General features: G+C 37.2%; 2 protein-coding genes across 2 annotated transcripts; both read left to right on the plus strand.

Moving 5' to 3' along the window:
* Positions 1–46,400: 46,400 nt before the first annotated feature.
* ywhaqb (tyrosine 3-monooxygenase/tryptophan 5-monooxygenase activation protein, theta polypeptide b) lies at positions 46,401–83,710 on the plus strand. Its single transcript, XM_051646152.1, has 6 exons — positions 46,401–46,542; positions 50,266–50,652; positions 72,826–72,949; positions 79,328–79,491; positions 79,590–79,685; positions 82,319–83,710. The coding sequence occupies exons 2-6, from the start codon at positions 50,359–50,361 to the stop codon at positions 82,376–82,378; spliced, it is 738 nt and encodes a 245-aa protein (XP_051502112.1). The 5' UTR covers positions 46,401–46,542; positions 50,266–50,358; the 3' UTR covers positions 82,379–83,710.
* A 3,005-nt stretch (positions 83,711–86,715) lies between these two features.
* Positions 86,716–106,486, plus strand: gcfc2 (GC-rich sequence DNA-binding factor 2). The gene is made up of 18 exons (XM_051646102.1): positions 86,716–87,042; positions 96,862–96,966; positions 98,259–98,402; positions 98,492–98,722; positions 99,573–99,670; positions 99,838–99,944; positions 100,887–101,070; positions 101,179–101,302; positions 101,944–102,004; positions 102,209–102,300; positions 102,461–102,660; positions 102,996–103,140; positions 103,350–103,471; positions 103,555–103,631; positions 103,782–103,848; positions 104,999–105,145; positions 105,248–105,387; positions 106,219–106,486. The coding sequence occupies exons 1-18, from the start codon at positions 86,763–86,765 to the stop codon at positions 106,328–106,330; spliced, it is 2,436 nt and encodes an 811-aa protein (XP_051502062.1). The 5' UTR covers positions 86,716–86,762; the 3' UTR covers positions 106,331–106,486.
* Positions 106,487–108,845: the final 2,359 nt, after the last annotated feature.

A 108,845-nucleotide genomic window follows, 5' to 3' on the forward strand; every position in this document is an offset into this window, starting at 1 on the left:
ATGATTTTTCACATTGTAAATCTCCTGCAGCATGTCGACAGCATTTTACAGGCCTCCCCGCGTCTATAGATTCCTTCGATTTATTTGCAGAACAAGGTGTTGCCGAGACAAAGGTAAGTACCCTGAATGTGTTCATTTAGCATTTTTGTAAGGATAGGCCAAACTGGAAGAAGAAAAAAACTGTGAACACCAATTCCAGAGCCAAAACCGAAAATTGGGCCATTTATAACTGAAAAAGGATTTATTGAAGATGGAAAAGTTATTATAGTAGGCCTAATCTCAGTGTAAAAAGGGGCCAAATGTACTTGTTTTCACTTACTAAACCTTATTAAAAATGTATGTTAACTATATGTAAAAAAAAAAAAAAAAAAAAAAAACTATTATGTTTTTTTTATTACTGGTGATTATGAGGGCCAGTACAGGTGAAGGACAATGTTAAAGTAAAAAAAAAAAAAAAAAATGTAATTTTATATGTCTTATTTCATGTAGTATTTGGGTGAACATAAAATTTGATGACTGTATTTAAAAAGTCAGAAAATATTAAAGGATTATATAATATACTGTATTAATCACTTAGTATAAAATATTGGTGAGATGCCAATGCACTACAACACTCCCAGGGGTTTATTTGCATATCATTTGACTTTAAAATACAAGTGGTCTAAAACAGAAGTGAGACATTTTGCTTGCAATTACCAAAGTCCAATAAATTAATTCAAATGTAAATCAACAAACTATATGCAGCCCTCAATGTTACCTTTCCCTCACTTTCTGTGAAGTTCTCTCTCTCTCTCTCTCTCTCTCTCTCTCTCTCTCTCTCTCTCTCTCTCTCTCTCTCTCTCTCTCTCTCTCTCTCTCTCTCTGTCTCTCTCTCTGTAATATATTAGAGAGTTATATTTTTCTAATATCAGTCAGAGTTCCCCAGGATCAGTGTGTTCACAGTTAAATAGTAAAGTGGGGATAATGCCTAAAAGATACATGTATAAGAAAATAAACAGCACTTATTCTTTGCATGAGATGGCTTTAGAGATACAATCATTCAGTTTTCAGTTTATACTTGTAAACAGGGGCAAACTCTTACCCCACCCCCAACACACCCACCCAGCACAGTCCTGCTTCAGTGTTTATTTATCCAGGCTGAGTCCTGCTTAAGCAGGCAGAGTGTTTATATTTGCTTTCATGGCCTTGAATGCTGACTTCAGGAACTGAAGAACTTCAGGAACTTCAGGAACTTCAGGAGACACTGGCAACAGCTTGTCACTGTTACAACCTAATTTAGTCATTCTACTTAGTTACTTATTTTTTTTATTTTTTTTATTTTTTTTTTTAAACTAGGACTTTTAGGATGTTTTCATATTCTTAAATGCTCTTTAAATATATGTCAATTCTTTTTTAATGTCTTTTTTCAGTTATATTTTTCTTTACATATCTACTCTCTACTTTGCATGAATATTTAGAAAAATTGGCTGCACCCATTTAGAGCAACTTCTTGTCTACTAAATCACTGTGTTTAAAGTAAAACATGATACGTGATTGTACACATGAAACTTATGAGAGTTAAATTATCAGGGTTTATTCTCTTGCTCATAGAAACACAACTGAACCCACACCCAATGAAGAACACCCTACAAAAATATGCATTCATGGGAAATCCTTAAAAAGCCTGAAGCAAAATAAGTCAACAAATTGAAATCCCACAATGTTTGATATTTCATTTTTCTTTATATGTGTTGGTTGAAATAGATCAGTGTGACAACAAACATGAAGCATTTATTTATCAATATATCAGTGACATCTACAAGTATTAATCAATGTAGTAGCAATGGACAACATTTGTCATGTGCTTTTAAAACATGTATGTAACCTGTAATCTGCGCTATAAAAAAGCTTGAACAAGGAAATAACAGCAGCTTGCATAGTTTTGCCATACCTGGAGTAAAGCTTAATCAGTGCCTGCATAAATAAGCCATGTATTAGACTGTAGACATTGAAAGCTCGTTTTCATGTATGACAAACCGATGATGTAAACATCAGCATATGCTTATGCATCCTGTTTTTTATTTTTATTTTTATTATTATTATTATTATTTTATTATTATTATTACTGTTGATTATGAGGGCCAGTACAGGTGAAGGACAATGTTAAAGTAAAAAAAATAATAATAATTTTATATGTCTTATTTCATATAGTATTTAGGTGAACATAAAGTTTGATGACTGTATTTAAAAAGTCAGAAAATATTATAGGATTATATGATATACTGTATTAATCACTTAGTATAAAATATTGGTGAGATGCCAATGCACTACAACATCGCAATTATATTCATTAATGCATTCCTTGGAAGTTTTCCTTGAGTCTATTTACAGTTCTCCCAGGATATGATGTGTGATTCCTATCTATTTGCATTGTCAGTGTCAAGGTCTTGACAGTTAGTCTTATTTGCCTCCTCCACTCATATGTCTCTCTGAAGAGCACCAGGATGTCAAAGAAATAAGATGCAAATATAGACCATCTCTAAAACTTGCCAGGACTTATCCTGACATCAGTTTTAATGTGTCTTAGAAAGTATAGTGTTCTTAGTAGTATTTATCCAGGTACTGATGAAGTTGTACATATATTCATTACATCCAAGCCACATCCTATATGCTCACATTAACGGCTGCTCGCCTCTTTATTGCCATTTGACTAGTTACTGCCTCGAGACAAAAGCAGAATGTTAAGTAAATATAGAAATACTGATGTGTGTGCTGGAAATAACATGCTCAAATGACTAACTGTTTTTTGCGTGTTCCCAATAAACAGACCAGCGGTAAAGTTTGTTGGGATAAGCTTTGTTGTTTTGGGAAAACTTTTGGGAATATCTTATCAATCTGTCATGTGTGCTTACAGTGCAAACACAGTGACAGAGTGAGGGTTCTGTGGGCCTGTATACTAGCCCTTTCTTTTCATGTCTCATATTCTTTGAGGTCAGCAGAAAGGTCATGTGTTATAGGACATCAATGGACTGCTTGCTTCATTGTTGTGAGCTCTGTTATTAATAAGAAAGTTAAATTGTTAGTTCACACAAACATTTTAAATCTATCATCATTTACCTATTCTCATGTTGTTGAAAACCCATATGACTTTCTTCTGACATTCTGAAGAATGTTGATGCTGCTCTTTCCCATATAATCTAAGTAAATGGGGACTAAGGCTGTCAGTCATCTTTCTTTATGTGTTTATTGAAATAGTTTAGTATGACATCAAATGCTTAGCATTTATTTATAAATATAGATACAGTATGTACAGTTGTGCTCAAAAGTTTGCATACCCTGGCAGAAATTGTGAAATTTTGTCATTGATTTTGAAAATATGACTGATCATGCAAAAAAACTGTCTTTTATTTAAGGATAGTGATCATATGAAGCCATTTATCATCACATAGTTGTTTATGAGAACAGAAATTACCCAAATGGCCCTGATCAAAAGTTTACATACCCTTGAATGTTTGGCCTTGTTACAGACACACAAGGTGACACACACAGGTTTAAATGGCAATTAAAGGTTAATTTCTCATACCTGTGGCTTTTTAAATTAAAATCAGTGTTTGTGTATAAATAGTCAATGAGTTTGTTAGCTCTCACATGGATGCACTGAGCAGGCTAGATACTGAGCCATGGGGAGCAGAAAAGAACTGTCAAAAGACCTGCGTAACAAAGTAATGGAACTTTATAAAGATGGAAAAGGATATAAAAAGATATCCAAAGCCTTGAAAATGCCAGTCAGTACTGTTCAATCACTTATTAAGAAGTGGAAAATTCGGGGATCTCTTGATACCAAGCCGAGGTCAGGTAGACCAAGAAAGATTTCAGCCACAACTGCCAGAAGAATTGTTCGGGATACAAAGAAAAAAACACAGGTAACTTCAGGAGAAATACAGGCTGTTCTGGAAAAAGACAGTGTGGTTGTTTCAAGGAGCACAATACGACAATACTTGAACAAAAATTAGCTGCATGGTCGAGTTGCCAGAAAGGAGCCTTTACTGCGGCAATGCCACAAAAAAGCCCAGTTACAATATGCCCGACAACACCTTGACATGCCTCACAGCTTCTGGCACACTGTAATTTGGAGTGACGAGACCAAAATAAAGCTTTAATGTCACAACCATAAGTGCTATGTTTGGAGAAGGGTCAACAAGGCCTATAGTAAAAAGAATACCATCCCCACTGTGAAGCATGATGGTGGCTCACTGATGTTTTGGGGGTGTGTGAGCTCTAAAGGCACGGGGAATCTTGTGAAAATTTATGGCAAGATGAATGCAGCATGTTTTCAGAAAATACTGGCAGACAATTTGCATTCTTCTGCATGAAAGCTGCACATGGGACGCTCTTGGACATTCCAGCATGACAATGACCCTAAGCACAAGGCCAAGTTGACCCTCCAGTGGTTACAGCAGAAAAAGGTGAAGGTTCTGGAGTGGCCATCACAGTCTCCTGACCTTAATATCATCGAGCCACTCTGGGGAGATCTCAAACATGTGGTTCATGCAAGACAACCAAAGACTTTGCATGACCTGGAGGCATTTTGCCAAGACGAATGGGCAGCTACACCACCTGCAAGAATTTGGGGCCTCATAGACAACTGTTACAAAAGACTGCACGCTGTCATTGATGCTAAAGGGGGCAATACACAGTATTAAGAACTAAGGGTATGCAGACTTATGAACAGGGGTCATTTAATTTTTTTCTTTGTTGCCATGTTATAACCTACAGTTGAATATGAATCCATAAGAAATAAAAGAAATGTGTTTTGCCTGCTCACTCATGTTTTCTTTAAAAATGGTACATATATTACCAATTCTCCAAAGGTATGCAAACTTTTGAGCACAACTGTAAAAATAATTTTGCAAAATGTAGATATAGTAACATTAATCTATGAGATCAAGTTGGTTTTATGGAAAACTTCAACAAGGAAGTAACAGCAGCTTGCACAGTTTTGTCATTGCTGAAATAAAACAGAATCTTTAACACTGCACTTTGATTCAGCCTATTTGTTTTATAAGGTAGATATGTCAATAGTTAAAATTGGATTATCCACTTGAAAACTTGTTTACTTGTACATTTGGCTTGCTTTAAAAAAAACAAAAACAATAAAGTATTTATGAAATCTTCATAATCCTTGTAATTTCCATTGGAAATTTCACTTTCATGTCACAACAGGCTGACAATGTATGTTGACTCATGTTATTGTATATCAAACTTGGTTTTGCCCAGTGGGTTGGTCCGACAAGTTATAGAGTTCGTTTATTCAGCAATAAGTGGTGGGATGTGTTCAGCTGTAAAGATGTTGCAAGACATCTGATTGGCTATAGCTTGCAACTGTCATGATTAAAACTGACCCTTTTCCCACAGCGGTTTCACTCACTTATTTTCTTTCCTTCAGCTTAGATTTCTTAATTTTTTTCTAGCTGTTGAAACATGCTCGAACCACAGAGCAATGCTTCAGCACGCCTAGACACAAAGAAATATGACATCATGATCATTTTATAAGCAGATATTAACAGTCTCACAAAATGATTCTCGTAGGATTAGAAGATCATGTTTGTCCTACAAACTGCATGAAACTGTCCTCACAACAAACTTTTTTATTGAGAACAGATATTTTTTTTCCTACCAAGGAGATTGCCGAGTAACTAAGACTAATTACTAAAGCAAACATGCTGTCAGACTCTTAAGGTTGTGTGGTTTGCTTTCAAACATGGTTTTATAAGTACATACTGTATATTTAGCATATTAAATTAGCTCTTACAGAAAGCTACAGGCCCCTTATAAACATGTCCTGCTCCCTCATATTGCAGAATTTTTGAGCCCAGAGGAAAATGTTCTTGTACAGAGGTTGTCTTTCACATTTCAGGAGACCTAATTGAATTCCCTGTTATGTTTCAATAAAGTATCAACTTTGTCTCAGATGTTTGTCTCTGTAAAATTATCATGGTTTGCACAACTCAGATCATTTGGTCTTGGAAGAATTTGAAGAAAAGTTTGTTAATTTTGAAATCTCTGACTTGTGAGAGCCATTTCTTATATCGTGGCAAATCACAGTTTGTGACTTTATTGAAATCTCTTCTGAAACTCTAGAGGAGTCATATGTGAGATTGCAGGGGTCTTTTTCTAAACACTGAGAAGCATCTCTCCAGTATCCATCTGCTGTCCTGTTAATCTCATTGGTGTCTAGAAGAAACAATTAGATATTAAAGATATTAAAAAGATCTCATTTGTGATTTTTCTTTCCTGTGTGGGAGGTTATTTATTGCAGATTAGTTTTATTTACCACTGCCAAAGTGAGCATCATAGAAAACATTTGAACATGCATGAAACTAAGAGAAACATGACTGCAGCTCAATGACACAAGCGACACAAAATTTTTTAAACAGTCATATATATATATATATATATATATATATGACTGTTTAAAAAATTTTGTGTCAAGGCACAGATCTGGGGAAGGCAAAAAAAAAAAACTTTGTGCTGAACTGAAGGTTCCCAAGAGCACAGTGGCCTCCCTAATTCTTAAATGGAAGAAGTTTGGAACAACCAGGACTCTTCCTAGAGCTGTCCGCCCAGCCAAACTGAGCTATTGGGGGAGAAGGACCTTGGTAAGAGAAGTGACCAAGAATCAGATGGTCACTCTGGTTGAGCTCCAGAGATCATGTGTGGAGATGGGAGAAACTTGCAGAAGGACAACCATCACTGCAACACTCCACCGATCTGGGCTTTATGGCAGAGTGGCCAGACGGAAGTCTCTCCTCTGTGGAAGACACATGAAAGCCTGCTTGGAATTTGCAAAAAAGCACCTAAAAGACTCTCAGACTGTGAGAAACAAGATTCTCTGCCACTTTTCAAATTTTTTCAAGATTCAAATAACACTGATCATCTCCTAACAAGGCTACATGTCAAGGTCTGGGTAGATTAGATGGTAAGTGAACAATCATTTCTCATAGTCAAAGTGTTGAATGCAGGAGAAATGGGCAGTAGTAAAGACCTGAGTTTGACAAGGGCCAAATTGTTATGTCCAGACGACTGGGTCAGAGCATCTCTGAAATGACAAGGCTTGTGCAGTGCTCCCCGTCAGCAGTGGCGAGTACCTACCGACAGTGGTCCAAGGAGGGACAAACCACAAACCGGCAACAGGGTGTTGGGCGCCCAAGACTCATCGATGTGCAAGGGCAACAAAGGCTATCTGAGCCGACAGAAGGTCTACCATGGCACAAGTCACAGAAAATTTTAATGATGGTTATGGGAGGAATGTGTCGCAACACACAGTGCATTGCATCCTGCTGCGTATGGGGCTGTGTAGATGCAGACCGGTCAGAGTGCCATGATGACCCCTGTCAACCATCGAAAGTGCATACAATGGGCACCCGTGCTTTGGAACTGGACCTTGGAGCAGTGGAAAAAGGTCTCCTGATCCGATGAGTCCTGTTTTCTTTTACATCACGTGGACGGCCGTGTAAGTGGGTGCCATTTACATGGGGAAGTGATGACACCAGGATGCACTGTGGTAAGACGACAAGCCGGTGGAGGGAGTGTGATGCTCCGGGCAATGTTCTGCAGGGAAACCTCATTTAAGACCAGGTACACCCCTTCATGGCAATGGTATTCCCTGATGGCAGTGGCCTCTTTCAGCAGGATAATGCACCCTGCCACACTGCGCACATTGGTCGGGAATGGTTTAAGGAACATGATGAAGAGTTCAAGGTGTTGCCCTGGCCTCCAAATTCCCCAGATCTCAATCCGAATGAGCATCTGTGGGATGAGTTGGACCAACAAGTCCAACCCACAGCAGCTCCCCCTTGCAACTTACAGGACTTGAAGGATCTGCTGCTAATGTCTTGGAGCCAGATAGCACAGGACACCTTCAGGGGTCTTGTAGAGTCCAGAGGCTGCGCAGTTTTGGCGGCACACGGAGGACCTACAGCATATTAGGCAGGTGGTCATAATGTTTTGGCTCATCAGTGTATATACTGTACTGTATATATATATATATATATATATATATATATATATATATATATATATACAAGTGCATCTCAATAAATTAGAATGTCGTGGAAAAGTTCATTTATTTCAGTAATTCAACTCAAATTGTGAAACTCGTGTATTAAATAAATTCAGTGCACACAGACTGAAGTAGTTTAAGTCTTTGGTTCTTTTAATTGTGATGATTTTGGCTCACATTTAACAAAAACCCACCAATTTACTATCTCAAAAAATTAGAATACATCATAAGACCAATAAAAAAAACATTTTTAGTGAATTGTTGGCCTTCTGGAAAGTATGTTCATTTACTGTATATGTACTCAATACTTGGTAGGGGCTCCTTTTGCTTTAATTACTGCCTCAATTCGGCGTGGCATGGAGGTGATCAGTTTGTGGCACTGCTGAGGTGGTATGGAAGTCCAGGTTTCTTTGACAGTGGCCTTCAGCTCATCTGCATTTTTTGGTCTCTTGTTTCTCATTTTCCTCTTGACAATACCCCATAGATTCTCTATGGGGTTCAGGTCTGGTGAGTTTGCTGGCCAGTCAAGCACACCAACACCATGGTCATTTAACCAACTTTTGGTGCTTTTGGCAGTGTGGGCAGGTGCCAAATCCTGCTGGAAAATGAAATCAGCATCTTTAAAAAGCTGGTCAGCAGAAGGAAGCCTGAAGTGTTCCAAAATTTCTTGGTAAACGGGTGCAGTGACTTTGGTTTTCAAAAAACACAATGGACCAACACCAGCAGATGACATTGCACCCCAAATCATCACAGACTGTGGAAACTTAGCACTGGACTTCAAGCAACTTGGGCTATGAGCTTCTCCACCCTTCCTCCAGACTCTAGGACCTTGGTTTCCAAATGAAATACAAAACTTGCTCTCATCTGAAAAGAGGACTTTGGACCACTGGGCAACAGTCCAGTTCTTCTACTCCTTAGCCCAGGTAAGACGCCTCTGACGTTGTCTGTGGTTCAGGAGTGGCTTAACAAGAGGAATACGACAACTGTAGCCAAATTCCTTGACATGTCTGTGTGTGGTGGCTCTTGATGCCTTGACCCCAGCCTCAGTCCATTCCTTGTGAAGTTCACCCAAATTCTTGAATCGATTTTGCTTGACAATCATAAGGCTGCGGTTCTCTCGGTTGGTTGTGCATCTTTTTCTTCCACACTTTTTCCTTCCACTCAACTTTCTGTTAACATGCTTGGATACAGCACTCTGTGAACAGCCAGCTTCTTTGGCAATGAATGTTTGTGGCTTACCCTCCTTGTGAAGGGTGTCAATGATTGTCTTCTGGACAACTGTCAGATCAGCAGTCTTCCCCATGATTGTGTAGCCTAGTGAACCAAACTGAGAGACCATTTTGAAGGCTCAGGAAACCTTTGCAGGTGTTTTGAGTTGATTAGCTGATTGGCATGTCAAAATATTCTAATTTTTTGAGATAGTGAATTGGTGGGTTTTTGTTAAATGTGAGCCAAAATCATCACAATTAAAAGAACCAAAGACTTAAACTACTTCAGTCTGTGTGCATTGAATTTATTTAATACACGAGTTTCACAATTTGAGTTGAATTACTGAAATAAATGAACTTTTCCACGACATTCTAATTTATTGAGATGCACCTGTATATATATATATATATATATATATATATATATATATATATATATATATACAGTATACTGGTCATATAATGGTAATTAAATTGTTGTACTTATACCTGTTTACATTTCGACATCAAAACCAGAGAATAATAAGTCTCATGTAATCATGGGTTTCTTATGTTGTCAGATTATTGAATAAGCTTTTACTGTTACTTATGAGCATCTTGCTCATTGTCATGCTCCATGTCATCTGGAAGAGGTGCAACTTTGCTGCTGCTGTGTTTCTGCATCACAAATCCACTGATTTGTGTGGTGATGTCGGCGAAAACAACATGTTTGATGTACTGTAGCTCTGTGATATGACACCGTTGTTTGGCAAATTCGACAAGCTATAACGCTACAATCTACTTGGAGTTTGCTATCGATCTTCGATACTATATTTCCACCCCTAATATATATATATATGTATAGTATAAACACTGTAAAAAAAACCCCAAAAAAAACAAATCAGTTGTTTTCAGACAAAAAAAAAAAAAAAAAAAAAACTGGCAGCTGTGGTTGCCAGAATAATTATGTAACAAATACAGTAAAAATGTAAACATCTTTACAGAACAACCTGTACATTTTACAGTTTAAAACTGTTGTTTTTACAGTAGATTTTACAGTGCAGAACTGTCGTTTATATTATTAATTGATAATCTTAATATATTAACCTTATGAAAATGTACAACTCTGCTTTTCACTTTATAATGTATTGTTAATCACCATAGTAATTACAGAAGGGCACATGATGACATGAGGTCCATCAATAGTGGTCTTTCCAAGAGCAATGACCAATAAACAAGTAGTGACAGTGCTCAATGTCACTCACACAAACACTTAACACCATCAGGGTAACACGTGAAATTAAAATTATACAATAAACATTAATTAAACTACATCAAATATAACACAGAACACCCCAAACTACATAACTGATATTACAAATAAGAAGAAACATAACTATTCCCATAAAATATAATGAAATATAATGGATCACGCAGGGAATAGTGGGAACGCCCAATTTGTTTACCATAATTTTAACTATAATTTACTGTAAAAAGTATATGTACTCTCTTGTTAAACATAATATAAATTTTAACTGTTAATTATGTAAGAAACTACATGTATTGTCTTTTTAAATATATATATATATATATATATATATATATATATAAAAATTACGAATATTTTACGGTAACTAATCATTAACCAATGTATGTTTTTTTTACTGTAGCGTTTTTACAATCTTTTCCCGTTAAAATTATGGACATTTTTTACAGTGTAATTGCATGACTTTCACAGTATATTTTACAGTAGTATTTCTACAATTTATCAAAATTAAAACACAATTATATACATATATACAATGTCTACATACAGGTATATATATATATATATATATATATATATATATATATATATATATATATATATATATATATGTGTGTGTGTGTGTGTGTGTGTGTGTGTGTATGTATTCTATTATTATTGTTATTAGTATTATAATTATAATTATTATTATTGTGCATGTGTGCCCCATTAAAAATACTTAGTGACTTAAAATCCAAACCTATGAATGAGTAAGAGTCATTACAAACACTCCTATTTCAAGTTAGGTGAACCATTTGACAGACAGTTTTTATGTCTTTGTTAACAGTAAACATTTAGAGCACATTGTTAATGGCATAATGAGAATTATGACCAAAGCAATTAATGCACATGTGTGTTACAAACATCACAGATGGAGATTTTGCTCCTGCTTTGACGATCATGAATGATCACAGTCAATTTGTTGTGATACTCTCAGGTTTGTTGTTTATCAGTTGATGGGTGATTCACAGGAACTGTCCTGGAATGCTGATGAGCAAAACTTTCAGCATTCCATTTAGTTCAAGCACTCACACAAAGATTGTAAAAAACAAATCACTTGAACCTTAATGATTTTGAGAAATTAATATCTATAGTATTTGGTTATAATAATGTATGCCACTGTAGTGATGTCAACAATATATTGCAGCATCTGGAACAAACCTTTTTAGTCCCCCTTTAAATTTAGTTTAATTTAAATTTGACTTTGCATTTCATTTAATTTAGATATTGCACAATGTACAATGTTTCTAGTTATTCCCTCTTTTGACAGAGTACTCCAAATGACACTATACGCACTGTAAAAAGTGATAACCTGCAACTGTTACCTTAAGGGCAATTTGTACCTGATCTAACTCCTTAAAATTTGTTTTGTTGGTGAAACCTAACGTATTCAAGTGATTTTTGCATTGAATAAAACCAATTGAAGGTGCAATATGTAAAAATGTTCATGTAATATTCGCCCTTTTTTTGCCAGTGTGTGAACAGCTTGTAACGCAACTTAAAAAATTAGCCCTTCCCGGACTTCATAGGTTGCCTATTAAAGCCTGTAGAGTGATTTTCATGCAAACGGTCGCTTTTGCTGGGAAAATCCAAAGGATGTGATGTTTATGCGTGCTCCCAAGAGCCTTGCCTCAGTGCTTCTCTTCCGCCATTCAACAGCGACAACAAACTGCAACACTAGGTAACGTTATCTTAGAGATGGAATCCAGCAAACGTCCGGCTCCCAGCACAACACCGACTCCTACACAAACTTTGAGTAAGCCGAAAAAAAAAAAAACATTTATCTACTGAATCCCTTCTGGCTAAGCGGGAACGTGATCATGGTCGAGCGAAATCTAGAGTGAAAATCGGCAAGGCATTTGATTCCTGGAGGGACCTTCGTTGGCGTTTTTCTTATTGGACAGGTGTGCTTACATAACTGCAAAGCATGTGACATATAGTGCCATAAGGACTGATATGTGTAATTTTAGATAACTTTATCTTACCTGCACAGTAACTGTCAGAAACAATGTTAATCTGTAATTATTCAGCAAGATAAACTACAATAACACATAAAATGAATGCTAGACAATGTTCAAGATAATGCAAAAAGACCCATTCATTAGTGTAACGTAACTTGGTTATACAGAAAATAAAAGCTGGTTAGCTAGCTAACGCCGACATAGGCTATCATATAAATGCAGTCAATGTATCATGCAAAGAAAAGTGATTACTTCAAACTACAGTCTCGCATTGTCAGACCTATATCCACACTTTGTTTTAGCCCTGTTCCAGCATCAGAGAGTCAAATGTAATATACAGTCTCAAAGTTTGTAGTAAAACAATCATAACATCATAATCATGTGTAATTTTAATTATGCCATCTGTCAGCATGATGCGGGTGAATCACGTTGTCTCTTTGTACCTTACGTCATTGTTTTGGCCGATGCTCGCATCCCTATGGAGTGTGTGCACGAGCAACAGGTAGCTGTCTGCAGTTCACTTACCGGCCACAGGTGTCTTTAATAACAAGGGTTTCTGAATCTTACAAACTGCACCTTTAATATAGATGTTACCACATAAAGCACTCTTTTAGGTAACATTTTTTATCAGTGCATATAGAAAAATAGAGCAGCACATGTTTGCAGAGATATTCCATTATAACTTGTTTACCGAAAACATTAAAAATCTAATTTGATCACAGTACATTCATGATCCAATTTCTTGCATTTCATACAGCCATTTTAGTGCCTTGATTAGCACATTTAAACGGATCAGCAACATACTGATTTACATTTTAGAACTGCATGGAAACACAGTTTCACAGAATGCTGCACAGAAGAGTTAGCACTTCTCAGCTTTGTTTTCATGTCATAAGACAGAGAGGTGTGGCTCTTAGAAGACGCACACACACACCCCTATGCATAGTTGCTAGTCACAGTATACTAATATGCACACACAGCACTATATTCATCCATAACAAAATTCATGAAAAACTGTTCTCCATCCAAGTACTTTGACACAAGGGGAAAATGAGAATAGCAAAAAAGTGATCTCTAAGAGTTTCGCTTTCTCTCTTACCACACAAACACACCACTGCTTATGACACCGCAAAGATTTTCAACAGTGACTCTTGATGCTCAAAGACACAGGGACATGAGCTTCACATGGGGAGAACCATAAACAAACAAGTTAACACATGAGTATGTCACACCCAGAACCAGAACGTTCCTCTTGAGACAGTGGCATTTGAACCTTCATAAAAGTGAAACACTGTTCTTCTAGCTCTTGCCGTTATAAAGGTCAGTTTACATTGTGAAGAACTGAAATTAGGACCAGTAGAACAACCTCAAACTAAAGAGGATAAACATGCTCCTCCACCATACCCGGTTAGGCCTCTTTTACAGCTTAATCAAGTTTTCCACTACAGAGAGTTAATACACATGCTCACTATACTTTCCGATGGAGTCCAAAATTAACATCAAGCGGCAAATGCAAGTAAAAAAGACTAGTACTTTGGCTAGTAAATGAAAGAATCATCCATCACTTGGCAATGACAAGTAACTTATAGTCACATTGTAGGAACGATGTAATGTAAATAACATGAGCGATTTAAATCAAAGGCATTCAAAAACATTTGTTGTGTGAGTTCCGAATAATTGTACACCCAAATTCTTACCAAATCTTCAGAATTCCAGACAACCGAATGTTCATACCCCAAAAATTGCCCATTGCAGTGTTCGAAATGATGGGGATGAGAGTTAAGGGACCCCCCATAAGGCTAAAATAATGTAATTTGTGAGGTTCCCTGTGTTTTCATCAAAACTAAAATGCAAGAAACATAAAACTACATCTATTTTTAAATGTTTGTGGTAACGCAACATGACATTTTCCATTATCTTTCCCAGTTTTCATAAATTATCAAAATTCTATTTTTACATCTGAAAATTCTATACATGCCCGAGTGCACCATGTGTTGTTTTCTGAAGGAACTTGCGAAGGTGACTGAGTGACACTGGCAGAGTGCACAGTCCCAAGCTTTCGCGGCTACCAGCATTTTTTCTGCCGCCCAGAACTCTTTTCTCTCTCACCGCGATACCGTCATCACAGTATTAATGTTATTAATGCATTAGATTTGCTGAGTGCCTATGCAGTGACACGGTCTGAGATGTAGTGTATTAGATGAACGCAGTCTGGAGCAGAGACAACATAGCGAGTTACAGCAGAGAATTGAGCTGAAAAAGAACACAAGGCAACGGAGAAACAATTTAATGCGTTGGGCATATCCAGCACAAAAGCTCAGTTGAATCAGGTAAACAATGTTTGTGATGTTTGTGGTAAGGTAAACATGTGGTGCCCTGTTGTTTTGTTAGAGAAAACCAAAGAGAAAGGAAATAATACAGTGAAAAAGATAATATCAATATAAAGAGAATTAAAGAGGTGGCGATGAGTAGGTGTAAGGGGACCCCCCCCCAAGAGCTCGGACTCAGTTCGAACACTGGTTCTATGCGTTTTACGTTACATCCCTTTAGATTCCTTTGGCTAGCGAGATACTACATTTGCAAAGAGGTGAAAGAACACTGTTTTGGTCTCAGTACTGTTAGGGTTTGGTTAGGGTTAGGAGAATTTGAATTTATTTACTAATATTTCAGAGAATCGGATGTGCTGTGTCTTTTACATTTACATCCATTCAAAGAAGTAAAAGAACATAGTTGCGAAGGTGTACATGAACACGAATGTAGTACCAGCTTCGGCCACTGGGCCACTGGGCAGAATTCAGGAGCAATGGACAGATTTTAGCAGACAAAACATTCAACCTCCTGTCGCTGATTTTCCTGTCAGATCAGTCTGCAAACCATCTACTAAAGAAAACATCTGTCTCATAACAACTTAAGATCAGTGAAATATTATCACCAGATGTTTATCTAGAATGCCTAAAGTTGCTACATAATATGGGGAATGTTCAACCACCAAACTAAAAATGTGAGGATCAAAATCACAATGGATCTTATTCAAGCTCATCTAATATTTATGGACTGTTAATTTTCTAGATTCACCCACCACTGGCAGGTGTGGCCGTAGAGACCCTGCAAACACATCTGATCTAATAAAAATCATTCCTTCACCTCAGGAAAGTACAGGGTAACAATGCAACTAATCCCTTTAACCAAAGCAACATTAAGACCTTGTTATCCCACAATCCTGAGAGTGAGAGATAGCGAGAGAGATAGCGAGAGAGAGAGAGAGAGAGAGAGAGAGAGAGATACAATACACACACTATTAGACACAATGAAAGTCAGAGTGAAAGACGAATTGGAAAGACAAAAAGAAAAATTGGCTGTTTTGTCCACAGATAGACAGTCACAGATAGATTCAAAGACAACCAGACACATAGACCTAAAGCAATGTCATGGAAGTAACATTCACTCTCTCCTCCTGTCAAGAATTTGGGCAGGTAGAAACAGGTAGGATTCACCTGATTACAAGCCAAAGCCATTACACTGAACTCATTACAGTAACCTCAGTCCTGTCCACAAATCTATCTCCCATAACAGTTCTTTAATTGTCCATGTTAGCGTGACAGCGTGAAGAACTGTCGAAGCATAAACAAAACACTGTAATTATACAAAGCTTTTTTACAAAGCTGGACCTCTCATTTACCATAATAATAATAATAATAATAATAATAATAATGGGGCAAAGAGTCATTTAAAACATTCACTTTTTTGCCTCAAGCTTAACATGATGACATTTTATTTTATTTTATATTACACACAATAATTAAGTATTAAAAAAAAAATTGTATGTAAAATAGTCTGGTCTAGTCTGAGACCTCTAGTAAAAATGCTTCTATTTAGCATTTTCCTCATTTACTATTATACAAATTTTATATTATGAGCATAACAATTTGAGTGGAAAGTTGAACTGGATTAATTTCAGAATTTCTTAGTATTTGGTATGTCCCTGTTTTGCTTTAATGACAGCATGCTCTTAAGCTGACATGGACTCCAAAGGTTTGTGCAAAACCTGATGATCCATGTTATCTCCCAGCATGATCTGAGAACGTTCCAAAGAGCATTTTGTATTATTTTTCAATGGAAGCAAGAAAATCTGACCTTTTGTACAGTGGAGTTAATATGGTCAATGTCACAAATGTGCTTATTTGATTAGCAGAATTTTCTATTTACAGTAAATGCAAAGTATGCTGAATGACTGACACTATAATCTTTTGCAACACATACTTAATTTGATTTTTGATACATTGCAACCAACTTTGCACACATACTGAGAAATCGTTCAAATCATTCAAATCTTCAGATTTTGGCAGGGATTCAGGACACAGTTAAGTACTTATCCTTATCATAAGCCTTAGGATTCCCCACAACATTGAATAAGTGAATATGTTTAACATTACAATTTAATGATTCTTATCTGTTTATGCAATGTAAAAAAAAACAAAAAAACATTGTCTACAGTTTTTATATGCAGGTGTTTTTTTTTTTTTTTTTTTTTTTTTGGAGTAAAGAATGTCACAAGATTGATGCTTTATGCTTGATGCTTTAGTTTATTTAGGAAACTTATGACCCACATAGGTCTGATATTGGTAGTCCTTGCTATACAGGCTTGTAGCTTCTTCAAGATAGCTAACTCACTGTTGTGCAATCTTTATGCAAATTTTGAATACATATGTAAGGGGAGGGGATCACTTATTTAAATGAGACATAGTACTGTTGTAGTATTAACTAATTTCCAGAAATGCTGTTGTTAAACTTTGTTCAAATGTTGTTTGCAGCACAGAATGGTAGTACATCAGCAAGAACACAATGCATGCTAAGCTAGGCTTTATATACCAAAAAGAAGCATGTGCAGATGCAAATACAAAGAATGTCCAAATACATTATAAAACTAATACATGACAATGGATTATTTTCAGATGGACTCAAATTAAGTTAAGGTCCAAGTGCAAGACTAAGCAGTAAGTCATGGGTGTGTGAGAATTAGATGTAATTGATCGACGATTTTTTACAATTAAATATGAGATGAAGTCCTCAGAAAGTGTATGACGTGGATTGCGTGTTTCGGAAGTGTGATATCTTGGCTGATGTCAAAAGGAAATTACTTTGAGGAAACTTTTTTCAGACTCTACAATACAACCATTTTACAAACATGAGTAATGTCAAGGTTGAGAAATAATGTGTGACTTGTAAGGTTTGATTCACCATAACCATCATCAGCTAAAATTCACCCCGTCATCTCATTAAGCCTTCTGTCTTATTAAAATTACAGAATTGCAGTTATTATCCAGGGCATTGTTTGGCACAACTGGTAATCCTTGCAAGTGTGTCATCAATCAAGGCATACAACAATAGTCTCTGAGTCAAATTTACTGGCAATCTAGTCTGAATAATGGATTAAACACCATGTAATTGTCCTTGAGAGTTTTGATCCCAAACACCAGTTATTAGCTCAAAACAGAAAACCAAGTGGTCTTAACTGATACTAATTGTGTTGTGACTTTGGATTTAAAGAGGATTTCACAGAGTCAGACCAACTTGAGGCAAGTTGAGTCCCGGTGGGGAAAAAAAAAATAGTTTCAGCTGAACCTGTGCCAGAGTGTTTAAACAAAGAGGAAAAGGCAATATTCAATGTATTACTGAAAAATTTTGAGGTGTAATCCAGTGTACACTACAACACTGACAGATAAGATCATTCAAAGCAATTGCTGCAAATCCATAGATTTGAAATGCAAATGCTTCATGGATTTAGACATGTTGAAAGCAAACTGGCCATTTAATTATGATGGATATACTGCAAGCTTTCTGGAATAATTCATTCTCAGATACGCAGGGTTGGGAGGGTTACTTTTAAAATGTATTCCAGATTACAGAATACATGCTGTAAAATGTAATTTGTAACATATTCCTTTAGATTACTCAAGATCAGTAACGTATTCTAAATACATAAAAAAATTTAAAAACTTTTGTGATATTTTTACAGGAAAACAATAAAAAAATTATTATCAAGAATATGATTTTTGCCCTAGTATCAAAGGTCTTACTAGAAAAAAAAAAATTATGATCCAACATGAATTTTCTTGATAAAAAAATATGATCGTGCCTGGTAACATGTGCATGTAAAATGGCTAGAAATAACATTTTAGCTTAGCGTAAAGCTGACAATTTACACAAGGTTTATTTCTATTTCTTCTGCTGCAAACTTACTTCAAACTTACTTCTCTGTCTGCTCGTATGAATGTAACACATCATAAGAAAGTGTTTCACCGCTGTTCAAATGCACTTTGGATCGCATCATTTATATGTATAAATGTTTTCTGTCTGAAAGGACTAAATATGAAATGAAACAAATGACAATAAAATGCAAAGTAATCTCTTCAGTAATCAAAATACTTTTTGAATGTAACTGGATTCTAATTACCAATGATTTAAATTGTAACTGTAGTGGAATACAGTTACTTATGTTGTATTTTAAATACGTAATCCCGTTACATGTATTTCGTTACAACCCTGCAGATACGTGACTGTCATCAGATCTATTATTATTATTTTTTGGCCACAAAGTATGTCTTACCTGTGTATTGATCAACAATTATTTTAGATTTAATCTAACTCTGACATTAACCATTTCAACATGCCACAGTTCCAATTGACAGAACATTATTGTTGTTAACCACTATTTGCATTGACAGAACTAACTCAGTATGGATGATATTTGTATTTCATTGGTAATATGATTTGGTGAAAAACTTAAAATGGTACAGACACTTTGACAATGAAAAACTGAAAATGTTTCTTAAAGAATTTAGGTCAATATGGTAAACAAGATTAAAATCATATAGTATTGCACATACTCTGTTCTACACAGAAAAAAAAATAATGTGATTAGCAATTTTCTTGTATTTCAATCTATTTCAACCGTTTGTTTTTCTTCTTTTTTTTTTTCAACTTTTTTCTTGGCTAACTCCCTTAACTGTCATATGATATTCGCAACATATATTTAATAAAAATTTGAAAGTCTGCTGATGTCCACTGAACTTGTTTATTTATCACTATGAAAACCAGCCTGATCTCATAAACTGTAGCAAAATTTTTGCACGTTTCACTGCAGTTTCCAAGTGAAATGTCCAGCAGGGGATGCCAAAACCGAGTGTAATGTTTTCTTAAACAGATGAGATTTTAAAGGTGAATATTAGCTGGAGGTTTTAATGAGTAAAACATACCTCCCTAACTAAAACTTTAACCTAAACCTAACCAATAATGTCTGGAAAGCAAATGAGAGGTGAACAAAAGACATCCTTATCCAAAACCAACTCCGAAATCTAACTGATAGTGCCCTAAAAGCAAATGCTACTTGAAAAGACCATTTTCTAAAGCATCCACAACATGCTTCTATGACACTTTCATCTCACGTGTCAGCTTGTGTGCATGGCAGGGTTTAAGCCTCGGTCTTCCGAATCCAAAGTCCAACACTCTGGTGAGCTACTGCAGTATCTAATCACATTGGAATAAGTTAAAATGATGCATTATAGTAAAATGTTTCAATACCATAACATTGCAGCGTGTGAGTAAAAGTGCAAAAAAAAAAAAGGGTTCATAAAGTCTTAATAAGCCATTATACTGTAGTCGTGATTTATGTGAAAGTGATTAAAACGCACAGTTGTTGTAGCACCTCTAGTGTTCATTTCACCAGGAACGTTCATTCTATGAGACTAGGTTGCGGCCAACACAGAGCACATTAAACCTTTAAAGCATATTAATTTACATTCTGAATTGACTGATTGTTTGATTGATTCATTGATTGATTGATTGATTGATTCATTCATTGATGGATTGAATACACCATAGATTTGATCATTTCTTCATGGTTGAGCAAATTCTACTTATATTCTTTTTAAAGCAAGATTATTCTACATCTGTTTAACCACAGCAAATTCTTCGATAATGCTTGAACTTTTTTGTAATATTTTCTAAATTGTTTGAATTCATATGAAAATGTAGGCTACTGACTGAAATTACGTGGTACACTGGATAAAAGGGAAAGCAGCTCTATTGAAAATACTAAACCAGTACACTTAAAATCAACATAATTGATGAGATTATATTTGAGATTGCGTATATTTAAGATAATTATATTGCGTAAAGTCCCAGTGAAATTCAACACAGTCATTAAAAAATAAATTGATCACATTGCTATAAAATGTTCAAATTGATTCAGACTTCTAACAAATGTTTTTCACTCAATGTGATTTTTACTGCTTGCACAATTAACTTAATTAAAATAGGTTAATGCAATACAATTCTTTAGTATTTGGTCTCAATTTAATTTCATAGTGTACAATCAGTCTATGTTTATTTAATCCAATTATGTCGGGAACTAATATTTGTTGCTTCAATTTATTGCTGAAACCAAGCAGGGGATTAACATCTCCCAGCATGCTTTGCATGGGACTAAATTGGGAGAGTACATTTTGAAATTAAGTGTTTTTTTTTTATTTATTTTTTATGTATTTTTACAAAAAATGAGACAAGTAGCAGACTTCATAGTAATTGATATTCTGTTATGTCGGGATTTACAGGAGTTTCTGTCATGTAAAATATTTTTCGAGGTTACCATTGTTGAGAACAGTGGAGCTAATGGTTATGTCGAGGATGGGTAGGGTGGGTCTGAAATATTAGTGTGTATTGCTTTTCTCATAAAGCGAGTACTGAGAAATCATCCCAAGTACTGTATAGATTAACTTGTAATCTGTAAACTCTGAACAGCACTTAATATTCAGTACAAACAGATATAAAGTGCTAGTGTGTTTGTTGCTAACTGTTGCTTATAAGGACAGATCAAATATACTTTTAAGTTAGGCCAACTCAATTCATGTATGTTTTTGGAACACAATGTATTTGAATAGAGCCTACATTTTAATTTCATATTAAGGACACTAATTTTCATTGTATGAAACCAATGTCCAGACTTGAATTAAGTTAAACCAACCATTTTTTCCCAGTGTACTTCACCAATGCATTATTACAATTTGCAACATATGCAATTTTCTAATAAAGACTTTCTTGTTTTTACCTGTAGACCTGTGACACCTGGTAAAAAAAAAAATGACCACCATACTTGAGATTCAAAATAATGTAAATGTTTGTATGTTTTACACTGCATTATATCTGGACAACTCTGCATTTACTCTGCATGATGTCTGAAAAAATCACGGTTTTAAAGACACTGAATTCAAAAAGTTCACAAAAGCAGTTAATCTAAAAAGTACTGAGGGAAAAACTTTTCTCCTAAAATGACTTCACCAGACAATCTAAATCCAGAACTCAAAACTAAAACCAAAATCAATGTACGACATTAGTAAAATATTATATTTCAATTTTTTTATTTCCTCAAATGTTGTCAGTTGGAACTCAGGGAATGGGCCCTTTTTAAGAGAAAATACAACAGCAGTGTGTTATTGCTGGAGCAATCTCAGCACCTCTGTGGATGTGAATGTACTGTTGCTAAAAGAAAACCTGTTTGACCTGTCATGTCCAAACCTCCAAACTAGTCTTACTGCCCATCCCATTCTCCTCAAGATTTAAATCAATGCTCTGCAAAAGAAAACTGGATTGTTTCTTAAACTGTCAGACTGCTGCAAACCACTACATGAAAGAGCTAAAGTACTATCTCTCCCTCTCTGTCTGAAAAGAAGTATGATCTAAAACATTTATAAAAAATAAAAACAATTTTTAAACTGATTGCAAGTGATTTTTGTAGATGTCCAGCATTTTTCTTCTGCTGTCTAAAGTCAAAGTTAAATTTGAATGTGAATTTATATTGCTGGTGGAAATGTTAACTTCAGATATGAAATAAAAATAGTAGGACTTGAATAGCAAGGCTGAATTCTACAATATGTGATTATATCACATATTTCATGCCGACATCCCATATAGACATCCCATCTGCTAATCAATATATTATAGTAAATAAAAATATTTAACTAATTTCACATAATTAAAGTGTAGGTCCCACTGAGACTTGCACTTTAAGTACATATTATTCCTGACAGGTAAAATAAAGACAAACACTGAAACTATTATTATGGATTGTATTAATAAGTATATTTAAAACCTACTTAAAATTGTATATCGCAATACTTTAGTTAAAAAAAAGCAAGGATAGTATTACTGTGGTGTTTGCTCTTAATTGAGATATAATGGGTTAATATAATTTAATTTCAATTGTTTAATTGCCCCCAAACAGTTACAATTGTAATACTCTGACTTCTTGCTTTAAATTCAATATTATGAACTAATCTTTCTCAATGTTTTAATGGTAGTCTACTATTATACTTTTGGGACTTAGCCAGGCCTATGTTTCCTATACCAAAAGAAGACTGGTAGATTTTTAGGTCTGTGAGTTATGGACGAATAAATAAATAAATAAATCGTCGTGGCAATAATAATGTGCGGACGACTGTCGGATATCCCATTTGTCTTTTTTTTTTTTTTCACGACCGCACAAACTGTGCCTATCAGTGTGGGCTTGCACTATATATATATATATATATATGTATGTATGTATGACAGTCAAAACTGTTCAGTTGCTTAATGTTTAAAAATATTAATAAATTTTAGATTACAAATATCAACTCATATCATATCCAGTCTGTGTTTTGAGAGGAAATTTTAACTTCAGAAAGGGCCGCCGATGATGACATAGGCATATAACATGAACAGGTAAATTATCTAAGCAAAGCTTTGACTACTAAAAACCACTGCACACTAACATGACACCCTATTAGTCTTTGTCTAATGACAGTTGTTCCTCTTTTCCCACAGCTGTGTTCTATTCAAATGATCCTCCTCCATCCATTGTTTATGGAAATCACTGAGGACTGCTGATGGTGAAGAAGTGTGTAGTGATAAATTCTCACATCAGTCTCACCTTGGTTTTGGTTGGCTATAGGTTGTTTTTGCATCTTTTGATTGGACATGAGGCAAGACACTGGTGGGTATGTTGCAAAGCCTTTCAGACAGTATTGATGAGCAGATTGCAAGGTGTCTGTAAATATATTATAATAATAAGCAACTTAATATGGTCTCTGCTGCTCTCTGTAGGTTTGTTCTTTGTATGGCCTTTTTATCTTTTACGTGCATCTGCTTAAGTGTGTATGTGTCATACACCCATTCATGAAAGCAGCCTACAGCTCATCTCCCCAAGGATATGTATTCTAATATGGGCTGTAATTTTTGTGTGGGCAATTTCTTAGAATGTCCTGTCATTAAAGGGATAGTTCACCCAAAAATGAAAATTCCCTCATCATTTGCTCACCCTCATGCTATCCCATATGTGTATGACTTTCTGTCTTCTGCAGAACACATATTAAGATTTTTAGAAGAATATCTCAGTGAGTGAATTGTGGCCAGGCCTTTAATGCTCCAAAAAGCAGATAAAGGAAGCATTAACAATCTATCAAACTCCAGTGGTTATATCAATGTCTTCTGAAGCAATCCAGTCAGTTTTGGGTAAGAACAGACCAAAATGTAACTCCTTTTTCACTGTAAACCTTGACAGCAGTCTCTTTGGTGATCATGATCTCAAGCTCGATTACACTTCCTACAGCACTATCTAGCGCTCTGCGCATACGTCAAGCACTAGGAAGTGTAATCGAGCTTGAACTCTTGATTGTGCCTAGAGACTGCAGTGGCAAGATGTACAGTAAAAAATTAATTATATTTTGGTCTGTTCTCACCCAAAACTGATTGGATTGCTTCAGACAACATTGACTAAACCACTGGAGTCTTATGAATTACTTTTATGCTGATTTTATCTCCTTTTTAGATCGTCAAAATCTTTGTTTGTGTTCTGTAGAAGAAAGAAAGTCACACACATTTGGGATGGCATGAGGGTGAGCAAATGATGAGAGAATTAAATTTTTTGTGTGAACTATCCCTTAAAAGCAGATGATAAGCACTAGTATATACTATCTACAGTATACTATATGTATTGTATGTATGTGTCTCAAAGGCAGAGAGAGCTGTAATCAGAGCACACCTGGGTGTGACACGAACATTAAAGGGATAGTTCACCCAAAAAGGAAAATTCTCTCATCATTTATTCACCCTCATGCCATCTAAGATGTGTATGACTGTCTTTCTTCTTCAGAACACAAACAGAGATTTTTAGAAAAACATCTCAGCTCTGTTGGCCCTCACAATGCTTGTGAATGGTGGCCAGGCCTTTGAAGCTCCAAAAAGGAGATAAAGTCAGCATAAAGATTATCCATAAGACTCCAGTGGTTTAGTCCATGTCTTCTGAAGCAATCCAGTTGGTTTTGGGTGAGAACAGACCAGCATGTGACTCTTTTTTCACTGTAGATTATGAATTCAAGCTCGATTATACTTCCTTGTGCTTGACGCATATATAGAGCACTAGATGGCGCTATAGAAAGTGTTATCGAGCTTGAAATCATGATTGCCAAGGAGACTGCTGTCAAGATGTAAATTGTAAAAGGAGTTACATTTTGGTCTGTTCCAAACCAGCTGGATTGCTTCACAAGACATTGATTTAACCACTGGAGTTTGATGGATTGTTTATGCTGACTTTATCTGATTTTTGGAGATTCAAAGTTCTGACCACCATTCACTTGCATTGAATGGACCATCAGAGCTGAGATATTCTCCTAAAGATCTTCATTTGTGTTCTGCAGAAGAAACAAAGTCACACACATCTGGGATGGAATGAGGGTGAGTAAATGATGAGAGAATTTTCATTTCTGGGTGAACTATCCCTTTAAAATTGGACTGTCATAGACAGAACAGTGAGATATCAGTGGTTTATCATTTAATTATTTGCAAATTCTGTCATGCTTTCTGAAGGTGCTCACTGTTATGTAACCATCAACAGTTCCATTCACCTTTCTCATTCTACATGCACACAGACATTTATTTTTCTATCACAGTGGGGACTTTCCATTGGCTTCTATTGTTTTTATACTGAACTCACGGCATTTTCTATCCCCTAACCCAGTCCGTAAACCTTAACCTCATAGAAACATTTCTGCATTTTAAAATGGCCATTAAGTCATTCTTTAGTATGTTTAATAAGCCATTTTCCTCATGGGGACTATTAACTGGTACCCAGTGTAGGTGATGTCTATCCTTGTGGGGGCATTTGGTCCTGATAATGTAGGCAGAACCTGACCCACACACATGCATCATACACAAACGATTTTCAGATTTTTCCTCACTGATATTCTAAGTGGAACTGTCATTAGTTTCAGCCCACATTCGGCCCCGGCATATTCACACATTCCACACATGACACACATGCATCATACACAAACAATTTTCAGATTTTTCCTCACTGATATTCTAAGTGGAATTGTCATTAGTTTCAGCCCACATTCGGCCCCAGCATATTCGTAACCATGGAGACAGGAGAGCAGTGTTAATCACACAGGATTTGTTTTTTGAAGTACAGTACTAGCTGCCATGTATTTCAAGGCAACACCACCCCTAGCTGGGATTATTATAACTTCTGCTGTCAGAGAAAGGTGTGGTCAAATAATCTGCCTTCTCTAACCCGGGGTGTGTGTGTTTATATTTGTGTTTGTGTGTGTGTGTGTGTGTGTGTGTGTGTGTTTGTGGGCGGGTTTGGGTGGTTTACGACAACATTTGTTTAGGTAACAAACTGGGAATTACAAGGGTATTATGCTATAAATGTAGTTTATGGGGACATTTCTAGTGTCCCTGTAATTTAAATCGCTTAAAAAACATATCAAACAATGTTTTTTGAAAATGTAAAAAATGCAGAAAGTTTTTTTTTTGTGATGTTTAGGGTTAGGGGTTAGAATCTATAGTTCGTACAGTATAAAAATCCTTATGTCTATGGAGAGTCCTCATAATGATAGCCGCACCAACATGTGTGTGGGTGTGGGTGTGTGTGTGTGTGTGTGTGTGTGTGAGAAGTGAGCTCAACAGTGATTCCGGATGGAATCATATAAGTAGATTCTTCTTAAACCATGCTGTTTATTGAACCAAATCTCCATGACAACAGGAACATCCAATTTAAAAAAAAAAAAAAATTGCTTTATAACACACAGCATCTAGGGAGTGTGAACATGCAAATGAGCTGTTGTTTTTTCTTCACAGGCCCTCAAACCTAAGTTACAACAAATATTTGTACCTTTCTCTGAAGCCATCTGAATGGCAATTAATTTTAGTTTAGTTTAGAAGAATTAAACTAGTTCATTGTTGTTGTAAAGTGTCTTTAGAAGGGTCTTAAAATGAAAAACTTTTATTCTGCAAAGCACTGCATGGGGTATTTTGCTTAAGGTTGTCCCTGTTTAAATCCATAACAAGGCAATAAACAGAAGTGGCTCTGTAGGTTTTGTTATATGCATTAAATCTCTACTTGTCATAACAAAGGGAAGTGTAGGTTGTCCTGGAGTATTGCTATAGTAACCAGTGAGGGTGGTGTTTTGCACATAAAAGAAAGTTCTTTCAGAAAGTGAGATTCTGGGAGCAATAGGAGTCAGTGTTGGCTTTATCTTCTTTCTCATACATATTTAAATGACCAGTTACACTTTACGGCATGGCTAAATCTGTTTTGATTTATGCTCTGATTAAAGATAAATGACAGAAAGAAGTGATCAATATCTGAAAAAGCCTTATAATTAAGGATTATTCAACATGTTGTGTACTGTATGTGTGAGATGAGGGGGCTGCCATAAACATCACACATTCGTTTAACCCCAGATGGCTGTCATGACTGGTCTGCCTGTTCTCATTTTTCATTCATACGTATGTGTACTACAAAAATAGTGCACAGAAATCTTTAAAAAGAGATACTAAATTATTAGCTTCTACACTGTACAAAATGTTTCGTCTGGCAGCCTAAAAATGTGCTGCTTGTGGTAACGTCTACAGTAAATGAACAGGATTTTTTCAAGTCAAGAATATTTTTTTATTTAAGCAATCACAATAGCAAGAGTGCTGTTCTGATCAGCATGGCTGTGATTTGCTGCAGGCCGAGTGTTACTTTTATGGTGCTGCTTTTATACTATATTTCAGCAAACAAGTTAATAATAAATAACTTGCATGTCAGACAAAAATGTGACTTTTTTTTTGTTGCATTTCTTCTTCGTCAGCGAAAATAGTTCCAAAAGAAGCCAAAGCATCTAGCACAACTCCACTCTCTGCACTGCAATCATACTCTGGAACTGAACTAATGGTGTTATGTTCATAAACGTATCAGTGCTTTTAGTGAAGCATCCAGTGCTGTTGGACTTATTTTAAACACTCTTGGAATGCCACTCGTCTAATCAGATTCGAGGTCTGGAACTAACTTTTGTCTAGTAGAAGAAACTATTTAGCCTGAGATGGAGCACTTGTATTAAAATGATTGGAAGAAATTGTAACACTTAATATGAAGGATGTAGAAAAGGAAGTCCTGCCTTACAGGTAAAAGAGCAAATTACCTTTTAGATACAGACACCAGTCAGTCAATTTGAGAATGTGCATGCACATTAGCTGAACCAGCCTAAAAATAGCCTTTTCTTTAGCGTGATCTGAACTAAAGAAGCACAATTTAAGAGACCATTGTCGTCAGATTTTAATACTGATTTGTTCATTTATCGTATTCTTGGCCAGCCATTTGAGTTTTCTTTCTTTTCCCATTCAAGTATAGGAGCTGTACTTTCATGCCGCTTGTATCCACTAAATAGCTGCTTGCGAGCGTTGCCAAGATGGTAGACAAATGGATTGACTTGCCTTGAAAGCGACTATGATAGTAGGAATTAAGGCCCCTGCACACTTCCTATGAAATCAAAGAACATGCAGGTGTTATATCCTCCGCATCCTGGCGGTCAGCCGCAAGAAAAGAGGTGGTACCATTCTTCCTCCACCTTCTCTGCAAACAGGTCATCGGAGGGCTGGGGATTATGGCTAACCAAGGGTAGGAGGGTGGGATAGTCTACCTGGGGGAACTCCTCTTGGTATGGGAATTCTGGCTCCTCACGATGGAAAATGTGGTAGACAAAGTCCCAAAACTCCAGATGCCCCAGCTTCTCCATCTCCCACTGGCTAAGAGGCTGATTGAGGTAGGTGTTAAAAACCACTTCAAGGTCAGCCTCAGTATAGTCCAGCTCATCCACTGCGATAATAAATATGCAGGCAAGATCCCTCCCGTCAGCCTTCCCCTGATAGACCTCGCGGAGGTGGATGAGCTGGGTCATACTTCACTGGATGGAATACTTGGTGGTGGGAGATGGAAATAGAAGATGCCCGTCCTTTCCGCTGAGTCCTCTGTTGGCCAGTTCGTTCTGTCACAGAATGGGTTAGAGGTGAGGACTCAAGTGCAGGGTAAGGATGGGCTTTAATAATAATCACAAAATAAACAAAACAAACAGAAACAAAAAAACACAATTCCACAGCTGGCAGGAAATCAGTGGCAGGGCTGGAGAAGTGGAGCCTCGAGTTCCGGGCTCTAAACAGGAATCTCCAGGAACACAAAAGGACTGACAGACCGACCAACATGACTGGAACATAACACGTACCTACTACAATCGACAAACTGGCAATTCAATCAAACAAACTTGCACAGAACAGAAAACACAAGGAGATTAAATAGGGAAGGAAATCAGGAGGGTAACAAGGGAAGGCAGGTGAGGCAAATGAGCTAATAACAAGGTAACAAGGAGGCGGCATCAAGACGTGAGACAGGAGAGCACATGGCAAACAATCCTGATGGAAGCCATGTGCTCACACTAAACAAATGACAAGACAGAAGAGCACATGGCGAACGAACACAATCATAAGCCATGTGCTCAACACAAACACAGAACATGGATGTCAGGATCCCGTCACCAACCAGTAAACATGACTGACCAAGGTGGCAGGATCCTGACAATATTTCAGTGTATTTCTAAAACTTTTACTGGCTGCAATTCATTCTTAGTTAATTCCCCCACACTAATATGCATTGAAGATCTGATACCACAGTCTATGCTTCATCACATGAGGTGTGTTTTCCATATTAATAGATGAAAAAACCTTCATCTTGATGAGGTTTGTCATGGAGACCAATGATAACAATCAACATTGCCAAAGGCAATGAGTAAAACCTCAATGAGGGCAAACAATGAAACATTTTCAAGTTACTAGCATTTGCCTCAAGAGTACAGTACTATGTACTAAATAATTCTGTGAGCAATTGTTTGCCAAAATAAATACACACATAAACTCATAGATTGGCCTTATTCAATTTTCCCCATGTGACCTCTGTGATCTTTCTGATACTTTCATCTGATAATCTAGTAGCAAAACTAAGTGACTCAGCAGAACTTGAATCTTCAGGAAGACAAATTATCTTAAAAAAGAAGAAAAATATAAGTCATCTTCAATCATTTCACAAAAAGACCCTTTAAGGCACCAAATCAAATCAAAAGACATAAAGATCATTCATAGATCTATAATATGTAATATAATATATATATATAATAATGCAAGTCTATCAAAATTCTAGATTTTACAACAAAAACAAATATATTTTTTTCTCGTAGTGTAAATCGCCATTTTTGCTTGAACCAACAAAAAATTCAACAGTTGACACTGATATCAACATCTTTGCAAATATTTAAAATCACAAATAAAAATCTTTATTGAAAAAATCTAATTAAAACAGTTAAAAAGCCTTTGTAAAACAATAAATAAAGGTTCCAACCTAGAGCAGTACATAAGCACAAGTCTCAGTATCGAGGTGGAAAGGAGGATGTGGGAGTCGGCGTTGCAGTCCACGTGAGTGTACATTTATTCTCAGGATTTCAATCACACTTTTGTCTTTCAACAAGAACTTCAGTTCACACTCATCAGCTTCAGTGATAACAGTCAACATAAACTCAGAGATTCAACATAAACAGCTTTACAGCGTTCAGCTCCAGTTAGGGTTGTGTGTGTGTGTGACTCAAACTCTCTCTCCCGGTCTGGCGTTCCGCCGGCCTTTTAAAGCCTGTCTCCACCGTCACTGAAATGAAACACAGGTGTTTAGAGTCCATATTCTCCAGTTGATGGCTCTTACCTCTTCCTCTCTCCCCACTGACAGACACATGACCATGTCCCCCACCACAAAGACATTTACTTATAGCACAGGTGAAGCGCTTTTACTTTGAAGTTGCACTCACGCGCTCGTGCGCATCCAGCAAGACAGTTTAAACGGCCTGGATCGCCTGCTTGGATTGTCAAGGACAGACTGTCATGATTTGTGAAATAGAGGAACTTTTGATCCTAATCCTAAAGTTTTTGATTCTGGCTGATGGAATACGCACTTCAGAGGAAGATATTAGATGAGCGCTCGACAGGAAGAAAACGCTGGATTTTCATGAGGTTCTTGAATTACATCTGTTTAAGCGAGATATGCGCGTATGTGCAGACGGTCTATGATATTAGTTTTATTGTTATTTGCCTTTTTATCATTAGACAAGACAGTTCAAAGTTACAGGGAACTGTTGAGGAGAGAGAATAAAACAGGTGAGCACTTTACAGTATGAGCTCAAACACGTCTGCCACGGCTCTGATATGCAGACCGTTTAAATGAGACTGTGTTGCACACCGGTCTATTACTGTAGTACATGATGCACGTAACAACAAAACGAACAGTTCTGGTTTTTGATTTTTCCCCCAATTGAAGTACATTACGCCAAGGTGTGTCACTCTTGTTATCCAAAAATGTCCTCTACTGTAAAGGCAGATTTCCACATTTCGAGTAGTCTCGCAACTACACGGATTGATCTCATTCCCAAGTTCTCAGATACAACTCAATATTCTTGAAATTGGATCCTGATATCCGTTGTACATGACCAATAGTTGTTAAACCTGCAATACAAAGAGTCCTTTCCGGTACACCAAAGACATCTCATGTAATAAATCCAAACATGAGCCAAAAACCAATGGCTCCTGCAGTAACCAATACAGAGAATTTGTATTGCTTTCCCTTTGTAGTTTAAATAGAGACCAGACTTTAAAAAGATTACAATAAAAAACTGGACAGTTAGATAGTTTTAACCTTTGTGGGTCTATCCAGAATAAGGTTTTATCCAGTCCTAATCCTTCGATACTTCGCAGTACAGCAAAAGCTGCAGCCTTCCAGTTCGATTCCACTGAGCCTGTCAGTAGTCTTTGCACATATTGCACTCGAAAAGCTGCCGTTCTGCTCTGCAAATGTATCAGTCCATGTCCTCCTTCATCCTTAAAAAGATATAGAACACTTTTTGGCACCCAGTGCAGCCTGTCCCAAAAAAGGTCTATTAAACTTTATTGAATTCTTATTAATACATCTGCTGGAAGATCTATACATGCTAAGCAATGCCAAAGAGCAGAAGCTACTAAATTATTAATGATCAGTATTTCGTCCTTTATATGAAGTAAACACTTCCACTTATCCAGGCGCCCTTTTACCTTAACAATAGCACCTTCAAAATGTTTCTTTACAACAGTTTCATCTTCTAAAAACTCCTAGGTATTTAAAACCTTCCCTAGTTCACTTTAAACCATCTGGAAAATTAAGTTCACCATTTAACCAACTTCCAACTAATACGAGTTCACTTCAATTTACTTTTGCAGAGGAAAGAGTTTTAAAATCTTCAAGTATTTTCAGCATCACAGCTACATCATTCTGACTATTAATTAACACAACAACATCATCAGTATATGCTGATAATTTAAAAGTGTACAATTCGGTATAAACAGTCCACACACATCAGTTCTTAATTTATATAAAAGAGGTTCTATAGCTAAAGTAAATAAGATGCCAGACAGGGCACAGCCCACCACATTTCACAAACCACCACAAAGACTTCCATCCAAAATCTAGGTGAAACCCCGGCAAGTGCAAACCTGACTACGAGGTATGTGAAATCCTGCCATGACAAAAGGACAACTGCAGAACCACCAGCCAGAAAATGACTTCAACACTGTTTAACAAGCATACAATACTTAATAGTGAAATTTAAACTGTTTATATTCTTCTGCTTTATTCATTCCAATAGAATAAAATTCAGATAATCAGGGATTTAGGAAGCTTTGTAGAAAGAGAGAGATATAAATAAGGTGTGGTAAAAGCCCTACTTGTAAAAAAGTGCATTTAGCGTACCAGTTGTTCTGACCACTGTAGTTTCATTTCTTTCTTCATTTCCAGGTTGCTAAACCTTCAAAATCTGCCACAATAAGCAAATCAGATGAAGAGTAATTATAAGCTTGCTTCAATTTCTAATGGCTGCAATCTCAGTGGGCCAAATAATCATTTCATGGCAAAGGTTGTGCACAGGTAAAAATGCATATTTCAAAGGATATAAAATGTGATAATGTGTCTTTTAAAGGCATGGGCGGCACTAAGGCTGGGCTACCGGGGTTTAAGCCACAAATGTTTTCAGTAGTACCAGTGCTTCAGTATCAAGTTGATCCTTGCATTACAACTGCAAACATTACATTTTAACATTTTAACAATGTATGTGAATATAAAGTGATAAATTAATGATAATGATACAGTTATAATGATACAGATTATACAGTATCGATACCACCAAATACAGACTAAATTCTGTACACACATGCTGTCTTGTTGTCAGCTGCTTTCCAGCACTTACTGTATGTAAGTGTCCGCATGCAAGACAAGTGCTCGCGACAACCGATTGCGATTGTGTGTCTGGTCAACATACCTGTCTTGGTAAGATACTGGAAACTAAGTTTAGATGGTCAATCGAGAATCGACCAAAGATTTAGATATATAACCATGAAAATAAACAGTAATATACTAATTTGTATTTGAGGAATTTGTAAACTTTAAGTCAGGCACCAAGACATTTATGTTCTTTTGCAAAACTCTATTAAAGGGATAGTTCACCCCAAAATGAAAATTCTCTCATTATTTATTCATCCTCATGCCATCCCAGATGTGTGACTTTCTTTCTTCTGCAGAATGCAAATTATGATTTTTAGAAGAATATTTCAGCTCTGTAAGTCCTCACAATACAAGTGAATGGGTGCCAAAATGTTAACGCTCCAAAAAGTGCATAAAGGCATCATAAAAGTAATCCATATGACTAATCCATATATTCAGAAGTGATATTATAGGTGTGGGTGAGAAACAGATCAACATTTAAGTCCTTTTTTGCTAGAAATTCTTCTCCCTGCCCAGTAGGGGGCGATATGCAGGAAGAATGTGAATCACCAAAAATACAAGAAGAATGTGAAAGTGAAAGTTAAAATGGAGATTGACTTGTAGTAAAAAAAAAATACTTAAATATTGATATTTCTCTCATCCACGCCTATCATATTGCTTCAGAAGACATTGATGTAATCACTGGAGTCTTATGGATAACTTTTATGCTGACTTATTTGATTTTTGGAGCTTCAAATTTTTGGTACCCATTTACTTGCATTGTATAGACCAAAAGAGCTGAGAAATTATTTTTAAAATCTTCATTTGAGTTCAGCAGATGAAAGAAAGTTATACAAATCCGGGATGGCATAAGGGTGAATAAATGATGAGGGAATTTTAATTTTTGGGTGAACTATCCCTTTAAGACACGATGCACTATACTTCGCAAACTTTGATCTATTAAAAAAGTTCCTCATAAGTCGGCTACCTATTTAAGCCTATTTACAGCCTGCTCTAAAAACTAATTTAAAGTACAGTATCTTGTCAACCCATGTCCATAACACTGGCATGTCTAATAAAATGTACACTGCGTTATTAAATAAACAACTCCAATCGAGGCGCGAGTTCATCCATCAGATCATATTTAACCGGCAGCGGTTTTGAGTGATTTTTTACTGAGTGCACTTGTGTCGCACAGCTCGTGCCTGTAAACAGCTGGTGGAAAACAGTGAATGAATCTTCAGATGACAAGCAGCTAATATCTCCATCTCTGTGAGTTAACGAAATCCTACATGAAACACACAAGACACGCGTGTGTACAGTGCAGCTTATCTCTCGCTGTACATGACGTGACTAAATATAGTTGTCCAGTGCACAGGATTGGGGAGCAACGGAATACATGTAATGGGATTATGTATTTAAAATACAAAATATAAGTAACTTGTGATATAAGTAACTAAGTTCGTGGGCAATGGAGGAGTCAGGAGACAGCGAACAGTTGGGGTGAGTATTTATTTACTCTTTCGTCTACACAAAAACTTTAACATAAAAGGGCTCTCAGTAGCCAACTTGAAAAAAAAGGGTTTTTGTTTGTCTGTTACAACACTGGGTAAACATAGGCTCTTTGTGTGGCAACCATGCAGACACCACTCTCCTCTGCCACTCTCTCTCTCTCTCCTCTGCCACTCTGGCAAGCCTTATCAGGTCTCCCTCTACCATCGCTATAATGAGAGACATGTGTTAGAGTAATTACAGCCCAGGGGATGAGCCTTACCACTTACCCTCTCCCACAGACAGACACATGACCACGACAAAATCATATTTTTGATAATAATTTTTATATTGTTTTCCTGTAAAAATATCACAAAATCTTTAAAACAAGATCAATTAGATTTATTTTGTTTTAGAAACAACACTGCATAAGATGTTTAGGTTTTTCAGAGAATGTATTTTTAACATGTGTATTTTGTCTTACTGTACTGGCAGAGTTTTTATAGTCAAAACAAGTGAAAAAAATCTACCAGTGCTGAAGAAGTAATCCAAAGTATTTAGAATATGTTACTGACCTTGAGTAATCTAACGGAATATGTTACAAATTACATTTTACAGCATGTATTCTGTAATCTGTAGTGGAATACATTTCAAAAGTAACCCTCCCAACCCTGCCAGTGCGGTTCTGTTCACACAGCACAGGTTTACCGAGAATGTAGTTGTGAGACCTGAAATTTTGCTGGTGTCAATTCGGTTATAGAATGCGGTTGTCACTCTCGTAAATAACCGACGTGTGTGTGAACGTAACCATATTAAGTACTCATAACAGGAATGACAACCACATTCTGCTGCTGTGTGAACGTGGCCCAAGAGTCACTGATAGTAAGAAGAAAGCTCCACAAGGCGTACGTTGTTTGAGAAAGTAAACAGGATATTTGCTGCCAGACCTTGTTTTCTTTGTTTACGGACATAACCTAAACATGCAAAGATGAATGAAGGAAGCCTGAAATTGAACCAGACAACTCCGAATGTATAAAGTAATTATTTTAGGCTTTCCGTAGAGTGAGGCAAGAAGGCAGTTTTGAACAGGGACTGAAAACGAAAATTCTGAGCAAAAATAGTATTTTTTCATTCCGGTTCAAAAGTTCCGCAGCCTCCTTTCCAAATGGTTACCGGTTAGAACAAAATAAAAGAACAGTTAATAATGGCCTTTTTTAAATGACAGTACTCTGCACTAAAGGGTGGGGAAAATACCAATTGCAGTGTTGCCAAATCACACAAGAGAAACAAGCAACCTGGTCTGAAAAAACAAGCCCAAAATATGACACTTGCCTCACCAAAATAAGCACACAAAAAAAAGCAATTAAATTATTTCCGGTGTGGTGGATTTATCAGCATAGAAATCATAACAAGCATACAGTTAATTACAGAGCTGCTTCTAAGTCAAAACCCGGCAGCATCAAATCTGTATTATTGCATCATATCAATATTGCATCATTGGTTTGCTTACCTGACACTGAAACAATGTTGATTTTAATTGGGTGAAACAACGTCATAAGATCAACACAGCTTCAATGTAGAATCAATCTAATTGGTTTGCTTTTCTTAACGTTGAAACTATGTTGATTTCAGGTGGGTTAAACGATGTTATACAATCAGCTTATTTTCTACTTTGCTTTTTAAAATCTGAAATGCTTAAATAAATTAATATATAAATAAATAAATTTACTGCATGACAGCACAAAACATAATGTGATGGAATGGAATGCAAAACTATTTCAGAAAGGGGCTCCATATGAAGCATAGGATTGTGAGTAAATGATAGGATTTTTTTTAACTATCCTTCACACAGAAGGCATATTATAAAGAATTGATACCCTTAAAATATGATATGATAATTCTCAAATCATTTACACATCCTTATGTTGTCTCAAACTTGTATGACTTTCTTCTGTGGACACAAACTGAGATATTTAAAAGGCAGCATTAAGGTAATCCATGCAACTCTAGAGGTTTATACCAATTATCATTTTAAAATTGTCTATTTATTGCTCTAGTCACTTAATGCTGGGGGATCTCAGAGTGCAAGCCAAGTCCTGTACTCGAGCCCCTCAGTTATGGACAGCACGCCAAATCTGTTTACCTTAATGTGCTCCAGGACTATATGAGTGAACTCGTGAATCGGTTTTGGGACAGAACGGACCAAAATGTTACTCCTTTTTCACTGTACATCTTGTCATTGCAGTCTCTGGGCACGATCATGATTCTAAGCTTGATTTCACTTCCTAGTCCTTAACGTATATGCAGAGTGCTAAGAAGTGTAATCGAATTTAAAATCATGATCGCCAAGTAAACTGCTGATGGCAAGATTTATTGTGAAGAAGGAGTTATATTTTGGTCTGTTCTCACCCAAAATCGACTGTATCGCTTCAGAAGACATGAATTATACCACTGGAGTTGTATGGATTACCTTTATGGTGCCTTTTTGCCCTTTTTGGAGCTTGAAAGTTTGGTCGCCATTTACTTGCATTGTATGGACAAATATATGTATGTATAGACATCATATTATGACATGTTTGAATGTGTTCTGCAGAAGAAAGTCATACAAGTTAGGGATGGCATAAGGGTGAGTAAATGACCCTGAGTTACATTTGCATCCATCTAATTTTGAAGAAAACTTGCTTGTAGACAGCCATCCATATAAAAGCAATCTGGTGGGGTGAAGGGTAGGACTGGAATAGACATCTGTCCAGGTTGTCATCCGGTTACGTCCAAAATCTTTAAGTTCTCTATGTCTTGAACTGAGGCTCACAGAAGACTTGCAATAAAAACAATGCAATTCAAACATAGCCATACCTATTCCAATGTATCATATCTCATCTGATCACAGGAGTGTTCCCATAACTGTAAAAACTCTTATGATGCCTTGTAAAAACCTACAAAGAGTTTTGAAAAAGCATTTGAGAGGCTGAGCAGTGAGTGAGTCAGCTAAGTTTCTGTGAAAATTATTAAAAATAAGGGTCCCTGCAAATACTGAAATCATGTGACTTTGTATTAAAACTCATCATCAACTCACAATCTTAACTTTAAATTAACATAGCAGCAATGTGAGAAGTCCACTGAATTCATGGCAAATGTTCCTACCTCCAACATGTTATTTTCATTAAAGATACATGCTATAAAATTGTCAATAAAAGCAGTATTTTGAAGAGAAAAAATGAAAATGTATTATTTGGGCTGTACAAAAAAAAAAAAAAAAAAAGCAATATCTTAATGTATGTTTTTCGAAATTAATTTGAGGTATTTTTTATGTTCTTGCCTTTTTAAGGGTTAATTATTAGCAAGTTACAAAATATTAAAATAAAATAATATTTTTTCTACAGTGCTTCAGTAAGTGTAGAGGCAACATTTGTTTCCTTTTCCATTATCTGTACAATAGGGATGGGCGATATGAAAAAATTATTTTATCGATAATCGCCTTAAAAAATATCAAGATATCTGATTACATCGTCAACCCCCCCTGCCAAGGGTCGGTGAATATTTTAGCTTTATTGATTTTGCTTAAAAACTTTTCAAAACACATTTCTAAATTAAAATTGCACTTCAAACAAAACGAAAAGCAATTATAATAATGAAATGATAAAAAAAATCTTATATAACCACCTCTCCAAATCCAAACATTTACCGTCAACAGCCTCATTTGCCATCACGCAAGTGTCCGTCAATGACAACAGGTGGAAAATTACTAAAAGCCTACAGATTTAGAAATAAAGACAATTGTAAATGTAAAGATAATAATAATCAAAATAAATAAGCCTAATAAATTCCCTTGTGTTCCCAAAATAATGCTACCAAATGTGTGTTCTTATCGAATTTGTGTTTGTATTGCGTTTAGGTAATACAGTTAATGCTGCATAAAGAAAAGAAAATAGAACTCAATTGTAGGTTCAAGGTGAATGTGTCTTGCATTACTTTATGATTTTATCACTTTTGTCTTTGTTTCTTTAATACAAAGATATATATTACTGAACCTGCAGATTTGTATTCCCAATGCATGTCAACCGTGTGGAAATAAAGCGAACTAAACTCACAGCACCTCCTGAGATGATCGGAGATAATTTGCAGCATTCTCATAGACGACATTATTCTTGCAAACAGTTTTCAGACGAATGAAACGGAGAAAAAAAAGTGAAAACTCTTCACATGCGCTTGTTCCACATGACAGGCTCGCGCTGCACGCCTCTGAACAAACAGCGAATCAGACACAAGCACTGACAGCTTTTCTTTTGTCTGTTCTTAAAACCAAGCATGTGTCTTTGTGACTAACAGCATTTCTTATCATGTGTCACTCAGATGTCTTACTGGTCGCCCGCCTGTTGCGGGTAGATGAGCAAAATTACCCATGCATGAAATACCTGCATTTGGACGAGGAGCTTGCAAACTGGATTCAGCCTCATTGCATTTAGTGGGTGGCGGGTGCTAGTTTCACACCCTGGGCTACTGTTTAATATATTTTGCGACTTCACAGATCCATGGTTTTGCCATTTACCAATATTGTGGATCATCGTCTGTCAATGTGTGTCGCAAATGGCATCGGTTTAAAATTAGATATCGTCGATATCCAATTACATCATCCTATTGCCCAGCCCTACTGTAAAATAAGCTTGCAAAGGAGGAAAATTGTCATTAATGTTACACAAGAGAAAGCTTTTACCATTTACTGATGTGCTGCGATGTGGCTCTGTTGAGGATTTCCTCCCTAAAGGTAAAAGAAAAAGACATTAATAACAGTGAAACTATATTTCAACAATGGGTCATTTAAGTCTTAAAGTCTTAAAGGGGTAGTTCACCCAAAAATGAAAATTCTACAAATACAAAGATTTTAAGAAGATAGAGTTCTGTTTGTCCTTGTAATGCAAGTAAACAGGTTCCAAATTTTGATGGTCCAAAAGGCACATTTAGGTAGCATTAAAGTAATTCACATGACTCCAGTTGATCAATTAATGTCTTCTGAAGTGAATCGATAGGTTTGTGTAAGAAACAAGTCTATAATTAAAAAGTTTTTAAGCTTAAATCGCCGCTTCTGGCCAGCGCTCGGATGCGTAACACTCGTGTGATGATCATTCTTCTGTCGTAAACAAATGCGGCGCTTCCAACTTCACGTGTGAACGCGCCAATGCACTTACCTCACGTGACAGCTACATGATGCAACAAGTGCTGGCAGGAAGCTATGTTTTTTTTTTTTTTAAGTTAATACGTTTTAATTATCAATTTGTTTCTAACACAAACCTATCAGGTTGAACAACTGGCTGTCTGGTGCAGTCAAAACAACTTAGAGCTGAACACGCTCAAAACAGTGGAGATGATTGTGGACTCCAGGAGGAACACCCCAACATTAACCCCCCTCACCATTCTAAACAGCACTGTGGCAGCAGTGGAGTCATTAAGGTTCCTGGGCACTACCATTTCACAGGGCCTGAAGTGGGAGACCCACATAGACTCAATTTTGGAAAAGGCCCAGCAGAGGTTGTGCTTCCTTCGCCAGTTGAGGAAGTTCAACCTGCCACAGGCGCTGCTGATACAGTTCTACTCAGCAGTTATTGAGTCTGTACGAATTTGCTTTTTGTCCCACTTTTTTTTCCCCATCAGATTTCCTGTTTCCACTCTTAATATTTTCTTTAATACTACTTAAAATAATAGATAAAACTGAACATAAATGTTGATTTAATCGCAATGATTTGGTCACAGTGAATGTTGAGGAGTGCAGAGAAGGGTTTGATCCGGAGGCGGGGCCTGTCGATCACACTCATTCACACTGCTTGGCATCGCTTGTGTGTACATTGTATCACTGTATTACTAATACTGTAGTAACCATGTTCACTGGCAGAAAACATAGTTTCAATGCAATTAACCATGGTGTTACTACAGTAATATGGTGATAATATAGTAACCATGGCTGTAAATTTACAAATTTACAATAACCACAAAAAAAAAAATAAAAATAAAAATACCATGGTGAAACCATGGTTACTGTAGTAAAACCAAGGTTAATTTCTCTAAGGTAAGGTGAGGGTTAGGTCTAGGAGTTAATGTAGTGTGTCTGTGGGACTCTAGATAAACACAATAAACACTGCAGTGATGCCCATACTGTATGTTAGTAATTAAATATGGATGCAAATAATAACTGACACTATTTGAACCAGGGTTGGGGTGCAAATAATATCTGCCACTATTTGCACTGGGTTGTAAATGGCATATACCATTATTTGCAAAAGGGCGCAAATAGCATCTGCCTTTAAAAAAAAAAAACATAATGGAGTGAAAAGTTACAGCCACACCTGTTAGTTCTTTGCTGTTCACTCTCACTGGAATCAGCAGCCATTTCTTTTGCAAAGATTGGATTCTTCAAATGTGAATTTAATAGCTGGGTGTGTCTTCTCTTGTGCTCATAGTTCTCCTGAGTCAACAGCACCTCAGCCAGTGGCTTCCTGCCATAAGACACACCCTAAATGTTCCACTCCTCCACCACAGTCAATGGTCTGCATTCTCTCACATGAAGTAGATCACTGAACGTTGTAAAAACATTGTGATCAAGGTGTGAAATTAACTTTTTTTTTGCCCACCAGCCACAGTGGCTGGTAAATGCCCAATTTACCAGCCACTTTAATACATAAATACATGTGCTGTATGAAAAATCAAAGTGGCTGGTAAGTCCTATGCATGTTTTCCAAAGTATGCGTTAATGAAGAGCATTTTCAAAACTCTCTGTTTTCATTGGAGGAAAACACTGTTCTAGTGTGGATGAGAGGTGTAAATGTAGCAAAATCAATGCATTTTAAACAAAAGCATATTAGTGTAGACGATGCCTTAGATGCTGTGTCAAGTTAAAAAGAACTCTAACTTTTAAAAACGCATCTCGAGACACCTGCATTTTTTATATTCTATTTTTATTTATTTTTTGTGCATTAACGTGTTCTGTCTGAACAGCCCTTAATGCCATTCTTTTACACAATGTGTGCCTCTTTTTCCCTGCAGATGTCCATGCAGTCTTCCCTGTATCTTGTCCTGCAATTGCTTAGCATTGTTGCTGACACAGCACTGCAATGGTTTCCAAGAATTTGTATCAGGTAGATGTTTGTACAGTAAGTGTGTGTTTGTTTATGTACTTCAGTCATGACCTTTGGCATGAGAGTTTGGAAGAAAGTAAGTATAAATGAGGAGGTGGGAAGGCCAAGGAGGAAGACAGAGAGAGAAAGAGTAAAAAGGAACAAAAGCACTTAATCCCACACACCAGAGTTGTGCTGTCAAATCTACAGCAGCTAGTAGGAGGACACCCACTTCTTACATAACAGCTCTCCACCTCCACACTGTACAGAGAGCAGATTATTGCCTCACACACAATTTATCTATACGTCCCCCTAACAGCTCCACATGTCCTTCTGGAGCTCTGAAACTGATATCTCTGTTTGTTTTTAACATTAGGACATCGGTTGTACTAATTGAATTGAGGAGAGTTGTTAATTTTCATGGCATGCCCGGATTCTCTCTCCATCACACTCACTAATTTAAACTGACTAATTTCGGTCTCTCTAACAGAATGAGTCCCGGTGGGAAACTCTAACCTCACTGCACCCTGCAGACAGGTATAAGCTTGTGTTACTCAATATGATAATTGTAGAAATGGGTAAATTTGATTGAGAAAGCAGTGAGATGGTGCCCATATAATATAAAAATGGATTGTTCTAACATAGGCAGACATGTTTTCAAGTCTCTGATAGTACTAGTACAAGTCAAGTCTTTCAAAGCCAATTCTAAGTCAAGTCTTAGTCTTTTGTCTCTAATCCACGTAAAAAAATAAATAAAAAAAAAAGTCAATTTTGTCAAATTTTTATAACCCTTTTGCAAAACAATTCATTCGATTTTTTTTTTTAAATGTATCATTTCAATGATTTTGATAAGGTTAAATTTTGTAATGTAAATGTTTAAGAATCTGCCATTGATAAACTTTGATATTGATCCACCACTACTCTAAATACTAAATGAATTTAGTGTCAATGCACTAAATGAAAGCTGGCAAGAGATACATCATTTCAAATGTAGGAAGACATTGAGTTTCAAAGAGGTGTTTTTCTACAAAAAAAAAAAAAGTCCAACAATGACTGTTTTAACACTAACAAATGATGCAAGAAGAAGAAAAGACAGGGATAATTTTTAGTACATTTCTTTGTTGCTGTGTTAAGGCAGCGTAGTAGTGCATAAGGAACATGCTCACCGACAATAACAATCGTAAAAGGACAGAAAATTAGGGTGCCAAGAGCCAATTGCACCACTCTCACTCCTACACACTCACACACAGCCATGCAGACAGAGTATGAAATACACCTTCTTCTCATTCAATCAGATTGCCTACACAAACTCACAATGCCCACCCACCTATGGATCTGCTCTATTCCCCCAGTCTGCTCACTTACAGAGGAGAAGCAATAAGATAATCTGTTCTGTAGGTGCAAGCACTTTCACTAGGGGCTTTGATGTATCCACTGAGACAATGTTATTGTATTTTTCATATGGTAATCAGACCAGAACCTAATTTATGTTAAGATGGATGGATGTGTTCAACCAGTCTCTGCTCATGCAGTTAAACTGTTCACAATAATACTGGGCTTTTGGGCTATTACTGTGATGTTTGGTATAAATATTTCCACAATATCACATGAGAAAGAGTGCTGTTATGCTGAATATAAGCATGAGTGTCTACAGCAGCTTGGTGCTGTGTATGGGTGGGTGGTTTCTTTGCGTAACAGCTAGGGGAACAGCATATTTGACACCTCTGGGTAGACGTTCATGCTAAGACCATAGGCTACCTTGGATCACAGACAGAAAAGGTTGCTATCTATCTTCTATCCTACTCATCCTTTAGTTTTTGACCACTACTACATCCATACATATACACACAGCCATTATCAGGACTTATGTTGGCAAATGCCTTTGTTCCTCTCTGTCAGAACACTGATGCCACATATTGATTCCCCTCAGGCAGTGTAACACCAGTGTCATGTGAGCACCAGTTTCAGCAAAATCACTGCTCTGTGCAGCTGCTTGATTCACTAACACAGCATTTACAGAATGACAACACTTTAATATTGCGGTTTGCTTTAAATAAAAACTGAATTGTACAACAGTTAGTTCCGGTCCTCTAATCTGACTGGTTAAATGGCGTTTGAAGAGTGCTGATATTTAGTGTAACAGCACTGATGCTTTAATGTTTGAATCATTCTGCTTGTCTGTGTTCACAACAGTCCAGATAGACTGTCAGTCTTTGAGTTGTTTGGCGACATGGAACGACTGATCCTGCTTTGGCTTTGTTTCCAACTATTTTCATTAAAAGAGCATAAAGATGCAAAATAGCTGGTCAAATATTGTCTGAAATGCCAGTAACTCAATATTCTGATTCCTTATTATATATGTATTCACAGTATGCACTGTATACTCTCTCTCTCTCTCTCTCTCTCTCTTTCTGTAAATATATACACATAAATATATAAATGTGTGTATGTGTGTGTGTGTGTGTGTGTGTACATGGCCCTTGAAATTACCTTGAATATTTAAATTCAAATAAACAGTACAAAGAAATACAATGAGAAGAACAACAATCAATTCAAATTTAATCTGCATGGGCTTTAAGGTCCTAAAACATGATGCGCCCTGCTGTAGCTTAAAACATCACCTTTTAAAGGGGATTAAATAAGCTTTGGTACCTTTGAGCAGTGTCTGTTTTTGCCTGTGCAAGCCGTGAAATGGTTGAACTTCTGCTTCTTGATGGGTTAGATGAGCTCCTGGTGTACAGCCGAGAAGGGTGTAAATTGTGTAAGTAAAGCTAAAATTCCTAAAAATTTTTACAGGATCTGATAATTTACCTGCTTAAAATAGCTGACAGCTTGATTTAGATCCCTGAATCGGCTGTCCATAAGTCTGTCGTCTTTATTTATTTATTTTTTTGTATTTTAATTTGGGTAAAAAATAATCCCAACTATGTTGTCTTGCATCAGTGACTACACTCACTTCTGTGAGTGGGCTGTAAATAAAAAAAAATAAAAAATAAATAACAATAATAGTCATAATAAATTCTGTGAGTGGGGAAAAACAAGGCTTGGTTGTCAGAATCCATACGACTGCAGTGGTTTAATCCATGTCTTCTGAAGAGATCTAATCGGTTTTTGGGTGAGAACAGACCAAAATATAACGCATTTTTCACTATATATCTTGCCATTGCAGTTTCTTGGCACAACCAAGATTTCAAGCCCTATTACACTTACACTCATTAGATGACCACATTTAAAGGTGCACTCAGGAACTTTTGTCTTTGTGTCATCTTGTACTTACACTGACACATCGCGGCAGGATGCAGCATCATTTAAAATCAATAGTTTTCAGTTTCAGATGCCATTGTAAAAATTTAGTATTGACAGTCAGCCATGATTACTTTAATAAATGAGTGAAAGTGTCAAATAACAGGACGGTTACTGAGATTAAGCGAGCAGTATTCGGCTGGTCGTGTGATTCTAACATGGCAGCCCCCATGTGCGGACCCTCTCCATGTAGATTAAAACAACTTTTATAAGGTTACTGATATAACTGAAGTCTTCATTTTAATGTGAGTGGTCAAGAGGTCCATATATTGCTAAATTACAATTCATGTGTTTAGGAGTTAAACTTTTTTTCATGAGGAAAAATTTAATGAGTGCACCTTTAATAGGCCTATTAAGGGGGGGCCTGGGTAGCTCAGCGAGTATTGATGCTGACTACCACCCCTGGAGTCGCAAGTTCAAATCCAGGGCATGCTGAGTGACTCCAGCCAGGTCTCCTAAGCAACCAAATTGGCCAACCAGTTGCTAGGGTGGGTAGAGTCACATGGGGTAACCTCCTCATGGTCACTATAATGCGGTTCTCTCTCTCGGTGGGGCGCATGGTGAATTGTGTGTGGATGCCACAGAAAATAGCATCGCCTCCACACGCACTACATGTCAGCGGTAACGCGCTCAACAAGCCATGTGATAAGATGCATGGATTGACGGTCTCAGATGCGGAGGCGGATTGAGGCGAGTCAGTACGCCACCACGAGGACTTAGAGCGCATTGGGAATTGGGCATTCCAAATTGGGGCAAAATTTATATTTCAAATTTGTGTTGGTCCACATCACTCTCGCAGTTCAACCAATGCAACCCCCTTTAAATCAACCATCCTTGATTCTCTCCTCTTTTGTCTTTCTATTTCTTTGTTTCTAAAAATCCAAAACAACCCAGTTATGTATCTTACATATTTTCTCTTTAAATCTGCTTTGTTATGATATCTTTTGCAATGAGCTCAACACTATGGACCTTTCCCAATCCCATGTATTTGATAAACTCAGCTGGCCCTGAGAAGAACCAAACAAATTATCTCTCAAATCTGATTAATCAGAGAGGTGGTATTTGGGTCTCAGTAGGTAGGCAAGAACTGCTGGTGGTGCATCTAGCTTCCAATCATGATGCTGCTGATGGTGATGCTGGGGATGAGTAGGAGGAGGGGGAATCGCCATAGCAATAGTGACGTCATCCCCTTGCTCTAATTGGAGGAAACCCCGTGGCTACAAGTCCGAGTCTACGGGGCAACCGAACATGTTTCCGTTCTCCCGCCTCCATTCCCCGCGCAAAATAGCCATTGGGTGATCATTTGAAGAATGACGAGTGACAGGTAGAAATCGCGCGATCTGATTGGTCGACAGGCGGGATTAGTGACGTCCTGCGCGAACACTTTCGATTGTCTTTCTCGACTACATTTCCCCCCCTAACCATCCGTGCTCAAAGGCTATCAATCCGGCGGAGTCAAACATTGATTGAGAGGTGAGATACAACCTAATATATATTAGCTTTTAAGGTTTGTGTCTGTTTATTAGATGTGTTTCGATTATTGTACACATTTTATATTATTGCAATCAACGGCGTATTCAATACAATCGCGCCCGTCGGTTGAGAGGCAGGAGGGGCTGCCAAACTGCGTCCGAATCGATCAGGAAAAAGGTTGATTTGCCCATAACTAAACATATCAAACACATATTTCCCTTTTATATGCTATATTTGAACATTGAGACTGCAGGTTTGTTATATATTTGTTTTAAAACAGGATACCGTGCAGTAGACACGATAAGACCTATCGCTGTGATGCTAAGGCGGGTCGCAAGACTGCTAAAATTGCATAAGTCTATTTTGTGATGAGTTTTAAACATTTATTTTGCCTTCAGTTGTTATAGGTAAAGCTGTAGTTATGACTTGTGTTAATATACATAACTGAATGCAGAGATGTTCGAATAAATCCTTGTATAATGAGCTACCAACCTGACTGCAACGGAAATCAGGCTGGATTTCATTGGTTCATTTCGGCTCAGTATGATCGCGATCGGTATATTGACCGATAATGTCCTATTTTAAGCAATCAAAAGATAGTTCAAGCTAACGGTCCAGTTAGTTTGAAAATGTGCGTTTTCATAGGAAGGGCAGGGCTGTGCGGGGTGCATTGACACACGGGCAGTGTGTACAGTGGTGCAAACTTAACGACTTTTTGACCCCTTTATCGAGTAAAAGAGACATCTGGCGACAATTTTAGCGACTATTGTAGTCTGCTTTAGCGACATTCTTCCACATCTGGCGACACAAAAAACATCAGCTCTATCGTGAATGTCTCATTGTTCTCGGTGTTTTAGCGCCCCCTGTGTTTGAAGTGATATGACTGACTTTGCGGTTGGTTTGATGTGCATGCGGATGTTCTATACTGGTATTTGTTAGGACAATCTCAACCTCAGTTCACGTGCAAGCTCTCCCTTTAGTAAAGAAAAGTCAGCCTACAGCCATAGAAGAGCATTGAGAAATTATCTAGCAGGGTGAGAGAGAGTGAGAATGGATATGAACCCATGATCTGTAATAAAGTAGGGATGCACCAATCATGATTTTTCATGGCCGATTCCGGTTGCCGATTGTTTTACAAGCAAACGGGCCGATTCCGATACCAATTGCCGATATATTTTTTATTTTTTTATTTATTTATTTTTTTTTTTTATGCAACAGACAGAATTAAAGAGTTCATCAAAAAGATGTTTATTTGCTCTTTTACTGGCCAAACTGGCCTTAAATAAAAAAAAAATATCTGTAGCTATGTGAAATTAGAGGCAACAACTGCATATTAAGCACTAGTGGCGCACCGATCAGGAAATTTGAGGGCGATACGATTTCCTATTTTTTAAAACTAAGATCGGCTGATACCGATTTTTCTTTAAGTTCCCTTTGACACACCTTTGCAAATTATATGCTGCAGTTATGTTTACGCCCCACACAGTAAAATTACAGTAACACTTTACAAAAAGGTTCAATTTTTAATATTATATAACAACATTACTGTAGTTAACATGAACTCATGAACTTAATGTTAGTTACAACATATACATTTTTAAAATCAAAAGTTGTATCAGTAACATTAATGCACTATGAACTAACATGAACTAACAATGAACAATTGTATTTTTATTAACTAACATTATGATTAATAAATGCTGTAAAAATATATTGTTCATTGTTCATGATACCTAATGCATTAATGTTAAAGAAATGAAATCATTTTATTAAGTGTTACCAAAATTACATTAATTGTGCATAGCTAACATTTATTTGTATTGAAAACAGTTATTAATAGATATTTTGCCAATATCAAAAGGTCATTGTGACATACTGGGAACCTGTAAAAACCATGAGAGCATCACACACAGCAGAGATACTTTACAAAATAAGAAAAATAGATCCATTACAAGCTCTGAAAATGCTCCACAAATCAATTAATATCTATGATTTGTTTACTGTCTTTGGCAGTGTCTTTGTTGTAACAGATCACGAATTAAGCAAATGCGTGAAGATGCGGTGCCGTTATTGAAGGTGAAACAGTTATATCTGTTATTAGTGGTATTGTGACTTAGGGTACGTTTATGCGACAATGATGTACTAAAAACGGAAATGTTTTTCCTTTGCGTTTTTGAAATACGAAAATGCGTTTTTGATGCATGACTGTGGCCCTCCAAAGGCCACAGTCATGCATCAAGGGCTGAGCAAGCACTCATTCTTTAGAGTAGCACTGTATGTGTGATTCCCTGCATGCTGCAAAAAAGATCGGCCCTAAATCTAGGCACGATCGGCCGATCACGGATTTAAGACGAATATCGGCCGATTCCGATCGGTGGCCGACCGATCGGTGCACCCCTATAATAAAGTGTAGAGATAAGTGATATGAACAGATGAGGTGTCACTGTCAAAAATCATTGTGATACCGTAACACTGGCACAAGTAATACACACTGATGGTTCAGCATCACACAACAAATATGTAAAAAAAAATATATATATATATCTCCAAAACAGCTCCACGTGAGGCATTATAAGGCATGTTTAAAAATAAAGAAATCATCCCCATCACTACACTGCTGCCTACCCCTGGTTGCTATTGCTAGGATAATTTTGGACTTTGTCATTGTTCAATAATGCAGTTTAATTACAAAAAAATAAATAGAAATCCCCCTCTGTCTGAATGTTTGACAAGTTCAATTAGTGATAGCTAAATGATTAGTAGTTAAATACTAATTGTTAAATCTTTAGTTCAATAAAATAAAAACATATGGTTTTACACCTTTAAAGAATTGCCGTTGCCCTTTATGCCAATTAATTTACATATGTAAATTTGACGTCTTACGTATTAAATGTCATCACGTGATTTAGCTACTTTAAGCGACATTTCAGCGAGCCTTTGGCGACTTCCCATGAGAAATAGTTGGAAACACTGGTCTTCAAAGCCTAGTGAGCTGCCTACCTAGGCACCATTAATGGCCATTGGAACGTGCCTGTGATGCTTATACATACTATATATTTTACAAAGTATTTATGAAAAGAAATAGTTCGCCCCAAAATTTTAAATTCTCTCATGATTTACTCATCCTCCTGACATCCCAGATGTGTGACTTACAATGAAGATATTTAAAAGAATATTTCAGCTCTGTAGGTCCTCACAATGCAAATGAATGGGTGCCAAAAATCTGAAGCTCCAAAATCCACACAAAGGAAGCATAAAAGAAATTCATATGACTCCAATGATTAAATCCATGTGTTCAGACACGATATGATAGGTGTGGGAGAAACAGATCAATATTTAAGTCATTTTTTTGTCAAATTCTCCCTGTCCAGTTGGAGGCGATATGTAGGAAGAGTGTGAATCACCAAAAACAGAAGAAAGTGAATGTGAAGGAAAAAGGACCCTTTAAGCTTTTTATAGCCTATATATTCACTAGATGAAGAGTTTTGGGAATATATTTAATCAAATGATGTTTAAAGAGGAATAAGGTTTATTATTATTCAAAAGAAGTTGAATGAAAATGTATGTGTTGATGGGGCACATTTCTGAATAGTCAAATTTTTTCTTTGAATGCCCTCGCTTCAATTTAGAACACTTACCTAATCAAAATAACAAAATATGCATTGAAGTAAAGAAAAAAATATGGTCTGATTGAGTCTGACTGTCATGATCTTTCCTCCTCAGCCTCTCTAAGGATTAAGCAGCGGTTCATTCCCATCCTTTGATCATTCAAGTGTCCCATAGACCTAGAAACACTCACAGACTTAAAGCGGCAGGATGGACCGAACAGAGCTCATCCAGAAGGCGAAACTGGCCGAGCAGGCAGAGCGCTATGATGACATGGCTGCCTGTATGAAGTCAGTGACCGAGGCTGGCACCGAGCTGTCCAACGAGGAGAGAAACCTGCTCTCCGTCGCCTATAAGAATGTTGTGGGCGCCAGGAGGTCTGCGTGGAGGGTCATCTCCAGCATTGAGCAAAAGACGGAGGGAAATGACAAGAAACTGCAGATGGTGAAGGAGTACCGGGAGAAAGTGGAGTCTGAACTGCGGGATATCTGCAACGATGTGTTGGTGAGTATGTTGTTGCAATATGCACACCCATGGAATGATGAAGAATAGTGTCAGACAAGTTATAAAGCCAACAGAGAAATTGATAGATGGTAATATGCAAAAATCGACCCAATCACAAATCAGAATTAAAATAGATGCCAATACTACAACGACATCATCTGTGTCGGTTAGATTTTGAGCTCTTCACACCAAACCTGTTTTCAGTTGTTTTTCTATGTAAACATCATACACTAAATGGACGTTTGGCTGTTGCACCGCTTCTAGCGGTTTTTCGCATCTCATGCAGGAGCAACACATTTTTTATTTGTAGACGCTGTGTCAGCTAACTCTTCTCGAGACACCTTCCTTTCTTTTCTGTTTGTTACTCTATCTACTTTTTTGTAGCACAAGAACACGTTCGGTCTGAATGGCCCCAACAGTACAAGTCAGTGTGAGATTTTAAATCAAATTTTTAAACTTAAAAATTTAATTGAAAAGAGGTCACACCTTATGTAGGATTAAATCCTAAACAGAGTTTACTTTAAAGGTAGATTACCCTCTGGAGTTTACTTGTAAACAAACAAATTATGTTTACATTAATTCTTGAGGTCTAACAAACATGTGAAATGCATTTCCTCCCCTATTAATGGTGTGAAATGTATATTGTGATAAATGATTTATATTGAACGATATGAAAAAAAAGAAATGAAAAAAAATTGAGATTTTTGGCCTTATTGCCCAGCCCTAGTGTTAACATGATTTTAGTGTGATAAAATCACTTACTAACTTCGTTGCCATGACGATGTTAAGTCATTAACCCTAAAACCACTCTTAAAACAGTGATTTAAACAACTTTACAGCTCAAATAATATGCAAGTTTTAATAGAAGAATTAATGTACCGGTAAGTGCTTTTATAAAATTATGAACTTCAAATTTTTGCCTTTAAACCCTCAAAATTGGCCCCATTCACTTCCATTTTTAGTGCCTCACTGTAAACCAGATTATTGCTTTTTTATTATTAATATTATTATTTTTTTAAAGGAGTGATGAGTTAATTTTTACTTATCCTTTTTTTTTTCCAGTAATCCACATAATAGTAAATAAGAAAAATGTCCTGCACACTGCTGCTGCTTGCAAATAGTATAAACATTTTGTTTTTAATTTTAGTTTTAATATTTTTAGTTTCGGTCATGCATCCTCCATCAGATATTTACTTAAGGTATTTTAGAAAATGCCTGACGAAGTTCACTTGACTGTAACGTTGTATTAATACATTTGTATACTATTCATAAGAAGCAGGACTTTCCTTTTTTTTTTTTTTTTTTTTTTTTTTTCAATTTGGAATGCCCAATTCCCTATGCACAAGTCCTCGTGGTGGCAGTGGACGAATCCCAGCTGCCTCCGCGTCTGAGACTGTCAACCCACGCATCTTATCACGTGGCTTGTTGAGCGCGTTGCCACGGAGACATAGCGCGTGTGGAGGCTTCACGCCATCCACTGCGTCATCCACGCTCAACTCGCCACGTGCCCCACCGAGAACGAACCACATTATAGTGACTGAGGAGGTTAACCCATGTGACTCTACCCTCCTTAGCAACCGGGCCAATTTGGTTGCTTAAGAGACCTGGCTGGAGTCACTCAGCACGCCCTGGGATTCGAACTAGCGAACTTCAGGGGTGGTAGCCAGCATCTTTTACCACTGAGCTACCCAGGCCCCCTGGACTTTCTTTTTTTAATTGCTTAAGTGGTTTTTCCTACGCACTTGCTGATAATCTTTCTGGAGTGTGGTGGTTTTTTTCTTCATTTTGGTAATCTGCATTATGCCACAAATGCTATCAATTGAGCTTAACTTGTATTGAACCCGTTATTCTTTTAATAGACGCGAGAATTACGCAGATCATGGCAGAGAATGTGTCCTCTATTCCGACGGAACAGCAGCCCAGTTTTGGCTCTCGCTGGAGACAAGCATGTCTATATTAAGGTGGAGCATGCACAGTCTTGCACAAGGACACTCACAGAGGGTCTGTTCCAAAACTTGGTGTCTCTTACCTCACTGACTCCTGCCTATATAGTAGGGATGCGCTTAGGGATGTAACGGTTTCATTGTTTCACAATATACCTCGGTTCTAAAATGGATGGTTATCATACCATCGAAATCTTCTCATTGATGGTATTGGATGAATATAAAGACAGATTTTTTTACTTTTCTAAAATCCAAATCATGTCAGAGCCTGAAACTTTATTTCTGCCGCCAAAGCGGTTCAAGTCTGCTGTCTGGGATTACTTTGGGTATTTTAAAGTCCCACGAGGCACCATCAATGTTGATGGTTACCCAATCTGTAAAGTTTGTCGCAAAAAAGTATCAGCTCAGGCGGGAAACACTTTAAACCTTAAACATCATCTCCGTGAGCACCATCGAACGGAATTTGCGAAGATGAATGTAAGTGGAAATACAGTATACATGATAGTAAACTATATAGCCCCGGTTTCATAAAAACACCAGATTCAATGTAGTTTCACATTTCACGTCAACTGTTTGTTCATTTGCGTAAGTGCAGCGCAACAGTAGGCCAACAATGTGTTTGATACTACTAATAATATGCTTTATCTGTAAAACATAGCACTAAATAGGGTTACAAAGTGCATGGATTTTGGTGTGCAGGAAATTGACAATATGCATGCAGGAAATTTACAATATGCATGCAAGAAATTGCCAGTGAAACTGTGGTAGACAATTGACAGTATTGGACAGAATGCCAATAAATAAACTCAAAATGAATAATATATATTCAGTAGGTATTATTTAGAATTAAACAATCACAAATGCATTAAATTACTGAATGCATACAAATGCATTTCTGAAGTGTTAATTTGGGCAATAATCATTACAAATGATTGCAATTCAATTTCATAAATCATAAAATAACAATACATTTTTTTGTTCTAATCAACTGTCTACTGTATGTTACAATTTTTTTGTTTTTGATTGTTGTACCTGTTTGTGATTATTTTTTATTTTTTTTAACTTTGTAATTTTTTTTTAATTTTTTATACAGATTAAGAGTGTCCTGATGTTTAAGATAAAAAGTTAAAGGCTTAAACTTGAAGAAATCCAATATAAATTTCAAGAACTGGTTATAACTGAAATATTTATCTGTGTGTTTATCAGACATATTTCAAAACCAAAAATTAAACTGCTAATAATATTATCAATGCATCAATAATTCCGTGGTCATTTTTGTGATGGTTATCATACCGGGAAAATGTCATACCGTTACACCCTTAGTTGCACGGTATACCAGTACTAACGAAATATCGCGATACCAAAAAATTAAAAATGGTACAATATTATCTTTATAATATCTTTATTATTTCGGTACCATATTAAAGTATGCTGCCATTAGCAAAATGTAATGTAATGTGAGAGTTTTAAGATGAAATCAAAGACTATTTGAAAATAATAATTAAAAAAAGTCTCTATGGCCATGTGTGATCATTACACAGCAGAAGGAAGTCATTTAATTAAATAATATAGTCATATGCACTGCGCATCACAGAATGAATGAGAGACTCCGCTCTGCTCTGTCGCAGGCGTGCGTGCACACATACACACACACACACACACACATGCAACACACTACTGCCTGATTTTCATGCAGTGTGTCCAATAGTATCCATCTGCAGAGTAGTGTTTAGTGTATAAACTGCTGTGAACTCACAAATTACCTTTTTCATGGGAGATTTCAGCTCGCGAGTTGGGGGAAGTTTGACAAACCCTTCAAAAACAGGAAGAACTTCAAATGTCATTCAAAATTAGCTGAAATGAGAGCTTTAACTGAATGTGTGAAATTGAAGACATTACGACAGAAAAATATTACTACTGTATAAAAGTGTAATATTCAAAGTAGTAGCAATAATACTCATAATAACAATAATATAATATTAAATGGTTATATATAATTAGTTTATTATCTGTAAGCAATATCACAAAAGCTGAATACCAGTACTGAATATCAGCATATTGTTATTCAGCCATGGCAGCCTCAGGTAATCAGATTGTTTTTTCATTAATATTGTATAGCTCTATTGTGAATCTTTTTTGTTTTTTACCAAAAATAATAATATTTTCATTTGATCAAAGCTGTACAGTATGTATTTGATTAAACACAATTTGATCATAACAGTTCATTAAAACATTTAACATGGAATCCAGAAAAATTAAAACAGAAAATGAATAATTTTTTTCTATAAGACTTTATGCAGTTCTTTTTGTCAATAATTTAATGTATAATTTCATCAAAAATCTGAGGTTAATATTATTTGTTGCCTAAGTATCTAGTTAGTATTGATACCGAGGTACCAGGGCTGGTATCGGAGTAACCCTACTACATAGGGCTGGGTATTGCCAACCACCTCGTGATACGATACACATTGTGATACGCATGTCACGATTCGATATACATCACGGTACATCACAATATCATGATTAGAATTCGATTTTGCTTTTAATTTAAATTTATTTGGGTATATTTAAGTTATAATGTCCATTTAGCTTACATACTGTATGAAAGTATCTTATAGCTAATGCTGTTAAACTGTCAAACTCATTTTAGGTCGAGGGCCATATTGGATAAGCGTCACTGTATGAGGGGTTCAGGTCTGGAGATTGGGCTGGCCATGACAGGGTCTTTATCCGGTGGTCCTCCAACAACAACTTGATTGACCTGGCTGTGTGGCATGGAGCATTGTCCTGCTGGAAAAACACCCCCAGATCATCAACGATCCTCCACCTGGTCGTCTAATGGTTAGACGGAGACCTGTGGGCACCCACTGTGAAATTTGGTGGAGGATCGTTGATGATCTGGGGGTGCTTCAGTAAGGCTGGAATCAGGCAGATTCGTCTTTGTGAAGGACGCATGAATCAAGCTGCATACAAGGTTATCCTGGAAGAAAACTTGCTTTCTTCTGCTCTGACAATGTTCCCCAACTCTGTGGATTGGTTTTTCCAGCAAGACAATGCTCCATGCCACACGGCCAAGTCGATCAAGGTGTGGATGGAGGACCACCGGATCAAGAACCTGTCATGGCCAGCCCAATCTCCAGACCTGAAAGCCATTGAAAACCTCTGGAATGTGATCAAGAGGAAGATGGATGGCCACAAATCTATTTTTACAGCATGTCCATGAGGGAACCAGTGAATCCTGCAAGATCAGTTTCAGTCTCTTTCGTGCCTCAGAAAAGCATCTCTGACTGCACTGAAAATATCACGATATATCACGATACATGGTTTTAACTATCGATACAATATCTTGAGAAAAATTTGCTTTGGCACCATTTGGGCGGCCACCAACAATTTGTCAGTGCCCGATAAACCTCTTTCTTCAATTTTCTCAGGCTCACGAGAGGCCCTTAATCTGATAGACGCACGTTGCGCACATGGATATTTACCTGTCACGATATAAACTATATGCAAACCTTGCAAATCACTCTTTTTTGTTTTAATTTTTTTTTATACCCACTGAGGACTCACGTTTTTTCACAATATCCTCCTCGTCTTGTTCACAGCCAGCGATTTGAGAAACCAGCAGCTGCTCCGCCTTCCTCCATTTCTCTGACAGATTGTGTAATGTGCACGTGCTCTGTGCATCACATTTCTTGCGATTTTGCGTAACCACGATAGAGACGTTAATCCAAAATGTATACCGTTTGTCAAATACTGTTTCTACCGATTTATCGCCCACCTCTAGTTGGAACATTGCAATACTACGTGTCTTAAGACTGTGGCTGATATAATACCAATTACATTTAGTGAAAGCAAATTATATGTAGACAAAATTGCTGATATGGACTGAACACTTATTTTACAGTTTTAAAAATGTTAACTATAGAGTTTCACTAAAAACATTTGAAAACAGTATTTATCCATTGACAAGGCTGTTGGTAGATTTGGTAACTGATACAAGTACGAGGTAAAACTTCTGTTACAGTTTTTGACCAATGTCAATAATCTCAAACTGGGCAAATGTGCTTTGAGATTTTTATGCATCTTCCTGAACAATGTTAGCACTGGAAATCCTGATTTGCACTGTCACTGATTTTTGTTCATGTAATCCACACCACTCTATAAAATGTCATCAAAACCTTGAACCTGCTCATAAAATCCATAGTGTTTCTTTTGGAAAGAAAATAGCCTAGTCACAGTCAGTCACTCAAGACTTCCTTCTGGTTTGTCAGTAGAGCTGTTATCAGTGATGTTGCTACAGTCCAGTCTAAATCCATGTGAGGGTCAACTGTGTTTGTGCAGTGAGTTTGTGCTTTAGTGAAAACTCTGGCTTCATTTCCCGGCCTGTCTGTGAGGGCTGAGGGTGTGTCTGTGACTCATCTCACTGCTGAATGTTCTCTGGGATCAAGTTTGGTCTACATCCCCGCCTGTCCAGACAGCCTGCCACACGCTGCCAGCTTTCATGATGTTATCAATGAACGCCCAAGCCTGTATAATTTTCTTTCTTCTGTGGAACACAAATTAGATGTTAGGCAGAATGTTAAGGACTGATTGACCACAGTCACCCTTCAATTTCATTGCTTCTTTCCATAAAATAAAAGTGAATGGTGACTGCTATGCAATACTCTGCCTAACATATCCTTTTGTGTTTCACAAAAGAATTAAAGTAACAGGTTTGAAGCAACACGAGGGTGAGTAAATGATCACAGAATTTTAACTTTTAGGTGAACTATCCCTTTCAGTGGTGACACTGTACCAAAATTGTTTATCGTACAAAATGTCCTTACAGTCAAACATTAAAATGTATTATTGCGTTCCCTAAACATGCTAAATTATTAACATGAAAGGCTGAATAGAGTCCATTTTTGAGACTGATATCTCAGTTGTTGGGAAAGGCTGATAACCGATTAATCAACTGAATGTTTTTAAAATCGATTTATAAAATGTTAAAACATTTTCTTATTCTTTTCTTAAAATGGTGGACACAAACAGAGGCTACAAGAGTACAAAATTAATAAAATCCCAGATGCAGCTTATTGTTCAACCAAAATCGCATTAATAACCAGAAAAAATTCAGATTTGGTGTTTAACGCAGGACTTTTAACTAAAAACAAGCCTGAAACATACCATGGTCTCTTATTTTGAAATGGCCCTGTTACAATAACATGGAGACTTTAGCAGAGATGGACCACTAATGTTAAAATTAATGCGAGAAATTGGAACGCCAAATGGCCAACAAATGTAGAAAATGAAGTCCCGCCTAATCACCTTTTAGATCCAGACATTGTCTGTCAATCAACTTGAGAACGTGCACGCACAGTTGCTGAACCAGCGTGAGAAATGTGCTTAAGAAGCACAATTTATGATACCATTGTTGTAAGATTTTACTGATGATTTTAAATGTTCTTTAATTGTAATCTTGACTAAATGTTTTGGAGATTTCGGTCTTTCCCCATTAAAGTAGATGGTTTACATAGACTTGCCACGGTGTCATAATTTTCATACCGGCGCGTATCCGCGTTCAAAACCGGTTATACCGGTAATACCGTTAGTTGGATACTCAGTGGTTCTGTGTAATTTTCGTTGCTCAATTGCCTACACAATAATACAAGGCAGCTTGATTTCAAACTTTTTATTTTAACTAAATGAAAATGAAACTGAAAAAATAAAGTGCAATCAGATTCAATTGTGTTGTTAAACAAACCTCAACCAGCACACCACACAGCAAACATAGGCTATGTACAAAGCGAAACATTCCAAACAATAAATATGTACAGTAGTTATGTACATTTTTGTCAAGAAAGAGCATGTCCACCTTTTCAGGCTTGAGCAGTGATCTCGGGGGGGGGGGTTTAACGCGGCTCATTGACTTTCCACGGGAGATGTCGCTCTTTTATGGGAATAATACATTCGTTCATTCCGATAATGGTCTTGGCGCTGAACACGCCCTTGAGCTAACAAGCAGAATGCAGGTGTATTGAGACACCTTTTAAGTTATTTTTTAACTGACAAGCTATCAAAGAGGTCCAACTAGAACATAATCAGGGCTGTACAGTGCGACATGTCGCACGTGCTACGAAACAATCGGTCTGTGTTGAATGAATTTACCACAGTAGCACCCGTGCGACACAGTTTTGCTTGTGTGTGAGACAGAGCCGCTTGTTTGTGTGAAGTGAGAGTTTGTTGTGCTTGTTTGTGTGTGAGGTTAATCGATGGTGCATCGCTATTTTACTTGGTAGTTGTAGTTGTATTAAAAACCATGTCCTGGCTGCGTATAGTCCATACATCCAACACCAGTTCCTAGGGAACAATCCCATAACTCCTATGCAGTTAGATACAACACCGAGTGGAAAAAGGATTTTCCTTGGCTAACTTTCGACGCTAAACAGCTCTTGTTCTGTTGCTGGTGCATGGAGGCTCCAGAAAAGATTAAGAGTAGACAATCCTTATGTAATGGGTAACAGCATTTTAAAAAGGGATAACATGAAAAAAACAGCTCTTCCCAACTTCACTTTCTTGCCAGAGATTTTTTGTTAAGGTTTGGATTTTGTGTGCCCTGTATGCAACATTTAATGTCCTTTGCCAGTCACATGCCTGTTTAAGTGATGAACTGTACTACTTGTGGGTTTTTTTCAGAGATGGTAACAGTCTGTATAACTACAGTTGTGTGGCCTGTGCTACAAAACTTTCAACCTCTGTAGCACCAGTGCTACGTGCAAAAAAAGTTAACGTACAGCCATGATAATTACATTGAAAAACAGCACTGATGGACGCAAAACACGTTCATTGCGAACAGCCCCAACAAATAGGCCTAATGGAAAAGGCTACGACCAGGGTGAAAGAAAAAATTAATACTACTAATAAACGCTACCTTTCCCAAAAGAATGAATCAGTGGAGCAAACTAATTTTTCCATTAAGGGTTTTCTTCCCCATAATGAATATGCCTTTTCCATTTTTAAAGATCAACGAAAAGCACTCTCTGGTTATAACTGGGCTCATCAGTTTATAGTAGAGTTGGGGTACTTGAGTTCGGACTCATGAGTCCAAATTTTATTTATTTATTTTACTTCTGCCAATTTGGAATGCCCAATTCCCAATGTGCTTTTTAAGTCCTCGTGGTCGCGTAGTGATTCGCCTCAGTCAGGGTGGCGGAGGACGAATCCCAGTTGCCTCCGCGTCTGAGACCGTCAACCCGTGCATCTTATCACGTGGCTTGGTGAGCGTGTTGCCACGGAGACATAGCACGTGTGGAGGCTTCACGCCATCCACCGCGGCAACCACGCTCAACTCACCACACGCCCCACTGAGAACGAACCACATTATAGCAACCACGAGGAGGTTAACCCATGTGACTCTACCCTCCCTAGCAACCGGGCCAATTTGGTTGCTTAGGAGACCTGGCTGGAGTCACTCAGCACACCCTGGGATTTGAACTAGCGAACTAGAGAGCTCCAGGGGTGGTAGCCAGCATCCACTTTTACCACTGAGCTAACCAGGCCCCCCACGAGTCCAATTTTAATGGACTTGGACTTGTCATGGATTCGGATGCATTTTTACTTGGACTTGACTCAAACTCGAGCCTTTAGGACTCTGGATTTTTTTCAGAGTCCAGCCAAGTCCATGGCATTTGTGATGCAATGACAAGCAAACAAATAACGTAACATAGGGTGACCATACATCCTCTTTTTCCTGGACATGCCCTCTCTTTCAGACCTGTAAAAAAGAGTCCGGACGGGATTACAAAACTGCCTCTAAATGTCTGGGATTTGACTTTGTCTTCATATTGATGTGCTCTCTACAGTATCATACATTCTGTGTATTTGATACTGCACATCAGGTTTTACACGTATATGTCCTTAAGTGTGATTATTCTGGCTGAGAGCAGAAGCGCGCACTCTTTCAAAGAACTTTTTTAACTCTCTCGCCCGTGCGCATTCTGTATGTTTGTGCGGGAAAGAGATCGCCACACGTGCTCTGCCAAATGTTTTATCAGACTCATGTTTCTACGCAAAGCCATTTCTAACTGAAAATATTGACTTTATCGAGACAAAATCAAATATGCTATTTCATATGATGGATGAAATAGACATGGAAATTGTACAACTCAGTCCGTTACATATATGTAGCGCAACCTCTGTTAACTGTAAAGCTGGCACTTGCGTTTAAATGGCAAAAAAGTCAGAAAATACAATGAAGAACAAGTGAGGGGAGAAATCTCTATTCACCTATTATACATACTAAATATAATGTGAAAAGAAGAACCTGACAGCTCAAGGAAAGTTTGTCATAAATTTTATCTTAACTTTAGGGAAGTGGGTTACACTGGACACAGCAGGAGGACTGAAAAGTGTAGTAGAATAAAAATAAGACAAAACTGTCCTTCAACACACTTATTGTGTTCTGTTCACATTTCAGTTATTTGTTGATTTTTACTCTCCACTCGAACATAGACCAAAGAAGTGAAAGCTGCATTAGTCATTACAACCAGTTATTATTATTTCAAATTTTAAATGTATTTTTTTTCCTACTTTTCAATTTGTCCATTCAATTTAGTTTAGTTTTATCTAAAATTATGGGTGAAATACATGTAATTAATTAAATACAATGTGTTTAATACATTTAATAAATGGCAATATTAAAACATTTAATAATGCCCATAAAATTAATCAAATTAAAAACAGAGAAGATCAGATACCATTATACATCTGTGATGCACCTCATTAATCTCTGCCTGCATCTCCTTTGTCTATTGATGGACTACACTCTTGAAATGGAATACATAGATTATCAATTAATTGCCAACAACCCTTCATCAGCCAACTAACAAAGGACAATGCATCAATGTGAACTTCTGCAGATAATCCAGGATGAACTTTAAAGACATTAGTCATTAATCTTACAGTTCATTAATATATATGTATAAATATGTTTTTTTTAAACACTGGACCTTAACACTTCATTTACTAATCTTAAACCATGACTTGCACTGCACATAAATAACTAATATTGGCATTATATTCATGCTGTTTAGTCACAGGGGAACTGGCTCCCACAGTGACCCTGGTTTCTCCCAAGGTTATTTTTCTCCATTAACCAACATCTTATGGAGTTTTGTGTTCCTTGCCACAGTCGCCTTCAGCTTGCTCACTGGGGTTATAAATACAATTATTTATTTTTATACTCAATTTACAATCATATTTAATCAAACTACACAAAGATGACTAAGACTTTGTAGATATTACAGTTATAGATATACAAATACAAATTATTTGATAAGTTTTAACAGAAGTGTGCTTTTAAAGTGCTTTTATAAAATGATACGCTTCACATTTCTGTTTAAACCCTCCAAAAATTAGCCACATTCACTTTCATTGTCCCCATTCACTTCCATTGTAAGTGCCACACCGTAACCTCGATTTTTGCTCTTTTTTTTTTTTTTTTTTTTTTAAAGGAGTGACGAGTCGATATAAATTGTGGTAATCAACATTATGCCACTAATGCTGTTGATTGAGCTTAACTTCAAATCAAATCACTTTTATTGTCACACAGCCATATACACAAGTGCAATAGTGTGTGAAATTCTTGGGTGCAGTTCCGATCAATATAGCAGTCATGACAGAGATGAGACATATACCAATTTACAATAAACATCAGATTAACACAACACAATTTAAAATCTAATATACACATAATTACACAACACAATATACAAATAATAATATACAATATACAGTATACAATACACACAATATAGAATACACATTATACAATAAAAATAGTATATATAGTATATATAAAATATACATTAGGTTGAATTGTACTGTATTGACATTCAGGCTGTCGGTTGATAGTAAGTTGCCAGTGTGTTGTTAAGAGAGAGTATAATTTATGACAGTCCGGTGTGAGATATGAGAGTAATAAAGTGCAGTGCTGTTGTATTTTGATTGTGAGAGATCAAGAGTTCAAAAGTCTGATTGCTTGGGGGAAGAAGCTGTTATGAAGTCGGCTGGTGCGGGTCCTGATGCTGCGATACCGCCTGCCTGATGGTAGCAGTGAGAGCAGCCCATGGCTCGGGTGGCTGGAGTCTCTGATGATCTTCCGAGCTTTTTGCACACACCGCCTGGTATATATGTCCTGGAGGGAGGGAAGCTCACCTCCGATGATGTGTCTGGCAGTTCGCACCACACTTTGCAGGGGTTTGCGGTTGTGGCCGGTGATATTGTCGTACCAGGTTGTGATGCAGCCAGTCAGGATGTTCTCTACAGTGCAGGTGTAGAACCGTGTGAGGATGTGGCGGTTCATTCCAAACTTCCTCAGCCGTCTGAGGAAGAAGAGGCGCTGATGAGCCTTCTTCACAACGGCCTCACTGTGGATGGACCATGTGAGTTCCTCAGTGATGTGGACACCCAGGAACTTGAAGCTGCTGACTCTCTCCTCTGGTGCTCCATTGATGGTGATGGGGCTGTGTTCACTTTCTCTTCTCCTGAAGTCCACCACAAGCTCCTTTGTCTTACTGACATTGAGGGAGAGGTTGTGCTCCTGACACCAGTGTGTCAGAGTGTGCACCTCCTCTCTGTAGGCTGTTTCATCATTGTCAGTGATCAGACCTACCACCGTCGTATCATCAGCAAACTTGATGGCATTGGAGCTGTGCGTTGCCACAGACAACTTGTATTGAACCCGGAACATTCCTTTAATTATTTAATCAAAATATGCTGTGAAGTGAGGATAAAAATATGGATGAATATTTTCAACAATGAAAGATTTAGATGCAGCAAATCCTGATGTGTCAGAATTTTTTTTTATTTCAACTCTAGAGGCTGCTGTTACATTTGTAGAACCAAGCTGTTTTAACTGTATTCTCCGGGGGGGTAAATTTGTTATCTGCAAAATCATTTTTGCAGATAATGGTAATTACAAAAGGCAACCATTGGCACAAATTAATTGGTAAAACCGATATATCGGCCTACCTCTAATCCTAACCATACATAATTATATGGTTAGGTGCATTTTATTATTTGCAATTAGTTTTTTGTTTTTTCCCTGCTGTTTGCAACTCTATCAGAACAGATCTGCCACCCATTTTTGGGTCACGACCCACCAGTTGAGAACCGCTGCTGTAGATCTCTGTCAGCTTGTTGGAATCTAAATCTCTGTTAGATTTTAGGTCAGAAACTGGATGCTTGAAAAGCACTGACCTTGTTTCTCTGGACTGTTCATCCACAACTGGCATTTCCGTGCAGAGAATCCTTGACAAGTGTGAAGAATTAAAAAAAATACATGTGGCAGGCCTCCTGGATGCTTTGCTAAGCCAGACAAGAATGAACATGCTGGAGAGTATTTCTTACACTTTTGGTGTCATCTGTCTGTGTCTGCAGTGCAGTCTTTAGGATTTACAGGCCTTTGTTAATCACAGAAATAAATGGTTGGACTCATAAGTTTGAGCAAACCTCCTCCCAGCACACCATTTTGTCACTATTGTTTTTCTGTGTGTGCTAATCTGAAGAGTGCTTTGTAGGAGGTAATATTTTCTATGTTACTGCATGTGTGAAGAATACTGTGAATTGTAGAATAAAGAAGAATATTAAGATCTCTGATCTTGCCATTACACAAGGAGTGTGGACCATACCTCATAGGGCTGGGGGGAAAATAGGTTCAGTTACAAATCGTGATTCATGAGCCAAATGATGTAACAAAAAACATGTAAATCTTAATGCTACAGTGATTAATAGATAAACATAGGAAGCTACTGTATATTTGTGCAGAGTTCCACACGAACAGGTTCTCTCTCTAAGAAGTTTTTTCTCTTATTCTTTACATTTAGTAATTTAATGCACCAATGCTACAGCCATCAAAGCGCCATTTGTTCACTGTCGGACATCAAAATCCTCTGCTGTGATTAATGTTCCTGTTATTATACATAATCCAAAAGTTTATTTGAGAGGTGTTGTGGAGAGTATTTGTCAGGAGTCACTCTGCAGTTTCTGTCTGACACTGCTTTAATGAAAAGATTAGATGTAAAAAGGCTTATCAAACTGTTGGATGGCGTAAACTACATGTCGCACCCCTGCCATATTTATAATCTAACAGCCAGGGTATTCATGCACAGTGGCGGGTAATTGACCCTTCGATAAGCTCCGCCCAGCTTGGTTACAGTCGCTCGCTCTGTCAAGCTCTGCAGAACTCCCCATTGGAATGAATGAGAGATTGCTGTGAACACCGCGGTTTTTGGCAAAATATTCTCATAAATGGAATGGATAATATTATTATGTGGGCTGGAGTGAAGAGTGACATTGTAAAGCGCATATGTAAAGCATATATCTGACGTTTTTTGTAAAAGAAATTGCTAAATTACACAGTAATTTGATTTGAAAACTGTACAGTCTGTGAATCAGAATTGTGGCAAACGATCAAACATCATAACATTAGTGTAAGTGAAAAGAACTCAAGTTTCATAACACTAATTTTGATGTTGTGAACTCTTTATTTTCTATCACCTTTACGAAGACCTGAATCAATATGTAAATGAACTAATGTTAAGATGTTTTTTTTTTTTTAATTTACCTTGGAGAAAATGTAGGTGTCCGCTGATGTTATACATGGTAATTTGGGAATGATGCACTTTAATCCATAGCATGCTTTTCTCTATTTATTTAAAGATTTTTTTTAAAAGAACAAAAAAACACTGCGTGTATCCTCATGTCACTGTTACAAGTGACCCATCAACAAAGTTTTAAATTTTTGGATTATTTCAATAAAATCGACGACTCAAACACAGATTACTCTCATTGTAAAAATGCCAACGTGTGTCAGAGTGGCAGCGGGGCAACAGTTGCTAAGACAGGATTGGTCAAACGCTTTTAAGGTGGGGCTTAGCGAAGGGTCAATTTTGCACATTTACCCGCCACTGTCAACAAGAAATGCCACTAGACACAAAGAGGCATGCTTCAGGAAACACACCTGATTACATTTTGAAGAACAGACGAAAGAAATACCGGTGATGAGTGTGTCTGATTTGCTTTTTTGTTCAGAAGTTAATTTGCGCTTTGGCGCCATTTGCAGGTCTCACGGAGCACATGCAAATGGTGAGTTTTTTTTCCCTCTGTCAGTCATCTAGGAGCAGTTTATAAGAATAGTGTTGTCTATAAGAACACTGCATAGGATCTCAGACTAAATTGGGGACTAAAGGTGAATTGTCATACGAGTCACAATTCAGAACAGGTTTACTCTTTAGCCTCCATTTGTATTTTTCAAAATTAACATTATGATAATAGGAATAGCCTGTAGTAATATGTTATATTTTATATTCTAAAATAACCAAATTAGTTTAAGTTAAAATGATATATTGGATATACAGTATTTATTTGTTGAAAACAAATGGACATAATGAAGCTTTATACATGGGTTCCTTTGCACTAACTAGTCGCCTAGCTCAGACAACGCACTGACTGGTTGATTGGTCGTTTTAAATTGGTAGTTTTGTATATCCCTACCTTTTACCTGCAAATTATATATTACAGAGTGAAAAAAAAATTGTCATTTCAGACACAACTGTTCTTGAATAGACATTTCTTACTGAGAAACGTGTTTTTTAATCAAAACATCAAATCTTTGCTTTCACAGGGTTCCCGCGGATCCTTAAAGTCTTAAAATGTCTTAAATTCAGTTTTCCAAAATGGAAGGTCATAAAAAGTCTTAAATATCTTAAATGATATAACAAAAGTTTTAATTATCATTTAAAGAGGTCTTAAATTTGGGGGCAGAAAGATGGGAATCGTGATATGACTTAATGTGATTATCAAACTTCAAAAGAATACGATTTTAATTAAATAAATGCATGCGCTGCATCCTTCAAAGTGAAAACACAGCATTGTTGTATTTTCTCCAAGCATGCAGGGGCTTGTGAGTGTTTCCAGCTGTTGCTGAGCAGTTCGCAATCATTAAGCCATATCTGAAATTTATGACAAGCGATCACTAATGATCACCTGTTGATGATCATGATATAATGTTGATGAAATATGACAATGTTTACTTTGAATTTTTTATATTGTAATACATTATAGATTATTGTAGGAGTGCACACTTTATTTCCCTTATCTGTTTGGGTGAGCAGCTGGATGCAGTGAAGCCCCTGATTATTCATATTTTGGTTGCACCGTAAAGTGCATCTGGAATTTAATTAAATTTGGGCTCTTGTAGCCTCTGTCTGGCCCTCCCCATCTCAGGAAGGAAAGACTATTAACATTTCATATAGGCTACCAATTTTAAACTGTTGGCTGATTAATTGCCTTACTTTCAACTCATTATCCTATCAGCAAAATTCAATATCGGTCGACCTCTTATTTGTAGTTATTGATATAATGATACATAAACCAATTTTAATGTGATATATGTGGAAAACATGTCTAGAGTATTTTAAACTTGCTTATATCCTACCCCGTTTTACTGTTAAGCAATGTTAAGGCCATGTTGAATGTGTGCCTCTGCCTGTTTAAGAGTCTGTGAGACTGAGATTGAGATTGTGTTGGTTTGTTTTGGTATGTGGATACGGTATTCATTTTATTTGTTCAGGTCCTAAAAAGTCTTAAATTTGATTTTAAAAACTCTGCAGCAACCCTGTTTCACTGACACTGATTACTGCTGAAGCAGACTTGGGGCCTTTTCACACCAAATGTGAATCTTCGCCTTGATTAACATTTTGAATCGAAACAATAGATTCCTAATGAGCCAGTCTCTCCTGGAGTGAACAATTGCGCCGAATCGCACTGCGATAAAGCAAAGGCGACCAGCGCAACAGGCATTACCGACGTTAAACGCTGAGAGAACTTGAAGAAATCCTGAACCAGCAGTATGTGTATTTCATTTGCATCAAATGCCTTAAAACGGAAATATTGTTTTCTGATATAGGTTCTCTTAATATGTAAATTATATTGCTGCATCCTTGAATCCCCTTTTAAAAAACTCTCTGATCTTTCGTTGATTGTCTTCATAACGTATTCCATATTGCTGCCTTTTCGCCTTTGCATTTAATCTTGCGTAAGTTCTCTTATATCTCTAACATGTATATCGTGGCATCTTTGCCATTATCGCTTTTTAATGAACTTTATGGATCTTAAGTGTTTTTCTTCGCCAAATATTAATAATATTAATACTATTGCTGTGACTTGTAGTGCACTTTGTATAGGCTATATGTCTTCACAAAATGATGTAACCATTATTGCTGAACTATCTTTACAGTCATTGACAGTAGGGTTGCAACGGTATGAGATTTTCACGGTACGATAACCGTCTCAGAAAATATCATGGTTTCATGGTATACGGTATTACACAATTATTATTATCAGTTACAGTGACCCTTAAAGGAGTGAAAACGGAAGTTTTTTTTGTTTTTTTTTGTTTTTGGTTGAACAAACGCTTTATTATAATTGAAACTTGAAACTTTTTTTTATTTGAAGTATGTGTAAACAAAAAGTCTCCCTTTTGAAAATAAATAAATAAGCTAACAGAATTATAATAATTAACTGAATTATCATGATAAAAAAAAAAAATAGCATGTAACTATAACATGTTAGATTACATGTTAGCATAGCATGTTAAATTAACTACTAAATGAAAAATAACATCAGCTGTGTGAGCTTTTAAAGTAATGTCCTATGATTATTAATAATTAACATGTACTGTAGGTGCACGACAGCACAGCCAGACTGCTCCTGTCTGTACCTTTAACTCAGCTGGTTATTTATATATTTTTTTCTCCTTCCTTTTTCTCCCAATTTGGAATGCCCAATTCCCAATGTGCTTTTTTTTTTTTTTAATTAAGTCCTCGTGGTCGCATAGTGAGTCGCCTCAGTCCGGGTGGCGGAGGACAAATCCCAGTTGCCTCCGCGTCTGAGACCATCAACCCGCGCATCTTATCACGTGGCTTTGAGCGTGTTGCCATGAAGACATAGCGCGTGTGGAGGCTTCACGCCATCCACTGTGGCAACCACGCTCAACTCACCACGCGCCCCACCGAGAACGAACCACATTATAGCGACCACGAGGAGGTTACCCCATGTGACTCTACCCTCCCTAGCAACCGGGCCAATTTGGTTTGCTTAGGAGACCTGGCTGGAGTCACTCAGCACGCCCTGGTATTCGAACTAGCGAACTCCAGGGGTGGTAGCCAGCGTATTTTACCACTGAGCTACCCAGGCCCCAATCAGGACCCAGATTTTACATTGGAAGTCAAGTGGTGACCATAGTAAAAACGTAACCTGTATTTAATGTATCCTGGGTCACATTTTGTTTTATGTTGCATAGTTTTGTTCATGGTTTAAGTCCAAGGACATGCATCAAGTGACATTATTTTTGTTGTTGACGTCAACAACAAAATCAATAGGAAGTTTTCTCTCCCCTCTTTTAAAAATTGAAGAGCATATTTATTTATATGAGCCCATTATTATCCCGTTTGTGTCCTAATTACAAACATAATTCAAACAGAAAATACATATTACACAGGAGGAATGGCTCCTCGTTACCATGGCTAGGTCAGTGTAGCTGGTCTTAAATAATAGTAATAATAATAACAAATTATAGTATTTATGAAAAAATAAATACTAGCTGAAACACGTCTTGAAACTTGAAACTACAACTGCCACTGTTGATATAAAATGAGGTCTAATAGATTCTTCCTTTAGATTATTTCATATGAAACTAAAACATTTTGTCAAAATATAAGTTAATTTTGTAAAGGTGATGATGTATAATGAAAAAAATTAGCGCATTGCGCTCTTCCCCCTCAGTGCTGTTTGGCATGTCAGGACTGCCTACTGTTTGAGAGGTTTGACTTGACTTCGTCTGTAACGCTTTAAACTAGAAAAGTCTCACTTGAATTGAAATCGGTCACATCAGTTTTGAGGTCTGTGCTCCGTAATATCGAGGGAAGCCCGGTTGTTGCACACGCGCGTCAGAGAGCAGAGCAGATCATTATCGCGAGCCGGTTCCGTTACACTCGTGCGAAAGTGCAGATGAGAAGCCTTTAGCTGATTGCGAGATTATCATTAAATCTGCCTCGGCAGTCCTAAATAGGCTATCACTTGGGCGGCCACCTAAACATCTTCAATGGGAGAACCATGGCATTGTTCTTTCCCTGCTGTCCCGACCCACCAGTTGAGAAACACTGCTTTAACTCACTCACGCACACACTCACTTATGTCAGACCCCCTCGCCTCGCTTCTCTGACATTTTCTCCACTGCATGTGTGTGTGGCGCAAGTTGACAAGTCTGACAGGCAGACGAGGAGGAAAGGAGATGCGCAGGCGAGATTCTCCATCTGATTGCATTTTTTTTTTTTTCTCATTACCGTAGATAAGTAAATGTACATGGTGTGATAACTGTCAATTTTCATACCGCTGCAACCCTAACTGACAGCAGTTAAGTTTTAAAGTATCTAATAAGGGGTCAGACTTAAGCTTGGTTTTGTTGGTTGAATCTTGGAGCGTTGAAATGTCACCACATTTAATTAGTAACGATTTTTGAGCAAGTGTATAACACAAATAAATGTACATGGCAATAAGATACAATCAGTATTGTTCCAACAGTATTGACAACAAGCGTTTTAGCAGTCATTATACGTGTGTGCATTACGCCGTGATTTTAAACAAATGTACACAAGAACGGTATGTGTGACAGTGGCATATTATCACTTGTGTTCCAAATGATAACAGGTTTTAACTGTTCAGTTTGTTTGTTTGTTTTTTTTACTCAATTATTTCTAATCACCCCTCAGACTGTGTATACATGACAGTACTGACAGTCAAGTTGTCAAGTAACCCTAACTTGTCCAGCAGGTGAACTGAAATACTTTGTAAAAGGGTCTTGAATGTTTTCTTTCTTGTTGAGCAATTCAAACTCATCACCTCAGCTGCTTGTTGAGAAATCCGTTTTTGTTTTTCAGTCTGTTTGCTAGAGAATTCCAACTCGTTTGCTTGTCTTGATTGTTTTGCTAACTTACCAAGTGGTTAGTTCTTCTCACCCGTGATGGGCGGATGCTCAAAGATATGTTGAGCCACCTACCATACCAGGGTAAAATTCCTTGTCGATTACCACCACCAATTGAAAAGGCGTGAATGTGCTGACGGTGATCATTCGTGCCTCCTTCGGTGTGAAAAGGCCTTCAGATTGGTAGACGGATGGAGAGATGGAGCGCACCAGCACTCAAAAGCTAGCCTCTATAATGCAGATTAAGCTTAATCCTGGACTAAAATGAATTTGAGGGAAATCCCTTAAAACTATTTTGAGTGGATGTTGGAGTGGTACTAGTATAGGGATGAGCTGATGATATTTAGCATGTGTTTAAGATGTGAGAGCTGGATGCTCACTTTATTCAATGCTGGTTTGTATCTTAGTGACCTAAATAAAATAAAATCAGTAGGGTACAACGGGGCTAAAGGCCCTGGGGGTAAAAGTCTCCATTGATTTTGTTTTCTCTCAAAACACTAAATAGCAACAAAAAACTACCACAGTACTTTCCTAAATACCTGTTTGTCTCTATACACTGCAAAATTTTCTGATCCATGAGTTCTTTGCGTGTGGTGTCTAAAGGTTGATTTTGAGGCAGTTTGATCTTATTTGTCTTTTTTTTTTTAAATGTTGCAAATTTATGTAGCTAATGAAAATCCCTGAAATTAACATTTCTTTTGAGACAAAATACTAATTTAGCATTTTCAGTTTTGTTTAAGGTCATTAAATTAAAACAAATTCAATAACTGTCCAGTTAGTGTACGGATAGCATTTGGGGTAAAAAGCCCCCGTTGCAGGGGCTAAAGGCCCCTATTGAACACATTTGCTTTTTAAAGTGGGGCGAATAGATTTATGAAAAGTGTTCAAAGTGGGCTCACATTGACTCATCCAATCATAATAGATTAGTTTGTTTATAGAATACCTGAGATGTAATAAAATGTCAAATGTGTTTGAAATGAACAGAAAATGGTTGACTTTTTCTAAAGCAGTAATTTTGAGTAAGCATAATCTTAATTTGTTACTCAAAACAGCATCTTGGTGTCTTAAAATGATATGCATTACACCCTGTCTACACTTGGCGCATCCGTTGACGCGACATAACTGCTTGAGGCTGTGTACTCTAGATGCATCGACACGAACGTTCTAGACCACTTAATTTGTGTAGGAGCGCCAGTGCGTGCAGCGAAAAATGGAACGCGACACCATTATTGTCGGCGCAACGGATGCTTCCTGTGTAGATGGCATCATTGATTATCATGGGGTTCTATTGCTTTGACACGATGCAACACGCCACACGTGTCCGGTGTAGACTGGTGGTCAGTTGACAAATTTTGCACTATAACTATTGCCCCTATATCTGCACGATATCACTTTAAACCCCCTAGGGGCCTTTTACCCAAAGTGAGGGAGAATTTTACCCCAGGTGTGGGCTAAAAGTCTCCCTCACCACCTTTTTTAAAAAACTGTATTTTAATCGAAATATTTTATAACCATGAAAAAAGCTAAATTTCCTTAAAGGTATAGTTCAGATACACATCTGAGATGACATGAGGATGAGTAAATCATGAGAGAATTTTCATTTTTGGGTGAACTATCCTTTAAGGGTTGCCTTTAGCCCCGTTGTACCCTTTAAATAGTGGTATATCATGCATATTTTTGAAAATCTCACTTGAAGCAAAACACTAGTCTACATGAAACTGTATCTCAGAAGGGCACTTCCAGTGTAGACGGCTTTGTTCATTATAATGAATAGAGATTGACTGATAGTGAATTTTGCTTATACCTATAACTTAGGTGGTGGAAACAGCCAAATAATCGATTCATTTGCCAAAATGGAACCGTGTGTTTATGTATGTATGTTTGCGCGCGTGTGTGTGTATATATATATATATATACATTTTCACAAATTGAATACGCTAAAGGGCACATCAGCTAAAAACATACATCAGTGAAAACAGTTGAGACTGGAAAACAAAAACAGGCTTCTGTTACGAATCATGGAACATTTCTGTGTTCAGAAAAAGTTGAATACTGTTACTATGAAATAAAATTACTAATACCGTGATATACAGAAACAACATGATAAAGTTTATCCAAATATAGAAGCTAAGCTCTGCTTCAATTAGTTGCTCTCTGACTGTATGTGCAGTATTGTTACAATTTTGTTGCAATTTTTTCTTACTACAGGAGCTGCTGAACAAATATTTAATTGAGAATTCCTCAAATCCTGAGAGCAAAGTCTTCTACCTGAAGATGAAGGGCGACTACTACAGATACCTTGCTGAAGTTGCCTCAGGAGATGATAAAAAAGGTAAGACTTCTGTTTTGTAGGCTTTACAAATGTGTTTCTGTGTAATGCAGGATTGGACTTGATATGGAGTAACTGAAAATTTCTAAATGTGAAGTTTGAGTATAAACTTATTATCTGCTCATTCTCACTAACAAACATTCAAGCTTTCTTTTTATCCCTTTATAAATTTTACAGATGACTTGACACTAGAATTTGAGAACTGGGCATTTGTTTTAAGATTATTGTTCATTTATTTATTTATTTTACTTTTATTGGCCCTGTTTTAGACCTTTAATGGAGTGGACTGCATGATGTGTTTTGGCAGCTTTGGCAATACAGATCTCAATATTAGTGGTCAACCGACAGGGTTGAGACGGTTGCTTTTGAAATGTATTCCACTACAGATTACAGAATACATGCTGTAAAATGTAATTTGTAACATATTTCGTTAGATTACTCAAGGTCAGTAACGTATTACAAATACTTTGGATTACTTCTTCATCACTGGTTGATTTTTTTCACTTGTTTTGACAAAATACACGTTAAAAATACATTCTCTGAAAAACATAAATATCTTATGCAGTGTTGTTTCTAAAACAAGATCAATCAAATTTATCTTGTTTTTAGATATTTTTACAGGAATTACAGAATACAAAAATTATCATCAAGAATACGATTTTTGCCCTAATATCAAAGGTCTTACTAGAAAAAAAGAAATTATGATCCAACATGAATTTTCTTGATAAAAAAATATGATCGTGCCTGGTAACATGTGCATGTAAAATGGCTAGAAATAAAATTTTAGCTTAGCATAAAGCTGACAATTTATACAAGGTTTATTTCTATTTCTTCTGCTCCAAACTTACTTCTCTGTCTGCTCGTATGAATGAAACACATCATAAGAAAGTGTTTCACCGCTGTTCAAATGCACTTTGGATCACGTCATTTATATGTATAAATGTTTTCCATCTGAAAGGACTAAATATTAAAAGAAACAAATGACAATAAAATGCAAAGTAATCTCTTCAGTAATCAAAATACTTTTTGAATGTAACTGTATTCTAATTACCAATGATTTAAATTGTAACTGTAGTGGAATACAGTTACTTATATTTTGTATTTTAAATACATAATCCCATTACATGTATTCCATTACTCCCCAACCCTGTCAACCGATATATCGCAGAGGCCGATAAATCGGCCGATATTTGGCATTTTCAAATTATCCTCATCTGATTAATTGCAAGAAAACCGATACATTTTCCCATTTTGCCAATTAGTTTTGCTAGTTGCGACGGTGCCAAGAACCACCTGCTTTGCATGTGAAGGAGTCATCTGAGACGTGTGAACGGCTGTTTCTTTTGCTGTTACATGCCACCGTGTTACCACAACAATAGACTGGTGTGAAACAAAATCTAATTCAAACAGTCCCAGTCCCTGAGCAGATAAGCATGATCTCATGATATGAAGAGAAGGGCTGGGCAATATGTAAAAAATGTTTTATCAATAATCGCTTTAAAAATATAACATTAAATCCACCTGCCTAATATCGTGTAGGTCCCCCTCGTGCCGCCAAAATAGCTCTGACCCGTCAAGGCATGGACACCACTAGACCTCTGAAGGTGTCCTGTGGTATCTGGTACCAAGACGTTAGCAGCAGATCCTTTAAGTCCTGTAAGTTGCGAGGTGGAGCCTCCATGGATTGGACTTGTTGGTCCAGCACATCCCATAGATGCTCAGTCGGATTGAGATCTGGGGAATTTGGAGGCCAAGTCAACACCTTGAACTCTGTCATGTTCCTCAAACCATTCCTGAACAATTTTTGAAGTGTGGCAGGGCGCATTATCCTGCTGAAAGGGGACACTGCCATCAGGGAATACTGTTACCATGAAGGGGTGTACGTGGTTTGCAGCAATCTTTAGGTTGGTGGTATGTGTCAAAATAACAACCACATAAACGCCAGGACCCAAGGTTTCCCAGCAGAACATTGCCCAGAGTATTACACTGCCTCCGCTGGCCTGCCTTCTTCCCATAGTGCATCCTGCTGCCATTTCTTCCCCAGGTAATCAACGCACACACACACACACCTGGCCGTCCATATGATCTAAAAGAAAATGTGATTTCATCAGACCAAGCCATCTTCTTCCATTGCTCCATGGTCCAGTTCTGATGCTCATGTGCCCATTGTAGGTGCTTTTGGCGGTGGACAGGGGTCAGCATGGGCACTTACAAATGTTTTCTGATGTAATCACGTGCTAGATGGACGTCTTTGACTGCTACAGTGCGTCTTCCTGTTTCTTTAGAGTATCGAGCAGGACTGATGAATTTTAGACACCGTGACAATTTATATAGAGCTTCAATATTCAAAAATGCACCTTGAGACAACTGCGTTCAGTTTCATTTCTTACTCTGCATCTAGCTTGTTTTTAGCACAGGCATCACTAAGATTCTATGTTCTGAAGAAGTTCAGGTGTCAAAGAGGACTTCATGTGACTGTTGCACCTTTACACATGATTCCAGATTGAAAAGTTGCAGTCCTAATAAAGTTTCAGCACGTGATAAATGGAAAGCCAATATTTCTCCCTTCTGCTCTGGTTTGCCGAGGGGCTGCTGTGCCTTGTTAAAACTGTTTACTGTTACTATACTGTTAGTAATGTTGCCTACGATGCTTAATGACATTCAGCCTTTTGCAACAAATGTACTTCCATTTACATTTATGCATTTGGCAGACGCTTTTATCCAAAGCGACTTACAGTTATAACAGGGACAATCCCCCCAGAGCAACCTGGAGTTAAGTGCCTTGCTCAAGGACACAATGGTGGTGGCTGTGGGGATCGAACCAGTTATTATATAGATTACCAGTTATGTGCTTTAGCCCACTACACCACCACCACTCCTCCATACTTGCTTGGAGAAGAAATTATAAAGAGCGATCGATTTTATTAACCATTTAAGAACAGTTTAACAGTTCAAGAATAATTTATTTGTTAAAGGATTTATTTGAAAGAATTGAAATAGTAATTTGATGTATATCCTTTTATTGTCCAACTGGTCAAAGTTGATATGGGTTTTTAGAAAAGTAATTGGTAATGAGTAATTTAATTACTTTTCAGACAGAGTAATTAGTACAGTAATCCAATTAAAATGTAGATGTACTAAGTAATTAGTTACTTTCTCGGAGTAACATACCCAACACTGATCAAATATCGTTTACAATAAATATGCAGAAATATTGTTTTAAGAAAACATCTGAATTTATTTTTAAAGATTGATTCACTAACCTCACAAAACATGAGCAAATCCAGCATTTTCTTCCGTTGAAGCACATATCAGTCTGGATCAAAATGGTGTTCCTCTGGCTCATGAAAGTTGTGTGATGGTCAGTCTGTGACACTCCAACAGTGTGTCAGCGTCTCAGAAAGTTTCCCATGCATTGTGAAAGCAAAGTGCTCCAGATTCACTCTTTCACGCAATTTCAAACATCTGTGCCCCCTAAATTTAATTTTACAAATCTTAAAAATTCACACAGTAGTCCTATCACAGAAAATGAGGCAATGAGAGCATTTCACCAGACTTGTTATGTGGGAAACTATAAAATATCAAATTCACACTGCACTTAAATAAAACCTCCTGGTGAAGGTAATGTAAATACAGCAGAAATAGTGTTGGCACGGTACCGAAATTTCAGTAGTCGGTACTGATAGCAGTGAAATTTCACAGTTCTCGATACCACAGCAAAAATATGCTAATATGATAATGTGCTAATGAACACAAGTTTAGTTAATTTTAATAATTATAGTTTAATAATTATTCTTATTTTCCAGAACATGTTTTAAAGTTGAATTTAATTGAATCATCAAAATGGTGTCTAATCAAGTGAAAATAGAACTTTTTAACATGTCATTGCATTTTTTTATGTATTTTTATTTTTTTGCCAAAATTTTATTCAACAGCAGTCTTGCTTGTGATAAATTGATTAATTATTGTTGTTATTATTATTATTATTATTATTATTATTATTATTACTACAAGGAATATTACATTTTACCATGCAGTTGTAATATTTTTCATTTAATTTCTTCAATTTCAAGCATGTAGCTTTTATTTTGAATCCTGCTTTTATTATGATGTGTGTTTTTGCTGGAACCTTCACTTTTCCGGATAAACAGTTTGTGCAGCCCAGTGTGATCATTGAAGACTTAAGTCACTTCTGAAATCTCATCTGTTTACACTGTCCTTTGAGTCTGACAAATTGAAATGTAGCGTTTTAAATTTTATTACTGTGAAGCACTTTTGGCACATTTGTTTTAAATGCAATATAAATAAAGTTGAGTTGAGATTAAACCACAAATGCTGTGATTTAATTATATAAATATGTAGTTTATATTTGCTGTGTGGTTCACAGTAGATTAGTTCTCAGCTTTGTCATCTCAAACAACGTGAATGATTCTCAAAGTCTGAAGTTTCCAGAGTATGAGCGGTTGGATTTATACGTTCATTTAAAGTACGTAGCTCCTCCACGCTAAGATTGCAGCCTTCAGTGGTTTAATAAATCACATTAATAAATGCCACTTGGATTAATTGTCCATTTCAGTGTAAAAGGAGTAACAGAGCACGTTCAAATTGAGCCTGTGAACATTTTGAAGCTGTCTTATGTCAGTCGTGCTGCACGCTGGTACCAGATGGAGTTGGTGCACGGTACTACCGGTACTGCAGAATCACTGGTATCATTACATCTTATTTATTTTAGTACCGACTTGGTACCAAAGTACCGGTACTTTTGACAACACTAAACAGAAATATATTGTATGAAGCAAATTGAATCCTCAAAATAACAATAATAATTCAGTATTATAATAATTAGGGCTGTTGATTAACGTGTTAATTTGGTGCGATAAATTACGTGAAGAATAACGCGTTAAAATTAATCATGCTCCAGACTCGTATGTAAATTCCATCATAAAGGAATATTGTTTTAGAGAGCCATTCAAGATGTATCTCATTGATGTTTTTATGAAAATGTGTCAATAGGGGGCAGTCAAATTCCAGCAGTACAGATAACATGCTTCGTGAAACCAACGCGAGTTGAACGAAGCAGAACATAATACAGTGTTATTGAGAAGTGTTTCAAAGTTTCAATCTCCTTTAGCCTAAAAAAAATAGTGCTTTTGACTATTAAAAAAAAAAATGTTCAGATGATACACAACCAAAATAAAGACCATTGCACATGGGATGTGGTATCTAATAGCGTTTGCAACCTCTGTAAGAGAAACATTTTCACCTATTTGAACTTACCTCACAAAGAATTGCCTTGTGGCAACACTGTTGTATATTTAAGATGCAGTTGGACTTAACAGGTTTTAAATTGGGCTCACTTTGTTTCTTCAACTGTTTTAGTATATATAGTTAAATCTAATTAGTAGTTTGTCATCACTCATAATCAGAACATGAGATAAACAAATGAAAAAGTAAAAATGGCACTTGTTTATTGTTGATTTGTGTTTGATCTCCTTACAAGAGAACCCAATGCATTATTTTGGACATAATTTAACAGTGCACTATATTTTATTAGTTATTTATAATTGACTGCTTGTCTGCTGCCACAATAAATGTATAGTTACGATGCAATGTTTTTCAATTATTAACATTATAATACTTGTATATTTATGATATATGTTATATACTAAAATTTGTTTCGGGGCAGTTTTCAGTAAATAATGATATGTGATTTAATTCAATTTAATTAATTGGCACATGTTGTAATTAATTCAATTTAAAAAAAAAATTTGATTGACAGCCCTAATAATAAACTTGACTAGGTCCCACATTAATAATTCAGTATTGTAACAATATTCAACTGGCTTCCAAAAAGTGAGTGAAGTTTTGCACACCCTATTCATTCACAAAAAATTAAAAAATAAAAGTTTGTAAATAATGATTAAATATCTGTCTCCCTAATGTTCATGTAGTAAAAACTGGATAACATGGCTTCATTAGTTTTGAGTATATTTTTACCTCATATATTTAAATGTTTGTATATATTCAAAAGGCTAATAATTTAGAAATAATTTTGTAGCCATATTGCCCAGATTTATATGACTAAAACCAGGAAAAGCTACTCTCTACCATCTATCTATATAATGTAAATAAATATTTATTTTCTTTGAGTGAAAATAATGATAAATGAATGTTAATTGAATTTGAGCAATTTTCTGTACATGTAATTTACTATCATACTAAATTGTGTGATGTGATATATTTATCGGCATTGCCTCAGCCTGTTGGCCTCCCTGTTCTCAAGATACCGGCATCGGCCATTAAAAAATACCTGTATCGGTCGATTATTACCCAAAATACGTTGCGAGTCTGACCAAACTTTTGTTTTTTGTAACTTTACAGCAACCATAGAAAACTCTCAGGATGCTTACCAGAAAGCATTCGATATAAGCAAGACTGAGATGCAGCCCACACACCCCATACGCTTGGGTCTGGCCCTTAACTTCTCTGTCTTCTTCTACGAGATCCTTAACTCTCCAGAAAAGGCCTGTTCCCTGGCTAAAGAGGTATGCTTAACTTTGCCATAAACCACGCTTTATTATGCACATGTATGTGCACATCATTTCAATTTTTAAAGGGTGTTTTTCTTACGCTTCAAATTTAGGCATTTGATGAGGCCATTGCTGAGCTTGATACCTTGAATGAAGAGTCTTACAAAGACAGCACTCTGATCATGCAGCTACTGAGAGACAACCTTACAGTAAGTACCGGTGGAACCATTTAACCATTTTATACTACAGATGTTTCTTTCGTGAAGGAAGATTTGCTGTACCATGCATAAATTCTCAAACAATTGCTGATGCTTTCACGTGGCTCTCAGGAAAACAAGATCAGTTATGATTTAATATGGTGATTTCACATTTTCAAAATAAAATGTGAAGAGTAAACAGAGATACAGTGCTATGAAAAAGTATTTGCCCCTTTCCTGATTTCTTCTATTTTTGTGTATTTTTCATACTAAATTGTTGTAGATCTTCAAATGAGATATAACATAAAACTAAGGCAACCTGAGTAAACACAAAATACAGTTTTCAAATATATATTTTTTTATTGAAGCAAAAAAGTTATCCAACACCTATTTCACCCATGTGAAAAACTGACTGCCCCCTTAAACTTAATAGCTGGTTGTGCCACCTTTAGCAGCAACAACTGCAGCCAAACACTTCCGATAACTGGAGATCAGTCTTTCACAACGCTGTGGTGGAATTTTGGCCCACTCTTCTTTACAGAACTGCTTTAGTTCAGCCACATTGGAGGGTTTTCGAGGATGAACTTTTAAGGTCCTGCCACAGCATCCCGATTGGGTACAAGTCAGGACTTTGACTAGGCCACTCCAAAACTTCAATTTTGCTTTTTTTGAGCCATTCAGATGTGGACTTACTCCTATGCTTTGGATCATTGTCTTGATGCATAATCCAGCTGCGCTTGAGCTTCAACTCACGGACTGATGACCGGAAGTTCTCTTTTAGGATTTTCTGGTAGAGAGCAGAATTCATGTTTCCCTCAATTATTGCAAGTCGCCCTGGCCCTGAAGCAGCAAAGCATCCCCACACCATCACTCTGCCACCACCATGCTTCACCGTAGGTATAATGTTCTTTTTGTGGAATTCTGTGTTTGATTTACGCCAGATGTAACGGGACCCCTATCTTCCAAAGAGTTCCACTTTCGACTCATCAGTCCACAGAACATTATCCTAAAAGGTTTGAGGATCATTAAGGTGTGTTTTGGCAAAATTCAGATGAGCCTTAATTTGGTTAAGTGGTTTTCGCCTCGCCACTTTTTTTTTTTTTTTTTTTTTACTCAATGTCTTTCTGATATTGGAGTCATGAACAGTGACTTATTTTTGTGAGAGGGGCCTGCAGTTCCTTGGATGCTGACCTTGGCTTTTTTGTGACTTCCTGGATAAGTCATCGCTGTGCTCTTGGAGGAATTTTGAAAGGTTGGCCACTTCTGGGAAGGTTCACTACTGTGCCAAGTTTTCTCCATTTGGAGATAATGGCTCTCACTGTGGTTTTTTGGAGTCCCAGAGCCTTTGAATTAGCTTTGTAACCCTTCCCAGACTGATGTATTTCAATCACTTTTTTCCTCCTCATATCTGGAATTTCTTTCGACCTTGGCATAGTGTGCTACTGGGTGAGACCATTTACTTCATGCTGCTGAAAAAGTTCTACTTAGGTGTTGATTTGATTGAGCAGGGCTGGCAGTAATCAGGTCTGGGTGTGTCTAGTCCAGCTGAACCCCATTATGAATGCAGTTTCATAGATTTGGGGATTTAGAAACTAAGGGGGCAAATACTTTTTCACACAGGCCCAGTTGGTATTGGATAACTTTTTTTTTCTTCAATAAATAACATTGTCATTTAAAAACTGTATTTTGCCCTTTATGTTAGATTTTGTTAGAATTTTTGAAACAACTTAGTATGAGATATACACAAAAACAGAAGAAATCAGGATTTTTTCACATCACTGTACAGCATTTAAAGGGCCCTGAAACCCCCTGTTTCAGCACAGTTGAGTTCACACCACAATTGACAAAAAATGCCAAGGAGAGTGGGAATGGTCAGCAGGAGAAGTGGAAGGAGAGGAGGGAGATCACAACTGTCTGATCGAGTCACTCAGCATTATTTCACTAAGGCAATTAACGGCATCAAAGATTCTCACAATTGCACATAACAAAAAGCCAAGCAGTCCTGAACTCTCATGGCCAGGTATCAACTTGAGAGTTTAAAGGGCTTGTCTTTTCATGACTTGGTGTCATGAATATTCATGAGATAGTGCCTTCTCATTAGATAAGGCCCTGCAGTCTCATGAATAAATTATAAGACACTGAAGCAATGAGGCACTATAGTGTGTGAAAACATCACCTCTTGTGACATTGACTCAATGTTGATCTTAAACTCGGAAGACGAAAACAGCTTAACATCTCAGAACATGTCGTTTAGTGTTTTATGACCCTTTAAAGTTTTGTTGAAGGGGAAGAATGTAGAGAGAGAGAGAGAGACCAATAATCTGTTTGACTGTTGTTTATTTATTTGAATTTATTTTTAACGGCTGAAAAAAGTCATAGATGAAAATAACTTAAGATTGCAAAACAACTTGATACATAAATATAACCATAAATATAATTATTTTTATGTATATTGTTTTTCATAGATTTTCATAGCAATTTAATCATTATTTTGTCAAATGCAGAAATAAAACATTCGGATCTGCAGACTGTTTATCAGACACTTATGAAAATGATTGATAATTGTTGAAAAAAGAAATATGGGTTGACTAGAAAAATGGTCATTGTTTTCTCATCCGCTTTCATTTTATTTTGTTTGCCTCTAGTTATGGACGTCTGACAATGCTCCAGATGAGGGTGAAGGAGGAGAGGGAGGAGACAACTAGAACGTACACTCCTTCAACAGACAAAGCAGCCTTTTTACACATCTCCATTCCTAATCACTCCCTGACAGAATTCCTCCAGTAAAGAACAAACCCATAATTAATAAAGAGCTGTTTATGAAAAAACAAAAACAAAAAAACATTAGTCTTTTCACAGTGCACCTTTTGGGCAATGAAAGAAAGATATAGGGGGAGAAGCCCTGTTCCTTTGTTTGTCTTGGCCTTCCATAATGTGCAGTTTCTGCTGTAGAAAAGTATAACTATTCATTTTATAGAACAATCTTAAAGTATAGTTAATGGAAAATAAATTAATGAATAAATAAAAAAAAATAAGGACATGCATTTCATCACAGATAAGTCTGAGAATAAAAAGTAATTACAAGGAAATTAAAAACATTTCGATTACCGTTGTCTTATACACCTACTGTATCTCGTACTTTAAAACTCTGTTACCCGTTTCACCTCAGCTCTACCCAGGGTCGTGCACTTCCCCTGAAAAAAAAAAAAAAGTGGTCAATCACACTTATGTAAATTGGAAAAAATACATTTAAAAAATCTGAATAGTCAAAATGGAGTGTATTTAAAATTGCATTGTAGGTTTTACTTTGAAATATTAATATCAGCAGTGGTATGTAGTATTTGGACAGTCCTCAGTTTATAAACGGTTTAATAATATATTTACTGTTTCATCTTTTTAATGCAGTTGATTTTTGCCTGTTTAGTGTTCTCTCTTCTTTTATGGAAATCAAAATCATCCACAGAAATTAAAAACTTAAGATAAAATTGTGGCATATTTAATTTTGGTAATGCTTTGTTACAAGTAAAACCGTTCAGTTAGCAGTGCCCCACTAGCATGCAGACCAATACGGACACAATCTGTGGCACAGTTTGGTGATATGGTATTGATTGATTGATTTCACACATAATTGACCCACTCTCCAAATTATTTCACTTACAAGCATATTATCAGTCATAGAAAGGCAGGAAAGAGCAGCTTGACTTTGCAAATGTTATCGGTAAGTTTGTGTTGGTGCGAATAGCATTGCCTGTGCATGTCGTAATTACAGAACTGGAATGGGAATCAATGCCATATTGCCAGATTAAGGTTCTGTTTAGTACTTACAATGTGTTGTCCAGAGAGTGACATTATAGATTGGACCACTATTATGTTTTGTTTCTCCTTTTTGTCACTTATTTGTGTTTGTGATTTTGTTTTCTCCCTTTTTAAAATATTTTTCCCCATGGATTTTAGTTTCACAAAAACCTTATGAAAATATTTTACGCCCTTATGTATGTTATGTAACATGCTTAAAAATTACATTTTATAAACCAAAATGTTGTCCTGGTTTTGTCATTTTAAAAATGGTTTATTTAATTAGTGGAAAGTTTGAGGAAGTTATCTTTGTTTGCAATGCAGTAGTCGGTGGTGTCTGATTGTCACAGATGGTAAGCAAGGCAATCATTAAAGAAAAATTACACCAGCTAAACCATTTATAATTAAGAAAAACAGTGATATTAAGAAGACAGCATGTTTTTTGCTAAATTAAATAATTGCCTTTTGTGTTGACATTGTACTGAAGTCGAAAGAAATTATTAAAATGATATAGAAAATATTTACTTTCTAGAATAAACATGAAGATGAACATTTTTAATTCAATTGAAATTTATTTGCAGTCATTAGAAACCAGAATGAAAGATTAATGTTAAATTTGGTAAATGTTTACCTTTTTTATATACACATTTACACACACACACACATACAAACATTGGTGGCTAAAAGTTTGGAATAATTTACAGATTTTGCTCTTATGGAAAGAAATTGGTTCTTTTATTCACCAAAGTGGCATTCAACTGATCACAATGTATAGTCAGGACATTAATAACGTGAACAATTACTATTACAATTTGAAAAAAAAATTTCAGAACTTCTTAAACTACTTCAAAGAGTTCTCATCAAAAATTCCACCACGTGCAGCAATGACAGCTTTGCAGATCCTTGTCATTCTAGCTGTCAGTTTGTCCATATACTCAGGTGACATTTCACCCCACACTTCCTGTAGCACTTGCCTTGTCGGGCACTTCTCACGCACCTTACAGTCGAGCTGATCCCACAAAGGCTCAATGGTGTTAAGATCGATAACACTTTTCCAATTATCTGTTGTCCAATGTCTGTGTTTCTTTTCTTTTTGTTTTTCTGTTTCAAAAGTGGCTTTTTCTTTGCAGTTCTTCCCATAAGGCCTGCACCCCTGAGTCTTCTCTTTACTGTTGTACAGGAAACTGGTGTTGAGCGGGTAGAATTCAATGAAGCTGTCAGCTGAGGACATGTGAGGCGTTTATTTCTCAAACTAGAGACTCTGATGTACTTCTGCTATTGTTTAGTTGTACATCTGGGCCTTCCACATCTCTTTCTGTCCTTGTTAGAGCCAGTTGTCCTTTGTCTTTGAAGACTGTAGTGTACACCTTTGTATGAAATCTTCAGTTTTTTTGGCAGTTTCAAACATTGTATAGTCTTCATTCCTCAAAACAATGATTGATGAGTTTCTAGAGAAAGCTGTTTCTTTTTTTGCCATTTTTGACCTAATATTTACCTTAAGACATGCCAGTCTATTTCATAATGTGGCAACTCAAAAACAAACACAAACACAATGTTAAGATTAATTTAACGAACCAAATAGCTTTCAGCTGTGTTTGATATAATGGCAGGTGATTTTCTAGTATCAAATTAGCAATTTAGCATGATTACTCAAGGATAAGGTGTTGGAGTGATGGCTGATGGAAATGGGGCCTGTCTAGATTTGATCAAAAATGACTTTTTTCAAATAGTGATGGTGCTGTTTTTTTTACATCAGTAATGTCCTGACTATACATTGATCAGTTGAATACCACTTTGGTGAATTAAAGTACCAATTTCCTTCCAAAACAGCAAAATCTGTACATTTTTCCAAACTTTTGGCTGCCAGTGTGTGTGTGTGTGTGTGTGTGTGTGTGTGTGTGTGTGTGTGTGTGTGTATGCAGGGTTGGGAGGTTTACTTTTGAAATGTATTCCACTACAGATTACAGAATACATGCTGTAAAATGTAAACTGTAACATATTCCGTTAGATTACTCAAGGTCAGTAATGTATTCTAAATACTTTGGATTACTTCTTCAGCACTGGTAGATTTTTTTCACTTGTTTTGACTATAAAAACTCTGCCAGTACAGTAAGACAAAATACACATGTTAAAAATACATTTTCTGAAAAACCTAAATATCTTATGCAGTGTTGTTTCTAAAACAAGATAAATCAATTTGATCTTGTTTTAAAGATTTTGTGATATTGTTACAGGAAAACAATACAAAAGTTATTATCAAGAACATGATTTTTGCCCTAATATCAAAGGTCTTACTAGAAAAAATACATTATGACGTGAATTTTCTTGATAAAAAAATATGATCTTGCCTGGTAACATGTGCATGTAAAATGGCTAGAAATAGCATTTTAGCTTAGCGTAAAGCTGACAATTTACACAAAGTTTATTTTTATTTCTTCTGCTCCAAACTTACTTCAAACTTACTTCTCTGTCTGCTCGTATGAATGTAACACATCATAAGAACGTGTTTCACTGCTGTTCAAATGCACTTTGGATCGCATCATTTATATGTAAATATGTTTTCCATCTGAAAGGACTAAATATTAAATGAAACAAATGACAATAAAATGCAAAGTAATCTCTTCAGTAATCAAAATACTTTTTGAATGTATTCTAATTACCAATGATTTAAATTGTAACTGTATTGGAATACAGTTACTTATATTTTGTATTTTAAATACGTAATCCCGTTACATGTATTTAGTTACACCCCAACCCTGTGTATGTGTGTGTGTGTGTGTGTGTGTGTATATATATATATATATATATATCTCAAGGGGTGTATACTGTATATAAATATATATACACCCCTCCAGCTGGCTGTATCACTTGGTTGTAATTATATATATAATGTCTTTTTCTCTTTCATATGCCTTTTTTCCAATCCAGGCATTAAAATGTTAAAGGTATAATATTTTCAATTATAGCTGAGCAGAGACCACATAAAAAGGAAGATATTAAAGTTAAACAATAAATGTACTTAATTGTGGTTATTTCCAGGCTTTCCGGAAGAAAAACTTGGTAGCCCTATTTTACATACATTTCAATTATGTAAGAAAACTATTTAGTTTCACTTAAAATTTAAATAGTTTTTGGACTGGATAATTTAGCACGTTTATCTAAATAATTTGCCATGGTAATAATACTTATCTTTTGAGAATCGCTGAATGACGTTTATTATGAAAAGTCTTTAAACGACGACCCGGAAGTATACTACACAATCGGAGGACGTTTTCACTTTTAGATGCGTTTAAAATGTTTAATAAAAAGCCACGCAGAAATATCAGACAAAGGAAACACGAATCCAGTGAAGAAGACGAGAATGAAAAGGTTGGCGATGGTGATGGTGGAAACAAAGAAGAGAAATCGATCCGGCCTTCAAAAGTAGATTTGCCGCGAAGAGGGATTTCAAGTAGTTCAAAGCCACGCAGGTCTGACTCGAGTGAGGCAGAAGAGTCATCTGTCAATGCACTCTCATCTAAAGACGTAAAACACTCATCAAAGAGCAACACACTCAGCTTCCTTGATAAAGACTGTAAGTATTATACTATAGCCTCTTACATCCTGTTATGTCCCAGTGGATGATATATTTATATATATAAATCCTTTATAAAAATAACACTGTACCATGTTTAACCCTTAAATGCATGGGTATTTCTCCCAGCATTATTACATACTCCGGTCTTTAGCGACCAGGCACGTATATCTGTCACAAATGGATCTACAAAATGCCCATATGGTTAAACTGTTCAAAGCATTTTCAAGACAATTAGTAAAATAGTAGATTAGAATATATTCTGATGTTCTTCTTATTCTTTGATGCCTTATTTTTCCATATATCAAAGAGATGCTGCAACAAATATAACAGGATTCATTACTTCCACACTAAAATTTCATGAGACGCAACTGGCTGTCAAACACATTGAGCTACACATTTGTATTGTCTGAGGAACTATTTGAGTCTAAATAGACACACAACTTGCATAATTTCAGTAGTACACACAAATGACAATAGCCGAATCTTACTGTTCATTTGTTAAACTTGCTATAGTTTATTTAGGGGGCTTTCACACTGGCAGTTTAGCCCGAAACGGTTAGCACGGTTCGCATGAAAAGTTAGTAATGTGAAAACTGTTTGCGGACCGCGGTACAGAACCCGAGACTACCTGTAGAAGCTGGTCTGAGTTTGGTTGCACTGGAACTGTGGCACGGTTCACATGAGTGAGAAAGCAACCTGTACTTCACACTTGTTCAGGAAGTAAAATGACTTGCGCATGCATTTTTACCAATTTAAGCATGATGACATCATCAGTTGCACAAAAACAAGCAGAGAAATGTTGTGGGACACAGAAAAGGTGAGGTGTCTTTTATATGTCTGCGTGAGTGAACGTGTAAACAGCTGTGTCCTCATATAAAGGTGTTTTCACATTTGGTCCGTTTCAGGGGTCTGAGTGCGGTTCGAGGGATTTCTGGCCCATATGTGAACACTCCAAACAATCTCAGACCCCTTAAAAGTGAACCGAGCTGAGGCCATCTCGGGAGATGGTCTGAGTTCGGTTCGGTTGCAGCCTTTGGTTCGGTTCGCTAATAACCTGCGTTGTGAACAATAAGCGCTCACTTGATTTTCCCATTTGCCTAATACCAAAGATGTTTGGCCCCGACAGGTTCCCGGACTCAGGGAATGACAATGCGAGCACGGGAGAGACGCGACGAGCCGCTTGCTTGGTTTCTATGGATATGTCAGAGGGAGATGCATATTAAAAACTGCACATGAAACAAAATCAAATGTCTTTCTTTAGTGTTCTGTGCAAATGAAGATTCGAGGGTTTAACCGGACGCCTTGAAAGCCGCATGAAAGTTAAGAAATAACAATAGAAATATTCGTGTTCTGTGAATGGAAATAAACTGAGGCTGTCAGTAGATTAAACATAAATTGTGATTAATCTTACTGTTTGTCGTTAATAAGGCTAATCTACCATGATTGAATGTTGAGTTTTGCCTTTAAATCCAGTATTTTTGTATAAAAATGCAATGCATTCAGTTCTGTTACATTACTTTTCTTTGTAATAGTATACAGTTATATAATATTGATGCCAAAGGTCAATAAATGAAGTTTTATTGAATATAGACACCTGTTCTTATTAGGGCTGCAACTAACGAATATTTTGATAATCGACTAATCTTAACGATTATTAGAACGATTATTCGACTATTCGGAAGATTATTGCAACGATTAATCATTAGCTCTTAAACGATTATTCAGCTTGTGTCCGAGTCAAAAGGTTGTATTAAATGTGCTTATTAACAATAAAGAGGACAAAATCATCTTTTAAAAATACCTCTAAATGACATTCACTGAATTAAAGGAAAAAATACTTTTTATTTTATTTTTTACGTTTAATTCAGTAAAAAAATTCACGGCAGAAAATCCTATTATTATCAAGTGTCTTGTTTTCCATTTAAAATGGTCTAAAAATCCTTAAACAAGATACATTTACTTGAGAAGCAACATATAAGATATTTAGACTTGCTTTAAGAGAATGTCTCTTAAATATAAGTGTATTTTTTCACTTGGTTATACTTCTGTGAGTGCAGTAAAGACTAAATATACTTGCATTCAAGATCTTTTCTCTAAAAGCAATTCTAAATATCTTATATGCTGCTTCTCAGGTGAATGCGTCTTTTTTAAAAGGATTTTTAGATATTTTAAAATATTAGTATTTTTAATATTATAGTCAACATTCTCAGATAAAATCTTTTTCTTCTGCAGTATAGCTGCTAAAGAAAAAGTACGTTGTTTTAATTGAGTTTTAGATATTTATATTGGAAAACAAGTCAAAACAAAAACAAATCAAAAACATATTTTGTTGCTGTGTATAATGGGGCTCCATAAAGACTTCCCTCTCTCACCTTTCTGTTCACTTCAATTCATCTTTCACTCACAAAAAAACAAACTCTGTCTTATATTGCCAATTTTCTTCACGTTAAGAATGCATAGTGACACGTATACTGTATAATGTTATGATTATGATGCAGTAAGTCGTGAGCTGCAGCAAGCTCGTGCGCTCGAGGGATGAGCATCCCAGTGACATGGGCTGTGTCTCGTTTGGAAGGATGCGTCCTCCAGAGGTCGCATATGTCGGCCACATACGTCATCGAGGCTGTCTCGTTTCATAAAAGCGAGTAGAACACTTCGAATGCAGCCTTCGAATGCGACCTTCTTTCACAGGAATTTGGAGGATGCATGAGGTGTATCCTGCGTGGGCTCTCACAACCCACAATTCTTTGCTTCAACGGAAATGTCTAAAAAAATGTCGCCAATTTGCCCATAAATATGATGTTCAAACGCAAGTAATTTTAATTCCTATGTTGAAGTACCTCAGTAGATGGGTGCAGAGTATATAATATGTATTATTATATTAATATATAATTCAAATAAAGTATTAGACTAAAACTACACCTGTACAATCTATTTTCTTTTCTCTCTACATCATTATAACGCTCCTAAAATGTACCTCATACATTCCCTTCTAAATGGACTTTAACGTCTCACTCGAAGTACTCGTGCTAGTTAAAGAGTGGCGTGCTGTCATAGCAACCATGTTAAGTTACTTTTCCGTTCATCCTACGAAGGCCGTCTCGTTTAAACGAGACTTGTTTAAAGGAGGACATTCGGTATACTGCAGCCTTCAAAGAACGCGTCCTACCAAATGAGACACAGCCACAGAGTGCAGTTTCAATCTCTCCCCCTTAGATCGGGACATTCACGCAACTCGTAGAAGAGGCACTGACCGCACAGAGAAATGCCAGTTTCGGTGTTTGTAGTTATTTGCTTGACCTGCTTCCTTATTATTTGAACTTTAATAAAGCTATAATGCATTAAATATAACTGCATTTAAGATGTAACGCCGGGGTGTTTCCTTTAAAGTTACTCGACATGCAAGTTTTGCTCTGGCTCCACTTATTCCACAACGAGAGTACTCCTTTATTTACTTATTTTTTGTATAATTCTTTGCAATCTACATACCTGAAGCTGTGAAAGTTTAGAGTGCATCTGGACTGTGAGCTGTGTTTTCTTCCTCTCCTCAGTCAGGCGCGAGCTGAAGTGCTGCTCTCATGGCATCATTAGAGTTTCATATGATCTCATGTTATGTTAAATGAGATCAAACGACTATTCGACAATGCAAAATTTTGCCAACAATTTTTTATTGTCGACGTTGTCGATAACGTTGACTAATCGTTTCAGCCCTAGTTCTTATGCTGCTTATTCATTTTGAGAGCATTAAACATGTTTATATTATTAAGTTAATACATAGAGCTATTTGTACTCTTAACATTAAAAATAGCCCTAATTATAATAATTATAATAAATACAATATTTTTTAAAGTGGGCTCGGTCTCACAAATGACAGAGTGTGAATGCAAAAAGGACTGAGACCCTGTAACTGGTAAAGTGGACCAAAAAGAGATCTGAGCCCACTTACAAGGTCTCAGACATGTGAACGCAAAGAGAACTGGGTCCTTTCTCACTCGGTCCATTTTTTAATCCACTTTGGTTCTTTTAAAGAGGGCTCAAATGTGAAAACATCCTAAGATCGTTTGTGAGCATCAGATGTAGTCGCCTTTCCCGGGACATGTACAACGGCTGAATTCTGGCATGCGAAGCACAGAGGCACAAGTGCCGTTCACTCTGGTGCGCATAATGACACAAAATTAATAAAAAAAACCACACAAATATAGTGACCCGCATTGAGCTTTCCATCATGTGCATGTTTGTGATGGTGCAAGTTGATGATGGAAAAGTACTGCTGTTCGACAGAATCATACGTGAGTCTGAAACCAGATTAACACTGTGGGGGATGGTGGGAACAATCACACTCTGATTCAGACCGCAGCAAATGTGCCCAGTGTGAAAACCACCCTTTACTTCCATATTGCTTCTTCATGAAGTAACAATGTCAAATCAGCCGCCTCAGCTTTCTGTTCTTGGCTGACAGACATGGTATCCTACTGTTGTAGCCCATCCGCAAGGTCTGACATGTTGTGCATTCTGAGATGCTTTTCTGCTCACTACAATTGTACAGAGTGGTTATGAGTTACTGTGGACTTTGTCAGTTCGAACAAGTCTGGCCATTCTTCGTTGACCTCTCTCATCATCAAGGCGTTTCTGTCCACAGAACTGCCGCTCACTGGATGTTTTTTGTTTTTGGCACCATTCTGAGTAAATTCTAGAGACTGTTGTGCATGAAAATTAGGGCAGTCACTATTGTTTATTTTGGTAATCGAGTAATCTAACAATTTTTCTGACGATTAATTGAGTGAACGGAAAAATTATTTAAAAACTCAGATTGCATAAAGTTGTCGAGGTGAAGTCACTTTTGGCTAAAATACATTAATTAGCCTATGTTTTGATGAATTTTACGATTGATTAACAACAAAACAATTGTGCAAACAATATCTAAAGCCAACAGACACCCAAAGCAGATCTATAATATAAAAAGATAAATATTCAAGCTGACAGAGATTGGCTTCTCCAGGTGTGCTTTTTAAATGCAAAATCCACTTTTTTTCTTTAACTTGTTCAACATGACCTACCCATTTTATAACTCCTATATTAGAAAACAGGCCATGGAAATTAAGTATTTTATCTTTTCAGAAACAATGTCGGCACCAGTCTTGTTTATTGAGTATAAGTTATGTGGTTAAACTATTTTATAAAGATTTAAAAGCCAATGTGGCAGGCCGGAGGGCGGGCTGGGTCGTGATTCTACACACCTGGCTCCTAATCAGGCTGATTAGACCGAGAGGGATAAAGGTCGACTGGAGACGGCAGTGCGACAGAGAGAGAGTTATGCACAGCTGTCCGACACTTGTGTGTGTTTGTGTACATTATTACACTATTAAGTACATTATTAAACTATTATTTATAGTATCAAGCCGGCTCTCGCCGCCTCCTTTCCATGAATGTTACAGCCATTTTATTGGTTTGTTGTTTTTTTTAACTATTACTTGCATGCAAAATGGAATACAATATTCACCTGAGATAAATTTTTTCACTCTCATGTTGAGCTGCTGCAGTTGCGGACGTTGTTGCGCGTGTGCTACATTCAGATCGCAAAAGCTTGTCGCTTGCCACGTACCGTGTAAAATGCCTTTGAGCATCTGGACATTCAGTTCCTTACTGACTAAAAACGTAATAATTTCACATGCGGAGATGGCCTTTTCTCCCTCGGGTAAGCCAAAGATTTATATCGCGTCTCTGGGGCACGAGACGCACAGCTGTGGCTTTAACAGCAGACTCGCAGTGAGCTTTGACTGACAGCATCGGAAGTGGGGCATTGCAATAAATTTTTTAAACAATCATCACAAAATCACATTTACATGAGGAGAAAGATCGCATTACATTCAAATGGTAATGAATTTACAGAACTCATATGATAATTGGCTGAAAATAAACTTATTAGATCGTCTGGATTCAGTCAGACTTACTGAACGTTTATTGAATGTTTTTGTGCATCCGTAACTGCGTGTGTAACTTTAATCAAATGAAGGGCTTAACTTCTCTTGCGCATCTGGACATGCAGCACCATTGCATGCAGATGAGCTTATCGTGTGTGTGTGTGTGTCCGGCAGGTTTGTGAAAATGTAACCTAGGTTCCCTGAGATGAACGGAACAAGACATTGCCGTAAGCACAGTGGGGAAGTGTCCTAGAGCTGAGGAGGCGGGGCCGGGCTGAATGAGACACCCGGTCCCAATCAGCCTGATGGGACGCGCGGGATAAGGCGGCTGGGGACGACAGTTAAGACAGCGGCTGTGTTTTTAGTTGTGTGTTTTTGGTTGGGTTTTTGTTTAATAAATTATTATTTAAGTTGTCAAGCCGGTTCTCGCCTCCTCCTTTCCTCTAAACCCCCTTACATGTCCTTACACGACCTTGTTGAAACCCTTATACAATCACGCCAATCCTCTGATTGGCAATAGTGTCTGAGCCCCGCCTCTTTAGGCACACATTAGGCCTGTGTAAGCGGGCGCTCAGTCACCATTTCTTCAGAATTGTCTGACTGAGGGACAAGAGTGAGTCACTCAATTATGAAACTTTGTAGTAGTAGTGCAGCCAGCTTTGGCAATGTCTCGTTCCCTTCATCTCAGAGAACCGAGGTTACATGTGTAACCGGAGATGTTCCTTATCAATTCAGTTCACTTGACATTGCCGTAAGCACAATGGGGAACGGTATCCCATCACGCCGCACTACGTGACATTACACTCCCAGAGTTGTAACACTAAATAGAGATATTATAAGGAGTCACAGGCCGATGACTTATAAGTCATATTAGTCCCACATGGCGGATGCCAGATGGAAATTAATGCAGTCTGGATTGGAATTTATATGAACCATTTAGATATACACAGTATGGTTTATTAACCCTCTCACAACATAGTTGGAAAAGCAGGTTTTTATTTCTTATGGGAGTACTCACTCACTTGAATGTAAGAAGCACTCTATACATAGAGGACTTGTGACGAGATGAACACCACGTCGAGGTTATAAAACCGTCCTGCTGCCAAACATATGTCCTGTAAGGACACACCTTTTGTGCATGCCCATGAAGAGGCCATGCCTCTGATTGAATGCGCTTTGACGCGAAAAGGGCAATTCATGCCCTGTGATTCGTAAGCGAGGGCGATCGCATCAATGATTAATTGAGAGAGCCTTTTATTGGAGATGGACATTCCTTTTGTGCATCCACCATAACAAATAAAGAGCTGATCTGACAGCCTAAGATGATGGGTGCACACAACACATGTATGCAATGCCCACACCGGGCGTAACATATGAATAGATTGCTCTTCATCCGAATTAAATGGTGGAAAATGAAGGCTTGTAAACAAACTACCTGAGCCCTGAAGGGCATTGATAAAACCTTAGGCATGTAGCCTTTTAAAGGTTTAATGTCGGTTAAATGACAAGCCAGCCTCCAGTGTTCATCACAGATCGAGCCAATTCTGGCCCGTCCAACGTGCTTCGTTCAGAGGTCACACATATAGGTTCCACAGCTTTGGCTGGGGATGCCAAATCGTGCCTTGTGCTTGAGAGAGAAGGTCTCTCTTCAGCGTTATTTCCCATGGAGTGCTGTTTAGTATTTCTATCATCTCCGGACACCAGGACTAATTGGGCCATTTCGGCGCAATTAATAGAACTGATTCCATGTCTTCTCAGACTTTGCTGATAACCGAATGGAGGCGCACCGGGGGAAATGCATACTTGCGTTTCGGTGGCCATTTGTGAGCCAGCGCGTCCACGTCCAGCGGGGCTTGGGACATGGAGTACCAAAGGGGACAGTGGCCGTTCTCTGCGGAGGCGAATAGGTCGACTTCTGCTTTGCAGAATATTTCCCAAATCCTCATCTCTGTCTGAGGATGAAGTCTCCATTCCCCTGGTAATGCTCCATTGTGTGACAACAGATCCATTCCGAAATTCATACGACCCGGGAAATGTGTCGCACACAATGAGAGGAGATGATGCCCGCTCCATTAAAGGAGACATTGTGTCATGCTCATTACTTGTGGCGATCTTAGTCCGCCTTGCAATTTATGTATGCCACTACTGTTGTGTTATCCAAACGAATCAGCATGTGGTGATTCACAATGTCCAAATGAAAAGCCTTCAAAGCTAGAAAGACAGCCAGTAGTTCTAGGCGATTGATATACCACACACGTTTCACACCTGTCCAGGTGCCGAAAGTCGGGCGTCCATCGCACACCGCGCCCCAGCTTGTGTTCGAATCATCTGTGGACACCACTTTTCTTCTGAAAATTCGACCCAGCATAACACCCTGTTGGTAGAATGCCGGCACTGTCCATGGTGCTAGAGCAGCCCGACAGTGGCAAGACACCACGATGAGCATGCGAGGCACCAGACGTGATGTGGAATGTGCCGCTTGAGCCATTACTGGAGAAGTCTCATGAGTAACAGACCTAATGGTATGACGGCGGATGCTGCCACCATAAAACCCAGCAATCTCTGAAATGACTTTAAGTGGCAATGGATTCCCCAGTTTGAACTGAGACAGACACCGAAGTATTGTCTGTATGCATTCCTTCATGAGGTGCGCATGCATGCTCACAGAGTCAAGATGATCCCCTAAAAAGGAGATTTGCTGGCTGGGGGAAAGTGTGCTTTTGCCCAGTTGACATTCAGACAGATTTTTCAGATGGCAAAGCAGCAAGTCTCTGTGTTTGCTCAGTAGCACCTCTGATTGGGCTAGTAATAACCACTCGTCAAGGCAATTGAAAACATGCTGTTAATTTTCAATGGGGCGAGCGCCGCATCAATACATTTCGTGAACGTGCGGGGAGCCAGAGACAGACCGAAAGGAAGGACTTTAAATTGATACGCAGTTCCCTCAAACGCGAATCTCAAAAACCACTTGTGACGTGGTGCAATTGGTACATGGAAACACGGGTCCTTCAGATCTATTGACGCAAACCAGTCCTGAGGACGGATGTGTGATTAGATCTGGTTCTGAGTTAACATTTTGAATGGGCGCTTCGCGAGCACGCAATTCAAGTGCCTCAGATCTAGAATGGGCCGAAGCCCGCCGTCTTTCTTCAAAATGAGAAAATAATGGCTGTAAACCCCGCTGTGTTGCAGTCTGGGACAGTTTCTATCGTGTTTTTTGCAAGGAGACTCTGAATCTTTGTGCACAACAAGTGGGGTGGCCAGCATACAAACTGAATCGTATAACCGTGCTCAATTGTTTTTAGCACCCAGTCTGACATGCCCGTGAGGGCTCGCCACGCTTCCGCGCAGCGGGACAGCGGGTTTATTGATTCACTTGCTATAGGCGGTAAAGCGCCGCTCACCATAGGGAAGATGAAATATGAGACGTGATGTTTTAAGAAAACAGAAAAATCAAGGTAAATAGCACCTGTGTGCAGAGAATTGGGCGTCATTTCCATTTAAGATGTAATTTTGCCAAATTATTCAAAAAGTGTGAAAATATTTTAACTGTTTGTATTTAGGATACATACATTGTTCGTTATGAAATTAGAGTGGGGCATTTTATTTCAAAAACATCATTTTAAACACCACTATGGAATTCTGTTAAACACGATACTGAATTTGAGAATGTGGTATACAGAATGTGGTAGAAATGACACTGTGATTGGAGTTTTCATGACTGCATGTTCATTCACTGTTGGACGTTTAAAGTAGACAAATAATAAGAAAAAAAAATAGAGAGAATGTGAAAAGTGTTTTGATAAGATTTTACTTTCTAGAGGTCCACAGTGCCACAAGTGCCCCAAATTGTAGAAACATTTATTTTAATGAAGAAACTTCTTAACTCTTACAGCCACTGAAGGAAGTGATTTTAAAGTGAAACGATCAGCCAACAAAGAAGTTTTTTTCCAAGCACGGAAAAAGGAAGGTTCTCCTTCAACATTGCCAAACTCACAAGGTATGTTTGTTGTTTAACATGTGTTCATGTGATGACATTTATTTTACAATGTTAAAATAATTTCTTCTATCCCAACTTAATATGTAGAGGTCACAGTAGGCTATGGTTGTGTGGTTTACCGGTGCTAACGAAGTACTGCGATACCAAAAAAATTAAAACTGTAGGATAGCATCTTGTTGCTAATTTTGGTACCATATTACAGTATGCTGTCATTAGCAAAATGATATGATATATGACAAATTTGAGATGAAATTAAACCTCTGGATATGGCCATGTGTGATCTTTAAATAGCAGAAGGATGTAATTTAAATAAATAATATACAGTCACATGCACTGCACGCTACAAAATGAACAAGAGGTGCCGCTCTGCTCTGTCATATGATTCCCACACATGCGCACACACACTCACACAAACGCAACACACACTGCTGGTGCTTAATTTTATTCATGTTGGAAGTATAAACGGCTGTTAACACTTATATGAACTCCTCCGGTGCAGCTCGGAGATTTCAGCTCAAGAGTCGCCACGGGAGTATTCCAGCATTAATGGGAAGCTTGATATAACTAACCCATAAAAACAGGAAGAACTCAAAGGTCTGTCAAAATAAAAGTCCCGCTAACATGAAAGCTCTATTCAAATGGATGTGTGTAATTGTAGACAGAAAAATATAACTACTATATAAAAATGTAATATTCAAAAAGTAGCAATAATACTCACAACAATTATAAATGATAATATTAAATGGTTGTATTATTATTATTATTATTATCTGTAAGCAATATCATAAATGCAAGCAGCCTTCTGCCACAGGTAATCAGATTTTTTTCCCATTAATATTTTCATTAATACTTAGAAGCTCTGTTGTGCAGCATTTTATTTTACCAAAAGTAAAATTGCAATTTTTTGTTAAAAAAAAAAAAAAACATTTTTTATATTTTTATTTGATTAAAACTGTATGTATCAATTTGATTAAACACCTTTTGATCATAACATTTAATTAAAACATTTAACATGGAATCCAGAAAAATTAAAACGCAAAATGCATAATTTGAATCTGTAAGACTTTATGCAGTTCTTTTAATCAAGTAAGGCTTTTTTTTTGTTGATTAGAGTATCGATTTAGTATTGATACTGAGATACCAGGGCTGGTATCGTACCGAAGCCAAAATCTTGGTATCAGAGCAACCTTACAGTAGGCCTAGGTTTAGGTCTACGGTGCGGTCTTGTGCACAAATAGTCATTAATTAAGTAGAGGCTTATAACTCCTAACCCTTCACTTTTTTGATTCCAGATAGACCAGTTAAGAAGGATGTGAATTTCAAAGTGCAATCTGATAGTGATTCTGACACCTCTGCTGAAGACATACCCCCAGACAGCGATGATGGGATCTCTTCTACCTTGTCGAGTTCATCTGATTCTTCAGTGCCACAGACAGGTACTGAGATCAGCATTAGCATTTATCTGTCAGTTTTGCTTCACAGTTCTTGTGTGATTGATAATGTCATTATTTGTCCCATGCTGCAGTCAACATCCCTGATGCTAGAAAGATCCGTGCTGCCAAAGAGCAAAGGAGACAGGCCCGAGCCCAACGAGATTACATCCCACTGGATTCACACAGCAGTCCTGGAACCCTTGAGGAAGAAGGTCATAGCAATGAAGGACAAGACAGTGACAATGAGCCGGACGATCATGAACGCAGAATCGAATTTGCACCAAAACCCAAGACTCTGAGAGAGCGAATGGCTGAGAAGATGGGTGAGAATCTTGAGCTTAATAAAGTGAAACTGACCTTTTACCAGTGACTCAAAACCCTATTCTATAGTATTTTAGTTTTGTAAAATAAGGCAAAGTAGGGGTTGGCAACCTGGTTAATGGCTTTATGTGATTTTCCAAAGTTTGAGTCCACTTGTGAACATTTTTCTATTTTGCATTTTTCTAATTGAATCGTTTATTTTTCATTACAGCTGATATTATCAGCATAACAGTTTCAATGAAAATTGTGTGCAAAACCCGATGATTATGATATAATCATGATCCTGCATGTGAATTTTCACAGAGCATCTTATGAAAGTGCTTTAACGAAAGAAAACCTGTCCTTTTGTACAAAATGAGTTAACACAGTTAATGTCACAGAATAATGTCAGCGGAATTTATATAAATAAAATAGTCTACTCCTCTCTCACCGTTGCTGACGTGCCAGTGATTACCTCTCCGCGTGCCATAGGTTGCCGACCCCTGCTTTAAAGGGATAGTTAAAAATTCTGACACCATTTACTCACCTCATGTTGTTCCAAACCTGTGTGACTTACTTTCTATTGTGGAACACAGGAGGAGATGTTAGACAGAATGTTAGCTACAGTCACCAGTTACTTTCATTACATCTTTTTCTCAAAACAATAAAAGTGAATTGTGACTGAGGTTAACATTCTGTCTAACATCTCCTTGTGGTTTCCATGGAAGAAAGAAGAAAGTAAGTCCATGGAATTCTATGGAAGAAAAAGTCTTACACTTGAAACAAAATGACAGTGGTGAGTAAATAATTTTGGGTGAACTATCCCTTTAATTTCAGGAGATCTAACATGCTAAATATTTTCTGATTTTGCAGGGAGTGAAAGTGATGAAAGTTATTTTGATAGCCAGGAGGAGGAAGATCAGAATATCTGGGAGGAACAACAGATCAAAAAAGGAGTCAAAAGACACCAAGTGAGACCCTCCACTGTGACTGAAAATCTTAGTTGATTTTTGACCCATTCAGACTAACACCATGTTCTCTGTTAGACCATAAAGAATTACTTAACAGTACCTTCAAATTGCTTTTAATTACACACTGTAGCTGTAGTGTTTACTAGGAATATTCCTTATATTCTCAGAAGCGATTTCAGGCTCCTGGACGACCAGTCAGACCGAAGAAAATGGACATCCCTGAAACGCTTCCACCAGTCAGTATTGATGTCATAAAGAAGAGAATCGTTGGAAAGTAAGCTACAGAAATGCCTTAGTAGTTTTATGAATATTGCCAAGGTAGAGGAGGATCTTTACATAAACCATCAGTTTTCACAGCCAGTTATTTTATAATATATAAGTTAATTTACAACTTAATTACAATTCTGTGCTAGCATCTTTAGAACTCCAACCACTGTGAGAACTTGGCAGTCCTACACTGCAGATGATGTTAAACTTTGTATGACAAATTGCTTGCTATGTGTCTCATTTGTAAGTCGCTTTGGATAAAAGCGTCTGCTAAATGAGTAAATGTAAACGAGCGCCAAATACCGGTTTAACACACCTGAGTTTCTCCTGGAGAATGCTGCTTATTGTGGTCATGTAAACACAAAAGCGCCATTGTTATAGGTTTTTGAGGAGTGACCTGTGCATGAACAGACTGGATAAAATATGTCATAGGATGGAGCTCAACAAGAAGTCAAAATCGTGGAAATAATTCAACAGCACATACGCTGTAAACTAGACCCATTTATACACACCTGTGTAAAATATTGTCTGTCCCACACGTTCACCTATATGCGCTCGTACGTTGGGGGAATCCCAGGGTTTTATGTAAGAGGGAAACCCCACTGTTGCAGCGCAATTCCACTGCAGGTCGTGATGGAAACGAACTCAGCAACAACTCTGGAATATCTGAAAATAAAGCAAAGCAAAAGAGAAAAAAATAGCAAAGCCTTCCTTGGCTCCCATGTTTGTTATTTACACAAGTGTTGCAGGGAATTTACGTTGCTGTGGAGAACGCTGCTTACAAAACAAGCCGCATGTATACGGGAGTAAAGAGAATGCTGCTAACACAGCTCATGTAAATGCATACACCGATTTCAAGCTTTAAGCAGCTTTCTCACAATAAATGGCTTTCTGGTGTCCATGTAAATGTGCTCAATGAAAATTGGTTCTGTTTTTAATTTCACTCCAGATTGGATTCCCTGAGGGAGGTGCACAGGGCGAGGGAGGCGGAGCTGAGGCGGATGCATTTAGATGTGGAAATGGCCAAGAGCTCCTTAGAGAGCCTGGAAAACCACCCTGCTGATGAGCAGCTCCGGTTCTACCGTTCCATGAATGTGTTCTCAAGGAACCTACTGGAATGCTTGGCAGAGAAGGTAGGCAGTGGTATGCATGTGCATAAGAACAGTAATATTAGTATGTTAAGTATACAGTTGCTTTACTTGAAACAGTGGTATTAAGTGAATAGCATGCTTATTTTTCAGATTGCTTTAATAAATTCAGTTGAGCTGGACATGCACAGTCTGTATATTGACCAGGCAGAGGTGCTGTTGAACCAGAGAAGAGAGGCACTACAAGAGGAATCCTCACAAATTCAAAAGTTAACCTGTAAGGCTTAAACCAAATACTGGTTTTTGTATGGAGCCAATTAAGGGTCTAAACTAATACGAATCTGAAAAATAGAAACAAAAATGTACTTCAGTAAAAACTTGATCATTGGTTTTACACAGGAGAGGATTGTTTTGTGATGTTATCAAGCTTTTTTTTCCCCCCACAGTTGCCACACCTAATTTCCATAGCCACACCTCCATGTCATAATGAGGCCAAACATTTGTCTGGATTATATTTTTTTTTAAAGCGTAGCAGAAATAAAGCCTGAAAATTATGATTGCTTGCTGAAAATAAATAAATAAATAAATAAATAAATAACATAAAGCTTGAGAAAACAAGAGAGCATTTTCATATGTGTCTGTTATGTTTCTGTTTTTCAGATTCAAAATACTTTAGTCCCTAAATTGATAATAAGTAATAATTTGATATGATAATTGTATTAACAGTGTAAAAGACTTTACATCTCATGTTGACTCATCATACTAATATGATCATACTGCTCGTACTACCTTCCTGATCTCTATCACTGGACAAAAAAAACTAGTACATTTGCATCCTGTGCAGACAATAATTTTCCTTTATGCAAGCTGTTCACAGTGTTTGTTCATATTATATTGTCTTTTGTGGATGGACCATAGATAACACTGATTCTCACGGTAATGGTAACACAACCAGTGGTTCCAGCCTAGCTGAGGAAAGGTGAGGAAGAATTTTATACCTGTTACAGGCACTTTCACCACTTCTAAATTGTTCTAAATACTGGATACACTAAGCCTGGCATTACAAAATAATATATAGACTGCAGCTTTAAGAAAACTTTGAAAGCTTTATAATCTGAAAATTACAGTTGTCATAGTCATATATCATTAGTTGTTCAATTCCCCAAGTGTTTTCATGTCCTAGCTTGCCTGACTATTCAGAAGAACACAATAAGGGCGTACCGTCTGATTGGGAATCAACGGTCGAACAGGAGGCGGAGCTACAAAGTAAAAGAGGTTAGGAGACTTCTGAAAACACATGTAAAATCATTTGAAAAAATTGGCTTAAGAGCCTAAAAATGCAAATGACTTAGAATTTGATGTCTGCTTTCCATTCTTGTGTTTAAAGTCCATATGAAATAAGTGACAATTTAAATGATTAAATTTTGTTTGACAGATGACCTGCTAAAAAGGGCACAAGAAATATTTGCAGACGTTCAGTCAGACTTCTGGGAGGTGAAGAAAATACTCTCGAGATTTGATGAGTGGCGTGTCTCCTTTCCAGAGTCCTACAATAATGCCTACATTGGTCTGTGCCTTCCCAAACTTTTGGCTCCTCTGATTCGACACCAGCTCATTGGCTGGAATCCTCTTAAGGTGTTGTTTTCATGTCTTGTCTACAAGGAAAGAGTAAATCACAATTAAGTTTAAAGCATTTTGAGATGGTTCATGATGTATTTTGCTGTTTTATGTTTAATGTTAAAAAAAAAATCGATATATATGTATACTTCATCACTTTAATGTTCATACATGTTGACTGTGACAAATATTGTGCATTAAAAACAAAAAGCAACATCATTGGATGATCAAAGCATTTAATTTCACTTATACATTTTCATTGGTTCAGATTTATTTAGGCATCTGTTTCTTGTTTAGACTGGAAGTAGTGCTTGATATGTTCCTGATTAGAGATGCATGTGTTTGCCCTCTAGGCAGAAGGTGAAGACTTTGAGGCGTTGCCATGGTATTCTGCTGTTGAAAGATTCTGTCATGGTCAGGGTTATGAGGAATTGGAGAACACGGATAATAAGACACTGCCCACCATAATCGAGAAGACAATCCTCTCTAAAGTTCAAGGTGAATCTTTTTTGCAGATATTTGAGCTAATGGGTTTATAATGCCCATTAGATGCATGTACTGTATTATATCTCAAATTTGGGAACGAAACATTCCGCACAATAATTAAATATCACACTTTAGCTTGATTTACTTTAAGTATATCAGAATGTCTGTTATGGTTTTCTGTGTGCTGTTTGTGATAAAATATTGCTTGATATTTCGGGTAGGTTTTGTGGAGCTGGTTTGGGATCCTCTGTCTACACAGCAGTCTCACACCCTCACAACACTGTGCAAGAGAATACAGGATGATTATTCTGTATTTGATGGTGAACAAAGCAAGCCTGTTAAGGTATTGTACTGCACAATATCCCAATTTTAAAAACTTTGTTTTAAGGAAAGTAAATACAATCAACTTGTTATTTCGTCCCTTAGGCCTTTGTTGATGCAGTTATTCAGAGATTGAGGAGTGTGGTAGACAATGATGTTTTTGTCCCGTTGTACCCTAAAAAGTAAGTGTAGTTGGTCATTTGTTTCAAATTTATTGTGGCAAACTTAAAAAGCTGTGTTTTATAAGATCATTGTTAATGCAGTCAATTTGTTGCGGAACAAGTTTTCATGTTGATTTAATGGGAAAATATTGTGTTGTTCATTTGCGTAAGGTTTTTAGATGACAAGAGGTCACCACAGTTCCAGTTTCAGAACAAACAGTTTTGGTCAGCTGTAAAGGTAGGACATTTGCGTAGCATGTCACTGTTTACATCTCTTTTCAGATAAATATACATTAATGTACATTAGGGCTTGGCGATATGCAAGAAATATGTTCACGATATTTTAATAAAAAAATATTGCAATATCCGATTACATTGTCAACCCCCCTGGCCCCACTGCTGAGGGTGTATGTAATATTTTTGCTTTATTGATTTTGCTTTCAAAATTACATTTATTGAAACAAATTCAAATTGCACTTCAAACGAAATGAAAAAGCATTTAAAATAACAAAGTGGTAGAAAAAAACGTATTTAACCCACTCTCAATTTCCGTCATGCAAGTATTCGTCTACGACAACAGGTGGAAAATTACTTATACAAATTAAGATCGAAAGAAAATTATACATGTAAACATAGTAATAATGTTAATTGAAATATAAATCAATTTTAGGTTTAAGGTGTTTTTGTATTTTATGATTTGTGAACCTTCAGAGTTGGGTTTACAATGCATGGTAAGCTCAAACTGGTCCAGGGAAATAAAGTGAACTCCAAGCACCTCCTGAGAATGTCTTGGGTCATTTGTAGCATTCTGATAGACGACACTGTTCTTGCAAACTGTTTTCAGACGACTGAAATAGAGAAGAAAGAGTGAGAATTCTTTACATGGACACATGGAGACACGCTCACCTTTCATGCCTCTGAACAAACAGCGAATCAGAAACGCGCATTGACGACTTTTCTGTCATCTGTCCTTAAAAATATAAAAAAGTGTGTTTCTTCAAGCACGTGTCTTTGTGTCTAACACCATTTCTTGTCATGTGTCACTCCGAGACGTCTTGCAAGTCGCCCACCACAGTGGTGGCAAAATCAGCAAAATTATCTGCCACAGCGCATGAAAGGCAACCCGCATTTGGTGGGTCACGACCCGCAGCAGGTGCTAATTTTAAACCCTGGGCTACTATTTAATATTTTTGGCAACTTCCCAGCTGGCAACCATGTCTTTGTCATTACCTTATATTGTTGAACATCGTCTGTCAATGAGCGTCGATATCGGCATTGGGGTATTTGTCAGATAACATTGTCCTATTGCCCAGCCCTAATGTACATTTTATATTGGTGTTTCATACCAATATTTAGGCTATAATCATACTTTTTTGTTTGCTTTTCAGTTACTTGGCAACATATCATTATGGGATGGTTTGATTCCTGAACATATCCTGAAAGAGCTGATGTTGGAGAAACTTCTCGGCCGTTACTTGATGATGATTGTTCTTAATGAATCCAATCCAAAACACACCATCTACAAATGCAAAAAGGTGCATGTGCTTTTAATGCAGACCATTTCAAATGAATCTCATGGTCATAATTTGTGGTTTTGGAGGTAGTTCTTTGTCAAACTAAGTTTCTTTCCTAAAAAGATTGCAGATTGCTTTCCAAAGTCATGGTTTGTAGATGTGAACACTGGATCTTCACTACCTCAGCTGCAGAACTTCAGCAAACATCTTCTACAGACTGCTCATGTCATATTGAAGGACACCGGTGACTCCTGCAGCACCCGGTAATATAAAACAAGCTTACTTTTTAACTAATGTAAAACCTGGAATCACGCAAATATCCTCTCACAATATATTTCTGGTACAAATAAAATATAATACCTGTTAGCATTCCGCTTCATCCCAATGACAGCTTCTTGGCATTTTCCCCGGAAATATGCTTTTTTTTTTTTTTTTTAATTCTGCCATCTTTGTTAATAGGCACTCAGTTCCAAACAGCAGACAAGGAAAAATCGAAGTCCATTACACACTTTTTATTTTTTTTTATTTTATCCCCTTTTCTCCCCAATTTGGCATGCCCAATTCCCACTGCTTACTAGGTCCTCGTGGTGGCACGGTTACTCACCTCAATCCGGGTGGTTGAAGACAAGTCTCAGTTGCCTCTTCGGAGGTAGTCAGCCCACGCATCTTGTCACGTGACTCGCTGTGCATGACACCGCGGAGACTCTTAGCATGTGGAGGCTTGTGCTATTCTCTGGAGTCACTCAGCGTACCCTGGATTCGAACTCGCGACTCCAGGGGTGGTAGCCAGCGTCGATAATAGCTGAGCTACCCAGGCCCCATCATTACACGCTTTTAAGATTCAGTCACAAAAAACATCTAAAATTGAATGAAATATTATTTAGGTAGAATACACAGCTATTTTAAATGGCTGTAAATTAAAGATGATTTTTTTTGGCAACATAAAGGTGTAATTACATTATCTACCAGCAGAGGCTAACTTTCAGAAGCTAACCTGCCAAACCCTGACCCCTGGTATGGGACTAGATAATGAAAATGTAATTACATTTTATATTAGCCCTAATACTGTTCCATTGTTTGTTTTTAACTTACAGAGCACTTTTATCTGAAATGCTGTTTGTCCTCCAGAACATCAAGGCACATGACAGTATTCAGACAATAACAGAAAAATACCATTGTGAGGATCTGTTAAATGCTCTCCATTAGCATTCATCTTGTGTTGTGTACAATTAATGTGTTTTTGTATGTTTCTGAAGTTGCTTTGATTTGTGTACATATTATGAATAAAATGTTGTCCGTATGGCTTTAGTTTGCCTTAACCTTGGGTGGTTGGAACTGTTATTTATTTCTGTCAAAGGTATGAAAGATATGTAAAATATTTTACTATTCCACAACATTTCATAAAATGATATATGGTGCTCATTGTATCTTTTTATGCATGCCACATATATTAAGGTCTCATTTCTAGGGGACATTTATCCAAAAAGCTGTTTCCTGAACTTTGAGAGGCCTCATCTTGGATCAAGAGTTATTGGATTAGTTCAAGATGGACCATTCAGAGCCACCATGGACGAGTGATTTAGCTTACATAAAGTTGGTTTCTCTTTTGAGAATTCCTGTTGTGGGGTAACTGAGCCTTGCAAGAAAATACTCTCGCAGATACTTCTCTCGGAGAAGAGAAGTTATCAAGCCAACAGTATAACTGATGTTTCCCTGACTGCAAACCTGTTACAACAATTTTCATGATTTAGTACCACCCCCCTCCCACCCAATGCTACGTTTGCATGTTCACAGGGGTCAACATTATGCCACGATTAGGTCCCAATCATCCCGATTGACAGCATTGACTGCATTAAAATCATAAAAAAGTGATAAGAGTTACAATTTTCACTTGGTGGACCCAATCCAAAATCTAGAAACCAGGATTTTATTTGCCTTGGGCCAGTAAGCATCCACCCATAACCAGGGTTGGGAGGGTTACTTTTGAAATGTATTCCACTACAGATTACAGAATACATGCTGTAAAATGTAATTTGTAACATATTCCGTTAGATTACTCAAGGTCAGTACCGTATTATAAATACTTTGGATTACTTCTTCAGCACTGGTAGATTTTTCACTTGTTTTGACTATAAAAACTTTGCCAGTTTTACAGGAAAACAATACATAATTTATATGTATAAATGTTTTCCGTCTGAAAGGACTAAATATTAAATGAAACAATGTTTCAATGAGACAATAAAATGCAAAGTAATCTCTTCAGTAATCAAAATACTTTTTGAATGTAACTGTATTCTAATTACCAATGATTTAAATTGTAACTGTAGTGGAATACAGTTACTTATATTTTGTATTTTAAATGCATAATCCCATTACATGTATTCCGTTACTCCCCAACCCTGCCCATAACACCTTAAAAACCATTCCGATTGTGGTGGCAAGTTTTGCACTGGCAAGCATCTCTAACTTTTTCTTCAGAAATAAATCTTTCATGCATCTGTTTATTTCTCACTAGAGACTGAAGAGGTTCAGGGAATAGGTTTGTGTTTTGTGGCTTGTCCCCCTGTCCCTACTTTTGCTGTTTGTGGGGATGAGTCATGACATCATGATCTCTAAACCAAACACTGGGATTTTATTGAATGGCTCGTTAGAGACAACTTGCATATCCAGGATGCCTTTCTATCAGACCAGTCCAGCTAGACATTCACAAATTACAATAAACAGCAGCCACTTGAATGTTTATTATATGAGGCGATAGAGATCCTCAGCGCTTGACACAACTCTTGAAACTTCTAGCCTAATTGAAAAAGGGAAGTTATACAATAAGTTCAAGGTTGTGTAATGTAGACCAGAGAGTTTATTCCCACATTGCACCACATCAGACAGTTTTGATTGTAATGCTTGTTTGGACTATAATATCTTACAGTAAGCATGGAAGATCTCACACCTCTAGACTATTTTGTCAAGGTGCTGTGAGGTTTATTTTACAGTGTACATTTCACTTGGATTCTACTGTGGTGAAAAATATCGTGTACTGATAACATTACTGTCTCCATGTCAACTAGTAGCCTCTTGAGAAATTCCAGTGGGTTTGTTCCTCTGAGAAAGTGGTCCACTCCAAGGATAATCTTGTTCATGCTGTGCAATATTTACCTTTGTTTGCGCTGACCCCCGAAGTGGGGCTTTGCAAACTTAACTATAGGATTAAAAACTATTTAGCAGAAAGAGCAGCTAAAGAAATCAAAGAGGCATGAAGAGGAGAATGGTGGCTGGCCTCTCCTGTTTATGCTGTATAATAACCCCATGAAATCAACATTTGAAATACGTGACTTCTAGTCCATGTCTGTTAGCTTTGTTGCCATTTATATGTTAGTGTACTCCAAGTCATGAAATATTGATGACTTATCTTGCACTAGACATATTTTTGTCCAGTCATAATTCCTCTAGAATGAAGATATCCTAATACCACCTGCCACCATCTAGCAAATCATGGTTTATGGTGGTGATGTAACTACAGATTGACTATTTCAAAAAGGGGGATCTGTCCCGCCCAAACTTACCATTTCAATAGGAAATACACCATGGTAGGTAAGAAAACCACACTTGTGCAGCTTCATGGTATCTTTAAAGTGGAAGTCAATTAATTTGAATTAAACACAACTGATGCTGTACAGTAAACCTTCGTTGTCCTTTTTAAAGTCAGAATTTTATGGACTTTGTA

Source organism: Myxocyprinus asiaticus, chromosome 20 (genome assembly GCF_019703515.2).
Source record: "Myxocyprinus asiaticus isolate MX2 ecotype Aquarium Trade chromosome 20, UBuf_Myxa_2, whole genome shotgun sequence".
Taxonomy (NCBI): domain Eukaryota; kingdom Metazoa; phylum Chordata; class Actinopteri; order Cypriniformes; family Catostomidae; genus Myxocyprinus; species Myxocyprinus asiaticus.

Excerpts from the sequence above, each read along its gene's own strand:
- ywhaqb (XM_051646152.1), top strand. The coding sequence starts at position 50,359 with ATGGACCGAACAGAGCTCATCCAGAAGGCGAAACTGGCCGAGCAGGCA. Across the intron at positions 72,950-79,327 it reads CTCAGGAGATGATAAAAAAG|CAACCATAGAAAACTCTCAG; the intron begins GTAAGACTTCTG and ends GTAACTTTACAG. Across the intron at positions 79,492-79,589 it reads CCTGTTCCCTGGCTAAAGAG|GCATTTGATGAGGCCATTGC; the intron begins GTATGCTTAACT and ends CTTCAAATTTAG.
- gcfc2 (XM_051646102.1), top strand. The coding sequence starts at position 86,763 with ATGTTTAATAAAAAGCCACGCAGAAATATCAGACAAAGGAAACACGAA. Across the intron at positions 99,945-100,886 it reads AAGAAGAGAATCGTTGGAAA|ATTGGATTCCCTGAGGGAGG; the intron begins GTAAGCTACAGA and ends ATTTCACTCCAG. Across the intron at positions 102,661-102,995 it reads TTGGCTGGAATCCTCTTAAG|GCAGAAGGTGAAGACTTTGA; the intron begins GTGTTGTTTTCA and ends TTTGCCCTCTAG.